This window comes from Streptopelia decaocto (assembly GCF_964273445.1).
Source record: "Streptopelia decaocto genome assembly, chromosome: 1".
NCBI lineage: Eukaryota > Metazoa > Chordata > Aves > Columbiformes > Columbidae > Streptopelia > Streptopelia decaocto.
In genome coordinates, this window is record NC_138663.1 from 28,103,794 (window position 1) to 28,247,972 (window position 144,179).

At 36.7% G+C, this 144,179-nt stretch overlaps 1 protein-coding gene across 5 annotated transcripts; it reads right to left on the bottom strand.

Annotated features, from left to right (window-relative positions):
* Positions 1–29,808: 29,808 nt before the first annotated feature.
* Positions 29,809–80,477, bottom strand: MDFIC (MyoD family inhibitor domain containing). Of its 5 annotated transcripts, none has more exons than XM_082043388.1 (5): positions 80,359–80,477; positions 78,017–78,172; positions 66,478–66,609; positions 45,368–45,643; positions 29,809–33,389 (listed from the first exon to the last, which is right to left on the bottom strand). In XM_082043388.1, exons 2-5 carry the CDS (start codon positions 78,105–78,107, stop codon positions 33,142–33,144), a joined length of 747 nt encoding a protein of 248 aa, XP_081899514.1. In that variant the 5' UTR covers positions 78,108–78,172; positions 80,359–80,477; the 3' UTR covers positions 29,809–33,141. The 5 variants fall into 5 exon arrangements, with proteins under 5 accessions (XP_081899514.1, XP_081899518.1, XP_081899515.1 ...); XM_082043392.1 differs by lacking the exon at positions 80,359–80,477 and adding an exon at positions 79,023–79,137; XM_082043389.1 differs by lacking the exon at positions 80,359–80,477 and adding an exon at positions 78,691–78,825.
* Positions 80,478–144,179: the final 63,702 nt, after the last annotated feature.

Below are 144,179 nucleotides of genomic sequence, written 5' to 3' on the forward strand. Positions count from 1 at the left end.
AGTTTCTTATAGAGTAAATTGTAGCAACAGGGAAGAAAAGGGAAAGGAAACTCAAAAGTGGCTATAAAAATGAGGCGGACTATGACTACAAATAGAAATTACAGGTGACGACTCACTCTGCCTCTTGGTCCCCTGTTGCCTTACAACATCGGTGACTGAATGACTTGTGCTAATGGACGCCCACTGCATAACTTTGTTTTCCTGTCCGCCAGTGGTCAGTCAAGACTAAGAATATCTACAGACTTTATTCCAGGACTCACACATGACCAGATTCCTTGTCCTGACCACCATGAGCTGCTCATAAGTTCTTGTCTTGTGTGTGTGACTCTTACTGTCCTGTTTCATGTATCCCAAACACTTCTGAAATTAATTATAACTATTTTTCTGTAATTTGAAAGGTGACTCTCCAATTTCAGCCAGAGTTTGAAAAGAAGTTTGTTTCTTTTGATAATATCAAGCTGGTTGTTAGAAATAGCAAGAATTCTGTTTGCTTATCAGTATCTCATATTATCATGGATTTCCTTTTTTTCCATCTGGGGATTCTGGTATACATCTATGTCCTTTTGCAAGAGAGAGGATAGAACACTGCCATTGCCTCTATACTGGTTGCTGTTACACCTGCCATTGCTGACTTCCTACAAAAGTCTGTTTCTTGCATTTGGTGGTTACATATGTAAATACAGGACTGTAGTAATCAACTTCAGAACTGCAGTTTAATAAAATGACTTACAAGTAGCCCCATTACACAACTGATGCCACCTGATGTGCAATTGACCCTGTAGTTTATTGGAGGGCTGCACCTCTCCTGCTGTTCATACAAAACTCCTTTTTTTCAGCATACTACTGCAGTTCACTGTTCTGTTTTGTAAGTATTTTATATGGTTCTGCTGGAATTAACAGAGGGACCGCTTTGAGATTTTCAGGTGAAATGTATTATAGAAATGAAAATAAACTACTGGCTTATTTGATGCAGAGGCTGCTATATAGCTCTACCTAGCAATTACATTTACTTTCCATGCCTATCAGTATGCACTCAGAGATTGATAGATGATGGTTTTATAATTCTTAAATACTTTTTTGATATCCTAAACCTATAGAGCCTTCAGACATTTTGTTCAGGAGATTTGGAACACTTTGCTACTTGAAATAAAAAGAGCTTCAATTGCCAGGGTTTTAAATCCAAACATTTAAGGCATTGATTTTACTTAGTTTTTCTAAAGTAACTCCTTTAGGAAATTGAGTGCTACATTGCTAATTTTAACTTTATTCATTTTAAAGTGCTCCAGGACACTAGCACAAAGGGCACTGTAAAAATTGCATTGTGCTGTATTAGGTTTGAATAGGATGAGTTACAGAAGTGTTTGAGACTTTGAATTTCCAAAATTTAGTTATTATAATGCTTATAATACTAAAGGTTTCTTATGTGTGCATTTTATGTTTGGGGTTTTTTTCTTAATAATCATAATTTCTAAGAAATATCCACTATACACAGTCTGTCAGTAAAGCTTTATAACATTTTCTATTGCAATACAGCTGTTGAAAAAGATTTTATAGAACAGTTATTCACACCTACGGATAATTTAAAATGCAATTGTTCATTGCCTAAATTATAGCAGAAATTCATTTTTTATAAAATGAATCTGTAAAATATTTCCAGTGTTGATTAACTTGCAATGGATTTTTTCTTTTGCAATATAATAAATATGCTCACCTTGTATAAATCTGAGTACAGCATGCAAAACTCTGCCTGAACATTACATAGTGACAGTAAGTGTTTGTGTATCCAGTGTAACCAATGCAAAATAATTTGTATGCAATTTAAATTTTAGAACATATTTACTATAAAACATTTGGAGGTTTATGGCCTGCTACAGCACAACTAAATATACCATAAAAATACAACAAAGATTGCACTCATTTTCCTTTAATGATTATAAAAATTTATGTAGGACTATATAATTGATCTCAGTAAAAAGTGGTTCATAATGCTTTATCTTTTAAAACAATAATATCATTTCATAGGTGTATTTTTCCTGTAAGTATTCCTTCAAAAAATAGATGGCATAGTGTGAAAAAGTGAAAGATATTGCAAATATTCTGATTTTTCCTCTCTCTTTTCCAGTGATTTTTCTCAATCTCATGTATAATCTAGCATTCACTGCAAGTGATAAATATCTGACATAAGCAGGCATAGAATTACTTTAAAGGTAATAAGAAAAATTTGAAAGATACTATGAGTTGAGAGGGAAAAATAATCAAAAGTATTCAAAAAGGTAAACATTGGCTTTGGAAGAATAAATTGAACATTCTTTAATTTCTTTTTAAGACCAGTGGAAAATATTCCTCAAACACACAGCGTGGTTTTTTTTTTCCCCTGCCTCTCAACAAGGGGTAATTTGTGAAGGGATAAGTTAGTGTAGAAAAAATAAGGTGGATGAACTTTAAGCAACATTTTAATAGATATACCACCAAACTTCAGCAGGTCATTGGGGAGACAGATCGATGGAATGTATGTTATCACTAACATCAAAAAGAATAGATCTATCACAGGAAAAAAAAACCCAAACTATTTAAAAATTTAAAGCATTATCTATAGTATTTTTATTCAAAGACTTTTTGAGCAATTGTGTTTGCTTACACACTTCTTTGACAAGAGAAAGGTCCCACAAATCCTATCCTCATGGTAAAGTACTACATGGGCTTTTTGCATTCCATGTGTAACTAGATTTGATATGTACTTCAGTTATGTTTAAAATACGCATTAGTGATTATAAGTCATCTTAGCTTTGAAGGAAGAGTCACTCAAAACAAAAAAACGGGATAGTAAAGTCAGGCAGCTATATACAATTTTGCTTTTACATTCTCCATATTAAAACACATGTTTAGCACAGTAAAGCATGAACTACATAGCATTTATCTTCTGCTAATTCCCTGTGCCATATTCAAAAGAAATTGAAACCTATGGTTATCTTCTCATTGTCTGTGTATTTCCTGAAGCATGCCTTTCATATATTTCCAGTGTGTCCTTTCTTGTTATACTCCAGGTCCACCTTTTACCTTCCTTGGTTACACCAACAAAATTTGTGGTTTTATAATTACCCACTTATTCCGTGCCAAATTACAGCAGGCACTTCATTGATGAACAGAAAGTGCAGCATTTGTAGTAGAGACCCATTGACTGGAATAGTACAGGGCCTCTAGAGACTCCTGGCCTGCAATGTATTCATGGCAAAACATGGTCTGATGTACCAGGAGGGATGTAGACGAGAGCTGTCAGTAGCAAGGAGGCAACATGAATTAGAGCATCACCTAAAGTTGTGAACCTGTATCTAAACTTCACATCCTGCTGCTCTTCTGAGGTGGTGAGACAGGGAGACCAGACCTTATGAGAGAAATAACTACAAATTTGTTACAATTCTGTGATAACCAGGATGGGTAATTAAGATCTATAACATGTTCTATAGCTTTAATTGTAAAATGTCTGATTAAATTACCTCAATCTAATAATCTACTTACTTTTCTAGTAGTGAAATTCGCAATGGGTTAGAAAATAAGAAAACTGTTTCACATTTCTTATAAGTTCTTTATATTTAGAAAACAGAAATTTACATACAAATGGGAAATGTTTCTCATCCCTGAGAACAATTTTCATTAAAATATTCTGCTTTTCCAATGAAAAGATAAAACTTTGTCTAGCAAACAGAAAATAAAGTTATTTAAACAATGACTTGGTTTTCCCATCAAAATAGCTTTGAGTAAGTATATTCAGTTTTATTTATATCAGTTGCTTTTTTTCAGAGAAAGCATTTGTACAAAACAATCAATATTTGTAACAAAATCATTTACGTTGGCTGAATTTAGCAATTTTTAATGTATCAATTAGGCTTGAAGTTTCACTCATCATGGTTATTTAGGACTGGATTACAACACATAACCATTTTTCTCCTTGGGACTGGGATACAAGGTAGAATACTGTAGCAAATTTGTTGAAATATATTTGTGGTCAGAATTAGTCAGAAAATTTCTCCCATGGAAAATTTCAAATTGGAAGCAAAATGTAAGAAATGGAAATGTTTCTATTTGGAAATCCTGACATACTGTCTGCCAAGAGTTGTACTCCAAGTCCCCTTTGCTGGGGAGGGCACTGCATGATCAAAATATTATACATACAATAGTAGCCTTTCTTAGCTAATCTGACTAAAGAAAATCCCCAGAAGATATAATGTAGCTGGGCAATCCAGCAACCCATTTATTAGTGCAGAGACAGGGAAGATGACCTACTGCTCTTCTAATCTCCACACTTAAAGCATCAGAGTGGCAGCATTCCAGCTTTCTGGCACATGGTTCCTACACTGTTTTTTAATATGAAAACCAGATCTCTTGCACGAATAAAGAAATAGTTTTAGATCACAAGCCCAGCTGGCCACTGTGGGGAAAAAAAAAAAAAGTGAAATATAACTTCTCACACTCCTCTGACCCAAGACCCTCTTCATAGTTAGTGAGAGCAGCAGTCAGCTCTGAGACGAAGTTCCTCTAAAACAGGTCAGATAAATTGCACCCAAAAGCACCTGTTTCTCTCCATGGACTCCCAAAAATGTTGGGGTAACTCATTCAGATATAGATCTCCAATGCTGGGTGAGAACAATCCCAGCTCTGGTTTTCAGTCACACACTGTTCTAGTGGAAAGAGAGCAAAGAAAAGAAAGAAAGGTTTCCCTTGGGCTAGGAAGTTACTTTTTCTATCTCTTCTGAGCTCTTTTTGTCCACGCCTTGATGCTGTTTCACAGATTGATTGCTGGATATCTTTCAGGAGACTTTCACACCATTTTCTGAAGAGTGATGAAACAGAAGTTTTCAGTCCCATTTCTTCTCTGTACTTTCATGTAGCTCCCACAAAATTTCAGCAGTCAAAGCTACACTTATGTTTTGTAAAAGAAAACAAGATAAGTCTTCTTCTGGCTAGGGTTTTTAGTTCAGTTTCCATGTTTGGTTCAGTGAAGTAAATAACAAAATATATATCTACCTTTTGATATATTTCTGCAATTCTAATTAATTTAACTGAAATCGTATGTGAGTTCCAAAAAATATCAGCCTGTAGTCTGTATTCATATCTTAAGTACAACACTTTAAATCTACATTGACTCCTTTGAAGTCAATGGATTCAGGCCAGTGTAAATGACAAAGTCTACTCCGTGAGCCTAAAATTCTTGTAGTAGAAGGACTCCATCTGTAATCATACTTTACGGCACTTTATAGTGTAGGCATACAAATTTGCTGCAGAAACACACTTTTGAACTCTGCATTCTTTTCTTTAAGCTGCTATCTTAGTGAAAGAATTTAGGTACATTTTGCCATCAAAATATGTAAAAAAGAGATGAATAAATCAAACTTCACAAGCATAAGTCAAGTATATTTTAAATCCTTTCAACACCACTAATCAGCTATTCTTGCATTTATACAATTAAAAATAATAGAAAACAGATGCAAAGAACTGGAGAGATCATTCAGTTTATCCTTTACCTCAAAGGAGGTGCTAGTACTTAGGATATTATATAGGATACACAGTATATTAGCTTTGTTTTTGCCTACCACAAAATTAAGGTGTTCAGAAAGTCCCATTTTCAATATTTTGAGAACTCCAGTCCAGGAGCCTAGATATATAAAGGCAAATGAAATACTATAAATGTATGTTTGTTCAAGTTCCAGTTGAAAATTATCTACATCTGCACATAAGGCCTGACATAAATTCCACTGAAATCAATGTGGCTTAGTTTACCACTAACTTTCATGGTCTTTGAGTTAAGTCTTTATCCAGGCCCCCATGTAGAATAATTACATGCACAACTGTAAACATACAATGTTTCATACAAATTTGACAACACAAAACTAATTTACGTGAAAATTTTATCCATAAATTAACACTAATCAGCACAAATGTTAGAAGAAAATTTCTCCAGCTAAATTAAAGCATAATTCTTAAGATCAGAATATATTAATGAATATAATTACTAGTGAATATAAGGCCATTTACCCCTCTTATCATATACTTTTGTTGCATATAACTTCACACACCTGAATAACTAGCACTTTCTTCATGCACCTCTAATAGCAGCTCTTAACAAGGCTACAAGGACAACTCACATGAAAAATTTACAGATCTACAGAGAACCTTTAAAAAACACTAAAGCTTTGTTTTACTTGTTGTTTCTTGAACAACAACCTTTTACCATTCTGAGTATTTGCTGTACAATGGAGATATTAATAGTTACCCTTAGACTGTACCTTATCTTTTACTGTAAACCTCTTAGCCAGTGCATTCACATTTCATGTCCTTTCACACTGCAGTTCACTTGGAGACAAAAGCAAGAAGAATTTGCTTCAGTTGAGCTATTCCTTTTTAACAGACACTTTCCAGCTCACTTGCAGAAGCTGCCAAAAGGGAAATCAAGAATTGAGATTACCGATTTTTTTTCCAAGATATAAAAAACCAGCAAGGTGATGGGGATTTTTTAAATTTATTTGTCATTGATTACAGTGTCATTAAAGTATTTGCTAATTGATGAACTGTCAACTATGGGACAGTCCTATCCTCCAATTGGACAGTCTTCCAAGACATTAATATCATAATCAGATCTTAAATTTGTCCTTTTGGAAACTGCTTCCAGTTTTACACTTTCACTGCTGTTGAACTTGTTTTGCTACAAGAACAATAAAAGACTAATTATGTTAGTTATATATTAGTCTCAGACTGGGCATTCTAGACACAGTGCTGAACCTTCATTTTTTTACATGCTGCTTGAATCTAATGTTATTATAGATTCACATGACTAAAAATAACAATGGCAATTTTTTTCCTAAGCTTTTGTACTTTCATATGTATCTTGCTTACACATAACAAAGAATGAAGTCTCATTCAATCAGAATGTAGCAAGCTTAAAAATGTACATGGAATTTTTACTATTTATTTTATGTTACACAGAACATAATGACTATATTATATATTACCTAAAGACCTTAAAGATAAATACTACCTTACAATACAAAATACTGTTTTAAGCAGAGGTGGACCCAGTCATTGATTAATAAAAATTTATTTTAAGGTTTGGAACTAGATCATACAAGATGGATTTCAGTAGTGGGGGATATTATCATTTAACATTTTTTACATACCTTCCAAACTGGGATGTTGTTTTTTTCCTCTGGCAGAGTTCTGCCCTGAGCACTACTATCAGCATTCCCACCAAGAAAAATACTACCAAAACTGGTTCAGATCACCTAAGACCTACACAAGGGACAAGGCTGCCTATGGGGGTCTTTACCTTAATACTGGCATTGGGCCTAAGCCTTGATTTAACTTCCCAGGCAACAGATCTATTAAGGTTATATTACTAAGGTTCGCACTGCCCCTGAAAGCTTTATTAAATGATTATTTCACAGCATGGAGGGAAATCTATTGAAAATTAATGTGTACCATCAACCAGTCATGGCTTGTAGTTGAGATACGCTCTTTATGTCAAAAATAGTAGAATTTTCCATAGAAGAAAGGGTGAGTGAAATTCCTCTCATTGACTTGTCTAATCAGACTTCTAGGGCTAAAGTCAATGTGGAGAAATGGCTGTTTCTAGAGTTGGTTTCATCTATCTTCTTTCTTAGGACACTAATCTTGGGTAGGATGCATTGCCCTCTGGAAATGACCCTTTGTTTCTGCAGACCATAGAAGGAGTCCAACTGCCTCACCAGAGTGGCTGAAATTAAACAATATGAACTGCTGCTTACATGAAATGAGTAAGATTTGATGTATCCATCCAACCCATAAGATTCTGACAGACTCAAAGAAGCATCTTGAACATATACAGGATTTAGTGTATTAGGTCATCCTTTTGTAGAAAGCGATTTGAGAGAACTAGTGCCAAGTAAAATCATGCCCACACATGTCACTTCAAAAGAATTGTTCGGAAACAACACACTTCTCCTGTGTTGCCACAGTCAGAATATACATATTTTCTTCCATAGAAACAGAATTACAAGTTTTATGGAGGTGATTTTTAATGAACATTTAAAACCTCTGAGTAATTTAAAGATACAATATAATTTTAACAAAATTTGTCATTTTACATTATTACATTGCTAAGCAATGTAATAATTCAGATCATACAGTCCTGAAGTTATGGGCAAGTTTTCCTGCTGACTTCAATTGACTTGGAAGGTGAGGCATAGGAAGCGCCCGGGCAGGCAGTTCCTATCCCTGTGAGCACCAGGTGGCAGTCCGACCTTGACTGACAGGTCTTCATTTTCTCCTGCACTCCTCAAACCAAAACCTTTCCTTGTTAAAATACTTGTCTGACTACCCCTGCTCTGAAAGTACACCAAATTTCTCAGATATCCATGGAAACTATCCTACTTTATTTGTTACTCATCATTGTATCATTTTAACTAGTCTGGTGATCCATTTAATGGTTAATTTTTGTTAACAAAGGAGGTAAACAATAACAAAACCATGGAAGGAACAGTAAAAATCTTATAACCTCCTACATAGTGATAAAAGATATTTTTTCCTAGTATAAGAAAAAAATATTGACAAATACAAATATTTCACTGAAAATGCCTGCCAGTTATTATTTATATAAACATACAAGTCATTCTTATTCACCAGAGCTTTTTTGCTAAGTCAAGCAATCACTCTTTTCACCTTGCACAATTGTGCTCACATACACAGACAGCTCAAGTTTCTAAAAAGAAACAATAATAATAATTTAAGTAATTTATAATGTTGATTTAGCTTTTATTTGTCCATTTTGGTAAACTGTTGTTTGAACTGCATGGTACTCCCTGTCCTCATTTTTATGTAATCACCAAGGGAATTTCTTGCATCTTTGTCAGAGGATACCTAAAATATTTTTGAAGGCTGTATATTAATAAGAAATTTTGTTACTGAATATTGCTGAAAACATAAAAACATATTAATTCAGAACCTGTGACAGTATTCATGAAAGTAAATCTAGTAGAAATTGTGGGCTTTTTCCTCAAGGAAATTTAACAGATTTGGAGACGTGCGACGACGTTTGTTGAACTATTTATTCTGTTAGATTTGCAAAGGTTAAATTCAGTAAGCAACAATTATTCACCAACAAACAGCTCAAGCACAGTTCAAGTTACATGCAAAAAACCCAGAAAACCTATGTTCATCACCTTGAATACAGAAGTAAAGAGCTTTAAGAGTCTTATATATATATATATATTTATTTGATTGTAGTGGCTATATCAAGAATTTTAGCCTAAGTTCCTTTTAGTCTTTTTCCAAATTCTTCCCCATGTAATTCTAACATTTGTGAAACCTCATTATAATTGTTATGAGATTCTACCCACAGTGGGCATACACAATACATTTATAGAAATCACATAATTCATCTTATAAAGAAACAAATTGTTTCTTACTGAGCACTCTCATTTGGTTATACTCACTTTAGTGATGTTTAAAAATTATAGACTGAGGACAACTTCACTCAAAATTAGTATGTTTTATTCTCTCTTCAAAATACATGGAATACATGTGGAATTTTCAATGTGCACAGACTGTTCTAATCTTTTTATGCTGTTATGACAGCTTTATAGCCTTAGATAAGTTTGCAAGAGAAAGCCTGTGATGCAGAGGTTGCAGGACAACTCCTGCTGTAGTATACAAATGCTGGTGGATGGGCCTCTAATGAAGGAGGAGGAACAAAATCCAGAAGGGATTTCAGCTGTAATAATTACTCAAAGGGAAGTGGGTGTAGTCTTTAAAGGTCATACCTGCTTTTAAAACCACTTACGAAATAGTATATGATCAAAACTAATTGATTTAATACTAACTGGTTTTCAGTTGTAACTGGGGTGGGATGAAGATCATAGGTATGGCCTATGACTACAGCTTAGCTGAGAGGCAATACCTTGCCATGCTACAGTAACTCCAATGTCTTCAGTTTCTGTGTCCATACTCTTAAAATCAGTTGAGCACAATGGTGGTGTAAAGACTTTTTCGTGCATTCCAGTTTGAAAGTTGCACCTTAATAAATATTTGGCATAAAATTTCACCTTAGTTATCAGGAAGCTGTTTAAAGCAGAAGTCTTCAACCAGTCCCTCATATATGGCTTCCTTCACAAATTTTATAGTAATCACTCCATTAGACACTATTTTCAAAAGTAAAATATACATACATAGACTACTGACACTTTCATTTTTAGAAGTGTTTGGGACAGTCATACTCCTACAGTGCTGGAAAAACTTATCAAAGTCATAGTTCTAGTATCATCAGCTGTGTCCTATGAGACTTTGCAGGTTTTGCCTCCCCTGTGTTGAGATAAATACACAAAGATCTTTACCAAAGTTGTGAAATTACTCTCTACACACTTTTAAGTGTCATGCTTCACCTGTTTACTTTCAAGGAATTAAAGCTTTCACCAGGGTAATTACAGTTATCATCTTAAAAGCACAAACATCTGAGAAGGAGGTATCATGAAAAAACCCTATTATTTGGTAGCAATCTATTAAAACATTATTTTATAAAGTTCAATTTTTTTTTTTTTTTTTTATAAAAGGAAGAAAGATCACTAGTGATGATCAAAAGAATAGGAAAGAATAGGAATAGGAATTTGACAAAGGGTACACCAGTTAACTTCAATGAGCCACAGGTAAAATGGAGTAGTCCTGCACTTCTCAAAAGTCTTTTTTCTCTCCTAGCCTGAAGTGTTACCATATCTGAGTAATAATAGCATGGTTTATTCCACAGAGCCATTCCTTTTGAGCATTCTGAACAGGATCTGCTGACTTCAGTAAGAAGAAAAAAAAAAAAAGTTTTAATGCTTTTTATTGCAGCTAGAGACCTGCAAAACCAGCACAGTTGAGAAAGATGGATTCTGTTCCTTCTTGTTCAATAGAATTCTTTGAAATGTCACCGAAAAAAATGTCTAGTTGTCGTAGGTCATTAAACGTAGAGGTTCTCAGGCATGAACTGTGCTAAAGAAGCAGGATTCTCTGACTGCATATGGGCTTGCAGGACAGACTTGGAAGCAATACTTACCTTCTCTGAGTCAAACGTAGAAGGGGACACACATCGTGCACTGAAAAACAGCTCACAAAGTCACTTAAGTGTAGTCACTGGTCTTTTCCAGCCAGAGACCCTGTGGCTCTAGAGCAGCTGAGGCAACCCCATACTCGAGGCTGCTACACACAACTCGAGACCAGGCTTTGGTGTCCAGGCTGCTCCACACCATCTCCAGACCATCACAGAATCACAGAATCACAGAATGTTAGGAATTGGAAGGGACCTCGAAAGATCATCTAGTCCAATCCCCCTGCCAGAGCAGGAACACCTAGATGAGGTTACACAGGAAGGCGTCCAGGCGGGTTTTGAATGTCTCCAGAATAGGAGACTCCACAACCTCCTGCGTCCATATCATCCACAAAGCTGAACACACGCTCCCCTTAGTACTGAAGAGGGACAACTGGTGGCAGAATGCTTTTACCAAAGATGTGGTAACTCGTGAACTGGCTTTTGCCATCTGCCTGCCACAGCCTTGACTTCCTAGTCTTCAATATGTAACAAAGCCTGTTCCCTCTCGGGTCATCTTTAGTGAAACTCTGAGCTTCATTTAGAGGGGTGTACTTTTGTTATAAACTATCTTCTATTATACTTGCCCTGACATTTTTATCCATATTACAAACTGAGACAACGACTGTTAATGTGGCTATGGAGCAAGCAGCGCATGGAATGGGCACCGACTGAGAATTTTCATCAATCAAAAATAAATATTTTTTTAAACCGCACATGCAACACATGATTTGCTGTGTCTTTTAGAACATGAGCTACTTGCTTGTCATTTTAAAAACTAGCTTTAATTGATTTTCAGATTTCACGTATCACTACATGGATCTGTTTTTATTTTATTGCACTGGCTTCTACTTTATTGTTTCATTTTATGTTAGTCTGTTGAGATCTCTTTATATGAGATATTTTCTTCTTAGCCATATTTTATTGAAATGTCAACTAGTACTAGGGATCTTTCCATGGCTTTTTGAAACTTTGAAACAGCTTGATTCTTACATGATACTTTAATAATGTTGCCAATCCTCTGATAAGTTGTTCACATCAGATATTTAGCCCGAATACCTAATGCTTGAGAATCTACATTGATTCTCTTCACGTTCTGCTTCTGCATTCCAAGATTTATGAATATTAAGTTGTGCTTGCCCCAAAGCAAAAGTATACTCAGTAAGATATTTGCTGAGATCAGGAGTCTCTCTGCCCCATTTTTAAAACAAAGGCATTAATAAGGAAGCAGTATAAAATGTACCACACTGAAAAAATAAGGAAAATACAGTATTTTTAATAAAGTGAGAAATAGATCCTCTAGTTCAAAGCACCCTATCTGAGCTACCCTAAATAATGCAAAAGAGTAACAATTTATTACACTTGTACAGAATTATGTCTGCTGAGCAGTGTGAATGAACTCTGATTTCTAAAACTATAACCATTATTTTTAAAAACTGTGGTCACCTAGAGTAAAAAGATATTATTCTCTTTAATTTTAACCCTTACAAATACATGGGCCGATATTATATACAGCAGCTATGGCGATCCGTTAGACCCAGCAGCAATGGTTGCATCGTTACCCAGCACATACATCACTACTTGGTGTACCAAGCACAAAAGTCAAAGACCTTGCAGAGGCTATACATATATATCTTTCAATGCTGAAACATCTTTCACAAGGACTAACTGAGCTTTATAATTGTAAATGCATACATAAACATGTGTACTTTTTAAATTCCTGAAATGTCATCTTCTTTTTTTTTTTTTTTTTAATAATTACATTTCTTAAATTCTATTCCAAATGCTCTCAGCTTCCTTAGTGATTTGGTCCAATTTTTATGTGTGCATGAAAATAAGGAATTTATTTAAAACAAGCTGAAACTGGCACAAATGAGAAGGAAAAAATCACAAAAGAAATTTGAATTCAGTGGTTTACTCGTTTACCAACAGGTGGAATAAACGTGCTCTGGCAAAAACATCCCATTGAGATAAGTGCTGAAGCAAACTAATACTAATCATTTATGTAGGCATGTATTAAGATACTCAAGGCTCAGTTTCTAAACTGTGACTACATAATATTGCTTCTGCCCCTCTGTTTGTAATTACATCGCTTTCAGATTTATATATTAAACAGTTCCCCAGCTGCTCTTTAGAAAATAATAAATTGATTAATTTTAAGAGCAACCACATATGGTTAAGATAATTCAAGAGATACAACTGAGTAATGTAATTCATCCCTTTTTTACATAAATCTTTATATTAAAGTAAAAATAGAGCTCTACTGTGTTTATTACAGTAAATATTCTTATTGAAATCAACAGTACATGAGGTATTCCCAGCAGGTTCTGTATAAGCCGTTATTGAAATATCTCATTGCAATTATTTTTCAGCAATTTCTTCCCACTGTTATTCTATATTTTATAATATATTGAGCACAAAAGAAAAAAAATATATTGGTATCGCTCTCTATAGCCTCAATTGGATAATGAATTAACATGGATATAAATTGGACTGTAAAGTGAAAAACATGAAAAGTCGAGGCCACCCTTGGATACACTGTGCGGCACCACCAGCACTGGGGCTGACACTCGGCACACTTCAGGATAACACTCTTATTCGCCATACTGGCAGATGTAAGAAATTCCCTGGCTTCAAGAAGAAGTGCTAGAGAAATTTATTCTTCTCTTTACTGGCAATTGCTATGTAGGACATTATATGGATTCCCGGATAGCATTAGTGGTTCTGTTTTCTGCATGCCTGGGGCCACAGGGCTGTGATTACTTTTAATCAGTTTCAAGACTCCCCACCCTCAGCTGTGCTCTGGTTATCTGCAAACTGGATCAGTACATTGTAGCCTACCTACTCCAGCACTTGGAAGCTTCCCTGAGGCTTTCAGCCTATGCAGAACACAGCCAAAATGAAAGTTTAGGTCCCTTTCCTTCCCCTTCCTCTCTCTACAGGAACTTTGCTGGCTGTTCCCTGTTTCCCCAGTTACAGAGCAACCAGAAACTCTGTCTTTTCTTTTGCAAGGCAATGCCATAAAACAATACAAAACAAAACCAAACAAAGGAAAAAAAATAAAGTAAAATAAAATAAATTTCCCAAAAGCTTGTAATGTTGTTTCTTATTTATGTTACCATTAAATTCCTTCTGAATACCCATGCAAATACATGTAAATTCACTTTATGCATATTCCTGATAAAAAGCAAGTCCCAAAATCATTAGTCTGTGTGATCAAAAATAAACTTTACCAGTCTTCAAGCCCCAAAACTCAGTTTAATGGGTGCAAGGAGAAGAGAATCCTTGGTACTCACCCATAACCACAGTGAAATAGATTCTGCCACTCATGCTCACACTTGTTCCTCACTCATTAACCTTCTTCATTTCAGTGAAACTTATAAGTGTAATTGACCCCTGCCAAGATAGCAAGCACACTTTCTGTTATCTTTGATAACAAGTCATTGCACAGTGATGCCAAATCTTAACACAAGTGCTTCAATTGAGTGAATATTGTTGACAACAGTAGAATACTTTTCACTATCATATGTTATCAGTAGCATAAAAACCACCAAATTATCTACCAATGTGGTAAAATCATGTCAGTGAAGGGGGTGGGAAGATATAGTGACAGTGCCCTATGCATATGCAGTTCTTATTATTCAGAGAAAGAAAGAAGATAAAGCTGGAGGAAATGTATTTATAAATCCCTGGTGAATAATACATTAATTATCAAAAAGGGCTCAGCCAAACACTCAGACAATTTCTATAGCATATCAGACAAAATATGCCAGCTATTCAAAAAACTGAGGCAGATGAGATTAGGCTTGTGCAGGTTGTCTCACTGACATGCAGCGTTCTAGACAAGCGAGTGAACATGCTACTAGACAAGCAAGTGAACATATTACACAAGGACCTACGCAAACTACAAAACGATCAAAGACTGCTTCAATATCATAATGTAAAATTGTAATGGGAAGGCAGACAGGATGATAAAAAGAAGCAGATCTCTTTGAAATGTGAGTCAAGAGAAAAAAAAGTGACAAGCTCATAACATTTTCAGATGAGTATTTAAGATTATGGCACCTTCCGCAAGAACAACAGAGGAAGTGAACACAAAAACATGCAGCGATTAAACCAACAAGATTAGTACAATTTTTACAAGCTATGTAACTCTACTATTAGACAACTCTGCTAATTCCAGAAAGGAAGATATCCAAAGACAGAGGGATGGAAGGTTTAATTAAATTGAGAGCAATGCTACTAAATAAAGTCTAGAGTGGTTTTCTGCCTTCTGTACAGAGACTGCAGTCTCTGATAAAATAACAGGACTGGGCTTCACTGATTTCCCAGCAGCAATTCCAAAAGCAAGAAGTTGAAAAAGCTCTTTTTCTTTTAGTAGTTTTGTGATGAGCAACCATAAACTTGAGTTTAACCAAAAAGAGCATTTTGCAGTTGCAAAACCAAGAGCTGCGGTACCACCAGCTTCTAAAAGCTGCCACTTGCAGCACTGGCTGTGGGAAGCCTAATGCAAGATTAAGACTCCAGCTGCAGGAAACCATGTGTTTTTTATTTAAAGTTGACTACAAAACTTATCTTCACTCATTATTGAAATACAGGTTGAAGGAAGAACACTTTTGTCCTTCAACTGGAAAAGTACCCAAGTTCCAGTTAACTCCTGCCGGTGAGACTGGCTGACTGACCATGCTGTGATGAAAAGAAAAAGGGCAGAAGCTCTGTACAAATAGACAAGAGGCTGTCATGAACAGCCGTGAAAAAGGCAGGCCAAAACACTTCACAGTGTGATAAAGGGGATAGAAAAGGGGATAGAAAAATAAATAAATAAAGACAAATAAGATAAAGAGGCACAGCCAAGTTACACTGGAAAAAGCAAAACCAAAATCACTGTTAAACCATCTGTGGGTAAACTGTGCATTTCATATGATAGAATCATATAACGGTTTGTGGTTGGAGAGACCTTAACAATCATTTAAGTTCCAGCCCCCACTGCCATGAGTGGGGACAACTTCACTAGATGGGGAAAGGTCTACTTGGCTGCCCCACAGATCTTGTAATTTCTCTGGTTTCTAAACAGCACCAATATTCCTGTTAAAATCACCAGCAAAATAAAAAAAAATTGGGAGAATTTCCCAGTTCTTGGTGGATTCTTTGTTTGGATACCTTTTAGAGTATGTCTATAACTTAAATCTCCATCTTGAGACACAACAAAACACCAGGTGGCAGGTTAAAAATGCTCCCAGAAGTATGAGCCAGTTTGGTCCTACCAAGTTAATATATAAACACAACACTAGAACATAAACAGCAAAACGAATTTGCAGGTTCATTATTAAGACCTACTGATTTCATGGTATGTAGCAAACACTTGGTTTTAAGCAGAAACCAAAGTGAATAAACACTTTATGATCAAGCTTATGGACACAGACCTGCAGACAGAGGTAGGAGTATAAGCTGCCTTTGTGCAGTCTTTTTGTCTGCAAGCATATGAATAAAATACTTCTGGATGAGCATTGGTTACTTTTCAAGAGGAAATATTAAGTCTCTGATAATCTCTTTGGACACCTGTTTCTTGCCTTGCTAGTGGACACTGGCTCAAGCCCTAAGTAGCTACAACAAGAAATCAAACATAAAAAGTAAATATTTACAAGCACATGTACCAAGGAAGCCAAAATGGGAGCAGATAAGGAGTAGTAGGTTTTCTCTCAGTGCCATCTGGTAGGATGAATGCTGTAAGCCCCATGAGGAGGTAGGTCATCTGGCCTACAGGAGTTCCAGCAACTGCAACTGTGATTTGAGAAAGGAAGCAAAATTCCAAAAAACTTTAAACGAGAGGATCCAATCCAGCAATATCTATACAATTTACTCTGGTTGTGTATTTGCTTTGCATGAAAGGTTATAATTTCCTGGTTCATGCAGGGAGTGGGAGGAATTAAAAGGTGTTCAAGTTTTTAAAGACATGTTTATCAACAAATTCTTGGCTTTGATCCAGTAGTATTTTTTTTACTCATTATAACCTTAATACAGACCTAAGCAAAGCAGTTCCTACAAAAGTATGTTGCATTTATAATGGATAAAACTTTTGTATTTATGTGTTGGTTTGACGGGTCAAGGCGGAAGGCTCTTTGGAGGCTTGTGGGATCTTAATTTTTCCTCATTTTGAGCTTAAAAAAGAAAAATGCTCATAATTCTTTATTTCTGTGGAATCCTTAAAAATGCTTTTCTGCAGTTTAGCTAGTATTGTGAATGATTCCCTTGCACAGCTCCACAAGCTACCCCAGTACAAGGAACAGAAGAACAAGTTAAGAAAATGATGAGAGAAATGCCTAGGGAAGACAGCACTGCACTGTACATTACAAAGATCAGAGGAAGCCCAGAAGCAGAACTAGAAAAAAAATCTGTTCACAACATGCATCGCAGTGTAGAAATTCCCAGAAAACCCAAATACCATCATTGTCACTTTTGAAATCAAGGAAGTTGGGGAAAAATTTGCAGAAGAGACCTGAGAAAAGTAAAACCTAACAAGTCGTTTCTATAGAAAGATCTTGTTGAGACACTTGACCTTAAACAACAGATACAGTAGGTTTAAAGTCCAGTCAAAAGTCTATCAATTATTGAATCCAAACCACCTCCATCTCTGGTGATGACAGCTACTAAAAATGCATAGTTTACTTCCTTCTACTTATTCCATCCATTATTTCCTTCTGTTTATTCCTTCAGGAATTCACTGAAACAGCCAAACAAACAAAAAAGCTTTCAGCTTAAACAAACAAATAGAAATTGTGTTAGGAAGAGCTTGGGGCAGCATATTTTTCCCAAAACATTTATCATGACTTTGTAGTAAAGATTAGGTAAGAGAAGTAAAGAATGTGTCCAAACCACAGAATATGAAAGGAAATAACCCTTAAGTTTTTACATACACAACAATACAAATCCCTCAGTTTCATTTGCTGTCGCCTGTCATTGACTGGCAACCTCAGTTAACAGAAGTGATAGAACATGTTTTCTTGGTATGTTTGCCAGGTCTATAACTCTAAGAGACAGTACCAAGAATAGAAACCAAGTGACTGGCTTCTTAGAAGCAGCAATGGAGAAGAATGGTGTTAGTGCTTTTAGTAACTAACTGGAAGAAAACATGCAACAAATAAGAAATCTAGGTGGTAACAGACAGAAACCAGAAATCTTCACAATCATTTGGTGGACTAAATGACTTAGAAGACCATTCAGAAAAGCCAAAACATATACATCTGTGCCGAACCTGATCTGACCCTGCATAAATTCCTGATCAATAAACTGAGACCCAGTACACAGAGGTTTATTTATCTTAGGAATACCTACGACATTCCTCTGAGAAGCATGCTTTGCGTTGGTGCAAAATTTGCTCATCAGCATAACAAGGAGAAGGAGGAGGCCCCAGAAAGCACCAGCATTGCTAATGAAACAAAGATGAGCCTTTGTGCTGATGCCTGGCGTATCATTGTAAGTCATACAGTATCTTGTATTGTCTTTTAAATGTCAGCTATTGGAATAAACAGTTCATATGAGAATCTTTGTTTTCTTGACTTTTTCTTTCAAGTTATTTTTGCTACTGTTTTTTAAGGAAGCATTTAGCCTCTGCAGTTCTAAAGTAAAACCAGAAAATAAAAATTGTGGGTTTAGGCATCCGACTACTGATCTGTCATCCAAACTCTATATAGTTGTAGATCATACAGTAGCAAATCACTGATCTTCGTGGTTAAAGATATTCTAATACATAGCAGTTCTTAAACATTAGTGCATATGGATTTGTATTTCTATATGAAACAAATATCATTCTAATTTGTGATATTCTGACATTTTATTTATTTGAAGAAGGAAAAATAACCCAAAACTAAATTTGGATTATGATGTGGCTAAGTTGGGAATTGCAAGGTCTGTAGAAGGGATGATGAAATCAATGTCTGTGCCATTTGGGAAGCACACATCAACATAAATTTTGCTCTTTCCTGGATGGCTAGACTTGTGATGTTACTACCATCCAGAGAAGTCCAACTTCTACATGCTTACATGCGATATCCCCCTGATGCAGTCTCTTCCACTAATCTTCTAAGTGTTGTGTGTGATTCCTTCTGTGTGCAAAAGCTACAGGGCAAATTGCGATCAATGTGTAATTTGACTTGATGCCCTTTGAGTTTCCCAGTACTCTGAAACAGGCAAAATCACTTAGAGCAGCTGATTCAATTTGTCAGGCAGCACTGTGTGTAACATGTATCGGCCCTAATTCAGCTGTAGCAGAATAGGGTGTCTTGTCAGTCCATCAGTACATCGGGTTATTCACAGGAGCAGGGCAGAGCAGGATGTGAACCATTAGCACTCCAAGCAAGAATATTTAGTTAGAGAGCAACTCATGTGCATGTAGAAATATTAACATTCTCAGTCACAGAGCACTATATTTTATAGAGGTAAATTCAGCAATTGCAGATATTGAAAGGAAAGTTCATAGGACAGGTGCTTTCCCCCATACCTCACCAAAGCTCTCTGAAGGAACAAAGAAATTCTTCTATGGCCATTTTTCAGCATGGTTTCCAGTTCTCCAGGCTATCACCTCTCAAGAGGTCTTGAGGGTTTGGGTTGGGTTTGGGGTTTTTTTTTGCTCTCAAATGCCTGACACCATCTGTCCTAGCACTCTGAGGTACATTTCTGAGAAGGGCAAGGAAGAGGGAGATGCAAGGTCTAGGTTTCTCCATTTAATATTAGTATCGATTGTGAAGTTTTCCCTACAAATCAGCAAAGGCAGAGGTTCCCATGTTGTAGCAGACTGCTACTCTGCCATTAGACCTTTATACACAGTGCTTGAGATCAGCTTAGCAACAGAAATTTATAATAGAACAAACAATGTCTGCCTGTTGTTTAGTATATTAATGTCAGGAAATAATCATTTACACTAATTGTATCTACATGTGAGCAATCAGTTCCATTGTTTATGGTTTTAAAGTCCATTAAATAAGACTACGTATTGATACAATACCCTTAATTCCAGGATTTACCTGAAGGCTATGGTAATATTCATAGAGGCAGGCAGACAGTTGGGCCTATGCAAATGCAGATCCACATTTGTAATTCCCTTTCATAAATAATAGTCTTACAAAATACACAAATGTGGTGTTTGAGCTACATCCCAGGATCATATCTTATCTTCTATTTGAAACATGCTAGGACACCTTTGGCCTCTATTGAAAATACAAAAAGATCTAGCCTGAGAAAAAAAGTGAGATATCCTACATTTATTTAAACCACATACTACAATGAAGAATCTTTTATCAAAGATGTGGGAGTACTTACCTTTCCTGATATGCTATTTCTTGAAATATCAGAATCCTAGAGAATTACCATTAAGCCCCCAGACAGCGTGTGCTTTCCCTGATTGTCTCTTCTATTGTTTATCTGAGCTCAGAATTGGGCCCACATAATTCAGACAGAAGGTTTCAAGAAGCATATTAACCCAAGCAGTGCTGCATACAGTGTTTTGTATATAATTAGTGAAAATCAAGCCTCTGAAATACAGTCAGCACAGAAGACATCACAAACAAATTGCGCTCTTCCCATTTTCATTTTAACAAAAGGCTTCAAAAAGTCTTTACACTTTTGTGCAAATTGCCTGCCCTTTGTGCGCCAGCATCCTCGCTGGGGTGCTGATAGCCTACTCAGGGCACCTACAGTCAACAGGATCTTGCTTTTCCTTACCCTGATTAAGTAAGTAATGTTCACTTCCCAGGAATCCCCCACAGAGCAGCAGCATTCCTACGCGCCTGGCCGTAACACCAGTAATGACTGGATTCTGAGAGAATTTGAAAACCTTTCTCAACACACTTATTCCTGTTTTTCAACCTATATTCAAAGCAATACTTTGGCATTGTTATGTGATTTTTGACAGGGTTACAGTAAATTCATCATGCTAAACTGAAATGTTTCTGGCAGATGTCTACTCTGCAACAATCAAGCTACGTGTACAATAAAATGTGACAACCACAGTGCTACTTCTAGTTGTAAAAATTACATATATAATGCTTTATTAATGCTAACTGGGAGCACAATTATGCAGTAATATTTTTTCTTTAGAAAATATTTATTGCAAAATGTTGCTTCAGTATAGAATTAAAATTTTTAAAATTTAGTCTTGAATCTTGTTATTGGTAAAAAGAAAATAAACAAGTGTATGTGTTAATAAAAACAGAGTTTCTTTATCAACCCTTCAGACTTTTTTCTTAGTCACTATCATTTTTTTTTTCATCCATTTGTAGTTCTCTTCCTGAAGGCAACCATGAAATAATAGATTTAGAAACCTATTTGGTGGGAAAAAAAATCCTGAATAATTAAAGGGGGATACCATGGCTTTTCTAAAAGGAAACTTTACAAAACAGGAGACAAAGAAGTAGGATTTATTTTGAAAGCAATTTAAACTCTTCATATTGATAGAAGTCAAGCTTAAATCATGCAAAACAACTCATTTCTTGAGTAGTGGAATTAATCTTAATTTGTGTGATTTCAGTCTCTCAGCTTGATTCCCTTAGATTTACTAAAACATGAAATTCAGCAGTTGGTTTTACTGCAATTAAACATGTTTAGTAAGTCTCCGATCTGTGGATTATCTGACAATTTATAAGAGCTGCACAAATTCTACAAGTGCCCCCTCCGTGGTATAAGAATAGGCCCACTCTACTTTGTTGTTTTTTTTTTTTTAATTGCTCTCCTTTTTCACTTGGTTTAAATGGTACCAACAGGCTTAAAAGTTATTAGCAGGATATAAGGAAATGGAAAAACATGCACACAAGCATATACATCACAGTGGATTATTAACACCTTTTCTCTCTGGAAACCAGGCTAAGAAAAGGGGAAAATTCATTTCTGTCATTGGAGAAATCCATGTCTCAAAATATAGTCTAACAAACTGCTTATGATTTCCATAGGGGTCAATTTTCATTTTATCATTTGACTCCTTCAAGAACACCAGAGAACCAAGGAAGTAGCCTGGGGAAAATAAATAAATAGATAAACCTAATGGTGTAGTTTGTGAGTTAAATTTCTCCTGAAGTAGGTGAATGCAAAACTATTGCTGAATCGATGTAACATAGCATTGCATTAACCTCTAACTAAGGAGCAGGGAAGTGAAATATGCAGTAAAGTCTCTACACACGCCTGACCTTTCCACCTGCTCTATTATTTCCTGCATTGCAACATGTGGAAGGATGGCATACGCAAAAAAAAAAAAGCCAGTACTCAGTTCTTTTCCCTGGCCCAGAGGAAACAGACCTCCTAGCTCTGTATTTTTGCTCTTTTAGCATTTCAGGGTAGATTTGTAATGGTTATGATGAGCCTACTGACAGTTCACAACACACAAATCCCAGTCATCCTTGGTTTAATAAACTGGAATGGATTTTGTCTTGTAAATTTTCCATAAACTTTTATATCATAGATGAACTTGCATGCTTTATTTTGGTGTGAGTGGACTACTTATCTTTACACTGCTGCTCAGTGTTCTTTCACAGCCCATTTTATTAGTTTTTTTATATTAAGTAAATTCACTTTTTTCTATAATGTTTGTTTTACAGGTGATTCATCTAATTTAAAGTATTTTCTTAAGGACTTCAATTTAGCTTTGCCCTTGAAATTAACATTTAATGTGTTTTACATTTTTGCAATAGAAATTAATTTTTATTTGAATTATTAGTCCAGAACTATAACCTACATTCACCATATTTGAATGTTGGTATGGGAAACATCTGGGACCACTACATTATCCCAGACAGCTACTGCAAAGAGGACAGACATCTCTGTGCTCTGGAGATCCTGCACTAGTGAAAAAAAGGACCATATCAAGTCCATTTCAATAGATTAGACACACATACTGGTACTTCTAGTGCTATCACCAGTAAAAAAAGAAAGAAGAAATAAATACATAAATAAATAAAATAAAACTCCAACCCATAGAGATGTTGTAGAGCCTGTTAAGTGAAGAAGTCAAGGAGCAAGCCACCTTGCAGACCCAGGAGACCTGTCCCTGTTTTATCTGATTCACGTATCTTACTTGCAGAGCACGGAGCAGAAAACGTCACTTCCCCATTAGATAGTCTCTCTGAATACAAGTGATAAACAGTCTAGAATACTGACACTTTTCTTATGCACCCAGAATATATAGAGATATTTTGCCAATGAAAGTTTTATAGAAAAACATTTTCTTCTATTGTTTTTAACATTTGACGAAAGTAAGAATTCTATGAGCCCCATTCACATGATTAAAATAATCTGTTAATGCCCTTAGAAAACAAATTCATGAGGTATTAATGCACCATATCATGTAACCTCTCCAATACGAAAGGAAATAAAATTCCACCCAGTTTGAATATTATTACGATTATTCTTTTCTATATATATATATATTCTATGTGTGTATGTATGTATATACACACACAACCCTTTAAAGGTGAGCATATCTTTCAGAAAAGCATTCCATCGTGAGCTAATACTATCAGGAGGTGTGTAATCAAATGCTGCATTTGGTGGTTTCTTCTACTCATTACTATCTTCACAGTTACATTCTGTTAAGAAATTTGACACCAATTTTTGCTTGTCTTTAGATTTTAGCTCTTTCTGCATCTCTCTGGCACAAGAAAAGCTTCAGAACACCATAATTTTTGCTTGTGAAGATACCGGTACAGTGAGATGAAGCCACATTTCAGTCTTCTGCTGGATAAACTGACTAGAACAAGCTCAGCAATTCTCTTCTTTTAAAGCACTTTTATGTTTCGGTAAGTCATTTCTGTGGCTCTCTTTTGGACTGTTACTGTTTTTCAAAACATAAAGGTCACAAAGCAGTGTTCTGAAACTGATTTCCTAAGCATATGCTCTTCCCTGTTTCCACTCACTGCATTACCCGTTCAAAAATCAAAACGTCACCATGAAAGGCCATAGTGTTTCAACTCAAACCCATTGTTCAGCTTTTTCAAAGTGTTTTAAATTAATTATTTTTCTATAAAGTAAATTCTAAATATTTCATTTCCCTTTCATAGCATGGAAAAATATTTTCTCGGAATAGGTCCATCCTACAAGGTCCAAGTTGCTCTAAATCATCACCTTGTAACAAGGTATGTGTTTAACTCACTGTTCATCGACTATTGATTCATCTACAAAATCTGTTAGAAATGCTTCCAGATCATTGATGGAAATGCTGAATAGTGGCAGGCACAGTATTAATTTCCATAGTACCTCTCTAAAATCACCCTTTTAACAACAATTTCATTTGACAACTACTGATTGAGACCTATCAGATACTCGGTTTCAGTCTACATCAGCTGCACATATTAAAGTATAATCTTGCAAATCAGGATGTCATGTAAGTCCTAAGTCAAATGTGTTAAGAACAGAAGTATATTATAGATATATAATTATATTTATCAGCCAAACTTTTATTCTTATTAGTGAATAATAATCAAGTATTTCCCGTAAGCCTATATTGACATGCATTACTACTTTTTTCCATAATTTAATTTGTCGTTATTTTCAGATCAAGCCTCCAATGATTTTCCTTGAGAAAAAAAATGAGCTTTCCTCAAATTCTAATTACAATTTTTGAACATGAAATGTAACAAGGTAGCATCAACCTTTTGAAATGTAGTTTCTTTATGTTAAAATCCACTTTTGCTTAAGGTCTCAAAAACATACTGTAAGGCTACCATAAAGCTGTAGGTAAGTTTAACAAGTAAAACACCACTCTTCAGTGGCAGGGTTTTTTTTTTGCATAGAAAAATGTGTATTAGGTGTCAAAGAAGAAATGAGAACCAATAGAACTGGATATGAAGTGAAAACACAGAGGATGCTGGATTAGTAAACAGTGGCGAACAGAACCGTCATGAAGCTGAAAGCTGAGATGGAGAAAAAACACATTGATTTTCTCTTTTTGTTTGCTAAGACAACGCTTGTAGATCTCCACCCTGAAAATTTTAAAAAGCGTTTTGCAAATCCTACAAAAACCTTTCAAGTGTTTATGTACAGGGCGGTACTGTTGATTCTTTGGACTGTTTCCCTGACAGAAGTTAAGGTGCAACTGAAATGCTGTCAACTTTCTTGCCACAGAAATCCATACATGTTAGAAGCGTAAACGTATTTCTTACCTCAATATGCCATCCAACACCTGTGTTCTTCATTTGCAGAGGAAGTCCCTTCACAACTTGTTCCCTCGGTCTTGTGATGCTTTGAAATGAGAACCATAGCTCATACATAATGCCTGAAGAAAGCAGGTTGAAGAAACCAGACTGGATTTCTTTGGACTAGGTAAAAGAAAACTAGACAGGACTGCACAAACTATATGAAAGGTTAATATATGAAAGGTTCTGACAGGAGAATGGTGATTGTTCTGCACATCTTTTGGGAATAGAACACATCAGTCTTACTTGCAGAAATGAAAATAAGATTTAAAAAATAAGATTTAAAAAAGCTTTCTATCTGCAAGGCTGCTGTAGCACTATTGCCAACTATCTCAAGATTGTCCAAAATTCCCTTCAGCAGAGGTTTTCAAGAACATGGTTTTAGACACTGTTTCAGGTTAGACGGCTGAGCTAGAAGTTCTCCAGAAGTTCCTTCCAACCATGTACTTCTGTGCTTCCACAACATTTGTGTCTGCATTTTGAAATTAATCTTTCAGTATTAGCCTTTTTTACACAAATGATTCTGAAAAGTAATTTCCAGTAAAAGTTGGAAGTTAGTATTACTTGGAAACACAGTATATTTTTTTTCCTTTCCAAACAATGTGTGACATATAAGTTCAATACGATATAGCCTTTTTCATTTACATGTACATACACTACAAAAATATTGCAGCTCTGCTTTCAGATGCTATTAAGATTATTATCAGCTTTAAAAGGATGTGAAACATGTAAAAACATCATTTTAACACCAAAAAATACATTTTCACCACAGGTTTTTGTAGCAAGACTTGCATGTGCAATACATGGAACAATTTAAAAATCATTTTGATGCATTATGAATCACCCGTAAAAAAATAAATAAGTGAAGACATTCTCAATTTTGGTAAATATTTATAGAGCCAAACAATATGAAGTATATGTAACAATCAACTTTCTAGTGAAAATGTGTGCAAGTGGGTTTATTTTGAAAGGAAAAATCCTACTCCCAGTGTCATACCCAATTAAATTCTCCAGGTAATGACCCCATTTGCATAGAGAGCTGAACCCACAAGTGGGAATTTTAATGGGCACACCACCTGAGTACATTAATTGAGAGTGACACTACTTGAACTAGTTTTGTGCTTACCTCACTGAAAATTCTACTCATATTATTTTTAATGTCAAGCTACAAGTCAAATTTCAAGATGATGGATTTGTTCTTTTTTAAGCATTGAATTTGAATAAAAGAAAGCTTTAATTCTGTTATTCATTGCATAGCTTTAACTAATCTGTAGTTCTGATTCTCACCATTGCTTCATTTTTTCAGTGATTGGAATTTAATTTTATTCATTAATGTGTGAACAATTAGATAGAAAATAATGCCTTTAGCAGCTAAATTGCTTTTGGATTGCTGTTTAATGTACTTTTACCAGAATACGTGTTACAGTTAAGCTGGCATAATAGTTTACTAAAATGTAATTGTGTAAATATGTCTAATTATTCTTTCTGAAGAAACAAGACTGAATATAAAATTTCAGTCATGGATACCTTAATTTTCTTAAACTTAACCTGATGAAAGCTCGATAGTTGCAAGGCAGATTACTGATGCAGAGACAGCAGTTGTCAACAGTAGTGGAATCCTTGTACTGCGTTTCCCTTTATCCTTCACACGCTACTTGTAATGACCTTGAAGTTATTGTGGATTCTAAACCACTGCCGTTAGTCTACATTAAATATGTAATCAAGGTGTCTTCTCCTCACATGAAAAAATCAGACAAATGGAGCTGCATTTCCGAGGGAGGAAAGCAAACCCATGTTGTTTAATGCATTTCTTTTTTCCCAGCTTGTTCTTATTAGTCTTCAGTAACTGAAAGTAGCACAGAATCTAAAAACTAGCATATAAATTCCACTATAAAAGGTATTAATTTTAAAATAATGTTCTGCTCCATTCTTGTGAGAACTTGAAGACTGCCAGTTTGCAAGATTCTGCAGAGTCTATCCTGACAGAACTTTCAGTTCTTTAATTCAACGAGCAAGACACAACCAATATATTTTGAACTTCATGTATTCAAATATAAACCACTGTTGAACTAGTTATTTAGATATATTCCAAAGATATCACTTTCACAAGTCTATTTGCATATAACAATGAACACAGAAAAGATGAAGAAATAATTTACAACATGACATACATCATGGTATTTTCTGAGACTTCCATAACAAAAGCCCTTTTTGTTCTCCTTGAACAACAAAGTTGTTTTTTTTAAAAAAAAAAACAAGCCAAACACACACACACACACACACAAAAACACTTGATAATAAAGCTAAAGAAACAAAGCTAGGTGCTGTGGAAAAAGATTGTAATGTGTAACACATACAAGTTGGAATACAGCATATTCACAGTGTGGTCACTTCGTGCAACTTGGAGATCAGACAAATTGCAGAAGCTTACACCACTGATTGAAGAGGAATTGTATAGTGCTTGGGCACCAATTACATACCCTACTGAGATGATATAAAGAGCCTCAATTACAGTGGAGTATTTTGTCAGTTAAAATAGCATATGCATATCAGAATAAAAATTAGTAAGATACTACTCAAAATATAAAATGTATTATGCAATCTTTCATCCAGCATCCCATTTTTATGAGCACTGAATGGTAATGTACTAACAATTGCTATAATATACATACATAAAGGAGGTAAACAGGATTGCATGTAGCTTCTTATTAAATTAAGTTTTAAGTGAGGTGAACTGAGAGACTGAAAACCATATGGAGGTTAAGATCACCTAATCAAACTCAGTATCTGACTGTTTGACAGAATGGTAATTCAGAGAAATTTCTCTTTCCAACTATACTAGAAATAGTCCATCATATCAAAGACTTGTGAAGAAGAGAAACACCATCCTTTTATGTCACTAGTACCAAATCACTGGTAAATAGCAGATGCAAGTGCTTACGAGGAGGCTGAATTTTGTAGGGGGAATCAACTTCTCATTTGAGTATACTGAGCAGTGAAAAAGTGCATCATGGAAATTGGCACAGGGTCTTATTTTTATTGAACTTCTTTCAACATCCTGATGCTAAAATTGAGCTAATGTCCCCCTGATCCCTTTGGAAGTGGCAAAAACTGGCAGAAGTGCTAGAAGACAGGAAAAAAGGTAAGATTAATGCCTGTCAACTCTAGAGCTACTACTGTCACCATCAACACTACCTCTTTTGACACATGGTGTGTGCACTCACATATGGATAGAGAGAGGGACAGAGAGAAGACACCAGGGAGATATTTCTCTAATCTTTAATTTAATTTGGGGGCCAAGAGTAAGACTTCAGATACATGATTAATTCTATGATTCATTCTGTGATATATCTGTTGCCTTTCAGAAGGTTACAAGACTGCTGACAAAAGGAGTTTTACTGTGGAAATATATCAATACAATTGGCATTGCTCTCCAAGAACATATATCAAATATTGCAATCATTAAGACATTTTTTTTAAATGTGTGAATAGCTCTGAAAAGCTTCACATTTAGAAGATTATAAAAACAAAGATTCACACAACTCAACAATCAGTTCTTAACAAGAGTACTATGGCTGAAATAAAGTCATTATTCAATCCAAAAGCTCCCAGATGTTCATTACCTTCTTCACAGAAGCCTTTTGTTTCCTAGAAATATTATGTATTATGGATCCTGGCTAGAACATCTATAAGAAGTCCCAAATGATGCTATTTGTCTATGCTGTTATAAGTCCTCTTACACAAACAATTATTTTGGCATATAACTTCAATAACAAAACTTCATGGTACAAGCACAATTTCTGTCAGTTTTAACATCTTTTCTCTATAACACCCAGAAGCAACACATCAGATTTTTTTAGGCCCACGTATACACATGCTAGGACATCCAATAACTTTAAAATAGGCATACAAAAATTTGTGCAAAAGACTGTAGACATGCAGTTTCTGCAGTTTTAAAGTAGCATAAGCATGTTCACACTCAGTTTAAGCCACCATGAAAAAAAATCTTTGCTTAAATCACAGTTTAAATGGTCTACTCTATCTGTGTTCAAACTAGCTGATTTTAGAAACATATTTTACTTTAAAATAGTGGCACTGTGTCTAGGCCTTCATTTCATAGGCCACATGGGCCATTAGACCTTAATATGTCTACTGCAATTCCATAAACTGACTACACTCTGTTCAGCTTGTTTTTCGTAAACTGAAGCGTATTGCCGCAGACATATTAAAATAATTTTCATTTTGATCAAATTTAATCATTACTGGATTTCCACCTCATTAATAGAATTTCACTAGGGAATGAAAGTGCCTTCTTAATGACAACCTTTTCTACCGTTGCAGATTTATGCTAGCACAGCTTCTAACACTAGTTGGTTTAGCTCCACCTGTAAGACAACTCACCTACACCCGTTCACCCTCTGTGCAATCACACAAGAGCCAAAGCCTTCAGGAAGTATTATAACAGAAAAAAAAAAAAAAAAAAAAAAAAAAAAAGACATGAAATATCTTTCAGAAGAGTGACAAGGCAAGACTAGAAGAAGATTTCCAGAAGTTTCAAAATAAAGGTCTTTATTTCAAAATAGTGTTTGAGAATAGCACATCCAGTTGATATAAAATACAAGTAGCAAATTATCATTTTTCAAATGGGCCAGTTTGCAGAACTATTTACTGAAACACTGTACAAGTTCACAAGAACTATTATAAAATAGACAGTTAAGTTCTGATGTTTTAATTTCATTTAAACTATATTTTCACATTTGTCTCCTTCTAATTCTGCTTGTTTAAATTACACAAGGTGCTTACAAGATTGCCTATGGAGTGAAAATTACAAAACAGAATCTAAGAATATAAATACAGAAAGGAATTCCTCAAACTAAATACTAATATTCTCTGCTACAAAGATACATTTTACAAAAGTGCTAATATCTCTATGACAAATATCTCTATGACGAATAGTAGCAGACTACATTTAAATGTCAAACAAATCACACATTTTTTTTTTCAATTGTTCATAATACTTTGATACTTCTAATCACTATTAGGGTTAATAAACACTATTTTCACTTCCTCGTATTTCACAAATGAAGTGGGAAAAGAAAGAATATTTCGGCGTGTGCGTGTGTGTGCATGTGAAAGTCTGTACACATACGCATATAAGCATGAAGAGAGTTCTTGTAATTATTATTTGTATTTTAACAGGACTGGAAGTAAATACTTCATAGTAAATACTTTTCCCAGGTTTTCATAGTTTCAACAAATCAAAAAAAACTTTGAATTCCTGTAAGAAGAAACAAGAGTTTGTATAGAGCAAACTGTGTAAATAAACTTTTACACAGAAAAGGGACCCTAGATTTTTTTTTTTTTTTTTTTAATATTGTATCATCCTGTGGTAAAAGTAATTCTTACTAACATCCAGTATTCACTAAAAGCCTGATATGCAAATGTGCGGTTTTCCAAACACAGAACTGGAACTGCTCCAGCACAGACATCCTGGTGGGACAGGAGCCTGGAAGTCTCCTTCCCTGCCCTCAAAGGCACAATCAGACAAGAAACAGCCATAACTCACCTCTCTGTGACCAGAAGGACACAAGGAAGGCCAGCTTATGGTGCTGCATAGCCCCAGAGAGCATGTCCCCACCACCACAGTGTCAACCATAGACCTACAATGGCCTACACCTTTTCCAAGGTGCATCAAGTCCCAGTGCTCACTGTGATGCCCCCAGTTTCCCCAGAGGCATTATGCTTTACAAAGGCAAAATGCCTCCAGGCACTGCCACTCAGCCAAGGCACCTCTTCCCCCTTCCCAATGTGGTTCAGACTTTTAGGAGTCATAATTGAGCCCCATGGGCCTGATTCTGAGCTCAGGGAATTTATCAATTTAACTATATGATTCCTTATTAGCCTGCCTATTACCATAATACCTTTGTGCTCTCTAGCTGGAGCTAAACCAATGGAATATTCTGACATTAATGGAAATGCACTTTGTTTATGCAACACAAATATGAATCTGGCCCAATATGTGGAAGAAAAAGAAATACAATAAGAATCAATTCTTGTAGTAACTATCAAGAACAGATAAGAAACCCTCTGACTAAATCTGCATTGCATCAGGATACACCACAATATTGCAGATGTTGAGGCAAAACATAACGCCTCCCAGCTCCCTAGTATAGTTGAGGATTCGGCTATGTTACCTTCAGTGATAACTTGCAGTAGTAGGCACTACTAGTCAGTGTTCACAGGGAGAAGCTTTGGTTAATATCAGACCATTTGTTGACTTAGCTTCACACTCCTGTGATCTTCAGCTTGTCACATTTACAAAAACTGAATTCACTACAGCGGACAGAGACATTTATGGTCAATTCACTCAACAGAAATATGCTATTGACTATTGATGACTTGTAACAAGGCCTAGATTTACTAGATCCAACAATCTACAAATGAGAAATCTGGTGTGTAGATAGGAAAGTTTGTGAGATCAAGATATACAGGTAGTTTACACAGAAAAATTCATGAGCTACAGACATGGAGGAGAAAAACTAGCAGATGGTAAAGAAAATAGGTACCATTATTCCCTAAATCTTGGAATACCAGAAACTTCTTTATGTGTTGGATAAAATTCATTTCACAATCACAATGACAGATATTTCTCAGAAAATCTTAATGGTGCAATAGAGAAAGTTGCCCACTGGATCCTAACTGTCTTTTTCAAACATTTAAAATCATATTCCATTTATTTTTAAAGGATATAATACACTATAAAAATGTCCTTTGTTTACACAGTTATTTAAAAATAACACTTAAAACGTATCTGAGAATAAGCATTTTTGCATTTTCTTTTTGCATTCAATGATAAAATGCCTTGATCAAGTCAGATTTACTTTGGTCTTTAGACTCTGTTTAAATTCTGTGATCTTCTGTAGATCTTTCTCACACAGTAAAGAAATAAATACTAAGTTATGTGATAACTGGCTATAAAGCCACAAACACTGACAAGGCCACTAATGTACAGGTTTAGATTATTAACTTCTGATACTTTCCCTTTTATAGCCAAATTTTGAAGATTTGTTAGTTTATTAGTCATTCTGTTAGTTTGATATATTTCTTGTCTACAGAGATTTCCAAAGTATCTTTCTAAAAAGAAGCATTTCAAGTAGTATTAGTACTGAAGTAAAATATAAGTTCTCTATTCTGTCTTGATTGATAACAACAAAATTTTGGTACTGTAGTCCGTGTTAAAACTTACATTGATTTCAATTCTTCCTGTAGCATCAATATTGACAATGGGAAATACCAGGAATCTCTCTCAAACCAATGAGACATTCAAAAGAAATATTGCCAATGTGACCACTGTAGCAAAACCAGCAGGAGATTCCTGATGCTGACTTTTGAATTCATTTTAAAATAAGAAAACAAAGTTGCTTTCAACCCACAGAGATTGAAATAAAGACATTTTGCTTTTCAAAATGCCTGTGAAGGCATGTTATGCATGGAAGCATTTGAGTGTTTAAAAATCCAAGTAGGTAAAGGCAAATAGTTAAGGTTTTGCCCTGTAGTCTCTAACCAAAACCTATCACTCAATTTGAATGGCAATTTTGCCCTCATACAGCCTGCAGTATCAGGCCTATAACTCCATTTCAATAAAGTCTTCCATTTGCAAAGCCAAAAGGAAGCTGGAATGTAGACTGAGTTTCACATACAAAACCATACGATTTGTGTTAGAATACAGATTTGACAATTGCTTTTAAAAATATATATTTATATATAGGGAATTAACAGTGCAATACCAGTTGGTGGTGTGAAAATCTTACCTTGTCTTTCTTCAAATGTATTTAAAGATCTCCAGTTTTATAGAGAATAAAATAAAAAGGGATAAATATTTCAGGATGGGAAGCAGATCCCACAGCATTCCATGCAGATCTCCAAGCAATCTGAAGATTCACAACATGCGTCCATTATGCCACAATCCATATCACAGGGACAGTTACAGTCATCGCCCATCTCATCCCCACAGCAACAGCAGCAGGACTCCGAGGTGCAGATGCCGCAGGATGCTTGTCCCAGAACAATGTTACAGAGGGTGACAAATTCACAGAACAAGCAAGCCAGGATACAGTGAACGCAGCAATCTTCATAGGTGCCAGTTCGGCAGAATGCCATGTAGGAGGAGAAATAAAAGAAAAAAGAAGAAAAAAAAAAAAAGAAAAAAAAAAGAAAAAGGAACAAATCATTAATACCTTATTCTAGAAGCAGATATATCACAATGTCAAATAAGTAGCTCAAAGACAGCAATTCAGAGTAGACATAACCTATGACCATTAAGAACATGTTTCCCATCTTCAAGGTTACTTATGCAACCTAACTTGTCTTTAATTTAATATTGGTTTTGGTACAAGTTTCCTTCCCCCACTTCACTTCATGCAAATCCCAAGTACTAAATACCTGCTTAGATCCACTTCTCCAGTCATTTATTATGTAAAATATCCATATCCACTATACTCAATCATAACTTCTTCCAGCACGCCCAGAAATTATTAAAAAAAAAATAAAATCCACATATGAAAGAAACTAAACTATTTCCAGTCTCTCCGACGGCATCTCAGCCTTCTGAATCTGCTTTGTTTGGCTTGATAGTTACAAAGAAAAAGAAGGGAGTTGCCAAATAATTTTTGCTTTCTTTATAGTTTTATGCACATCTTAAATCTAGCATAACAGCATGTTATATGTATTTTTATACTTCCAATAATATATAAAACACTCAATCAAAACTCTGATTTTTCTATTGCTTTTCTACACAGATCTCTTGGCAGTCGTTCTAATGTACCACTTTAATCTTCAATAGAGTTCATAACTACACCTGAATATCAATATCCATCTCTCATAAGTAATGATAAATTACATGAGGTAATTGAGTAGGTGTCCCACAAATTGTCAGCAAAAATATGGCACCCAAAGAGTTAATGTATCAAATAGTTTCACGGTTGTTCTTTCCTAGCCTCAGCTTTCATCCTTATTTTTAGTCACAAATCACTGACAATTGGGAAAATGTTCCTGGGAAATTATCCTACACCTCATCCTTTCCCTGTCTCTATAGTCTATCACAGGTATCTGCTCCAAGAGGCCAGTATGAAAGACAGCATATGGAGCTATATGGGCATTTGGCCTGACCATCTACAGATGTTATGTTCTTCCAGTTCACAGGCTGAATACTGTTATCATATGGGGAAAGTTTGCAATTACTTGCAACAGTAATACAATCAGCAGGTCTCCTAAATGTATTTATAATGTAAAAAATGGTGGAGTAACCATGGTAAGTATCTTGATGGATTCAAAGTACCTCTAATATTGCAGAAACTTTGGCTGTGAGATGGTGTAGACATGACTTTATGCAAGTAAGCACAAATACTTACAGCAATGCAGCGACAGAGGCTCAGACCTGCAAAATCTCTCCCAAAAAGCAAAGTAACTACCTGAGCTCTTAGGCCACTCTAAATATCAAACTGCTAGGGGTGGATTTCACCTACTTACTATACTACTTAGACTGCAACTTAACCTGGGAATATCTGTACCGCAATGGGATCAGACTCATAATACACAAAACGAACACTTAACATCCAAAAGAAGAAATAGAATTATAAGGGAAAGCAAGAATGAAAAACAAGAAAATAAAAAAAACACAACCTCAAAAACTCCATACTACTGTGCAGGAAGCAAAACTGAGAAGAAACCACTGGTAAGACTGAGCTGTTTCTAAAGAAAGTTGCTGCTTGTATTAAATGGCTGCTTTTCCCAAAGAAATACTGTCGTGAAATAAATGACCTTCAGAGAAAACCCAGAAGATATGTGAAATAAAGCTGGGGAGTATCAGATCACTGAAGAGGACCAAAGCCAGACCGATAGCGATTAATTAGCTGGTTGTCATGGAGATGGTGTTAAATTTGTTCAGGTACAATCTCCTTTCAGATTTTCTTTTAATATGAAGGAAAAAGATAAAGAAGCCAAGAGTTCTATCTAAGAAACCTTCGTATTTGAGGAACTGAGCTTTTTTACTATTTTGCATCTTTAAAATGCAGTTGATGGAAGCTAATACCACAACGAATTTTGTTCTCCAAATATTTTTTTAAGCAAAACACCATAATAAAACTTTATGTGTATTAGTATTGAAAGTAAGATGCTCAACAAAATCTTGCCTGCTTCATGCAGGGATATGTAAAATTGCAGGGAGAGAAATAAACATTCACAGAAATTATAATATACATATTTACTGATGGACAAGAGACAGAGTTCACAGGTTAAGCAGAAGGGACTGCATTCAGAAAGCACCTTCTGGACCCACAAGGGAAGTTCTCCCTCCTAAACTAAAAAACAACGCCACTAAATCAATACTTACAAGGAGCGACTGTGTTGATGTAAATTAAGGTATTTCAAAGGTAAAAGGTACTAAAAATGGTTCAAGACACAGAAGGAAATTTTGACCATTAGTACTATGATAGAAACTCTGTGGAGGGTCTTTCCATCTCTTCTTCACTGACTGAAAGAGTAAAAGGATTTATTTACCTACTAGTTATTTTTATTTCTTTCTCCCTGGATTGCAAAATTAATTTTCCATTTAGAAAATCTTTATGTAACAATTCTACTTAACCTGCACAAACACTTAACATAGAAATATCCTTTACTGCTCTCTTCATTCTTGCAATGACTCATTTGTACAATGAACATAAACTTTGGTCCACATTTCAAGGACAAACCCAAAATAATCATGCTTTTATATTCTTCATGTTATTGACTTTTAATAGCTATCCTGGTAGCAATTATTTAACACATGACAAAGTATGCTGTTACCTAGCCCTACCTGACTTGCTGAATTCAGAATCATGACTCTAGCCGTCTGTAATACCTTCAGATAAAATGGGTGTATGACTTCTACTCCTTAGTTTCTTAGCTACAGATGTAATTATAAGAAAAAGATAAAGTCACAGTGTTTTTAGGGTTTTGGTTTTTTTTTTTGCAATAACAAACATGCTACACAAAACTCAAACATACTTCTCTAGTACCCATATTCCTACAGCAACCTGTCAGTTCCATAGAAAAAAATCTATAGCTAAAAACCACCTCCATCCAGCCACAAAGAAGATGCTATATAAAACCCACTCCAAAAGATATGACCTCAGGTTTTTCATTACCATGTTAGAGACCACTAAAATGTATTTCACTGCTTGCACAAGACTCCCTAATAATTCTTTCCTGCTTCCAGGACCAAAGAGTCTATTTTAAATTACAGATCATTTTAAATTTCAAAACTATTTAACATGTTAAGAATAAAGACTATACTTAACTTCTACTCTTTGACCTTACCACATCAAAATCCTAATAGTTTTTGCAGATGAGTGAGTAGTGGAACACATTAATCCAACTGGAACTAAATGCAATTTATATAGCTGGGAAGAATTTGGAAAAAAGAATAAATTTGATGATCTTAATGTCTGACAACATGTTTTCTGGAAACCTTAAATATATTTTAGTCTTTTCTGATAAAGCAATGATACAGCAATATCGGTTACGACACTGTATTGCTGTAAAGAGCAGCTAGCTTAAAATGATCTATTTCTTTACATCTGCCTTAGTTCCCTTATCAAATGCATTTATCACATTTGTTGACTATGACCCAAGCTCCCAAAAGCTATGCTGAATGCCGTAAATTATGATAGGCCTGGTCTGTATGCAGTGGTAGTATATTTTATTAGATCAACTCACAGTTGGGGAAAAAATATGAGCTTTCAGACACAAATGCTCATCTTCAATTACCCTTTCCTTTTGCCTGGGATGAAAGCTAAACCTGACGTTAAAAAGGTCATCCCATGCGGCATTTTTAAATACCGATGTAAGTAAAGCTGTTTCCTTAGTCCTTTGGCACACCCCCAAAAGTTACAGATTTGTTAGGGAACTTCATCAAAACTGTTAAACAATGCCAAGGCAAACAGAAACCTAAGAAACTCATCCAAGTTTTTGCTGGCTATATCATACACACACATCCAGCTACTTTGTGCCGATTTAACCGAAGAGTGTATACAGTACATGTAACATCTACTTTAACGGGGTTATAAATGTTACCACAGACAATATCCAGACAAGAAACAGACTGAAATCTTTTAAAACTGTTTACACAGTTATTCAAAGACCAGGGGGCCCTCTCTATACCTTATCCCAGTTATAACAGCTATGATCATTTAAGGAAAAGAAACAATATCAACAATAAAACAACTTTAATGTCCATGTCTTTAAACATTTGCACCTGCACACCACTTTTTATTTCTAAAATCTTTGCACACAGATATTACTGGGATATCCATATCCTTTTAAATACTGAAATAGATATTTATTTTATTTCAACTTGCCTTTATCTGCTCCTCTTCATTTTTATGAAAAGGTGCAGCTCTACTTAAGAAACAGACTTTACAGAGAACTATCGACGATCAAAACTGTACAAGGTACGCGGAAGTTCAACTGAAAATGTACAGAGAAAACATACAGGCAGGCTGATCTGTGCTGCTTTTGTAATGTTTGACACTAACCTGCCACAAACCGACCCAATAAGCTTTCGCACCAAGCAGGTCAGTCACATATGATAAAAGGTTTTCGTGTCAGCCATGGTAAATAAGCTCACTTACAGGGTGGTGACCTTGGTCAGCTTCTTACTAACTATATTCACCGAGTTCAGACAACTCGAAACAAATCTCCAGGCACTCGGCTGTCTCACAGTGAAAATCAAAAAGGGTAAAACCGCAATCAAAGTGGCATCTGAGGTCCTCAGCAGGGGTTTACTCCGGGGCCCTGCAGAGCCCTGAACAGAAGCCCCAGCAAGAGCAAGTGCTTCCCGTGGCAGCAGTGGATGAACACGCAATGCCGACGGTGGAGACAGGCCCCGGCCAGGCCGGTACAGCGAGAGAGGAGAAGAGAAACCACCCCGCACACGTTTCTAAAAGGTGTCCATTACACTGAGGTTGTGTGCAACCTTCCCAAGCAGCGGCACACGTGCCATCGCACCACTGTTCCGCTAGCATCTGTGGTTAGTGTGCAGCCTCTGCTGCCCAGCCCCTTCCAGAAAACTCACCACACCCAGGAAAATGCTCAAGGAAAAACAGGAAATGCAGAGAGAATAAACTGACCTGTTGTGTGAGTATAGTTACCTCTAGATAACAGAGTTGCATTTATTTGGATGGGGGAAAATGAAGTTATAAATCATAATATATGTGATATTTAACATTTTAAAATGGAAAACTATCATCTCTATCGATCAAGAAAACTAAAATGTCACCTGAACAGGCAAATTACACTGCAAAACACATGAAAACTTCCATCAAAGCTTATATTCTAAATTCTTGATACAGATATAACCTCAGGAGTAAAATGATCCAGTTGAAACATACAAATGTACTAAGAAATGTGCCAATTCACAGTATCTAAGGCTTCCTTAGAATACAAAGCTTTCATTGCCATTGCTCATCACTGAGACTACTCAGATGCTACTAGACCATAACCTTATAAAACTGATACTGCAGGAAGACCTTTTTTTGCTACAGACCGTTTTCCACTCAATCCTGCTACACAATACGTAAATCACTTCCCAAGACTTCTATGCAAACAAAAATACAAACCGTACTTAAAACACACCGCTTTTCAAAATGCCTTATATGATAACGTTATTTGCCCACTGCCTGATTGACAACTACATTCTGATACAATCACATCTAACAAAAAAAATCTCTGTTTATCACTTCATGCTCAGACACAAATCCACTTTGAATCAATTTCAAAAAGATAACAATGGAAACTTTGTCCCAAGTAGAGAGATTTGCAGGATACTAAGTAAGTAGCTGCCTAAATGCTACTTAATGCTCTGGGATAGATTTCAGAAGTGTATGCATGTTTTTAAAATACAAGAGAGAGAGATGGCCAGTAGATATTTCTGCAGTGTTATGCTATTCATGGTGTAACACACACTCATACTGAATTTCAGTAAATAACACCAATACAATGTCAGAACAATATATAAAAGAAAAATGACTGCTGCTCTTGTGGCACTCAAGAGAAAATAATAAGAAGAATATTAATAATAATAAATAATAAAAAATTCCTATTCAAAATCATATGCACAAAAGGAAAGTTGATTGAAAACTATTTTTCAGTTTATACGAAGTTATATAAACCAAAGTAAGATGCTCCTACTCCAAACATAGGCCTGCTACTCTGCTAAGAGAACTACTCGCTACTTTCCCTGTATATGCACCTTGTGGCTCTTAAGACGCTGGCTTAACACAAAGGCTATTTGGTGGACTTGCTTTGTCTCAGTTAAGCCATCAATATCACTTGGGATACTCTAATAAATTAATGTAATCAGCAGCATGAGTTAAATAGTGCCCACCAACCCCATGTTTGGATTCAACATCTAGAACAGATGGAGTTGCATTATACTAAAAAAGAAGGGTAAAAAAGTCCCATTCAAATCCACCCTGAAATGTTCAATTTTAAACATCAGACGTAAAAAGAAAAAAACAACATGTGTTGGGTGAGATTGTTCACTGCACATCTAAGCTCAGTTGCTCAAGATACACAGTCCAGAAGGTTGAGGGAGATTGCTTCAGGCCTTGCTCCAGGAAAAGCATGGGCGGTAACTTAGATCTGGCAGCAAGCCGACATTGCCTGTCCTTCCCCAGAGCCTCCCCCCGATACTGGAGGCTTTCTTACCTACTTCACTCCTCCATCTAGCCTTATTACACTTCTTAAGACCTATCTTGAAAAAAATCCTTGGAAAGAAGATGCCTTCTAGTGCCTCTCTGATTTAGAGCCTGGGAAGGAATAAGGTGAAGATCTCATCATACATACAGGAGGCAGGCTCATAATCTGATCATCATATTTTAATGAACTACCATTTCCAGATGAATACAGCAATTGTGTATGCTCTCAGCCTTTTGAATATGTGAGGTACCGCCCTAAATGCAAATTGTCACAAGAGACTGGAGTTGTGGAAACTACCCTGACAAATGTTAAAACTTGTGAGGTCACAGAAACTGGACCAGAAGTGAGAGTTCCGTTTCAAAACAGTATTCCCTCTCTCCATCATTAACTTTTAATAAACTATTGCTTTGATTAAAAAAATGCATAACATCAGGCTTCATGAGGTTTTATTAAGAAAACTTGGTTTGGGTTTTTCAAAATAATTAGTGCCTACTTCATTTTGCACCCTCCACCACCTTAATTAAATTCTTCTTCCATCCTTCACACTGCCCAGTTGATTCTTCCCTTTCCCTCTCTAACTCTGTATATGTCATTATTACTCACCTTCTGCTACTTTGACACACATATGTGTGGGAAACTGCAGCGGGTCTGTGGAATCCTTGACAGAAAATATGGGAGTAGAGATCAGCCTTGAGATATTAAGATTTACCCTTGAGAAGGATGGGAGTAAAGGAGTATCCGGAGAGAGGAGAGATGTACCCGTGAGAGAGAAGGGGATAGAAGAATAACATGGATGATAGAAAAATTAACCAATGAGATGTTAGTGCTGTAACTTGTAACCAATAGTGAAAAGACACATGAACTGGTAGAACTGTATAAAAATGCACTTGTAGCAATAAATGGCACCTATTACTTTCATCTTGAAAGAATTTGGTCCATGTCGTTTGTCCGTCTCAACCACGACACATATGTATGTATGTATTCAGCTATATGTTTTTCTTCATTTCCTAACATCTAGATTTACTGTCCAGTTACCTCGTTGCTGTCTCCTTTAGTCTTCCCTCTTTAAGTTACACTGGACAGGTACCACTGCTTCCAAACACAGCAGCTGGACTGCCTTCTTTTTAGTCATTTACGTTTGCTTTTTCAGGTTTCTAAGGTGTTTCTCTGCACTATTTACAACAGGTGTAAGAGAGTGACAGTTCTCTTTGCTAGTGGTCTACCAACCAGTTTTGGAAGAACTGTGACACCTGTGACATAAATAATTTAAAATATTGTTAAAATTTCTTTGAATAAAAAAAAAAATTTTATTCCCAATATGCAGTGAAACCTACACAGTCCTTCTGAAAAAAACCTTTAGAACTGAAACAGTGGTTTAAAACTGTTTTTTAAGAGAGACACTCCTACTATTTCATCATTCCTTGTTTGTTTGTTTTTTATAGTGTAAGTTATGGAGATGAGTAAGATTTCTTCAGGGACAATATGGATTAATAATAGATGCAGAGGAAGAGCAGAGCTGGTGAGTGCACTCACACCCTTCTAAGCCTCACTGGATGTGAAAGTGTTTCTAAACAGCCTATTCTGAAATGCTGACACAACTCCTTATGTTACAGGGAGATTTTAAAGCTTTTATAGTACCACTACCAAAATGCCTGTTACATTTTAAGCACTTCAAATGCAGCTTCAATTCCGAGAGCTCACAAGATGCGATCTACAGCACAAGTGGAGCTTGCGTCTGGAACAATTAATAAAAGAGTTGTTAATAACTATGATGGGGGAAATTTTGTGGACTGGAGGACTGGGGGGCTTTATAGCCTGCATTAAGGCTGCCTAGTGCTTTGGAAACCAACAGGAGCAGTACTGACCTTCTTAATGGGAAGACGTGATATTCTGGCTAAAATAGCACTGAACTTCATTTAGGTTTTGGGTGTTTATACAGAAGTTTGCAGTATATGACGGAGCATGCTGCATTTGGTATACCTTTTAATTAAGCGTAAGCCCAAATACGCTGCTGCGCAGGATGGGTAGCAATCCAGGATGTTTCTTGATTCTATTCTGCTTCAAGAACTACCAAGATTTTCTGTTCTGTCAATAGATAAGATATTCTAGACCAAAATACCTACCAGACCTGGACTTATTTTGCATTACAAATAGGTGTGGTACTCCAGAAATATCAACATCTTGCATTTTAAGAAGAAATGAGAAGAATGCAGCTTTTGGGAGGGAATAAGAAAAAAATGAAAAATATTTTATTTTTTTCTATAGTTTAAACTCAGCTTGATAACCAGAATTTTCACTTTTCTTCCTTCTGAAGACATACTCTATTTCTTGTCTATGACCACTTTCTTTCACTTAACAAAACCACGTATTCTTCTGACTGTCAGTAGAGCAGAGTGCTCAAGGTGGAACACAAGGCAGATGAAGCAAAAGTGTATGGCATGTATTTTCAGTTTGTTTTGGTTTGGGGTTTTTTTGGTTGTTTGGGTTTTTTTGGTTGCTTTATTTTTTGTTTGTTTGTTTGGGTTTTTGTGGGTTTTTGTTTGTTTTGGTCTGGTTTGGGTTTGGTTTTGGCTTTTGTTTTGGTTTTGTTTGTTTGGGTTTTTTTAAAGCTATATATTAGATTACAAAAGCCAACGTCATACATAAGGAATAGCAAAACTAAACTGAATCTGAGGATCTGAAAGCATTGAAGTTTGCCTGTATTTCTTTCTTCAAAAATTATCTGGACACTAAAGTAGCTGAAGGAACTGAAGTAGCTGAGTTAATTTGGGTGATTGATTATTCAATACTCACAGTAAAAATTTAATATGATTTCTCTCTTTCTGCATAAGATTACACAAGAAATTGCATACAAGTTATATTATTATACTGTATAGATGTGTACAAACACAAATTCACACCTTCAAGTAAACTCAAACCCAGCAGCTCTTCAGCAGTAACCAATGGTTTATGAGGTTATGTGGTACAAGATAAAGCAAAGCCAAGTGGTTAAGCAACGTTGAATATTATTTCCAATAGTTTTCTATCTTTTCCATCTTCCTGTCATCCTTTTCAATAGTTTCTACAGAAATGTCATTGGATCAGAAGAGACAACTCCTCACAAAAATATCTCTTTTCCAACAAAAGTATGATTCATTGTACAAAAAATCTGCAGAAGTTAGGTTCAAATTAATTTATGTATAAGACACTCTTTCAAGAGTGTCTATGCAATCCCCAGTCACACGACTTACTAGTGTACTCTTCTGGATTGCCACTCATCCATTGCCAGGTCTCTGATTATGTATCTTACCCAAAAACCAATGGATGATATAAAAGATCACATATATATTGATCCTTCCTGCAAGGTAACAACTTGATAAGAATATTACTTATAGCCTAAAGTTCCCCCATGCAGTCCTACAGGGTAAACTACTAAAAAGATGAAGAAATGTCAGAAGGTTTCTACATGTGTTCATGAAGATGTGTAGACACAAATACCCTAAATATACTTTAACTATTGAAAAATAAAACTTGTGCTTCACTCAGACAGGTTAATGGAAAACTGGAAGCAGCAGATATTAGCAGTGTGGGTCAAGCTATTCAGAGCATATATCAAAGTTCCCACACTCAAAATAAGAACATTACCAGGTTAGATGTATAATGTTGAGTATATTTAATTTTAGCTGTTAGGTGACTCAAGAAACTACATGTAAGAGTAAGGATTACCCTGTATTTCTGTATGTTGAAAGTATGTAAGTTAGATAGTGTGACAACAGAACGTAATTATCTATATTCTAATCAGACATACTGTTAAAAATACCAACACTTCTGACTGCATATAAAAAATTGTATATTGGCAGTTTTCGGCAACTAACAAAATCTGTGCTGAGTATTAAAATCAGACATTAGAATTCACAGATATATTTGAAGATAAGTTAATAATTTTTCTCCTCAATCGTTTGGCAATTTTACATAATCATTGCAAAGGTTATTAAAAACAAACAAAAACTCCACTGACCATATGTATTCCAATATAATTTTAGAAAAAATAAATAAGTGTTTGACATAAATAATTGTATAAGGGCATGAACATGGCAGGCACTGTCTCTTTAGAACTCTGGAATTTCTTTTTCAGAGGTTGAATTTCCTAAATTCACTTTGTACCAGTCATGCGAACAGATCTAGGTCTCTTAACAGTTTTTTTGATATATAAGGAAAATATCAGGCTGGAGGGTCAACTGGATTTCGCCTAACAGAAAGAGATAAGGGGAATATAACAAGTATGAAGTTGTGGTTTTGGAAAGAAATTTTACAGGACTGTGAGCACAACAGAAAAATAACAGCATGTTTTTGAAGATAAATACGAAAATAAACCACAGCAAGGAGGACCAGCCCATAGCACAGTCTGAGTGAAGCTGTCCATGATATTACTACACAGATTCACTCAGTAGGTTTGACTGAAGTAGCTGAAGTCAAGAGAAGTCACTCCACTGACATCAGTAGGCTTCATTCAGGCCACTACGTGCAGCCCTTCTGATCCCTCTTCCTTTCATCTTGGCTGAGAATCTTCCCCATTTCGCTGAACAGTACTGCTTCCCATTTCTCTAAGAATCTTTGTCTGCACGCACACCCCCAGAGTTTTTTTTTAACCAGTTGCATCTATGTCTGTCTCAAATCAATAACATTTTTAGAGCCTCTGCACCCCTCTTGGAATGGCTAGGAGTAAAGCCCATCAAGTATTTAGTGCTAATGGGAAGGCAGTGGATTAAGGGGCAGCTCAGGAACTCTGGGACCATTAGAGCAAATGCAAGCAGTGAAAACAGGCACACATAGCTAGAATGTAAGTGAAATTATTTACTTTTGCTTATTTAAGCTATGCATAGGGAGTATGAAGCTTTTTCATGCAAATTATTTACAGCTCAAATATAGCATAAGGCACACTGAACATTGAAGCACAGGTCTAAATTGTATTGTCTAGTGCTCTGACCTCATGGTTAGTCAGAATATCTGCCAACAGAACATTTTCAAAAGCAAACTCTACCATCACGGAGCCTATCATTACTGGATTTAAGTATTGACTATGTTTTGAACTAGTGCTTTAACATTTTTTACTGGTATATATGTGACAATGTTGACAGGAGTTTCTAAAACATTATCAGACTATGTTGGCCAAATGAAAGCAAGAAATCTCCCATTGCTTCAATTTCTTTCAAACACTTAATATTTTCCTTTGGGGAAGTAACTTGTGTTTTATCGTAATGATTTCTATTTGCTTCTGAAGCATGAGTCATGCTCTTCAATTATTTTCAGCTGATTGTGTAATTATTAGTAAGAATGGGGTTTGGATAGTCTTTATTCAGTTCAGAATTTTTTAATAAGAATTTCTGCTTACCTTCAGGTGAAGTACCTGGCTTTTGAGAAAACACAGAGCTTATTTTACTCTTCTTGCTGCTGTTACTGTTGACAGACAAGGTGGACTGAATTTTTCTGTGCATTTTTTCTGAAACAGGAGCTGAAATTTTTCTGTTGTCTGTAGGCACATGCTTGACCCCGTTGTGAATTCCACTTCCATTACTCAGACCTGCGTGGCCATTTTGGATTCTGCCACTTTCTTCCTCACTCCTTTCCAGTGCTGAAGTACTTGGCTGAGGCAAACGTTGAGGTTGTGCTTAAAACGAAAGAAAGAAAGGGTTAATTTAAATTGTAAATTAACAAGTGAACATTGCCTCTGATTTAAAGACTGTTTCTGAAGAACAGAAAACGTGAAGGATTTTTTTTTTATGTAAAGTTTTGTAATAAAAAGTGGTTTCAAATTAAAGATTCTTATTTAAAAAAAAAAAAAGAGGACTTTGTTTGAAAAATAATTAAACTATACACATAGTAACACAACAGGATTTCATAATCAAAAACCAGCAGCCCAACCACCTCTCTTAATCAAAACACTACTGTATCATGCTTGGACACAAAGAGGTTTTCAGACAGTCCAGTCTTCAACTAGTTTTAACCTAATATCAAGGAAAAAAAACAGATTCCCCTGAGCACTCAACTGAAGAGAGATTATACAGTGCCAGCAGTAAAGGAAAAGAATGCTGTATTTCGTTCTCTTTTCAGATGATCCACATCCATTTTCAGATTATTCTGAAGTCTAGCTTTGTATGTAGATTACACTGTGTCCAAGATAACAATATGTATGTGTATTTATAGTTAGCCTCCTCTAAAAGAAACATTTCCACTGGCCACTTCAGGTGCAAGTGGCCAAACTTTCAGACAAATACTACTGGGACACACTGACCAACATAGTGTGTAAAAGGACTCTTAGTTCTGAATTTGCCTGACACACCCTCAGTGCTTCCCTTTTATCAAGGACATTGACACCATTCTCAGATTGCTTCCTCCAACTATCATAAACTTGTCCAGATTAAACTTCAGATAAATCTTAAACTTTAAGTCCTGGTCACATGTTCACAGGCAAAAAGAGATATTTTGCATAACAGCTTAAACATGAACTGGCTCATTTTTTTCCTGCCATTTGATTTTTTCAGTCACACCAACTAAGATTTTAAGAAGATACTCTAGACTGCCCACATCTATCTAGGTCAGAGTAACCCTGACTGAACCTACTTTACAGAAGTGATAATTTTCTGTTGCAGGGCAGAAAGGGAGGGCTGGGGGAAGCATTTATGCTTTAGCCTCACCAAAGATGTTGCAGGGAAGACAAAGATCATTCCTTTCCATTACCAACAGTAACTGCTCAAGAACCTCCCAGCCAACAGAGCTGGAGCACAATGTGGTCTGCCACCTCAACAACAAACTATTGCCCAAAAAGCTTTTCATTGGCAATACTGAAACTGCTTCTCCTTTAAATTTTGCATTAGTGTTTGCAAAACTTATGAACAGAAGCATAAGCAAGGCACTTTCTTCAATCTGCAATTCAATTTGTAGTACGTATTCTGTTAACAATTCCATAATTCCATAAAGGCCCCAAAACAAATTTTAGGGAGTTTTCTCCTATATTAATAGGATTCTTTAAAAGTATATGACCAGGATCCCTTTGTATAGGTCATCTTTCCAAACATGTGCAAAACTAATTTTGTTAAAAATCGAAAGGTATGCCTTCCATTTTAAAATTATTAATGTAGACCTAAACACAGTCAAAAAAATAAAGCCTTTGGCAACACCAGGAATTAAAATTTTACCCTCTAAAATTCAGTGTTCATATCCATATCTCCCCATAGCTTTATTTGCATTATCCCACTCAAATGTAAATTGTACTATTAAGGGACATTGTTTTTGACATTCCATGTAATGATGTTTTCTCACATTGAGCTGCATATCATTCCCAAATGTGGAGCAGTACACTTGCACCAATAACCTAGAATTACTGGGGAGGAGTTAACCTTCCTCAATAAATAAAAGCAGTAGACTTTACTAAAAATTCTGTGTGTCTGGACACTCAAGTTTCTAAAACTGACAGTTATGACCTTTTCCAAGACCACTAAATTGGTGGTGGCAGCTTAGAATTGTTTGTATATTTTTGGTGCTTTGCTATAACACAATAACTTGACAAATTATCCAAAATTCAATCTTCAAAAACAGATGTGTTTCTGTCAAACTGTGAGTGAATGGGAAGTCTTGGGGAATCTAAACAGTTCTATGTTTTTGCTTTTATTATTAATTTTACTAAGAGTTTGGGGAGTTTTTTTGGTGCTTTTTCTTTTTAATTTTTTATTAAATAATCCAGTTCCCAAAGTACTTTTACTTCAGTCTTTTGGCATTAACATACAACTTTTTAGCTGACTGGCTTTACAGTATTCACATGCGATATGCAGGTCAAATCAAAATGGAATAAAACCCCAAATGGATTAGTTATCTCAATTTAAATTTATTTTAACTTTATTGATAATTTTGCACTAGGGAGACTTGAATCTTATGGTTAAAACACACTTGAAACCAATTAGGAACCATATGACCGCATTCTAGCATAAAGAACAAAAGCAATTGACAGTTCCCAGATTAAGCCACAACCACTCAGTTTAAAACAGAAATATTTTTACCTTATTTTTTAAAGGTTGTGTATATCTAAAAAAAAAAAAAAAAAAAGAAAAAAAAGAAAGGAAAAAAAAAAAAAAGGTGTAATATGGGGAACGACACAATGCTTCTTAAAACACAGTGATATCCAGGGACTCTCACTCTCTCTTTAATGATCCACTGCTCTCATTCAGCTGTCTTTCTTTTTTCAAATCTTTACATATGTGACAGCTCTCAAAAGTAGACCATAGACCATCTGGCATTTTCAGAGGTGTAACTTGTGCAAATTCAGCTCTACTGGGAACACAATGCTATCTTCTGCCTGCGTTATAAAAGATACAATAGAATGTAGAACTTATGAGTTGTTTTGAATTATTCATTTTTTGCCTGTATATTGAAGAAATTTTACAAACTCTGCATTTTGTACTACATAATCACATGCGTTAAAGGTACAAAGAAACTTTTTGACACCTCTTTTCTACAGAAAGATGGCATTTTGTTTGATATGTGAACATTCAGCGCCTGTTATATCATTCTAAACAGGCCGTGTGCTGCTACAAAAGATCCCATTTTACACTCTATGTATGAGCAAAAATTTTATTCTTGATATTCAGTAACTAATGCAATACACATCAAAATTTCAAATATGAGTTGGATGAACATTCAGCATCTTCAAATCAGGATGGCACTGGTCACTTACTGTATGTTAAAGATTTTTAAAAAATCATTCCTTGCACAACATAGAAATAATGTCATTTCAAACATCCACAATGAATAGTTTCAAATGTCCTAAGGAAGACTGTGCTTTTCAGGTTAATATGTTTTTAATCTTTAGCAAAACCGGTAGATTTAAGTCAATATTTTATACAGTGCTAACACTAGTGGATTTTCAATAAGAATGATAAATATTGGATTAATGATTCAATAGACTGAATCTTTTTGATAGAAAACTAGCAGATAATGTAGCTAGTAATAACTATACATGAATCTGCTGCCTGTGGAAAAGCAATAAAAAGGCAATATATTGCTATAGCATATAATCTATTAGCGTGTTTCACTGCTTCCTTGTCATTGGTTTCCCTGCAAAGTGGGCCTTAATACAATAACTTCTGCTGTTATTTAACTGACTTTCATAACAATTTAATTGTGAGGTTACTATCTGCTGAATAAATATTCAAGTACTAAACATTTACCATGGTTTTGAAGTAACTACGCACATTCTCATTCAGACTGTAAAATCCTTAGCACAGTTTAAATGAATACGCATATATATATATATGCACACTGACAATATATTGTTTACACCTTGCAAAATAGCAGCAATTCTTATGAGAAAAATCCTGATACATGCATTTAATTGAAAAATGTATGTAAACACAGGGAAACTCTCAGCCGAAAGAGGACAGTCTAAGCTATCATTAGGGATTTTAGACAAAACACAAAAACAAACATTCACAAAACACAGACTCCTCGGAGTCCAAGGGAATCAAAAGAAAACATCAGGAGGGAGAGAAGAATTGAGACAGCTAATTAGTAGCCTAATCACATCAAAAGCAATTCCAAGGTAGCTGATACACATGCCCTTAGTGTTTCCTAGGCAGGTCCATGCCATCAATGGAAAATACACATTCCAGTTTACAGTCTGGGTCATCTGACTGCATACCCAGAGAGGTAAGAATGCTGGTTTTCTTCATTTGTGACACAATAGTTTATGACATCAGATCAGGCCACAGAAGCAATATTTTTGCAGGTGGACTAGGGTGGAATACAAATGCATGACTTCCGGGTGTAAAAAATATAACCTTTGGCATTTTCAAATACTGAGAAAATACAAACTATCATTTCAGTTCAAAATATCCTAGACAGTTGTCTGCCTCCCAAGACAGTTACAGCCACAATAGGAGAATGAGCTTCTTTTAGGAAATACAGAGGTCTTGCTTGGGTCGATGAATGTAGAAAGCCAAGATCTACATACTAAACTGAGCTGGGAAATTGATCTCAGTGGTAGCTGCTCCTACTTGCTCTGTATGGACCACACAGAAGATACCGTGTGCAAGGGAGGTAAGAATCAGGCCTCCAGTTTATGTCAGTATTTCTTCATAACACCAACCGAAGCTTGAGGGGAGAAATAAAGCATATGACAGGTAGGTAGTCATGGATTGCACAGTAAAAACAGGAGCTGCCTGGATTCCAGAGTAAAATTAAGGTGATTCCAAATTGCTTCTGGAAAAGACATAAATTCCTGATATATAAAAGGAAACACTTCAAACTGACTGGCAAAAAATATTACCTTTTCAAAAATATTACAAATTGTATGCATTCATAGACTCAATAAGCATAACATTTCACTGAAACTGGAAGAACTCAAATATCTCAATCTCTCTGCCTCCCCACTTTTCTAACTAAAATCCTGACTAGTCTCTACATGGATCTTCAAACTACATCAATAGTTTTCTCTGCCTAGCTACCCAGAATATTAACATTCGGATTACAAGATGTACCTCTGAGTCAACCTGTGAAGTGGCTTTTGTCAGCAATTATTTTTGAATATTTTCTAGGACATAAATAGCATATACTGCAGCTTCCATATCACAGAAGGCATACATTAACTAAATAACAAGGTACCATCAAGGTACAATCTATCTTTTAAAATCAATTTTTTACACTGAATTTTTTATACCATGCTGACTTTACAGGGAAAACAAAGTACCAACTAAAAGCATCAACCACTTTTTTAGAATTGCTTCTTGTAAGACATGAGGACATCTTCAAAATGAACACACTATATTATTATGAAACAGGATGTCCTTTGTAATGAAAATACTGTAGTAAAATTGCTGGTACGAGTTTTACAGGAATCACACTGAGAACGCTTTGTTAAAATACGTCTGAGAACACATCCAGGGAACACCAGGTATAACAGAAATGAGGCTGGCAGGGGACAAAGGGAAAAGACATTTTATCCCTTCAGCTCTCAGTTGGTGAAGGGCTGAGGAGAATGGCAAACGCGTGTGTGCATGTGTGTTTATAGGCTAAGAAGGCGACACAAGTGCATGAGAAGATGCCGAGAGTACTCTTAAATCTGTGCAAAGACACCTGCAGTGCCTTCCTTTGGAAGCACCGCAGGACCTTACACACTGTTTGAAGGGTTGCAGGAATTGTATAAAGATGCCTTTGACATACCCAGAAAGAAGCAGTTACCACAAGGAGGCATGAAAAGGGCTGGTAGCCAGAGGTTTACAAAGTTGATAGGCTTTCCCACTGAAAATGTGGACCGAATTTATCTGTTTACAAATCCTCTTTCCTGACATGTTTTTTTTTTCAAAATGAAAAAATGCCTGCAGATTTTTCTAATGACAGCAAATTGCTGAACTGAGTAAATCCTTAACATTTTAAATTACTTCTCTTTTAATAATCATCTCAGAATCCAAATACCCTTTCGGCTTCTAATTATCATTAAATTATCAGTAAATTCTCCTTCATCATACACAAATCTTGTAGTCATTATTAATGTTTTTAGTGAGACTGAAAACAAGGCCATCTGTGATAAAATTTGAAGATTATTTGAAAATTCTTGCTAGATCACAATATATCTAGAAATAAAGGTGATGCACATAATGCAAGGATTGTTAAGCCACATCTACCTGAAGTGACATACAGTTCCTTCTGTAGCATATGATTTTTCATTTCTTGATAACAAGCAGCAGTAGCTTGCCATGAAAAATCCAAGAGAAGAGACAAACACAAAACAGGACACTGTAGGTAACACACACTCATACACCTGGGGAATAAATTTCTGTATAAAGCCGTGTTAAAAAGTGGGAAATTTTACTCCAAACTTTCCACTTGCAACATTTATCTATCCTTTTTTCTCCTTATGTATTCTGCGCAGGGGTGTCAAATTCATTTTCACCAGGGGCCACATCAGCCCCTGTGCTAGAGGATTGGAAGAGAACTGCAGTCTATTTTATCTTATGTTTCATAGCATTACAACTACTTAGAGCAGTGGCAATCATTGCACAGACATGTGCCAGGACAGATTAACTTGTGGTCACCATTCCAACATTTCATGGTGTTACTATTACTTCTGAAGGTGTTGTGGTTTTTTTTTTAATTTAAGGCAAAATGCCTAGTTATTTCTTCCTATGTTTTCTACATAGGTAACTTGTAACTTTTGTTGCTGTTCTTATTGTTAAATCTTTCTTCATAATGCACGATGACTAGTAGGAATTGGATATAAGAACAAAATAATACCAAAATTTAAAAAGAGATCACTAGGCTCTTTGTTAATTTCTAAAGTGCTGAAAGTTATCTATCACTGAATAATCAGTGATAATAATCAGTGATTCATTAAATGTGAACACAGTCCCCAAAACAATGAAGGATATAAAGGGATGCCAATCCAATAAAATCCCATCTAACCAAGGAATAGAATGCTTTGGTTTTGAAGCTTTCGTTCTAAAACGGAGGTTAATTAATCACTAGACTCAGAAAAGTAACCCAAGCTGTTGATATGACAATTACAGCAGTTAGGCAATTAGTGCCTATGACAACATATGGTTATACTGCTGCTTAAAGACACACTGATGTCCCATGGAACTCGAGACATTAAGTAAAATGTTTGGAACAGTTTTGATGTCCCACACCACTGTGTTACCTGTTCCCAAATCAAATAATAAACATCAAAGAGAAACTACAAACAACAGGATATCGCTTGCTGGATATTGCCTCATAAGTGGCACAGCAGGATGAGCCAGGCAGGAGAGATAACCTCAAATGTCATTAACAGCCATAACCTGTGCAAGTGCACAAACAGGTCCTCTTGGTTCCAGCATCTCCTGCTCCCTTCCTCAAAACCCCAGCAACTACGGGCAAACTGGACACCATTTCACTGCAGGAAAGAATGTGGGATTGGAGAGGCAGACAGCAGTCCTAGCCGTTCAGCTCTGAGTGAGAGAATACTCAAAGGTCAGGATTATTCTCCACTGGCCAAATCTACTGAGTTTTCAGATTACGAGATTACAGTGCTCAGCTAAACTCATAGAAATATACATAAAACATGGCTGTACTTGGTTTTAAAAAGAACATGAAGGCAAACACTTGGAATGAGGAATTCCCTTAATATTGACTGTTCCCTTAATTTCTAGTCCGCCACTCACAAAGGTGAGAGAATTTCAGAAGACTTCAAAAAGTGTTCTACCTCACATGTGAATCTGACCCCCTGCTCTCAATGCTTTGTATTTTGTCATCTCCATAATTCTAAGTAACACCCAATGCTACCATTCACAAAACTAACAAGATGCAGAAATAAAAAGTAGGAGTAAAATTAGAATGGCAGCAGCAGAGAGAGGATAATGTAAAAAGATAGCAGGAAAACACCAATTGTCAGTACAAAAATAGTAATACATACATTGATAACTGAGTTTCTCATTTCTTTGCTGCACTTATTTTCTCTCTGCTATTGTTTCTCACAACATAGAGCTGATGCTAAGTTTGGTATCAGCTGATATCAAGTACCAGAAAACCACAGAGAGAAAGCACAGCTGCGAAGAAAATGGAACAGGAGAAACAAATGGACAGTAACCACAAGGAACAGGCTAAAACTTGGGATTTTACATTATTAAAACAACAGTAGGGCAAAAACATCAAAAGAAAAAAGAGCACATAGCAACAACCCAGAAGAAGACAGCACTGGAGGGGAAGGAGACAGAAAGGGAAAAAAAATATACAGTGAGCTCTGCCACTTCAGTTTGTGAGGGCAGAAAAGAGTAGGGAAGAAGGAACAGAAACATTCACCAGTAAAATCCCACTAGAGCTGAAGTATTTGCTACAAATTTTACAAGTAAGAAAAGAAGTAAATGATAAATCTCTAGTTGATAAGCAATGAAATTAAACAAAGATAAACACATCATCCTTATACAGTGATCTGGCACTGAAGCAACTGTTCCCTTTCTGCTCGAGGTCAGAGAGGCTCCTGCAACCCCAGCCAAAAATCAGACACATTCAGCAATAGCAGCATGATGGAAAACAGAAACTCTGTGTCAGAAAGCAGGGTGAGGACTTGAGGTCCACAACAATAACTCTTCATGACCCAGCCTGTTGTAACTACAGACTGAATAGTTAATAATAGAGTGATTGTCAGTAGGAGAAAAATAAAAAGAAAAAAGATGTGGAAATGTAGCAGGGAGTGTAGGTAGAGTCCATCTGTTTCCCAGTCCTGCAAAAGCAAAGTGTGAGGGTAAAGAGAAGCAGCTTGTATCTGTGGGGACAACACTAAACACAGTGAGAAGGGTTAGTCTCTGTTATGGATGTCCTTCAGCCATAGGAATTCTCTCATGGCAAGCAAGGCCCAGGAGATGGGCACAGGACCCCTGTCACTGATCCAGCTGGCTGCTACAGCCATGGGCTGGATGAGTGGGGCTTCCCCATCGCAAAGCACTTCAGGGACCCCAGGTCACCAAAGGAATTTGAGTCACACAGAGAAAGTCCAGGCAGTGCTGCCATAACCAAAGCTGGCTCTTGGGCTGCTTTATGCCACTAACATACCACCTTGGCATCAAGATGACTCAGAAATAAGAGCTCTTTTTACTTTTTTGAACCATTTGGTGTGCCTTGAAGAGATATGGCACAGTCTCACCAAAAATGTTTTTTCTGCAAGCTGTACAAATCAGATCCTTCAGAATACACCTTGAAAACTCCTCTTTTCAGAGTTCTTGAAAAACCTAAATTCTTTTCTTTCCTTCCCCAGATTCAAAAATGCAAGCAACCATGGACTAAAGGCTGCATCTCTGCATCAGAACTCACTGTCTGTTCCCTTTCCCACCCTATAGGTGGTTTAACTGTTTTACATTAAAACAGTAGTTTCCTATGCTGAAGGGTAAGACAATGCTATATTTCAGAATGTACAAAATTATCAACTAAGAGATTTGTGTTTTCAATTCAAACCTGAATGTGTTTAACATGAATCATCATCACCAATACTTAGCACAAAGGAAAATGGTTTTTACTTCTTATTTACTGTATTACTAAAATGATCCAGGAAGTCCTCCTTCTGACACAGCTGGACAATCCCACCCATCCTGGCCAAGCTTTCACACATGACCTCCACTATATTAATTCAATACAGTAAAAAAAATAATATGCTAAATGGGTTTTTGCCTGCTGCTCACGCACACATCCCTTAGAGCAGAGCAAAAGTCAGATTGCTGACCGTGCCTGGTGAAGACCGAACTTCCTGTAAGAACGATGCACTTAGTTTCCTGAGAGGAAGCAAAGCACAAGCTGCTCAAACAATTCACAAGAAAGCTCTGATATCTGAGCCACGCAGTTACAAATCAGTCCTGCTAGAAAAATAAAGTGTCAAATCAGTAACCAACAGCTACAAGCACAAAAATTCAGAGAAACAAATGCATCAGATTATGTGAAGAAATAGGTAAATTGTCTTAACAGGATTATATTACCTGTAAAACTTTTTTCTTTCATCCCATAACTGAGCCAAAATTCTGATTCTCCACTCCATTCATTAAAGAAGATATATATCTCTATGAAATTATTGTGCCCAAACGATTTCCATATAGAAGAGGCCAGGAGCACCTGCAAGTCCTTATACTGCAGAACTGACTGAATAGCAGCAGAATACTCTTTTTTATCTCTAACATACAGAAAGGAAGAATTCTTATTTCAACTTATTTAAAAGCATTCAACTTTACATATGGAATCATTTGCATTGTCTATTAAAACACAAAAAATACTTCTTTCAACTTACAAACTACATAATTTGGCCCATTGAAATTTATTTATTTCACTTTTGGTTTAAAAATATTAAGTAGCATTTAAATTTGGACATGCTTTGAATCAGTTCATTTTGCAACAAGGATCTCTTATTTTTCTGAAAACCTATTGTTTCATATTGTTTAGAAGACATAATTCCTTCACCTGCAGAGAAAAAGAAAATCCTTCTGTAGACTAATCACAATTACTTTTTTTTTTTCAATGGAGTGCAGATGATACAGCAGTGAAATCTCTACTGTATCAGTTATTCACAATACTGAAAGATGTCCATTTTTAGATTTAAAAACATTTTGTTACAAGGTTTTGCAAATAAGCTGAAGGATTTCACGGAAAAGAAACAACATTTTAAGTGAAAGCATCAGAATTTACAGTTACATTATTTCTTTTTCGTCCTTTTACAGTTCAAGACCTTTAAAAAGTCACAGCTGAAGCAGCAATGTCCTCTTATCCAAAAATATCCAAAGTTAAGTGGCAACCCTTGTCTCCTAGCAAAGACAGCAACTACATCACGTGCAAACAGCCTTCCTTCACTGCTCACACAAGCCTTCAGCCCCACAAAAGCCTTGATGTCATCCTCAGCAACAGCAGCTCACCCAGACTGGCGATGGGTGAGCCAAACTTCTGCCTCCACCACTTTGTGCTGTGCAGCTGTTTTGTGCTTGGGAAACCTCAGCCTCACTTCTTGCATTTCTTGGCCCCACACAGAAAAACTCTTAGGAAACCATTCAAGCAACTGCCAAAAGGACAGAACTGCATTGGTTTTGATACATCCTTATCCACTCTATTCGTGCCATCTGCCACTTTATTTGCACTGCTGCTATAGCTCTGCCACTTGGAGTTAATTCCAGCACCCTTTTCTTTACTGTTCCTTCAGCATAACCAGCTACAATTTATTTTGCCATATCATTTTCTCAGGCTGGGAACAATGGGAACATCTCCCTACCACCTATATTTAATTAGTATTATGCTCATTTTGACAAAATTCCTTGTTTCTGTGCAGTGTGGTACTGCCAAGCCAAATTACTCAAAAATCAACAATATTTTATTTTTAAATATATCCTTTTTATAAGTATTCTCAATTTTGAGACTAACTTTCCACTTTTGTCAGCAGCTACAGCCTAAGACTAGGTTGATTTTTTTGTTTATTTTATGAAAATTTAAATCTCGCATAATCATGACTCCAGAAGCTGAGATTTTCAAAGTATGTTGTAATATTTAGCATTTTGGGTTTTCCTTCCTGAATACACAGTACTTTTTCATGATGTCTAATTTACTGTTAATTCTGCAATAGTCAAAATACTTATTGTGATTAGAAGGCTCACTGCTACTTACAAAATAGCTTAAATGTTGATATTAACACACAGAAGCAGAAGTGAACAGGCCTTTACGCGGAAGCACTTTAAAAACATTTAGAGCCAGCCTCTAAGCACAACCTTCCTGTCATTGGTTACATGCATGTAATTGTAACACAGAAGTGGGAAAACAGGAAAAAGGATTGTTCAAACAAACAAACAAAAAAAAAAACAAAAAAAAACCCACAACAAAAAGAGAGTAAGTGGAAACTAGAGAATACTATGCAAACAGAAAAGAGAAAACTGGCTTAGGGACAGTAACTGTAACAGGGATGGATCAGTCTTTTCTCTCTCTTTTTACTTCATAAAATAAATACAGGAAAGAGGTCACAGCATAATGTATTAAAAGAACAAACCTTCAGCCCTCTTCCAAGACTGACTCCACCACGATAGCCACCACTTCCCTTTGCACCATATCCTTTACTGTCTTCCTAAATTAGGATAATTTCTAAAATATTTTTTTAACAATCAAAACTTTCAAATGCCATTCCATTACAGTCACTGTGAAACAGATGTCTAACTCTTGAGTTCAGATTTTGAGAGCAAAGTGTCTTCTTCTACGAGAACCTTCCCTGTGCTAATCAAACAAGTCTTCTCTCATTGTCCATAAGGACTTGTTCCACAAATATCCAACCAAATATTGATACTGACACCTACACTTCTTTCCCTATTCCAGCTTTCCCAGCAGAATCCCTCATGTGGATGCAGAAGTGAAAACGAAAGAAAGCTTTTGCCAGATTATTTCTGTTCAAGAAGGCCACAGAGCCCTATTAGTATTGTTCAGTAATCTCTTGTATTCCTGAATTGTACAGAACTAAAAGATGTTCACTCTGGTTTGACACTGCTTTTATGGCCAGTTTTGGTCAGCATAATAATCTTCTATTGCTTTCTTGCTAAAATGTGAATTTTATTTAAACTTGCAACTTATAGAATACAGTTAAAATATGCATCTATCCTAATAGAGAAAGGACATGGGAAAAGGTATGTGCCTTCTAACTGGCTAAGAGGTTTTATTTTTGAAGAAAGATGTATTTCAGACCCATACTTGAAGACAGGCTTGCTCCTGCATGTTGAAGAACGGGCAAATATCTTATGCTCTCTCTCAGGGGCAAAAACTTGCCCTGCAGGTCAAATCTGACTCATAGGCCACATATTTTATAAGCTTGCCTAACAGTTTGCTCTACTTGACTTGTCTCAAAAGCAAACTTCATAACATTTTATGCAAACATTATACAACCTTAAGTCTGAGCTGTAAATCAATAAAACTCACTTAAGCCTGAGGAACCTCTGTAACAGGAAACAGTCAGTTGAAATTCTGCTGTAATTAACATTAGCATTGCTAAATCTTATCATTTTCTCTAAACAAGTGTCATAATATTTCTATCTCCAGATTAAAGTAAAAACTTGATAATTGAGATACTGCATTAGAATTTGAGGGTAGCAGGTTTAAAAGTAAAATTTAAGTCTCTGATTTTCAGAGGTCCAGACATGAAACTCAGAATTTGACAGCTCTCCTGTTAGAATGCAACAGGTTCGCACTTCATCATCACAAATTTCAAGAGCAGTCTTCATACAAAACATGTTTCTTACATGCCAGAGCACTACAGTTCATTTAAAAATAGTTAATGCTCAAGTGGCAAATAATTCACCATTCTCTTAAACCAAGCCTCAATATTTCTGGAGGCCTACCTCATCAGTATAATGAGTTAACTAAACTAGTATTAGAAATAGCCTGCGTGGCCACAGCTGTTTGACATTTGAATGGTTTTCAAAGGGATTCTCTGGGTTTGGATCACGAGGAATTGGTTTTTATTATTTTTTTTTAAAGAGAAAACAAAAAAACACCATCACAACAACATGCAAATAGGTCATAGGCTCCTGATTTTCCTTGTCTCTTACAAAAATACCTTCAGGGAAAGACAGTTGTGGGTACTTTTGTATTGCAGTTATTACTAGAATGCAGACCAAGTAAGTAGTATTCAGACCTTTCTTTCCTCTAGATAGCTATTTAAAGAAGAAAAATGTATAACCGTAATTACTTAGCTAAGCCTTCTGCTGTGCCCCTCTTCATCTTTCACTTTTTTATCAGTAAATACAAAATTCGAAAGATTAAAAACTATTTGGGCTCCCTACATTTTGAAGAATTAATTTAATTATTTTGATGTTCACACAATATGTAGTACTATTTTTCAGCTGTATAAACTTATTCTAAGCCTTCTGCACACACGACAGCAAATATAAAATATAATCTAAAAAGAGAAAAACTAAGACGATTATTGCTATGGTTTATGTTCAAGACATTTTTGCCTGAAAACAGGTTCTTAAAAGTACAACTTGCATGATGATACTTTAAGGCACTTTGTAATTTGGTGTTTTCTTTTCTAAAAATGACTAACTGAATACTGTTAGCACTGAAAATAGCAGACTGAAACCACACTGACTCATTGGTTTTGTAGTATAACATTTCATGTAGAACGCAGTCAGAGTTTCATTACTCTTCCTCTTTAAGGAAACACTACAAATATACTGTAGTCCTTCCCCTATACGAAGAGCTAATCAGGAAAATAATATAAATAGTCTTTCCCACCTAGGCATAACAGCACATTAATTCTGAGACAGTACCAATATAACAAAGTAAAATATTCTGAAATTAAGATACAATTTACTTCAGGCTTAAACACAGCAAGCACAGTAATCTTCATGTTACTTGCAGAAATTCACCTTTGTCTGGTACTGATGATTACTGACATCCAAACTTCCCCAGCCTCAGACCATAAATTCAGATGATGTTCTGAGAGTCAGCAATAAGGTAAAACAGAAAATGAAAGGCTCCAGGTAATTCTGGCTCCTAGTGATATGCAGAATACATGCATCTATCTTATGGTCATCTGGTGCAGTTTAAAGTTCTCACTGAAGTTTGACTACCATTCTGTAAATGGGTCAACAACAGCAAGAAGTTTATTTCTCCACATGAAGTCACCATGGAGTACCCAAATTCCTCACCTATCCCAGTCCACCATTAATTGCATTGCTTCAGAACATTCAACCTAGAGTGACAGTGAAGAGGCCACACAGAAAGCATTTGCATCCCACAGCAGCTCTGTTTACAAGCAAGGGATTACTAACTTCAGCAACACTCTGGTCATTCCACAGATGACTTCTGCAAACACCAAAGACCCAGTCTTAAACTCTGAAGACTGTACATGTAAGGATACAGCTATCAGGTGATCAGTAGTGAACCCGAGCTCCAGTTGCCTATGTGTGCACCAGCTGCAAAATCTGATGAGTTTATTTGGAATACCGAAAATGCTTGGTCTCTGTGTTCTGATGGCACTGACTTCTGATTTGTCATTTGTATTTCACAGCCTACTGCAAGAGCATTGTTATTCATTCTTCTCCTCACCTTCAACTGGTATATCATCAGTACAAGTAAATCCATGGGTCCTTCACAGGCCCTAATACTGATGCACAACACGCCAGCCTGCCTTCAAGCCAACTAAATCACAATTTTTTTTTAAACAGCATAATTTTCACTACCATCCTTATGAGATGCCTTACCTTGACTTGCATGAACACTCTGAGTATGCTGTACAACATACTTAGTGAGCTTTCATCCAGTTTCTATAATCAAAGTAATATTTCACTATCTAGTGGCTGAAAAGTTACCACATTGTAAACCTGGTAGGCAGCTATGAAAAAAATTAACTATTTCCCAGCCATAACTATCATAAGAAATCCTATTTTACCTCCTGTGTTGTGCTAAGGGAACTAGCTGATGCACAATATTTTCAAATAATATTTTCAAAATGCACATGTTGTCAGCCATCTTGTAAGTGGTTAGGAAGAAGATAAAAACCCATCAGGCTCCTCAATAAGTATGAGAAAAGTCTTCTGAGGACTTTGAAACAGAACTAGTAAAAGATCTGCCAGGTTGGGGAGAGAAACAGAAGGGACACAGGCCAGGTGTCTGCTGGGGAGAGGATTAGAAAACCTCTCTGGCAGGGGAGTTCTCAGGGAGGTCCTTCACACCTCCTTTACTTCCACATCCAGCTCAAGGTTTATGTTTTTTAAAGAAAGATCTAAATACCAAATACTGCATTCCTGTTATTAAGTGTTGAACTGATTAAAGTTTTGTTCATTCATTGGCTGACACTTTTTCACAACCACATGAAGCAAATACCTGAGTATATCTGGAATATTGTATACAAATCACTTCTTTAATTAAAATAGTACACCTTTTAGACTCAGCAATATATTTTGAACAATTTCCATTAATCTATTTTCTGTGATTTCTGTACTCACACACTCAGTTGCTTTGCAAGAAGACCGTACCTGTCATACTTTCTAGCTTTGAATAAAACCATTTAAGTTATCTCAAGCACTTTGCACTATTTTTACACAGAATAAACAGTGTCATCTGAAATCACAATAATTGTAAAATCACTGGGCACTGTAAATTAGCCAAGAAAAGATATTTGGATTAAAATAAAACAAAAAGAACAGTTCTAAAAGCAGATTATCTTCTTCTTATTGGGGAAAAAAGTCCCATACCCAGACTCCATAATTTATACTATGCAAATTATCCAGTTACTTAGCCAGTAGGAAAGGAGAACCTCCAAATCTTAAATATATAGTCATGTAAAAATGTCAGCAGCAAAATACAGAAAATGGGTTAAAAAAATATAAGTTTATTTATATTTCAATAAACCAAAATGCAATAAAGAAGAATGTAGTAAATTAATAGTGGGCACAAGAACATGCAAAATTTTTTAATCCGTACAGAGCTGAATGAAGCATCTCGTTCTCTGAAGAACCACTCTTATCAGGGGGGTGTTTCATGGAGGAGAAAGAGGCAATTGAAGCTAGGAGATGATGGATAGCAATGACCTTTCTATCTGTAAAACATGGGCATGTTTTAGGTATTTAATCTTGAGAATTGGATTATTATTAATCAATTATTCATGACAATTTGAATCTATGGTAGATGTTTTTTGTTTTCTTAAATATCACATAGCTAAGGTCCTGCTTGTGAACCGGAAAGGAGATTAAATCCTCACAAGCAAATAGTGCTCGAGACTGGCATTTTCTTCCTCCCTAAACATTGCTTCCCCTACATAACACCACACATTGATGGTAACCTAGTACCCTCTATAAAAATTGTGCCAAAATATTCTCTAATCCACGTTTATAGCCTGTTTTTTTGTTGTTTTTGTTTGTTTGTTGTTTTGATTTTATTTGATTTTTTTTTTTTTTAATGTGATGGAACAAACAAGCAACCAAAAAAAAATCCACCCCAGAAAAACATCTTTCCCAAAAGAACAAAGCCAGACACTGTGGCTCCTATGGCTTCATTCCTACATCCACGGGCTACCCTGCTGCACGTTTTAACATTCACTCTTTTTCACTTGCCAAAGGTGAGTGATAACACAAGCAGAACATCTCCATTACAGGCCACCAGACCACACAATGAAAATAAGCAAAAGGTGTTTGCAGATATTTAAAATGCACTGCTGAAAAAGAAGGAAAAGCAGATGGAGCTATTCTAAGGCTAAACTCTTTTGAAAGGCAGAAGCTCTACAGCCTGAAATACAAAATATGTGTGTGTCTATGAAGAGAAAGGGATAGGTCTCAGTATTTCTTTGAAGAATACCTGAGACGAAAAATACAGAGGTTATCCCGACTTAGGTAACCGCAATGGAAAAGAGACTCCCTCTCACTCAGGTTTTCAAATTTAAAGATATGGATAGCAATGGCCACCTTGTGAAGTGTAAAGCCAATTTAGCAAACCTAAAACCAACAAATATTTGGCAGTTACTCCTGTTCTCAAATACTCTGTTAAAAAATTTACACCTTATTTCTAGTCTAACTGAACCTTCAGACATTACATCTAGTTCTCCCTTTGTCTGCTACGGTTAAAGAATTGTCTTACCAAGTTTCTGCTCATTGTGGTATCGTGCTTCTCAGGGACTCGGCAAGCCCCTCTTTACCCGCCTTGCTAACAATAAACAGATTGAACTCCAGGAGTTTTTCCACAATAAGGCATGTTTTCAACTACTCCAGTCATTCCTAAGATATTTGTGGTTCTCCCCTGACCCTTCTCCAGCTGAACACACTATTCCAGTAACAGTTATGCAAGTGCATTAACAATTAATACAGAAAGGTAATAACCAATTTCTTGTTTAGCTCTCCCCTGTTTATATGTCAGTATACAATAACCTTATGAAGCAGTAGTGCACTGGAAGCTAATATTCCTCTACCATGACTCTCAAACTCTTTTCAAAAATGATTAATTCCTTGGTTCAAGCTTCCGGTAAGATTAGCCATTCAGCCAGGATATTATGAAAGTTTTCATTCCGGGGACAAGAGATGCCCCAAAGGAGGTGGGGAAAGGGCTAATCTGGGGGAAATCTCATCATCTAGAGATGAAAAAAAGGCAACTTGACAAAAGGACTGCAAGGGCAAGGTGAACTGAAAACGCCTTTACTGTGGAAAATGAGGGCAGCATTTTAGTTTATTGATGTTGCCTGGTAAACTGAGTTCACAAGTGCAAATGAGAAATCATACATAATGAAGTCATTACAGAGTCTCTAACACTGGACTTCATTGTTGGTGTGCCAGTAAAACTGACTGATTAATCTTCTTCCATATAACAGCAGAATAAAACAGCTGCAAACAAGGAAAATCTTGGAAATTAAATGTTGGAAACATTTATAAAGTGAAAACTAAGGCTAACACAAATGGAGTATGTATCAACTGTGGGGGTGGAAAACAATCTGCATGGGAAAAAAAAGAACTGAATCATTAAGACAGGGGTGAATTGTTGTTAATATCTGAGAAAATTAAAGTATGCACTGTCTAAAACAATTTTAAAATTTTCTTTAGAAACAGTTTTGAAGTAGACTGTAATGATCAAAACACTGTTTATTTCTAACCTAAAGCTTCTTTCAATATGCAATATATTGCAAACTTTAGTGGAGTAATAGATCTGGTTGAATCAGCCATTCTGAGCTACAATGCTTGTCATTTAAGGTGAAATAACCAAGTAACATTTGTGATAAACAAGCTTCTCTTTGCTGTACTTTTTCTATTTTTCAAACTTTAGTTAATAGGTAGAACACGTAGTAACATTTTTGCAAGGTACAAGAAGTACTTGTAATTGAAGCAAACACTGTTTCTGAAGTTTTTTTTTAAATAGAACAGACTCTCCTACTCAGAGCCACAGCCCACCCTCTCCAAAACAAAGCATACACACAGAAAACTTAAATATATCTATATCTAAAAAAAAAAAAAAACAAAAAAAAAAACAAAAAACACAACACATGAAGCTACTTCAATTTTTCACATTTTCACATTTTTTTTGTTTCTTCCATCTAGAAGACTTTGGTCTTAAAGGTTAAAAAAAAAACCATGTTAATTTGAAAGAAAGAGAGGTTTGCATCATAACAGCTACTCAAACATGTATTGTAACAAAGCCACTACTATACAAAACACTGTTTAAAGACTAGGAGTTTCAGAAACTTATAGTTTCCACCTAAATTTGCTTTTCACAAAGTCAAAGGTAAAACTATTAGTGACTCCAGGAGAAGCACAGTTATTCACACTGCAGCAGTGCATCACACATACATACTTACCTCAAAAATGTATCCTATCTTCACCTTTTTTCCTGTTACTTTTTTTAATTCAGTTAACCTTCCCATCACAGAGACATATAATTGCATGTAACTGTCAACTCAGTTTACCCCTCCTTCATTGCCAAGGACTTGCAAAACCTGCTGCAATTTCTAATATACGTTGAAAAAGTTACCTTTTCCTCTCCTGCTTCCCCAGCGCAGCTGCTGCAGTATGTTAGATTAGAGAAAGCAGAGCTCCACCCTACTGTCCTTGGTCTTTTCCTCCATAGTTCAGGCACACTGCTAACTGCTACGAAACAAATCTGCTTTCCCACAGGTCTGGGAATAAAGAAGCCTCTAGGAAGATGGAATGAGGAGGAGGCCACTCCAAAAGCAGCAGATGCCATATGTACCTTCCCAGGTCCCCCACACAAACACAAAGCAATTGCTTGTCCAGGGATAGTCCAAAATAATAATCTTTTGGGATTAAGTAAACTCTCAAACTGTGCAGGAAAATTCTCCCTCTATAGCCCTTTAAGATTTTTTTCTAAATTGTCAGATGAATATCTGACATGATAAACTCAAGTTAAGGGATCTAGATTACTATTCAATACCTTAAAGGTATACATATTTACTGGGATTCATTATTTAGAAAAAAAGGATTAACTGAGATTTGAAAAGAACTTTAAATGCTAACACAATGTTCAGAAAAAGTTGATTGCATAGATAAGATTAAAAACAAAACAAACAGATAGCTCCAGAGAAAATCACCAGTTACGACAACTGACAGATTCAGAAATATCAATGTACCCACTGGGTATCGTGTAGTACGTGCGGAGTGTAAAGACAGGATGACCCTGAAGTGTGTGGTCAGACAAGGATCCCAGAGGGCTGGAGCACCACTCGGCATTTAGTCCATTTGCTTTCTGAATACTCCCTATAATTAGAGCACAGTTTCTCATGCTGCCCCTCCCTTGAGCAACTCACTTCCAAGCATTCACAGAGTTTTAAAGTAGTATTAGCTCTGGCAATTGACAGAAATATTTTTGCCTCAGGAGGGTGCAATTCTGGATGATCATTTGGACAGCATATGATCTTCAATTCAAGACTGAAAAATGAGAGTAACCTTGCATACCTTTTGGGGTTTTAAAGCATCCAAGACATGCACTCGGAATGCAGACTTGTAGAAGCTAATTTTTAAAAAAACACAGTTCAATAGCATAGGCCTAAACCCTTGTCTTACAGCATTCTTCTAGTTTTGAAAGAAGTAACTACTTTAAGATTCAAAACTCTTGACAAATTTACACCTGACCGGTACTCATTGCATCTGGGAGCAACTGCTCTCAGTTTACCATTTAAATGTATAACCTGAGAAATCAAAAACAATGATACCTCCTAATACAGTTGCATACTGCAGCTCATGTGCCTACTAAATATACAGATCTCATTAAGAACAATAAGAGGAAAATATGACATTAACACTTTAAAATGTAGATGCCGGAGAGGTCTGTATTATACTGCACCACTCAAATCACACCTTTCTTTGATCTCACTGCTTATGTATGCTGACAGAAGTCATTCCGGGAAATAAATTTGGTAGACATGCATTATAGTTGCAACACAATTGCATTTGACACACATTTAACTAAGTCAACAGGCAGTATCCCCTTGCACTGTGAAAGCAAGCCTAAATGGCAGCAATTTGTTCTGGAAATACTTACTTCTGATGAGGTCACCATCAGTGCGATTTTCCCAGACGGACTGGTCTTGTATCTCTGGTTGTATACTTTGGTTACTGGAAGGCTGTTTTATGTCTTTAACTCCTGCCCCGGTACTGTCTTGGTCAGTTTTTTCTAAGTCAAAAGAAAAGATATTAGTTTCTATGGTATTTTTCCTTTACATGAACAAAACTTACCTTTCAAAATTAAAACCAAAAGAGCATAAAATATAACTTGTCTCATGTAGTTTCCTTAGAAATAATTCCTATGAATTTTCAATTTGTTTCTTGTCCAGATCAAAATAATTCCTCTTTAAGATAAAGACTTCTTGTACTGTGTTTAATCATACCAAATAATACACAACAAGTTTTGTATCAGCAAATTACATTCGAGTTTGTTTATATTTATTTACCTTCCACAACATCTTTGGACAAAAATTCAAAATGCTATGTCACACCAAAAAACCATTGGGTTTGCCCAGGTTCATGTGGCTCTGGCATATAAAAGCCACAAGAATTCCACAAAAGTCTGTTCTCCATTAGTTACAGCTGAACGCATAATTAAGGACAAATATTGAAACTTCAAAACTTATTAGTACAGAAATTCAGAATTTTTTTATAACACAATTACCATTTTTTTGTTGAAAAAAATAGCTTTTAGAAGTCATTGCTGAATAAAAGGCAACATTTAGACTATGATGAAAGGAAAAATGATTTCTTCTCTCCAAGTATTTAAAAGATGTAGGGAAACTTCCATGGTAAGGTTATCTGAGGGATTCTTAAGCTTATTTCACAAGATAGCAGATCTTGTTGTTTTGATTATTTTGCCAGTTAACACACACAGACCTGCATTTTCTCAAAGCAAAGTGGCAGCTTTCATTTTTGCCGTCATTATTTTTTTAATAGACAAATTCACAGATAAAAATCTTTCTTGATTGCTACAGGTTTTTCCTACTGGCATTCGAGGAATATCCAGATCTGGAATTACTTTGTTCATTATTCGCAATGACAAATTATCAGTTTATTTCACTTACTAGAGGGATCTGTAAAACACTAAATATTTTAAGTCTTGAGTATTTTTTGAGTATGCGTAGAACATTTAATATTTATAGTAAATCTAAACGAGCAACTGTTGAAAAGTCTGTTCACTCCATTTATTTGTTTCAAACAAGAATGTGTTTATAAACCACTTATCACAATGTAACGATACCATGTCCTCTAGTAAAGCAATGATTCCAGTCCCAAGACACAGAAAAATCACTTATTGCTACTGTGACATATTAAAGGTTAGTTTCTTTATGTAACTAACAGCAGTTTGATTTTAAATCCTAACTTTCTGCCTTTGTTATCCACCCTATTAAACTGAGGTATTGAACATCACTCAAAATAATATATGCCATATTGTATGTATAGTAGCATGTGCCTTCAAGCACTGTTGCTCCCCTTCTATTAATTTCCTCTGAAATGTCTGACCCAACTACCTCTGCGGTACTTATTTCTCAGTGCTCCCTCCCATCATTTCTTCAACAACTTGTGAATATTTCCTCAAGCCCATCCTGAGATGAACTGTTTCACTGCGATTTATATAAAGTTACTGAAGTTATTGGGAAGATTCCATTGACTTCAATGAGTTTTGGATCTTGCCCTGATGACTTAATCTCACCTAGATACTCCTTCTAGCCAAAAACAAGAAAACCCACATGGATTTTTTTCAACCCCTTTGACAGACATTAGATACAAATTATTTCTACCTTATATCTATCAGATACAAATCCTGATGTATTGAAGTACGATGATTTCACCTGTGTTGTTCAGTATTAGGTGCAAATGTGTTTCAAAAGTGCCTTGAAATGGGCTGAATGAAAGTAAGTAGTGTCCTGGAGAGATGTAGTGTAAAAGCACTCGTCTTTCCACATAGAGTAAGCTTAAATGGGCTATTTTAAGAGATTTTGCTCTTAAATTACTGCAGTAACAACACCAAGATTACAACAATATCTACCTGGTAGTGGCAGTACAAAACTGCAGAGTTACTGTATACAATTTCCTTGTATAGGATATGACATTTCGGAGCCTTACTATTTCATGTAGTAAACAATGAACGGCTCTAAGGAAATATTAATGCTAATATTATGGGACCCTCAGTGTCCTAGATTATATTTTTATCTAGGAAGTCTGAAGCAGTGCAGAATACAATCAGTCATCATTATTCATAGGGATTTACTTTTTATTCTTCTGCTTGTTTTAGGTTCAGTATCTTTCTCTCTCTCATTTTTTTTTCTAGGTAGTTTGTATGTGTAATTTTCATGTTTACTTTTATTATTCTAGCTGGATATGGTAAACAGCCAGTCAAAACCACATAAATGATATTAACAGTTAAAAAGAAAGAAGAAAGAGTCACTATTAAAAAGTAAAAATTAAAAAAAAAAAATCAGTGTTGCAATTGAACAGCAAACAATTTTAATAGGAAGTTTACAACAATTAACATTAATTACCTGTTCTTTGACCTATTGAATTCAAGTGAAGACTTTGTCATTAATGTGCATGACAGCAACTTACACCATTAAACATGTGTTTGGTGTTTTCTTTGCACAGAGCAGCCCATCTCTGGGCAGATGCTGCTCTGTGGCTGTAGTGGGCTGACCCCAGGCAGCAACCAAGGACCACACGGCCACTCCTTTAATCCCCAGCCCCCCATGGGACAATGGGAGAGAACAGAAAGAGCATGAGTGAAGGAATTCATGGGTCAAGATATAGTTCAATAAGTGAAGGAAAGAAGAAGAAGGAAAAAAAAACAAGTGATGCAAGGGCAATCACTCACCACCTCCCATAAGCAGAACAATGCCAAAACCAGTCTCTAAGCAATAGCTGTCTCCCTCAAGCAACAGCTACCTCCCCCAAAACCTGTTCCCCTCAGTTTTTATTGCTGAGCATGACATTATATAGCATGGAATATCCCTCTGGTCAACCTGAGCCAGCTGTCTGGGTTGTGTCCCCTCTCAAGCCCCCGCCCACCCCCAGCCTACTCGCTGGTAGAGTGGGAAAAGAAAAAACCTTAATGCTGGGCAAGTGCTGCTCAGCCACAGACAAGCCACTGGTGTGCCATCAACCTTGGTTTAGTCACACATCCCAAACACAGCACCACAGGAGCTGCTATGAAGAAAATTAACTCCATCTGAGCCAGACTTAGCATGATGGGTCTTTAGAAAACATAGACCATAAACCATTTGAGATTTTTTCATACATCCTTTTTGATGCATCAGAACACTAAAAATATACAAACACTGGTGTCCTGACTGATTATTTGGATTTTTTTCTAGAATGTGCACCAGGTCTCAGTTTTAGTATGAAGGAATGTCTTGATTATTCCCTATAATACATAGCTGATGATGGGATCATAACACTTTTTTTTTAACTCTGAAAGTGCAACTACAACATAGCAACTACAACAACTAATCATAACATGAAGACAGCCTCAAGAATACTCTTAAGTCTGTGTTGCGTTGATGTCATTATTTTTGTGTTAGGTGCATAAGTATAATGGTAACAGTTTACAAGTCCAGTAAGAACTGAAACAAAACCTTTAATCTTCTGTGATGTGCCATGCTTGTGGCAGAGCAGCTTTAATAAAGCCTACAGCTGGCACAAATACTAATGGCTGGATCTGGCCATAGACAGATACAGCTTTTTTCTATTGCATCTTCAAATAAATTTATAACAGTTCTCTGTTTCAATCAAGCTTAACCTTAAGAACTTTCATGTAATATTTCCATAGTATTTTAGCTTCTACTTCCTTTTGTATACCCTTCTATTCTCATGTGACTAAACTCCAAAACTGACAGCCAAGAAGTAAAAGAGATGCTCTTCCTAGCAGTGGGAAGAAAAGACTCATTATGTTCTAAGTCTTGCAGCGCTGAGGTAGAAATACAACCCCTCTTCAAAACCGCAGTAAGTTACTCTAGGTCATGTCACAAAAGCCACATAGTCTTCTTACCTATCACCATGCAGCACCCACACCAGCAACCTTTGTGCCTACGTACCTCTCCTAAACTAACAGTAGTCCCTGAGCTGAAGAGCTTCTAGCCAAAAGCCCCGCGGGAGTGACACCCGCACAGAGTACCCTGTGATTTACCCTGAAGGTAAGCATGGGCACAAACTCTACCTGTGTAGAGATTAATGCAAGTTTAAGGTTTAAATAAGGAAGAGACACAACATGCTGGTAAAATATAGAATTGAGTTACCAACCAAAATCATAGCTATATTACAGACAACTGGTAAGCCGCTTTGTGAAAAAAATTGAAAATTTTAATCACATCTCAAAATTGCTCTTTAATTAATTAAGTGAATGAAGTGAACTCCTAACTTTTTGTCATTTGGAATTATTGAAATATATATAAATCACTTTTATAGTACATATATTAATTTTATCATAATCTTGCTATGTTTATTTTTAAAATTACACAGCAATACATGTATTTCATAGAATCAAAACTAGTTTTCACCATTGAGACTATTGTAACACTGATTATTAACTCCTTTTTTAGTTTGGAGCATGTGCTTCTGGCTACGTGTATTTTCTTGCATCATGACAAAGACACTCTACAAGACTCCACCAACAGAATAGTGTCAGCAGTCTGGGTCAGCAACAAGGCTACTATTACAATAGCCCTATCAAAAAGGAAGTTTAACAAATAGCCAGAACTGTCAAGAAAGACTTAGATATAGTTAGGCAAGAAGGGTATACAACGCAATCTCTCCAGATCCCTTCCAATCCTGTCTTCGATGCCTTTATAAAGTTGCTGGGATACAAATCAAACTAATTCCTGAAAATTTCTTAGAACATCCCAGTGAAGTATCCCTCTTTTCAGAGCTATATTTATTTGTTCTCTATGATAATGTAGAGCATATTGAGTGGACATCAAACTACTACACAAAACTGATAGAAAATATAAAAAATATAGGTAATGGATGTACATTTGCAGGACACACCTCAAAAAGCTCAAGTCTTTAACAAATAAACAACTTTTCTTCTGCAAGTGCTTGCCCATTTGTACACTCCCACTCCAGCTGCCCCCACAAGCACTGGTCCATCTCTTGACTTTACTCAGAAATGGGTCTCAGCATGTTCAAATGTGGCATCGTATCTTAACGCATCAGTAACTACATAATATTGAATCTCTGAACATGCAAAGAAAATGGCGACAAGTGTCCACATGAAGTGGGTTGCATGTCCTCAGAGTGTGATAGGCGTCTTCTTTCTATTCATTAGATGACGCATAAGCCTACATACAGGCTCAGTCATCTCTTCCAAGCATGTGAACTATAGAAGTACTCAACGAGCAACAGGACAAACTGGACTTGAGAAACAGGTTTGGAGTTTGTCTATTGACACAGCAACACTGCAGATGTAAAATGATTGAAAAATCCTGTTGCTGCAACAATAGACAGCTTTGTTGCTATGTCACATTCATTTTCTGATCACCAACAATGTGGTGGATTGCACCAAATAACAAGTAAAGCAAAAGCTACTGCTGGGAAAAGCTTGTGGAAATCTGAGGGCACCGGTCTCATAAAGGAGAGAAGGACAGGCAGAATGGACTGGCACAGTGGAGTCATTGTGATCTCCAAAAATGCAGTCAGAAGCAGTCCAACAGTTTTACTGTTTGAGGGTAGAGGAATGATGGAAGCACAGGACAAAGGTTGCTTAGGCACCTAAATTTGACCTAGGTGCTGGGATGTAAACACGAATCTTTGGAAGGCCTGAGTTATCCCTGAACAAGCAGACACAGATTTAAATATACACGTGCAAAGCTCAAACCACCCTAAACAGAATTTTGTTCTTCAAGGAAAAGAGAAATTAAAAAAAAAAAAAATCTAGGGGGAATAAAAAAGTTGAAGAATGTTTCCAAAAGGAAAGATAACAAAACGATTCTCTGTCTCAAGCCTCCAGCCGCTGGAAGGGATTGGAGAGCATGTGGCAAACACTGCATTTCTAACACATTTCCTTTGTTCATTAATATCCTCGCTGGCAAGGAACCACTGAGGATACTATTTCCTAATGAAAATTCCACTGTTCACAACAATAACACAAAGGAACCACAATAATACCAGGTTTCACAATGCAACCATTAACAGGAACACCCACCAGCTACTTCATGAAATGCCTAAAACTTTCAGGCATTTCACATAACCAGTAGGTTCAACTGTGCTATTCATGTAACAGAATGCCTATTCCAGTTCATGATTTGCCTCATTTCATTAATGACTGGTTGTACAACCTAATTAAAATTGATAATCCAAAAATTATGGAGTTGGAAGACTCCATTTACATGTTTGATTGTTTTAAATCAAAAATAACTAATTTGTTTTTATTTCGTTTCAGTGGCTTTTACTTAGATGTCTCATTGCAACTTTCAATGGCCTCAAAAATGGCACTAAAAAAATAAGCCTTTGAAAATTACAGCAATTCAATTGAACTTATTGGAAAGCTCTTACACAGAATTTTCCAGGTGCAAGCTATGGAACAACTATGAATCTACTACAAGTTTGACAGCCCTGGACAAATTTAAGTCAAGATAAATTAAAAATTACTAGCAATATGCAAATAGGTACTCTGCACTATTAAAAGCATTAAAAAGTTCAAATACATAAGTGAAAACATCTTTTCACAATAATCACACTAATAGTTACGTGATCAGTTATTAATTTATGTTATTCATGCTACAATGTTTCATATGGGTACAAAACTAGTTTCACCTATGTGCTAAGCTTTACTTGGTGGCTATGATGTATTAGCAACAGCATGGGCCAATAAAATTGAGCCTGTACAGTGCAAGAGTTGATTTTAAGGACAATTCCATATTACACAAGTTCCTGGGGCTTTCTACTTTGGACTAGCTCTCAGTTTTAATCTCAAAGACTGAAGGGTTACTAGTGGTTGGAGTATATTGGATTATTTTGTCCAAAAGGAATCCAGTCAAGGTCACTCCCCAGGATCATTCCACTATGCAAACCAAAGCGGGGGCAAATAGGGGATTCATTTCAAAACTGCACTGCTGATCCAAATGAAAACACCAGCATAACACACTCATTGCTGAATGCTACTTATTAGGAAAAAAAAACCAAGTGTTTAAAACAAAGAGAAATATAACTTCTGAGGGCCTGGAACATTTGAGAATAATTATTCTGATATAAAATTAGCCTATGAGATGGAACAAAAGTATTTCAAATTTGATGCAAGACCTTTACAGTCAATTCGATGAAATACAAGTCTATCACACCCATGTGGACATGAATCACTTTACTGGAACGGCATGCACGTGAAACTGAAAGCAGAAGTATGTTTTTATGACAAACCAGAGTTAGGCATTTTATGAAGGTTTTAAGTATTTTAGTCAGTAACGTTCAAAAAATGTCTCAGTACTGACAGACAGTGATGAAACAAATTAACACAGATTCACTCAACTCTTGTAAGATTGCAAGTAGGAACACAAATGTAGAGTAAGTATCTGCTAAGTTTGAGCAATCTGAGTGCACTGGTTAACGGTTAAAATAAAAATCCATTACTCATAACACTGAGGCACTGCTGGTAAAGTGCAATAATTATGGTGATATTAATCGTTGTTGCCTGAAGAATGTTCAAACACCCCCTGCAGTAAGTCTTCTGTCACCCCATCTCATCTAGTCAGCACGTTCCTTTAGTGATCCTCATCATGAAAACACTTGAACACAGAAAACATGAAGAGGTTTGAATCATGTTCTTGAAAAAGAGAACATGCTCTTTGTACACTTCTGAATGGAAGTATTAGTTGCTGAATATGGTTTCTTCAGATGCCAAATCAGAACTGCATCTCCATCCAGCAACAGTGACATGATTTGAACCAGAGGGAATGGTCACTTATAGAACTTGACCCTTAATATTTCTACTAGACTTCTCCATCCTCCTTCCCCACCCAATTAAAAAAAAAAAAAAAAAAAAAAAAAAAGAAAAAAAAAGTAAATTCTAGTGGATTTCCATCATCTGAAGGGTCATTAGAAAGTTCTTATAGTTGAAGTGCAATTATCAGTCTCAATTTCATAATAGTTTTTTTGTTATTTTATTGATTTTCTTTCTAAATTGATAAAGCTAAATATTGTTCACTTGTTATTCTACGTTATGTGTAGTTACCAACAAACAAAGCATTCCAAATATTTTATAGGTGACAGCCTTACATGTTCTAAAATGTGGTCTGATTCTCTAAATATAGTTCCATGTTCATTGAATTTCTCTCTTATATTCCATGGTTTATTGAAATGTAGAGGATTTAAGGAAAAAAGTCTACCCATAGTCCAGGCAACAACCATGACATGACCTCTAACATACAAAACATTTTCCTTAAAGCAAAGGGGCTAATGGTCACTAATTGTCACATTCCTTGCTAAGGGAGATTATTTTGGTACCTGCTAGTGGAGAAAATACTTGATCACAGCCAAACTGAAGTGGTCCAAGCACAGAGATTACATCATTCATCAGCTACATTTACACAACACACAGGTAGAAGTAGTCATAATTTGATTCCAAGGCCTGTGGAGCTACAGGAGAAGAGAGATGGCATGACCAGGATCTTCAGCAAGGGTGCATGAGTAGAGCTACACTTTGGAAAGATGTGGCAAAAATTACCTAGGTGTTTGCAGAAATTAGATTAAACCTTTCATCCTGTAGTCTGTGCCTTAGACCACCAGACTCTGTTGGCACAGAAAATGGTTTAAAGACTGCAACTCAGTACTGACATTGCCACAGAAGAAGGTTCTACGATTTCATTTGCTCTCTCTGATAGCACACTAGTTGTGGAGGGTTGAAGTCCAATAATCTCACTAATATTTCTGCATTAATTAAAAAATGAACTAACAAGGAAGAACGGTGATGGAGGGGATGTTGAGAAAGCATGTTGGTTAAAGTGACACACAAAAATTCTTTTAAGTTGCGAAAGCCAGAGCATGTCACATCTGTAGGCCAAACTATGGCCCAACCCCACAGCCCACAACTGATGTATATCCCTGCAATCTGATTAAGCTTTATTACTTTTGTCTGGTTTATAATTAGGTTGTGGGATAGCTATTGGTTGAGTATTTAAAACTCAGTTGAAGTTTCTTTTCCTTTCATGGAAAAATACAATTCAGCTTCAGCATCTGAATGTATGATAGCAAGCAAAAGGAGCACTTTGAAGATTTGGATTTTTTTGATGATACCTCACAGAACTACAGAATAGAAGTTTGGTTTTATGGTATAAGGTAACTATATCGGTTAAAAAAAAATACAGAAAGCATATTAAAGTATGCTGTTACCAATCAAAAAATTATTTCTCATTAGAATGCACTTAACACTTTATTATATGTACAACCTAGCCTTTTTTTTTTCTGATTAAGGAATCTTTATTCCTAGGTGGACAGAGATTTCAAATATCTCACTGTAAATATATGGAGTCATCACATAAATATGATGAGGTGATTCTAAGTAAAGTAGTAATTATTTCAAATTATGGCAGATTTTTCCAAATACCTCGAGCCTATTTCCAGAAATAATATGAATTTCAATGACAGCTTTTAAAATTATCGCCAAATTCTAGAGAAGTCAGTGTACTTTTGCATGTCCTGATGGTTGTATAGAAAGAATAGGGGGTGTTGAAAGTCCCAGACATATTATCTTAGATCTTCAGTCCTGGAATATCTGGGCTACCTTACCCTGTAACCACACACTGCAAAGCTGACAACAGAAATGCTGGAATATAAACTGGAAATGTTATGAACTCACCTCTTCCTCTTTCCACCCCCATTTCCCCAACAGACTTAGGCTAGAAAAAAAGCAACAAATATCCACAGTTATCCTTGAATCTAAGTTCATTAGGATAAAAAGCTATGTATTTGAATGCTGAAATCTGTAAAAGAAAAAGTCTTGTTTTTCTGTGAGCCATACATACACTTTAAAATTGAGCACATGCCTTGAAAGGTGTGGCCAGTGAGCACATCTTAACTAATACATTACACTTGTTTGTACCTTACTGCCCTAATAAAATAACTTTATAAACCTCCACCTCAATAGCTGTGAGCTGTAATTGTGTGATTCAGACTTTCTATACATGTCTTGTCCATGGGCAGATCAATATTCATTTCCTTATTTTTCGTAAGAAGAAGAGCACGTATTGAAAATCTTACAAAATGGAATCACATAAGACTTTATTTCATAGTGAAAACTCAATTTAAAGTGGCACTGTAAGAATGAGACCACTTTCCAGGCAAGTTAGTTGACTGACATAAAACTTCAGTAACTTGGATGTATGGTCTACATGCAGAATTTAACCAGCGTGGCCACTTGATCACATGACAGATAAAAACAACACACTGAAAATAAACATGTATCACAGACACTGGTTTTTCTGGCAAAAGCATGATTCTAACAGTTCAGTTCTGCATGCTTGATCTTCTGTATCTAATCTTTTTTATTATTATTATTTTTACTGTTTAGAAGTTATGAGTCATTCACTAGGACAGAAGAAAACCCCAACAATAAGATAAGTATAAGCCAATTTAATGTGTCTCCCTGCCAGAACATTTTTTTAGTTAGCTACAGATACTTTCTGGTTTCTCAAACAAGTCTTCAACTTTGATTTCACATAGCTATTGATTTTCCAAGTTACAAAAACAGGACTGCATCTTTAATCCACAGTTGCACAACTGTATTACCAGGCTCCACTCCAGTTAACCACTTACAAATAAAGTTACAGTTTTTGAACAAGCTTATTTGTCTGTTCTTCAGAGACTTTAAAAACTCCTGTTGGAATTCTGGAAAACAAAGCTGTAACTGTAAACAAAAAACAATAATTGAGTCTCATCTTCACAGACCAGGACTCAGGAGGCAAACATATTTCCCTACTTTGAGGATAACCTGCAATATATGTTGTCAAACTTCCCTATATGAAGGTGATCGGAATATCAATGTATGCTGTGCAAATGCAAATATGACCTAACTTAAACAATTTTTCTTTAAGGTGAATGTACTTTTAAACTACCTTTTGAACAGCTGATATGAAGAAAGTTAATACTCTCAGAAACTGGTTTTAGCTGTAGCACCACAGAGTAATCTAAAAAAAAAAAAAAGCAAAGTGACCTCCAACCTGAACAACGCTCCTGCTCTTGGATCAACCTTTCTCAATTTACTGCAAGACCTGGAAAGAGAGCTTTACAGGAAAGAGCTTCTAAACACAAACACAGAGCTGAGAAGAAAGCAATTTTTAAGGAGCAGCATCTGCCTCTGAATGACTGCTTTTTTTCAAGTACTGAGAACCGGTGCTGACATCAGTGCATCTTTTTTTTTTTTTTTCGTTTTCTACATAGGAATTTCTGGTTAAAACAATAAAGAGGTGGAAGTGAAAGTGTTACAGAGTTGCACCAAAGAGAGGAGGTCGGGGGGAGGGTAAAGAAAAGAGGAGTTAAACCCACAAAACAAATCAGTAAATGTATCATTCAAATAAAAGGCGCAACAATTACAGAGAAACTTTAAAGCAACTCACCTCGAGGGAGAGAGATCAAAGAACTCTTTTCAGTCGGAGCTTGCTCTGGCCCTTCAGGCCCCGGGGGAAGAGGTTCTCTCACTTGGGACATCTGCCAGCTCTATCACCAAGTAATAAAGAGCGTGCACCCCCCTCCAACAAAACTAACACTCGACCCTGAAGGAACAAGCAAATGAAAAGGCTCGTTAATGTATTTTATGCAGAAAACTCACGGCTCGGGGGCGAGGGATTGAGGAGGGACAGCAATGAAGCGGCGGCAACTTTGCGGGGCGGCGGCGGGCGCGCCGCCCGCCCCCCGCGGCGAGCACCCGCGGGGCCGGGGGGCGGCGGCCGCGGGGCGGGGGCGGCGGCGGGCCGTTAGCCGGGCGGCCGCGGGGGGTGCCCGCGGGGGGCGCCCGGGGGGGCCAGAGGGGCCCCATCCGCCGCGGTGGAGCCGGCCGGCAGCGCGGCGCGCCCTACCTCCGCATTTCCTCCCGCTCCGCTGCGGCGCCCGGCCCTCCTCCGCGCCCCGGCCGCGGGAACGTCCGCGCCGCTCCCCGAGCCGCGGGAACGTCCGCGCCGCTCCCCGAGCCGCCGCCACTCCGCGTCCTCCGGCGGCTGCCGCTTCTCCCGCCGCCCGCCCCGCGCCCGCGGGCCTTCCCCCCGGGCAGGGGCGCGCACGCACTGGCACTCACACCCGTGTCCCCCCGCCGCCACAGTCACTCCTTCTCCATCATTTCCGGACGATGAAACATCCCACCCCGGCTGGCGGCGGCCGCGGCTCAGGGCGGCGGTTGTGCAGGTCCTGCCGCCCGCCAGCGAGGGGCCCGAGGGCCGGGCCGGGCTGAGCTGTGCGGGGCTGGGATCGGGGCCGCTGGGGGTGGCCGGTAGGGCGCCTCGCTGCCCCCTGCCCTCAGCCGGGCCTCCAGCCACAGAAATTCCCCCAGGAGGCTGAAACCCGTCAAGCAGAAATAGGGAAGAAGGGAAAATTAAAAAAAAAGCAAATCTGAAAGGGAGGCTTTCATGCCTGGACAGGGTTTGCAGCTGTAGCGCTTGGCAGCGGTGCAGGGGCACTTTTAATGGTGCAGCCGCCGACTCCGAAGTTGTTCGCTGCGGTTATTGTTTGTCTTCAACCAGTTGCGCCTCTGGAGCCGGGTGGGCAGGCACGTGAAACGCCGTAGGCCTCCACGCCTGTCCTCCAGGGCTTTCCACCCTCTCAAAGATCAGTTCCAACAAAACCTAACCCTCTCGTGTACCTTAACTGGCAACATACAGATATGTCTGTAAGAAGGGTTTCAAAGCGGGCATACAAAAAGGAAGGATAGAAGAAGCTTTTTTTCAAAAGTAAAGCCCCAGAGAACAAACTACTTCCTCCACTACCACCTGCCAAGTGGTCTTACCTGTGCTTTCTCTATATAAGAAATACATTTCTTTCCCATGGCACAGATTGACTTGATCATCAGCCTCATGATCCATTCTTGCCCACACCATGGAGTACTACTCCACATCATGGTTCTTGTGCATGCTAGTGTCCATAAGACACGTGCTTTACCTTGCTTATGCTGTCACAGTACATCACATTTCTCTATAGAAGTGTGCCCATGTTTAAAATGTAATTTACTTAAAACTTACAAGCAGATTTTTTATTAGTCAATGTACTTTACTAGTATATGTCACTACAGTGTACAACTGGATATCTTTTGGGAAACAAAAGTAGGAAGACAAAATACCCAAGTTATGAAATATCTACATGCTAACATAAGAGGAGATAACTGATGGATATTTATTTTGATGTCATAAATGCTAAGGAGTATGCTCTGGTATTAAAAGTGCACTTCTTAAAGTTTAGCATTTCCCTGCAATGCTGGCAAAACAAACAGGAGAGAGGATAAGTACCTGAGCAGGAGTCATTTCTGTGTGACATACCACCCACTCCAGGGCCTCCTCTTATTTCAGAAATCATTAATAAATTTTGCACCACTGTATGGGTTTATTATTGATCATTATTGGAGCAAAAGGTAACAGTGTGATACAATTCATAAGAAATGCTATTTAAGGTGCATATACTTTCCTCTGAGAAAATACAATAGTTTTTAAGAATTTCAGTAGCCTAAGATGTTCCTTGGTACAACATAATATTTCTTTAAACCTTTTCATGACCAAATGGAAAAAATGTGCTATGTGTGGAAGAAGCTATGGAAAAAATCCATTTCTGGCACACAAAATTATTAGTGTACTGCATAATAATAATATTGGTCTCAATATCAACACGTTTCATCTATGAAAACATTGCATAACTTTCCGTAGTTCCTTCTCACTGTCCTGGGGGCAGAGCAATTGAGACATAAGGTAGAATGACTTACCTAAGCTCCCAAGTGAGTCAGTAGCAGAAGAGATGTTATGACTCATACTCAACGTACAAGCTTGTGCTTTTCCCTCTGAAACTGGAAACATAGCAGAGAACAGTGGGAGGAGCAATAATTTAGCCAGCTACACCCTGCCTTCAAAATATTTCATTGGATAATAAATGCCTTTGAAGAACCGATAACATCTAGAGTTGGTGTTTGTTTGGGTTTTTTTTAACCTTATCTATGAAACCCACATGGTAAACTTCATGACGTTCAGTTTATCTTCTTGTAAAAGATGGTGGGATGAGCTCACCCCACCAAGGTCCAACTGTGTAGCAGACTACATAGAGTTTAAAGCAACTAAGTGAATGGAAGAGTATTGCCATATTGCAACTGATGCAGTGGGAGACACCCCTAAGCAAAATCAGATTAAAAAATGGTAAGAGAATTCAGTTTACAAAAAGCACGAATCACTGAAATAGTGCATTAAAAATACTGTGCAATGCGTAACACATTACATACCAAAGACTGTGATGGCTGTAAAAAGATAGGTCCAGTTGTGGTTACTGTTAATGAGATACCACAGACAGGCAAAGTTCATTGGCATAAGCAAACCATAACAGCACTTCCTGACAGTACTTAGTTCTAACAAATACACAAGTAACCTAAAATAATTGTTTAATTTCTTTTCCTTAAAATATATATAATTCTAAAATGTTAATGAAAATTCTCAAGAAGTGGGTAGTTCAGATACTAACATCAACAGCCTTTCAAGTATCTTACTAAAGCAACTGAGTTACAAGCTGTTGCACATATGTATTCCAATATACTATTCCACTGCTAGATCATAAAATTCAGGTATGGTCTTCTAGACCGTTAGTGGCAGATTTTGGAATGAATGTGAAGAGACGCTCAGAACACTTGCACATAGACAATAGTTATAGTTTGTAGGCAGATAACAATTTTCTGAAAGAAAAAAATATCCAAGTTTTTTTCCCTATTAAAAATTTTCTGTTAAAGAGATTCCTGTTAAAAGTGCACAAAATGCAGAATGTAAACATATGTCTTCAGGACAAAATTGTTCATCACCATTTTCTACTCGGAGCTCCTACATGAGCCATATGATAGATATTACCTCCAGCCAGAATAGACTTGTCACTGGAGAAAATAAAGTGTTTTAGAAAGAAAAAAGTTGCTTATTTAAAGTAAACCCAAAATATCCCAAAATTGACTGCTGCAAAGGTTATTTACTTACATTATTAAAAGCTCAAACTATATTTTGAGCTTGAATTTTCCAAGGGTAACTTTTAGTCTTTGAGGCGTTTTTTTTACATCAGATAGTTTCCTGTAGAAGAAGTTTTGGATAGCAGAGCTGCTCATTTCAACAATGCTGTAGAAAATTTGTGCATAACTCTTCAAATAAAATATTACTGCTTACACTGTGAGGAGAAGCAATCAATAACTGTAACTTATGGATCAATGCAGGTGTAGGTACCCAAATTTTCCCCCCATTCTAACGCTTACCTTTCCCTCCTCAAGGCGGCTCTTTAACAGATCCTGAATTCCTTCCATCAGCAGGAGCAGAAGAAACTGGAAACGTTTTACATCCTTCTTAACACCCTGGATCACTTATATGTTTCTGAAAGGTGAACAATAATATTTAGTAAATCTTTTTGTGATTGATTGCATGTACATTGATACCTGTAAGTTCAAATTTTCCTTCTGCTATGTCTAGGAACATGTTTTTCAATTTTGTAATATGCACTTTTAACCTATGTGTATTACTCTAACCTTCGTAGCTCTTTTCAGCATTAGGATCATGGCAGGATCTCTATCCTAGTTATTTTATAGTGTGACAACACTGAAATGGGAAGGCTGTTTTAATTTAAAGGGCTTAAGACTTGGAGTTAAAACCAAATTATATTATAAAATAACTATTACAAGTTAAGCTTACAGATTAGAGTTTGTTGGGGTTTGTTGTTTTGTTTTGTTTTTTGTTTTGGTTTGGTTTGGTTTTTTAGTTTAGATCAAAAGCAGAAATACATGTGGTATATGCATGAAAGTGCAGTAAAAGGGAATCTGAAGGTCACTCCCATGGCTGGGTTGGAGTTCATTTTGGTGTTCATGGCCTAGTTTTTATATTACCCTTCTCCAAAACATCCTGTTTAAAGCCAGGTAAATTGTGAGGTGCCAGAGCAGAGGAGGGTGCAGCTGTGTTGTAGATGAAGTTTTGTGCTTTATAAAATACAACCACTGAAGTGCTGTGGGATTGATGATGCCTTAGATACCAGCTGGTCCTAACAGGGCAACCAACCCCTTTTAGTCTGAGGAAATCCACCTCCACAGAGCACAAATATAGAAACAAGTAGACAGTTGGATGCCTAAAATGAAATTAGAAACATGCAGATTTAACTCCTTCCATAACCAGAAACAGAATAAAGAAATGCAGTTGGTTCCAGTAATGCTGTACATTACCCTGGGAGCAAGAAATTGTCTTTCTACTGTAAATGTTTCTTGTCTGGGTTTGATGTTTTTCTGCCACAGGATGGACTTCACAGTGGAGAGAAAGGAAATATGGGGCTTAATGTCTGCTTTGTGCTGTCTCAAGCTGGCAATTGAGAATTAAACTGAGTGTAAACATGAATTTAAAATATGAAAAGGTATTTTTCTCCATTTTATTTTTCTGTTTATAGTAAGTAATATAGTAGTATAAGAAATATTTTGTTTCTGTAAAATATTTTCTAACACAGATGGCAAAGATTGTATTAAAATTGATAAATTATGAGGTAAGACAAAATAAAATTTTCTGAATTATTTCTGATGTGACTCCAATGAAGTCCAAGGAGTTGCATGAAGATGAATTCAGCTCAACAAGCTTTATCCTGCTCAGAGCGAAACACATCAGATGGCATGGTTTACGGTAGTTTCAGCTATTCCTTAGCAAGCTCAAGCAAGTAGCTCACTCAAGCAGGTAATAGATCTCACATGAAAAAGTAACAGATCATATATTGAGGCATGCAAAATGACGTTTCATCACAACAAAATGTCAACTAGTAATCCATTACATTCCTACAAATAAGTCAAGAAGAAATATTCAGTACTCAATTACAGCTGTGTGCTGGATTGCAACAGTTAATTTATTTGCTTATATTCCCTTCAGTTTTTCAGCTTTTCACTTTGCAGTTAATATTGCACCTTAATAATAAAAAAAAATAAAAAAAAAAAAAAAACTTTTTTAGGACTTCAGAAGAAGCTTGAAATTCAGCAAAAGTGGATGTTTCAAACTCTGTACTGATTTTTTAATGCATCCAAATTATTTGGAATTTGTATTGACATTAAAGATCATCTCAGTAAAGATAAATGATGGACAACAGCATCATTTGAAGTAACAGGACAGGAAGTTTAAGGAAATATTGATTTAAAAGTGTGGCTACTGAACACAGAGTGATGTAAAATATACAGAGACTTGGTAGATTTAGAATAACTAAATTAATTTACCTGACCTATGTAGTCATAATAGCCCTAGAACCTGTATTTAGCAAGAAAAACAAAAACAAACAAACAAACAAAACCTGAGCCAAATATTTCTATTGCTTTTCAGGTTAACAAAGCTCCGTTTGCTTCTGCAGCCTGAGCAGCATCTGGATCTGGAATTACCCTACATTAGTATTTTATTCACATTCCTTACAACTGTGAGTATTCATGAAATTTACATTACCTTTTCTCAATAGTATCAAACTAATTGCCGATATCAAATGACGTTTGTAAAAATACCGTATTTAGAATTCCAAAAAAATAAAAATATTTCCATATGAAAAGAATACCTAGTCAACCCTTCCCAAAAATATTAAAATGAAAAATTCTACACCAAGCATATTTTACAAATAGAATAAATAATGCAGTGGAACAGAAGACTGTATGTTATATTGCTGTGTGATATCATGGTATCATATCCAGAGATCTATAAAAATGTAGTTAATTTTGTGCATCTTCAATAGCAGTTCATAATACATAGTACAGTTCCTCCTTTTGAGCTGCCAGAGAGTACACTATGAATGAGTATTAAAAATATTATGTATTCTATGTTATATTTTCATAATATAGAATGTTCTTATTTACATTTTGTGTATTATTCCTAATACGTATTCAGAGCATATATTGTAACAGCTCCTTTGGAACCACTAACATGTATGCTGTGAATGTGTATTAACAGCAGAATACATTTGCATGTTATGAGTCCATAATACTGAATGCACAATCAAATCTTTGATAAAAACTCATTGCTATATATACAAGCACAAGTTATTTTCTCATGCTTCTCACTTGCAACTATGCTATCTTGCACAGTCATCTCTCACCCATATCTTTACAACTCACAAAGAAAAAAAGCCCCAGAACTGCAACAATTCTATGAATTCTAGTTTTCTTGAAGTGAAATATTTCATGAGGACTTTTTTTTTTTCCCTCTCTTTGTTCTATCTGATAATTATAATCAATATTTTCTTGAACTGCCTGAATATATTCTCCTGATTTTTCATTTTGGCTTCCATATAAATGACTGGACTGAGGCCTTAGCATCAAATGCTCATTTGGATATTACATGTAAATTACAGGTCATAGGAAGAAAAACATAAACCTGTCAGTTCTACTAGTATTTTTGACTGTCATGATTTTGTTTGTTTGCATATTTGCCTAAAATAACAGGGATTTTTTGCCAGCCAGGAGCATACAATTCTCTAGACTGAACAGAACTAGAATTACAAAATAAAATTACAAAATAACATGATTACAAAACTTCATTTGAATCAAATGTTACTGTTGTTCTATATTGACAGATAAGCATCCTGGCAACCCGTGCAAGTAAAGGTGCAAAAAGGCACCCTTACTTGTCTAAAACAGGGAATTGAAGAAAAAGAGTCCATGGTCTCTGTTTCTTGCTTAGCTAAATGAAAAAAATGCAAATCTTGGATCCAGGCCTGATATGATTCTGTGTCTGTGTTCCCAGAATGGGGGTTTTCCCAAGGAAGCAAAAGAAAAGCTAAGGGCAACTTAGCTGTTGCCCACTTCCCTTCCTCATTCTTTAGACTTGCTGGAATAGCTAGAAAAAAAAAACACAAGAGGAAATTATCTATAGCATTTGAAGGACTATATAGTGATCATACTCGCTATTAGTTTTGAAGTACTTTCAGTTGTATTATTTTACTAAGCAGTACTGAAAGGTATTTTATAGTTCTGATATCACCACAGATACATTAACTCCAAAAAGTATTCAGATAAGCATTCTGGTAATTAATAGCAAGTATAAACTACCAGACATACAAGAGCCATATGTTTATGCATGACTATAATAATAATGCTTCAGCTAAAATATTAATAAAATCAGAAAATAGAAATTAGATTCAAAGAGTCCTCCACATAGCTGGTACTTTTGAGCCACATATGCAGGGATGCAGTCCTGCCCACTGAATGATAGACACAATTATATTCTCCATTAATAAGTGTAATATCTGCCACATACCAGAGGGAGAGAGTGTGTGTGTATGTGGACATAAAGTCACTGGAATTTTAGTGTTTTCTTTTTAGAAGAAATTGCTACATTTCAGTTTAGTGAGGAAACCTATTACACTGTACAAATTCCTTCATTTCTCTTTTCCTTTTTCTGTGTTTTATTTCAAACATTTTAAAGTATTAATGAAAATGCTGTAAAAGTCATAATATTAAAGTATAATTTTATTTAACATTGTTTTACATTATAAGAGCTATAAACAGGCTCCTGTAAACTTATACAAGCAGTTATTTTGGGGTCTGAGCTATTTTTTTTCTTCTATGATTGTAAATAAAAGTAAGGTAGTTTGTACTCAATTATTTTAGAATTCTAACATACTAGCTGCTCTCTCTCAGAGGTTGCTCCAAGAAGTAAATGCCAACAAGCTGTAAATTACCTTGATCATCAATGATCAAGAACAAGTGAAATACCTTTCTGTGGTTTTTTTACCATTTGTGGGTAATTCTGAAAAAAAGAATCATACACAATTTAGAAAAGGGTTATTGAAGTGTTCTCTCAAAACACTATAACATCACCAAGCTCTTATTTTCTTGAGGAAAGAAATGCAATGTACATCTGGAAATGTATGTGAAGGAGCACTCAAGGCCTATATTCAATAAGTATCCACTTCTACCTGCCATTGTAATGGGATCCAATTTGCCAATAATTAAAAAAAAAAAAAATCAAATAAAAACAAACAAAAAAAACCCAAAAATCATTTGTGAGAATATGAAAATTATGCAAGACATGCTATGAAAGTTGGTGTTATATATGAAGAATTAGTACAATAAACCTAAATCTTCAGAAACATCTAGGTTATCAGGCATTGAATTTGATTTTTATAAAACTCTAACTGGAAAAGGCAAAACATGAGGGTGAACAGAAATACAAAGGTATGCTATTTTTTCTTTATAGTACCAAAAAAGAAATTTCTCTTATGATGTCCACAGCTTCTAATACCTTGTAACACTTTAAATTCTCCTCCTTCATGAGATTTGTTATGGAATGAGAAGTGGTGAAAAGTATCAACAAGCTCCCATGACAAAGAAGGCAGTATAATACTTTTTAAAATAAAGCAGAAGATACCTGATCTCATTTTCTCAATATAAATGAGTGAACTGGGGAAGAATGGGGTGATTTGGCCTCGCACTGACGCAAACAAAATCAGAATTTTGACACATGGATGCAGCTGTCTGTAAAATATTGCATTAATTTGCTCCGCAGTTTGCAGGGAAATACACAATTTGAGAATTTGGCAAAATAAAGTGAAGGGTTTAGAAACACACAACTGGTTTTGTATATATACATTAATGTTTGTCTAAGTATCTGTCTAGACACTCATAGTTAACTACAATCACAACGTGCATGCGTAAAGGATATGCTACAGTAGACCATGAGATTATACATTTATCCTCATTTGTGAAGGTGGATGGCTAGAACTCATGAATGGAAAAAGATATATTATAAAGTATTTAATCCTAATCAATATTTATTCAAGGAGACAAAGTAACAGTAAGGCAAACCCACAATACTTAAGAAAAAAAAAAAATGTTGCAAGCTGGATTTCTTGCAGTAGTTAATGAAGTTCTATAATTTATTTTAACCCTGAAGTGGCTTTTTAAAAAACCCTAATTATATTAATGTACTAAAAGAAATACAATTGTCACTTAGTTTCATTAAGCATGACAGGTGACAGTTCCAAAGATAAATGCTGAAACTTGTGAAAATTGCAAGTTCAGGTTGAAGTGACAATAATATTGTAGCAATGGGATGGAATTGTGCTGTTCACTGCATTAATCAATACTACAATTTATTTTTTAATGTATGAAGAATGTTTCATTTCATTAATTTATGACTAGGTTCTTTCTACTTAAGTCTTTCAGTCTTTGGATTTTGGTTTCATTTTAAAACATTCTGGCTATTTATAAATCCACAGGCAATCTCATAACATATCACTGTTGGAAAAGAATCAGTTTTCCGCATGCCATGTGCAATTTGGGAGACTGATAATATAACTAAATCAATTAAAGGGCTCTATTAAGACTGGAAATGTTGTAGTATTGTCACCCCTGCCATGTTCTATGTAAAAACAAAAGATTTAAATTTATTCAGTTCATGATAACTCACTTATGTTTCCAAATCACAGGCTACAACTGCAAACTCCTAGCAAAACCTAGCATTTTTATTTCCAGTGATGAACACACAAACTACTGCACCAAGTCAGCGTTATATTTAGATTAGCACAGCCTGTATCACAGTGTCACGGATCTGAAGCTCTTGAACTGGGACTGAGAGGATCCCACCATAAAATATTTTCATTACAACTTTATGATTCAAAACACAAACACACACTCCTTGCTGCCATGCACAGATGGGGGTTGTTTATGTTATACTTTGTGATAGCCCACATAATTGACTTTTAGTACTTTGGGATAAGCAAGAAGTTAACATTTTTATTTTCTAACACAGTTAATGAGCAGTGGTAAAATGTGTGTACAGTAGATGTTTAAGGGCAGCTATCAGTAAGAATGATGGCAACATACCTGAGCTATTTACTTTAAGTGTGGTTAAATAATACATATACAGTAATTGATATGTAAACTTAAACTTCAAACATGGCAATAATGAAACCATTTAAACAATCTTCTTCACAGTACTATAAAATCAATACGTAAAGGGTTTCTGGAGCAAACCTTGAGCTTTCAGGATACAAAACTTTCGGAATACAAAACCCTTTCCAAGTCAAAATACAGGCAGTACCAAGTATCAGACAGAACTGAAAACTATCCCTGCCAACAGGTCTAAACATGTTTCTGGCCCTATTAAGGACAACAGTTAATGTAAACATTTTCATGTTGAATGTTAATAAATATATCAGGTGTAAATGATCATGAACCCATTGGTAGCTTTCTCTGCTAATGCTATGTATTTCTGTTCTCTGCATGTTGTATAATCTTTAAGTTGTGGACTTGCAACTTACATTGCTCTTTACGTCTCCTCTACATCTGGCTCATTATTCTTGTGACTTACCAAAATTCGCGTATAAATGGGTTATGTCTCTTAAATTTATTAATCCAATTTGATTAAGAGACAATGTTCATAGTGGAGGAGCATATGAGGCAATTTACGGCTTTTGAGGGTGATTAAATGCTGAAGTGGAGCCAAGGCATTTGATAATCACAAGAACTATTTATTGCTGGAATATTCCAGCCACATGACTGTGTTTCCCATCAGTTGGTGAGAAAAGCACATTTAACAAACAATATTAAGAAGATGTATTTTTCTAGGTAAATGAAGGTTTGAAATTTTATGATGTAACTACAGTTTAGAACCCCCACTCATGTCCCAAGAAGGATAAGTATAGGCAAAGTGTATTCAATGGAAATATTGGAAACATTCAATGGAAACATATTCAAGGAATATGTTTCTCTCCCTAAGAGCAGGACTAAGGACAAATAATTGTGTGAGGGAGTTACCTGTGTAGAAACTGAGGGCTGAGAATGAAATGCAAACATACGTGCTTTGAAAAAGGATTTGTGACTCATTTTCATATTGCTACTGTAAATGAGTAACAATTAGCATCTGCCAAACTGGCCTGTTAGCACATGTTGGAAACAAGCCCAAAGTGGCTGCTGTTCTTCCGTCTCATGGGAACAGGCCCATTTCGTTTTTAACTCCACAAATATAAAAGAAGTAAGGAATGACATCTTAGGAAGTGGCTGCTATGGAATCAGGAGAAGGAAGGTTCTGGTGGAAAACCCTTATAAGAGCTTGGAGAGGAAGTTGCAGTTGAGGGTTTAGGGGATTTTTTTAATTTTTGTTTTTAGTTAATATTGTGAGTCACAAGTAAAAGGCCAATGCAGGGGTACTACTCCATAGTTATTTATACAGTGAATACCAAGAGCCTCAAATCATTCACAGATCCCATCAGTAGTCTGCTATACACAAAATAGCAATGTTTGGTTGGGGTTCTTTTTTTCATTTTGGTTTGGTTTGGTTTGGTTTTGGGTTGGGTTTTGTTTTGTTGGTTTGGGATTTTTTATTTGTTTGTTTTTTTACAAAGAAGGCATCACTGATACTCATGTAAAAATGAGGCAGCATCTTCTGCGGCAAGAACATTAGGCTGTAACCTGGTGACTTCCAGAATGGGAGCAACCAAGCTGCACATGCCTGGTTACATATCTGATCATCATTCTCCTTTGTCCTGTTCTTTTGAACTCATATGCATCAGTTTAAAGCTGTATAAAATTCAACCCTCTTTTTATTTAGTGGAAATGAAGAAGGAAGGTGGAAGGACGATGCTGGAGTGTTGGGCAGGCTGGTTTGGAGAGTCTGTCTGAGCAGAAAACAGAAAGCAGGTAACGTTGCTTGCACTGACAAGCAGGCATGTCCTTAACTGTTAGTCAGAAAAGAAATACATTTGTCCTTCTCACTAATTGTTAGGGAGAAAAAGAAAAGGCAGCCTCATTTTCCCCAATAGTTCTGTCTTCAGTTTTCTGATTTTTGCACTTCATATCCACTAAGAATAACTCAGAGATAAAAGGGAGGAAAGCTGAATTTCTGAACATAGCTGATAGTCTTTTTTAACAGCATCCAAGCAAGGACTGGCGATGGACTATTACTGCACAGTAAAATAGATGAATTATTTTATTTACAGTTGCTAGATATCTAATTTCAGTGTTCTGTTTCTTTTCCCTAGGTAATTTCAGAAGGGAGAAAGGAAGGAGGTAGAAAGACAGAGGAATGCAGCGTTGCAGGGGAGCACTGATTTTCACTCCCCTTTGCTCACAGATACTCTATAAGTCCCGTTACACAGATGATCTCACGCGGTGAGAGGGCAGAGCCAAGGAACTGCTGTGTCGAGGCACTCCAGAGACTCTCCCAGAGCGGTCTGTCTCAGAAAGCAGGCAACATCAGGCATTTCAGGGAAAAGTGAAAGAAGTCAGTAATAAAAGTGGGGAATCATCTACACGTGATGAGATCTTATACTAATTTGCAAAAAAAATGCTTTTTCCTTACCTCAGACATCAGGCTTTGTCTGTACAAGAGACTGTCTCCATACATAAATGGTTTATGTTCTTCAATCATTACATTTTGTTCTTTACGAGGAAATGTATAGAATCTCACTCTAATGTGATGAGAGATTCCATTTTTTCTCTAAAAATCACTCAAATCTCAAACTGAATACAGTCTCAGCACATCAAAATTCTGAGTCTAGCCATGTTTCTTTAAACACACAGAACACACAGCTCCTTCTGCATCTACCACTGGCTTTTTTTTAATGCAGGAAACCTCAACTCTCTTCTAAAATTTACCACAAACTTTCACAGCATCTACAAGCAAAATACTTAATCTTTGCATGCCTTCTTTTTATTATCTATGAAATAAGAATGGCAGTATTTGCTTCCCAGGAAGGTCATATTCACCTCAGATCCTGCTATGGCAGGTACTGATGAATTCCAAGCAGTAATTATTTGCTAAAAAACTCAAGACAAGAATTTATGAAATCAACAAATACACCTGTCAGTCCTCTTCCACAGGACCATGTCAGGAAGCTCCATTGGGAGGCATCATTACCAGGTTTTCAGTCTTGCCCAGCTATCAGCATTAAGTTTGGCCTGTCTCACTTGTGGTATTGCTGACAGAAGTGGCTTTACCCACTTTCGCTTTCCTCAGGCAGCCAGAAAGGATGTTATGACAAAATAAGAGCTACCACTGAGGTAGCAAGGTAGTTATCTTTGAAGGCATTCTGGGCCATGGTTTCAGAACAATCCCACAACACTATTTAGAAGTTGACTGGCTTCTTGTTAAGGACATAACAAATCAGTTTGTTCATTCTTGGAATGATAATGCCATTTCACTGAAGTACAACTGAGTTCCTTTTACATTTTCTGTGTGCAGCAAAAACCCCAATACAATACTGTTGAGCCTTCTGAAATGAATGTCTCTTGAAGCAATAAACTTGTTAAAAGAAAAAAATGGTTTCTGGGCACCAGGGCTATGTGTTTAAGGATTTGAACTTTCTTAATGCCTAAAACCTGGAAAAAAGTCCAGAAAGGACACCCAATTAGAAAGATATTGACTCATCCTGACAAAGAGATGGGGGGAGGGAGAAAGGGAGGAAGGAGGGAAAAGATCAAGGCTCACAACAAAAGATCTATTCATTTATAACAGCTTGGCTGTGGAACCATTCCAGCATGCTTAAAAATACTTTATCCATTAGTTGGGAACTATTTTCTAAATGGCAACTTGCTGCCCACATCTGACCACAACCAGCTCCCTTTTTACATTGAACATCGCAAGGTTCATGTCAAAAACAGCTTGCCACCTCTTCTGGACATTGTAGCAGGGTGAGGCAGAGTAAAGCACAGGTGTCTTGTGTGAAACAAAAATCCCTGACCTCCAGCATATAGAGAGGGGAAGTACAATGCTGTTCAGTTCCTCCCAGGCTATTTTAAGAAAAGAGGACGAACTAATACAACATTAAACTAGAGTTCTCCTCTCACAAAAAAACAGGAACATCATTTTAGGTTAATAAAGTTATTAAAAATAAGGTCATTTAATGCCTCAGTGTATGAGCTCAAGAGTAGTTCTTTGAAATTTTACATGAGGCTGCTTTATGTTAAACTCTGATCACACACCTGAATAAAACTATCAAATGTGTCACCAGTATTCGTACATAATTAGCCAACATATAAACATTTTAATTACAAATACTGTATACTTGTTGAAAAGCAGGATTTTTTTTTTTTTTATCAAATTATTCTCTCCTAGGAACACTTCCTTCTCAGTTATAAAGTGGTATAGCTGGAAATATTAATATTTTATGCTAGGGACTGTGGATACGACTTCATATAAAAGCTTTTCTTTATCTGAAATGTGACTGTTGCTGTAAAGTTGGCATTTCTACCTTTTCCTGGTATTTTGTTACATAGGCTTTCAGAGCTTAGTTTGAGGAAAGTGAATGTCTGGTTTAATGTATGTTTATTTCTCTTGACACATACATTGCATCCTTATGTTAGTTTGCATTGAGACTCTGGAGGAGATGTTGGGAGAATATTGCGCAGTTGATCTTCTCATCAAAGTATCAGCTTTTCTAAACGTGTCAGTCAGCTACAGCTAAAAGTACTCTGTATTACAATATATGCTATCTGATTCACCTCCTCATAGGGATCATCTTTGTAACCTTTTCTCATGTGGATATTCTTAATAACACCAGCCCTATGTAAATGCAAAAAGACTACATCTGTATCTACAGCATCTGTTAAAAGTAAAAATGCAGCGAGCAAATGCTTAGGTTCTTAAAACAAAGTATTCAATAATTTATATTTGGGGTTTAGATTTTAGATAGAGAAAAACAAGGTTTGTAAGAATTCCTTGCTTTTTTTTTGCTTAGCTTAGTTATTTACTTTCAAGCTAACACGTGGAAGCAGTGATGAAAGTGGGCATCGTAAATAAATATTTGTAAATGTCCAGTTATACACAAACATGGTTGTATTGTACAAAATGAAATGAATGCACAATAGCTGCCTTTTTAGCTTGCTGAGACATGACAGCTCCTAACCTAGGTTTGCAGGTACCTTGAAATATTTATCAATAATACAAGACAGATTCTAAAATATAATTTTCTTTATGAAAACAGGCACATTGTAACCCAGCTCTGCAGAAGGCCTAAGAAAAGCGGCAGGGCAAGATCAAACATTTGTTTGCATCTCACCTCCAATAAAATATAATTTTACTTTGGCTGACCTTTAAGTAGATGTAACAATTATATAACAAAGTAAACCAAAAGCCAAATAGAGAAAGAGACACCACAGGTTACACAGTCCAAAATGTATGAGAAACAAAATCTAATTTTGATTTCATCATGAGAAATGCTATCTAAGTTTTAGGTGCAATGCTGGACTGGTAAATGTTTCTGATTTAATGAGGAAATGTATCCAGATTCTAACAGCTCATTTAATTTTCTAGATACATCAAAGAGCAAGATGACCTCAACACAATAGCAGGACTGAAAAGAGTTCCTGAATACTGAGCCCAGCCACAGGGTAGTTTCAGAAGCCTTCCTGTCACTGCCTGGCTTCTGTCTTCTGACAACTTGGGGTTTTTTATTTAAGGGCAACATTTACCTACTGCGTAGGAACGCTATGAAGATTAATTAATCTACATGCCATGTGAAATATGAAATGTGCTGTGAAATAGATCTAAGTGGTGGAAGTGCAAAGGGCAGTGACAGTGCTGCTGACAGGCTGTCCAGGAGAAGGTGCCTGGTTGGCCCTGTTGACTTTAACCTCCTTGCTCTGTCACTCCTCAGAGAACACATCAGGGCAGGAAGGAAAGGATTTCATGAACTGGCTCCTCTTTCCAGTCCACAGTGGAAAATGCTCTCTGGCCCTCAGCCCAAGCTGGTACAGACTGCTTCCATGGCCTTACAGCACATCAGGTGTTGAGCCTCACATAGACTTCTCTCTCATTGGTGCTTGGGCTTCTCTGCCAAAAGTGCTTGTAGCTGAGGTTGGAGCTTAACATATCCGCAGAGTCAATAATCAGACAAACTTGACCACAAGCAAAACAAAGGGTGTTTAGCTGTAACGCATGTATTATATTCCACTTGATTATTGAATCCTAATTTCTGGGGCTAGTGGAGTCCCTAAAACAAAGAAAGGCTTAGAAATCCCTGCCTCCTCAAACATGAGCAGTCTAAGCAAGAAGTTAGTACAACAAAATATAATTATTAATAGATACATAATATTTTTGCAATGCGTACCTCAAACCCAAGACATCACTATTTTTTTCTGGCTACAGTTGCAATGTCCTCTGCTCCATCCATCGCATGAAAATTGAGGTACATTTGCATATCTTAATAACTTAAATAGTCTACAAAGAAAACTGTACCAAATACAATATGAAGCAGAATTAAGCACTTGTTAGTTCTGTTAAGTGATATATAAGAAAAGGAGTGTTTGTTTAATGAAATATAAAAAATAAGTAGAGAACATAATAGACCACTCATCTCTTTACGTACTTTCTCTCTAGAAGAGACAGTGCACAATCATTACCTTTTTAACTCCTCTGTAACCTTGATGATTTTATAAACTGCTGTTACCTCCCTCTTCACTGGTCTTTTTTTCTAGCCTGAAGAGTCTTAAGATGTTTAATTAAAAATCATGTTGACATCATATCATACTTTTGATCATCCTTGTTAACTTCTCTGTATCTTCCTGACTTGGGGAGTGAGGGAATAAGAGTGAACTAGAAGTATATAAGGTGTTTGAGATGAGGGCACGTGGTGGAGTTACAGAGAGGTGAAATGATATTTTCTGTTTTGAGCTGACATTGTCATAGAACTGTTTCTCTACAGTTATCCACTATTTATAAGCTGAAGATCTCATTCCTGAGTGACAGGTTGTGTATGTTAAGTTAGATTTATATATAGTTAAAGCTGTCCCCATGGACATCAGGTAACATTTATTTACATTTCATTTTACTTGCTCTTTTATTACCAAGTATTATGTTCTACAACTCTTCTCAGTTGGTCCTCATCCTTGTCCTGAATAACTTTGTAAGACCAACAGACTTTATCATCTCACCTTTTACCCACCTTGCCACCTCGTTTGCTACTATTACTCTAAAGATCTTAATTTTATACAGCATTTAATTTTGTAACTTCTTTCCATGAATTCTTTCGTTGAATCAGATGCTTTGATGTAAGAACCTCTTTTCAATGACTTCTGACATGGGACACAAGCTTCTCACCTGTTAACACAGATGCAGCAAAAATGCTTGTAGTTTCAGCTTTGTTTTCCCCAAATCTTTTTTACGTATCTTGATTATCTAATGTCTTTACAAACTCTTGTTTCTTTCTTGTAGGCATCTTGTTCTTTACATGTTTGAAAAAAAAAAATCACTGTATATCTTTCGCAAGTTTTTTCCTTGATTTAATATTTTTTTTTCCTTTTAGCTCTCCTTTCCAGTTTCTTCTTTAAGAAGGTTCTTCCTTCTGATGTAGTTAATTTATTTTTTTTTTTAATTAATGGGGTTTTTTGCTTGTTTTTTTTTGGCAATAATATTGAAATTAAGTGTATTATGGCCACTCTGTTATTCTAAAATTAAGAAATAAAAACCTGCTATAGGTCTGCTTGCAGTGAGATTTACATTAATACACTTTATTTTAATGTAGAGGAAATGAAATGAACTCTTGACGTGCCTAGGAAAGGGCATGCTCATAGTAAAGAAATGGTAGTAGATTGTCATACAAGGCTATTAGGATAGGGTCCTGGAAATTAAAATGTTCTTGATCATAACAAAGATAGAGAATGTCAGTAGCCAAATACCGACATGACCCAGTGCAACTGACCTTCACATCAGCTCCAGCCAGTGGCAACTGGACAGCACCCCACGAGTACTGCTGAGCTAAGGATCTACATCAGCACCAGTTTGCAGTTCTCTGGCCCAGGCAGAACTGATGATTGCTCCAACACCAAGCACTGGGATCTTGCCTCACATGACAACACATTTACCTCTTTCCCAGAGCTTTACTTCTTTCTGACACCTTTCTCTGATTTGTATTGTCTCGCCACAGTATACTCAGGCAGCCAGGTCATAGCAGCAGAGCCCCAGTATACAGCTGCTTGCTGAGGTGATGGGTCACCCATGGTGCAGAAAGAGAGTTATTGAAAAGAAATAAAGGGCAGCATGTTAAGGAGGAAACCATCGTATTGGGCCTTCTGTGAGCACCTGGTGGCAGCCAACCTAAAGTCCGAATGTCAAGATTATCCTCCAACCTAGAGCAGTCTGTAAACGGCCTCTGACACCCAGAGATGGGACTATGACTGACCCCCACAGATCAGATTATGTGGAAAAGCCCAAAATATTAAACCAAGTATGACAGGCAACACTAAATAATAGGAGAAAATTGGGATAACACTGGCAAAAATGGCACTGAATAGGACAGAGGTAGCAATTGATTTTTATACAGAAAGGTCAAAGAAAAATAGAGTATGTTACAATATGGTCAGTACCTGACGGAGTGGTAAATTTTATTCACCTAATAGATAAGACAAATTTTGAACACAGAAGTTTGGATAATGTGATAGCTTTCAATAGTTATTACTACAAAGTCACTCTGCATTTAGGAGGACTGCCAAAGAGCAGTTCAGAATTTAGTAAGTCATGGAACATGTTTAACATTTGGCTTACAATTTGAAGGAGCCCAGCCAGACCTGCAACAGTAGCCTCTCCATGACTTATCCTTGAGCTGCTACCCGCAGCATTTGTAGTCTCAATCAGCTGTTAGTGCTTCTCTTGTAAGACTATAAAATAATTGCAAATAGCACAGATTAGGAGGTATGAATGTCACTTAAAGCTCATTTCTGTTTCATATGCTATCCAGCATTCTCCATAGGCAGCAGATGAGGGTCTACAGAAAAACAGGAGCCAAGAAACAAACAATAATAACAAGCACTAATCAGAGCGTAATAATCTTTTGAGTTGCACTTATGTTAAAAGGTAATCACTGACATTCACACAGTACTGAATAAGTAGCATTTCATATGGACTTCATAGTTACAGAAAGAAAATAAATAATTTTATTTCCTAAAGGGCATCAGTAACAAAACATGAAGAAAACACAGCTTTAAAGTTTTAGCACTGGCTTTCAGGAAAGCAGCATTTTCTCAGTTGTGGCACAAGAGCAAATTTTGTATCAGTTCTATATTAATGTTATACTTGAACACATCTTTTCAGTTGTGATATTGCAGCACATGCGTGTCCACTAGGTCAGTGGTATTGAGACAAGCATGTCTGGCTACTTTAAAACAGGTGCCTAGGTAACTTAGCCAGTGGAAAAAGAGTGTAAGCACCATCCTGATTAGATGGCAGTTGAGGGAACGGTTTCATGACAAAGGGTCTCAAGAGACACCATCAATGTAAGGAGTTGCCATCCCTATGTCCCCTGTTTCAGTGGCAGCTGGGACAAGCAGGGTTTGCCATATGTAGGAGAGCTGCTCTTACCACAACCTCCATATGTAAAATTCGCCTCAGCTCCCATGCTGAACACACAGATGCAGTTAGACATCTAGATCTCTGAATCTAACCATATAGTCCTCCCATGTCTCCCTCGTTGTGTTTTTTAAATACAGTAATAATACTTCATCAGTTTGTGCAAATACTCATTTCCAGCATATCTGAGCCACTCTGAGATCCTTGAAGTAAGGGCATTGTTGAGTAAGAATTACTTTTTTTACCTCTGTATCAAATGCAGTAAATATTGTATTTTTCTAAGCACTATTAAGATTTCTTCACAAAATTGTGATCCCTGAATAAAATAAGAAATGAATAGCAGAAAACTTAACACTAATTCCAAGTATAGATGAACAGTATTTTTCAAAGCATAAGTAATAAAGAAAGCAAACACGATTTCAAACCTCTATTTTATGCCTTTTATATGCACATACACTAAAAAAATATATGTACATTATATATAGGCATGGCCATAATGTATGTGTCCTAGCTACTTGAAAGCTTTTTATCTACTTGAAAAACAGAAAATATCTGCAATATGATACAGAATGCACAAGTTTCTTGCAGGTTTATTTCTTTGTTTGATTAAGATAAAAAAAAAAAAAGGTTTGGGATCTAAAATAAGACAATTAGGAATATCTGAAAGGAAAAATAACCAATAAATTATTAATATATTTATCATATTTCATCACATAATCTTTGCATTCATAAATATAGTAATCAAGAAATGTGGACTTTAAAATCAACAATACAGCAACATGTGAAAAGTAGTACAGTTGTTTTTCTTTATAACAACCTTAGCGGTATGAGATTCTTTATATACACAAATATGATCTTTAAAATGGCCTCTATCAGCTTAAAAAATGGACAATTCCATGAAACTTGTTAAAGCCAAGTTGAACTGTGGCACCATATCCAAATGCAGAAAAAGACAATCACATTTTTCGACATTTCTACAGCTGATGGCATTGAAATGTCAGCAAAGCTCAAAGTAAAAGTACACAATAAATTTGATATTACACCACATGTTTGATTAAGCCCAAGGGTGAAATTGTAACCTGCAATTTTATTCTGAGTCAGTAGATTTCTGACACATTTTGATTTTTAACAAAGGGAAACTCAGTGTTAAGGCTTCACAGAATTCAGCAGGACTGTCATGTTTTTATTCCAACTCTCCTAGAAATTGGTCTTTACAAGCCCAGTGGACACAGATACGTTAATAAATTTTGTTATTGTAAAAACTATTCCCAATGAATTGTTTCAAATAACAAGGTTGTGACTATACTCAAAACGTAGACAATTAATGGCAAGTTTGTGTGAAACAGCAACAGTGTTTTCTAATGAAAACTATACTATTTCTACTTCAGATTTTTAATATATTGAAAATATTTCTACACATGTGACTCAAGTTGTTAATGTTTAAAATGCAAGAGTGTTTTCTATAAAAACCTCAAGGAATTTCTTGCCATACTTGCTTATTATAAAACATCCATTAATACTCATAATAAAATATAAGATAATTCCAATAATAGTTAAAAAACCCAACTCTGCCTCACAATGAAGACACAGGGAAACTGTATCACTTGTTGTGACAGGTCTCGGAGAAGAAATGCTTGAATACACATCAAAGAAATACAAATGGTGAAATACGCTCTGGTTTATGATCACGGAGCATGGTAATTAACTGACACATACTCAAACACTTTTAAAGAAATGGCCTATTCAAAAGCCATGCGTTGTTTTTGTTGTTTTCTGATTTTTATCACACTGCTGGATGGCTCAGAAGTGATGCTGTCAAAGCGGCAGTCAAGTACCGAAGTAATTGGAACTGCTGGGTGAAAAGACAAGCTCCATACAGGAATTTCCTGCCACTCCGGTGGCTGTGACAGAAAAGCTCTGAAAATGCCGGTAGAGATTTAGAATGATGAATAGCTGCGACAGTTAGTGAGAAATCCTGGAAGTTCAGTTTTGTTTTATTTGCTGAAATATTACCAAAGAAGGCTTGAAGCCTGTGACTTGTAAAATGTGACTCCAGAATGACCTCTGACAGTTGGGGTTGCTGTGGATGTTATGCTTCTATTTATCTGTGAGTATTGTCAGCTCCTTTGTCTCATTTCTCAAAATAAAAGCACAACCTTTGTCCCACTGTTTGTCATTATTTATACACTGCAAGGTCAATTCTTCTATTTTGAGACCTCCTAATTTTTCTGACATTATTTGTTGGGGCTGTCTTTTCTACCATTCATGATAATTATCCCTGTATTCCATTCTCCAGTCTTCAGAGATAAACTAACAAGGCTATGTCCACGTAATGGACTTCAAAGTAAACTGTTGAAATGAACCTAATTATCCTGTTGCTTGGTGGAATCTGTAACCCTGCGACAGGCACATAAGCTCCTGCTGCCTTGAAGCTCCCAAAGAAATTGGCTTGTGAGAATAACATCCACTGAAGGCAGGAAAATGACACAGAGTAGGAAATGCAAATAAGGACCTCTATCAGCACTCTCAGGCAGGGAGACTTTCATCTCCTAGCTGGACACTGACTGGCTCCCCTGCTGAGGTTCTCAGGTGTGAACTCGCTTCTGATTTCAGGCGCTTGACACAGGTTAATCCCTGTGACCACAGCACAGAGCCAGGAGTAATAAGTAAGAGAGTGTAGATATTACACCCAGTAGATCCATTTGGAGCATTCACCTGAGACTGAAGGAGAGCCACACTCAAATCCCACCTCTGACTGACTCAGTCCCTCAGGTCTTCGGAGAGCATTTCCCATGGTGCGGTGGCTAGAGCAACAGGGAGCAAAAAATGAATCCTTTGTAGATCTCGTTCATGCAAGGAATTATACAGTAAGTGTGATTTGAGGATATCTACACAATTAGATGTAAGAGTCAAAAAGATGAATTTGTGAAATCTTCAGGTATTTAACGATTGGCCTGTTTGGCACAACCAGGACTGTGGTTGTGATATCCAGAAATCTATGTCAAGCATATACAGCACCTTGGACTCAAGAAAGAGCAGAGGAGCAATGGCTTTGAAGGTCTAAATTTTGACCTGAAAACATTAGGCACTTGCAAGTTATTTGAAGTGAATGAGACTTCACATGATTTCACCCAAGTGGATCTAACTGCAGAAGCAGGGCTTCAAGACTTATCTAGAGAGCATCTTCTGGAAACACTACAGTTTAATACTGGTGAAAAAATCCATTGGTACTGAAAGAGTGTCTGCCAGACACTCTTAAATATAAAACCAACACCCAGAACAAGTGCTAAAGCAATTTTATTTTGTATATGATTTTTCAAGATAGCTACAAAATATCGCATGAAGCAAAATGAAAGCAATAATCTTCAAAGCATAACACCACATCCTTTTCCTTCCTGGCATAAGTACAAAAATACAAGCTAAAAGAAGATAACTTCTTACTGAATGAAACCGTTTTCACAGAGACTGGATCTAAACTGCTTTCCTCTCTTCTGCTAAAGCCTCTTTAGAAAAAACAGAAATAAACTGAGGTAGTGGGGGAGAAGGGCTCCAGCAAATCAAAAAGAAAAAAACATTAACAAAACAAAAACAAAAAGAAAGAAACATTATATGAAAATGTAAACTTATTGGTAGAGCTGAATATAATGTTTTTTCATAATTTCTTTCTAGAAATTACTGTAGTTGAACACTTCCAAAAGGAAAAGTTCACTTTGAAGTTATAAATGAAAATATATACAATTGATAAAATTGTCAAATATGTAGACTCTCACTTTCTGTCTCAATTGTAAAATACGGAATCCCACAAAAATATACACTTTTCACAAAGTCATAGTGAAATGAATTTGCAGGCTGCTAAAATATTTTTCTTTTAGCTTCTCTTATTTCTCTTGTGCTATTCATATAGCATTCTTTTTCCTATACAACATGTATTTTCCAATACTACTTCTAAGTATTATAATGTGTTCCTGTTATAACAATGAACTTCTAAAAGAGTAGTGTAAGTCTTCAAAAACAATTTAACCAATAAATCGGAACCAAAATCTGTGAAATCATTATTCATTTTTATCTACTTAGTATTATTATCTTGGTTTAATTTACCTATTTATAATGTGTGTTGTGCTATACAGCCAAACAAACCCTCAGAGTGTAGCAAGGATCAAAGCAATCAAAACCCACCACCACGACCACTAAAAAATCCTAAAAAAAAACCCAAAACAAAACAAAAAACAAAACAAACAAGCAAACAAACACCAAACAAACCAACACTAAAACTTACTTTCTAAATTTAGGATGAAATAGCTATTGAGAAGATGTGAATTGAAGAGTCAGCTTAGCGCTACTTTCAGGACACTTTCATTATGGCAGCGCTCAGCTCTTTACCAAAACATGAGATATACAGATGGGAACAGAAAATATTTAAATACAAACCTGATACTAATCTTCAAGCTACCAGTCATGCTCTGAGAAAAACCTCCTGACTTTACCATTACTTTCTTTGGGACCCATGTCTTCACTCTCAGTGCTCCCAAACTGACTCTGTGTTTTCTCCTGAGTGTGCTGAAATCATACGAAGCAATCCCTTACCAATCCTGGAAGAGTTACTGATAGTAGGAATGCAGGTGAATGTCTCACTTTGAGCTAGGTTGATATTTTCATTTAGTCTATGCTTATGTGTATATTGTAACATCTTTGATGGATTACCTAGGATTAAAACAATGCCATAGTCAGCCTGGTCTTACCGCTCCCAGCCTGCTAGAGCTACTTTTTGGAGACAGTCACAAAGCGCCCTGATACTCCTATTACGGCAAATGCTTCTTAGACAGTTTTCCATTACAATCATATAATGTCTGTAAGTTATCAAAAATGCTTCAAAGCATGCAGATCCCAGGAGAAGTTCCAATTTAAGCGAATATCAGTTATATTGTGCCTATTTAAAATATGTTCAAAGAATATTAAAGTTGAATAGCCAGTGTTTCAGACAGTATTCACATATTGGGGAATGCAAGATGAAAATCTGTCTACACAAATTTCATACGTATCTGTTTGTCCTTGGCTCATTGATCATGCATTATTTTCCACTTCGCAGAACATTATCTGGATCTTATGTGGAGCCTTTAGACCACCAACAAAAAAATCGCTAGTCTTTAAAGAGGTATAATCACTCTTTGCCAGTTGCAAAGCAAGCTATGGAACAAGAGTGAAATGCAGATCAGTTCTCACTCATCTTCCAGGAAGGGGTTATCTGCTGTCTGCACCCTCTATTAGCTAATAAAGCCAACCACATTGATTTGGCACATTCATTCTGAAACACGTTAAGGTTACATTTAAGCCTTAGCTCTTTCATATTAGAAATCAGTATTTTACTCTTTTTCCTAGGTCTCAACTAGACTGTCTCTAGCTGTCTCAGATTCATGCAGTTTTACCAAAGCAAAAAGTTTATTTCAGGGTTATCTCATCCACAGCTTTTCGATTTTACCTAGAGCATGATCAGATGTGACAGGGATGTTGTTGGTGAGATCAGAATGTGAAATCTGTCTGTTAGATACCAGATACTCAGATGTGCTTACTCCTGTAATTTTCTGTCCTGTTTGACCACCAGAACTTTGGACCATCCAAAAACCTTATCCTAGTTTTTTAAAAAAAGCGAGAGCCCTAGATGTTCTTCAATTGTTTTTCATTCCTCCGAACAATTTTCTGGTTCTACTCACTCTCTCAGAGAAGGGGAAATTCACATCGAGATAATACCACCCTTTGTGAATTGGTATAGTCTGAGGAACACAAATTTCATCAGAGAATATACATGAACTTTCCAAACAGAGGTTACTAAATAATATTATTAGATTTTTCACCAGATCATCCTTGTGCTGAGAATAGACTCAAAGCCTAAAGAACAATGTTTAGAGTGACACAGTTGTCATTATTTTAGTGGGTTTAATTAATATATGTAATCAAGTATCATTATTACTTAATAGCTTGATACTGTGGTCCTGTAATCGAAGTCCTGACAAGCCAGTGACCATAGCTACACCTATGTAATTTCTGAAAGCAGGCAGTCTTAGCAGATGCCATAGATCTTTATGTGGCTGTATAGATCACACAGCTGGGAACTGAGGAACGCCTTTAAAATGTCCTACTGTACATTTACTCCAGTTAAAGTGAAGGGAAATGAAATATTCATACGATATGAAGCTTCCTAGGCTGGAAATAGGGTTTCTCTTGCCAAGAGAAGCAAGCACCTTCTATAGAATATTTTGCTTGCCAGAAATATGGAATAAGCATTACCTGACTTCTTAAAATCACCCTTTTGTTTGATTTCTTACCAGACTGAAGTGAAATGTGAACTGTAGCTTTAAGGCCTCTCCCAGATTTAATAAGCTCCAGGTGTACTTGAAGCACTTAATTGCTTCTGAAGGGAGCTAAGAGAATATTGTTCCAAGAGCCTGTTATTTCTGAAAAGACACTAAGATCAGGGTTTGCTGCCTCAGTGAGTTCCTATGGTGAAAGTTATTCATGTGCAGGAGCTATCAGGCTTGAAAGAAAGAGCTTTTATGGAGAACTTCTTTGTGGAAGGATGAATGCACTCAAGACTCTCTACAGAAGGCTATTTGAATAACATGCATCTTAAACAGTGTATGTTGAACTAAACCTCTCTGAATTTTATGGAAATGGGCCCAAAGTGTGAAGCTGGGCTCATGATCCAGGTTTCCTCCTAATAGAGGAGGCTAAATTCAGCTTTTACATAAGGCTTCTCTCCAATGCTGTTAACACTGAACTCTAGATGGCTCTTTTGACAACTGAACTGAAATCTCTTGGTGTAACTTTCAAGAAAAATAAAACCTTCCCTGATAGTAATGACAGTAACTCTCCAGTTCTATACTTTTCTAACAGAGTTCTTATTTTTCCAACCTTCTACAATTAAAATGGCATGTCTATAATTTATGGTAATTAATAACAATGTGATATATATGAAGAAAAAAATCTCCAGGATCGATTCGCTGCTTTCTAGCTTCCACATGATCACATTCCAATAACTAGCAATGTATTGCAGCCAAGAGATACCATAACTACTTAGCTATGTTCTTGCAATTTTGTGTGACTCACCTGTTTAAAGTGTGGAGGGGTTAATATAAAACAATAACTTTGGCAAGTGCTTCTCTCCAGGGACACAAAAGTTAGTAAACCACACTGAATTATGAAACATAAATATCATGTTGATTTGTAAAGAAAAGCTACCTTGTGACTGAGACACAATGCTACAATTTCTAAGGTGCAGACATAGTTCATCTCCTTCAATTTTCCATTGTGTCCCTGGATAAGTCATCAAATTTTTCATTCTAATCTTGTTCTTGGAAGAAACTTATCTATTGGGATTGAAATTTTCCAAAAATTCAGTCTGTATGGGAAATTTTAGAACAGATGTTTCAGGCTTGGCAAAATTACAAGTAAAGAAAACAGGCTCTTATTTTGGGAAGCATGAAGCAATTTTAATGATTGATAAGGTCTCTCTATTAGAGTGTAAACAGGTTGTACAAAACCAAGTTTTTAAAAATAACTGCTTTTGCCTAATTTTTTTACATCTAACATACTTATCCTTATTTTACTCTTTATTTTTCTGCACTTGGCTCTATTTATAATTTCAATTTCTCTAACATTTTCAGAAGACATGAAAATGTCATCCTCAAATCTGGTATAAGTCAAGTACTATAATATTTAAATAATATTTAAATTTTCTAAAGATCTTTCCCAGGCATGAGGTGAAAAATTTCAGTGAGACACTGTCTCCATATCTAGCTACACTTCAACTCAATTTCTTCACACTTCTTGTCATGCAAAACTTAAACATTTCTGTCTTAATAATATAGTTGTGTTTCTGGGTTATTATATATATATGGCCCTTCTACACCTTTCCTTTCCACAGTTTTCAACACTACTTGAATTTCCATCAAGTCAGAAATCTGTTCATAATTCCAGGAAGGTATACACAATCTCGTGTTTTTTCTGGCACTCTTTCTCAGGGGTTATTCATTGTTTGCAGGTGATTGGTGGCTGAGACATTATTTCTAAATCCAGGCTGCTTTTGAGCATGATTAGAGTGTCATTAAATATTTTTATTGTACATAAAGTGCTGGCTATAAACCCCAACCATCTGGCATTGCTGTGTCCTGGTGGTTGGTAAGACAGTAAAAGAATACATTCAACCAATTTTGCCCCTAGAACAACAGCAATAATCCAACAGAAGCTCAGGATCTGTTTACCAGAGAAGGAGCATTTTAATGCTGCTGAATATTATTTTTAAATCATTATTATTACCATGCAATATAAATATCGCTGCATCTTGGAAGGCCTCAACATCAAGCTTTTCAGACATGCTCTGTAGTATCATTACGTTAACCAGGCACACCCGACTCTCAAATGATATTACAGTTATGAATCTGAAACACTTTGGATTTCCATGAAATTCCTAAAAAGTCTCATTCTTTGTTTATTTAGTTTTACAACTAGTAAAGTGTGAAGTTTATTCAATATGCAGACAGACTGCACTTGACAAGGAGGAGCATGTGGGTGGAGGGGAAATGCTGTGATGTCACAGCGCAGCAGCCCTGCCACTGGACATGTCATACCTAGGAGCACTAAATGTGGGGAGAGGGTCTATAGCCCCCTTATTCCCTCCCCCATTAATAAATACACTTTAAATACAGGATGTTTCAAAAAAAATAGACCTAATTTAAAACACATAGTGACTTCAGCTAGGGTCCACCTTTTTGAAACACCCTTGAGGCCCTCACCTAACTTATACATTTCTTAATCCTTTTTGTTTTGATCTGAAAAGAAAAATTCTTTAGGGATTTCCTCCAAAACACATATAAGGAAGTCAATAACTAATACTATAATCTAGAAAAATAATAAAATCCTTCCAGTTTTCTACCATGCCTTAAAGTGCTGTTCCACATCATAATTTGCCTTCCTCAGAACCCAAACAAGTTCTCGTCTTCTTGTATTTCCTGTAAACTGGTCTGCTTGGATGATTTCAGACCAAGGCAACAAGCCAGTTTGAAGAACTACTTTGGAGAACACCAAGTACCAGATCCCCTGTGCATATGAATCTTTCCAATTGCAGTTTGGCACTGTATCTCACAGAGAGAGATAAAATCCTCACAAATAATTTGTTTTCAAACTGTTTAAGGTTGCATAACCCAAAATTTTAAACTCTACCCAAAACCAAATAGGAACCAGAAACTAATTAATCTGCTTTGCTTAACAATCTGAATTAAAGTGTATCTCCCCATAGACACTCTGAAACATTCCAAAGCTGAGTTAATTAAAGTATGGATTTTGGTAACATCTGAAACAAAACAAGACATGTTGCCATTTCAGGAACTCAACAATGTGGACAACCATGCTGGCACTTTTAATTTAATTGACAAGTATTATGCCCTTTCTAGAGTCCTTATACCCTCATATTATGACAGTAGGTTGAAATCTTAGGATGCAGCAGCTCTGTCCTCGTCACAGGATTTCTTAGTATCTCTAAAATTATGCCATCTCAAATTAGTCATGAAGCCATGAATGTGCCACCCAGGAGAATTTTTTTTTTTTTTACGTAGTCGTCCTGTTCTGCTAAGATATTTTAAGCCCTCCAGCAAATTATTCGAAAATCTCGTTGCCTTTCCATTCTGCCCAGGCTGTATTTAAAATGCAAGTAACTGAACTGAGGCAAAACAGCGTGCCCAGTAGAGTCAGGCTATGACTTCTAGCAGCAGCGCTGACCAGATGCGTTACAGGAATTTTACAATATAATGTTTGAAATGTGTGTTACTATTCAACCTGCTCTGTCAATGCTCAAATCCCGCTGAACAGTGTCTGCTCCAATCATGAATCTTCTTTTTCTACATGTCCTGTAGTGGGGAACAGCAAGAAAATGAACACTATGATGCTAATGCTATTGCACACATAATAAAGGACAGTCTGTTTGCAGAGTTGGATGGGGTAATAGCCTTTGCACAGCACGAGGCAGACATGGAAAGTGTTTTACAGAGGTAAAATATGTGATATTCTCATTTCCATCAATGACATTGGCTAGTAACACTTTGGTAATCCTTATGGGTTACCATGGCATGCAATGGGCTATTTAATATGCATGGAAATTTAAGAGTTATGTTTTCAAACAAACAACAGAAACATATTTTCTCTAACAGAAATCAAATCCTAAAATCCAATGTGAAAAGGCCAGTTCAGTGCTACTACTTTTTATCAGTATATTGACAGATGGTACACTGAAAATATACATTTTCCCACTCCAAATTTGGCTGTTGTCCACTTTACAGGTCTGACTACTAACTGTCTATTCTAATACCAGTTCTGTAGTTATCCAATTAGGTAGAGCTGGGAAACACACATCAGACATTCACATCCACATCTGTATGTGACAGACAGAACTTCTGATAGTCAGTGAAGCACACGGAAAGTGGCTGATTAAATTCTTCCATCTGAATTTGTAGGCTGAAAATCTGATCTCAAGTTTTTCCACACTTTCTAAAATCTGACAGTTCGACATCCACCTCCCCAACTTCAACTGATTCTTAATGTGATTTAGAATGACATGAGGCTGCATTTTTACTCGATGAAATGTGCCCTGTAATTTGTTTTAAATGTTAAAAGAGGAAGATTAGTTACATTTCTATATTAATAACCACTCAAACTAAGCAAAAAATCAGTGATTTCTACCTGTTTAGTCTTAGGTAAAATATGGAAGGACTTTTCCTATAATAAAAGCATTATAATTAATCTTTCTTTTAACAAAAGTTAAAATAATAAGCATAATTAATATACATCAGCTTTCATATGTCTTGTTATGAGAATATACACCCCTACCCTCCTATTGTTTTTGTCCGAGGAATCCGTTTGTCCAAGGAATCCGTTAAGAGGATTAATAAATGCAATGTGCTTTTAAATGATAAAAAAATCACATTTGAAATATCTCTGAGCAAAAAGCACTTAATAAAATCTATTAGCAGTAGCAACAAAATATTCAAAAAGTCAATTTGTAAAGCATTTACTTATATTTCCGATGTGCAAATCATTTTGTATGGACTACAAGGATCAGAGAATGAAGTGTCAGCAAATAACTTCTGAAATACAAGATACCCTTGTAGTTAAATATTTCATTTCTGCATGAGTGGTCGTGAACATCTATGGATTTACCAGCCTTTTGTAGCCTATATAGCAGGATAATATGAGAATACCTTCTACAAGTGAAATTGAATTTTAAGATATTCAGATAAAGTGGGTCAGAATAGTATGGAATTATCAACAAACTTAAAACACTTCATGTCAATTTTTATTACATTCAGTAGAACAGAGCTCTCAAAAATGATATAATCTAACCTTTTCAATAATAAAAAAAGAATACTCCTTCTTTAAAAATCTGATCTCACAAGTATTTTTCTTTAGGGAAATACAGCTCATCTCAGAAATATCCCTCTCTTCCTTTCACTGTCATTTATCATTGAATTCAACTGAATCTCTTTCACTGAGACTTTATAATTTCATCTTTAATACCCCCCACTAATCTCCCTCATGGTGGCCTTCAGCCAACAAATGTTCTTTACATTACAATACCCTCATTTATTCAATTCCCAAGAAACAGATCTGTGAAAGGGTTAACCATTTGATTGTCAAAAGCTTTGGGTTCTGCTGAGCTACTAAATTTCATGTGCACTTATTACCCAGGTTAGGTTCAAGCCATTGCTGGGCTGGCACAGCGTTTGCCTAACAGGGATAGACCCCTGTAGAGAAAACTAGACAATTAGATGATACTCTGCACACCTAGCATTTACTCAGCCTAAGCCATACTGGTATAAACTCAAAGGTAAACCATCTTTTCCTGATTACTCACTGGGAGTGCCGGTTCCACAATAAGGGGTTGCAACTAAATCTAAATTAGAGGAATGAAATTAGTTTACCAGATCACAGCTCCTGCTGCCCCTCTGTGCAATATCAGGATGACATTCTACTTTGTTTCAAAAAGGGGGTGGGGAGAAATCATTTCCAGCTGTAATGGGTAATACAAAAAGACTTCACCATTTATTTTATCAAGAGGAAATTACCTACCGAACAAGCAGATGCGACATCACAGGGGCTGAAGCAACAACAGCAATGTATTTGTCTCCCACTCAGTCTTCCCACTTTTGGTATATTTATCTGACAGTTATTAGGGGAAACTTAGTTTTTTTTTACCGATGGCCTGCATCTCATATAAATAATTAAGCATTCTTTGGAACAGGTACATGAAAACAAATTTCCCACATCCCAGGAGAATGTTCTTGCTTCCACCCCCCTTAACCATTCTCCTAATTCACATTTAGGTGCCTTAACATTTAATTGCCTTAACAGGAAATACTGAGGAAGCTCCACCTCCTTTTTGAGAAGCATGGTGATTAAGATGTTTCCACATTAGATGTGGAGGATTTGGTTTCAGATTCCTGTTCAAATTACATTAATTGCAGCATCTTAAGGAGGTCCTGCCCTCTGTGTTGAGCCATATGCCAACTCAGTGTCTCCTTCCAGCTATTTTCTGCTACAGTGTCCAATACCTGTAAGGTCTGAGAACACTTCTGAGGTTTGAACCTGTGTCTTGGACTTGGGCTAGAGAATTTTGTTGGTATTTAGGCAGGTGGTATCTGGACTCAGGAGCACCAGCACCTCACCCTGCTCACTAGTGATGCTTGGATACTTGCACAGCTGAGGAGCAGCTAGCTGGGCTGAGGATCCACGAACTGCAAGATATTTCTGTATGAACTGGATTCAAGGAGGCAGGTGCCTCACGCTCCCTATTTCTTTCATCCAAAGACAGGTCTTCATAATTGGCCACCCACAGCCAAACAAAAAAAATGGATGTTACTTTTATCTTCCTGAAGAAACAGCCTGAAAAATATTCTTAACCCCCTTGCAAAGTCTCTTTACTGAGTTTCTGATGATCTTGCCACTTTGAAATAGGAGGGGGGAAAAAAAAAGCATCCTGCGGTTTATTTGCCGATCTATAACATAGTATTATGAAAACCTGAGTACACTGTCCAATTTTACTAGAACAGAAGAAATTATCCAATCACTTGGAAATATAAGGGATAAAGTTCAGGCATTATAACATCCCATTCTGTGAGAACAAGGGCATATTCCACCACTCATTCCGTGAAAATGAAGCACAGAAAATGGAGGAAAAGGATAAAATTTCTTTTCGTCTACCAAAAGCATCTGGGTGCATTCTGAGCATAAAGAAAACTGCTACTTGTGATACCAAATGACAGATAAAGGTTGTTTGATTGCATGGAAGAGGGACTAACAGCTCTTCCAATCTTAAAAATGGTCATATTAGAGACAAATGAAGGGGTTCTAATCATCACTGAAACAACTCTTTTTGATTAAGTCAGACAGAAGAATCATTTAAGATATAGGAGACAATCAACCATGTTCAGATTTGAAGAGAGCATCTAACTGACATAGCACAAAACAAAAGAAAGGCATTCAAATAATTTTATTTATGAAATATCTCTTACTTATAAAAATGCACATTCATATGAAAACACAGCATAGTAATAATTGATATGTAGGCCAAGATGGGTAGGAATTAATATCTTTATAATATAGATGGTGAGTTAATTAAGATAGAGAAGAGGGATATGATCTACTTAAGGTCATACAGAAAGCCAGTGAAAATAGTAGGAACAAGCACCAGATGTCCTGTTTCTGAAATCTCTGCTATAACCATTAGATCAGTAATTCCCAGTCTGGCAGACCGTAAGGTCTTCTGATGTGTTTCATGCCAGTATGCATTAAAAAGCTAAAACCAAAGCCAACAGCAAAATGTTGCCCACAACACTTTACTTGCTTGCTGTTTGGCTGATAAATTAAGTCAATTAGAGGCCATGGACGGAACTGCTTTCTTTATATGTCTTATGTATAGAGTCAGGCTTTGTCTAGTCTTTAAGTCTGCCTTTGTTGACTTGCTAAAGTAAAACAAAAAGCATAAACCACTGCCAGCAATGATGCAGCAAAGGGAGGTGAGTGGCTGCACTGCAGGGCTGCGGGTGGCAGAAGCCACCAGCTCCCGTTATACCAGCTACCACAGCAGCCACCCCAATGGGTCTGGCAGCGGAGGTTCATGACTTTAACCCAGACACCACTTGTGTGTGACAAGCAAGTTACTCACAGAGATTGCCAAATAAATACAGGCCAAATAGAAGTTATATTGAAGCAAATGTAATTGACTGCTGCACACTCTAAATAGTATTTCATGCCAATTTACATTTTTCAGCCTGATTCTTCACATGTATTGCAGTGCCACTGCATTGACATATTTAAACATACATTCCACGCTTTTCCTTACAACCTTCTTTTCTGACTTGATTGTTGTAGTCACCACAGAAATATTAATCAAAATTCATTGCAAGAAGACATAGTTAAAGAGATGTAAAAGTGCTTTTCTATGGAGCTATTCGTTCTTAGTATGTGAAATGAAGTACTGCATCATATCATAGTAACTTTGTTTTGTAGATTGCCATCTCTCCCAGAAATCATGGATAATGGGAGTTTAATGTTCTTTCAGACACATGAATGCATATTTCTTTAATTTTTTGCTATTGAAAATGAATGTGAATTATAAATTTTGAGAGCAGGGTAGAGTAACAAGGCATATTAGGAAAATAACTACACTTTTGGCCTTCTGTTGACCATAAATACGATGAAAAAAAAAAAAACAAAACAAAACCTCAGAGAAAACGATTTTTCAATTATGGCTAATACAAAAGAGTTTAAAATATGGGAAATACATGTTAACTTTATAGAGAGAGGTATTTAATTTTTTTAAAAAATAATACAGATTTGAAACAATAGAAGTTATCCACAAACCTCCTTTCTCAGATTGTTTTTTCTTGCCAGAGTATCTGACCAGAAACATTCTGAAGGAAAAACAGCAACTTTATTAAGGCTACCGTATGTTTGAGTTTCCCTGGTCTTGGTGATTTTCCTACTATGTTTTGCTTGGGCAGGATTCATCCTACTTCATCCAAGATTCCAAATTACTGGTAACATCAGAAAGGTTGAGAGGTCTCAGGGAATCTTAACAGCCTAATGCAATCAAATAGCTCAACATCCACTTTCAGAGGAGAGTAAATCAGACTCACTGCAGGTGAGATAACCTGATCAAGGATCTGCATTTCCATGGGGAAAATAAAAAATCCTCCCAAGCGATTACAATCCTATGCCCAAGTGCCCCAAAGTTGCCTCAAATGGTGTTCTGAAACTCAGATCTTCTAGGGTTTTTTTCCTCATATGACAGACATACTGTCTATTCATCTCAGGGAGTTCACCCACACTACCTTGCCAATATGCCTTAAATCTGGAGACAAAGTTGTTTAGCCCCTAAGTTCATTCATTTTCACCTCTTTCCACTGACACTGCAGATATAGGTGGCAATCAGACAAAAAGCAGTAATAGGCTGTCCACATGATGTGGACACTAGGATAGGAAGAAAATATTCATTTCATATAGTCACCCAATGATTCTTTCTTTTAAGATAAATTCAGTATAAACCATTTTTACAATTGAGTATAAACTCAATTTCTACCTATTTTACTTACAAAGTCAGAAGTTCAGTCTGAAATGGATAGAAAATATGCCAAAAGTGCATAAAAAAATGTCATGATGTTAAAGTCCAAGATTCAATTACCTGAGTATCTAATTTTAGCACTTTATAAATATTATATATATATATGTCCAGTCCTTCATATATTCTAATTTTAGCACTTTATATATACATATGTGTCCAGCCCTTCATATATTAAAAGATGTATCCTGATGATTTACTTTCAGACACCTGAAATACACAATAAAACAGTACAGAAAACATAAACCAATTCAAAATAGGATCAGATCAAGTGTTTCACAAGGAGTGGAACAATGAAGCAAGTGCTGAAGATAGATAAGGAATTATACTTGGCAGGTCAGACACAGAGAGAAACTGTTCACAAGATCTCCAAGGAACAGTCTGTGCTTGTCAGAAGCACTGAATCTACATTTTGTTAGGTTAGATATCTTCAATATTCAAAGAAATGAATGTTCCCATATCCTTCTCAAATGAGTCCCAGGTTGGCCCAATTTGCATGGAAATGTTTACAAGGGACTTCAAGGTAAATCATCTAAACTTACTTTTTATTACATTGAAATGAAAACTGATTTATCATTTCCCTATTTACAGTACTGGACTATTTACAGCCAAATATGTCCCACTGATAAATATCAGAGAGACTTAACCAGCTAGAATCTTTTGCACTAAAAGCATCATGATGATCCTGAGGGTCTCTTCCAACTGAAACGATTTTATGATTCTATGTAGCCATAGTCCCTGTTATAAGATTTTTTACTTTTCAATAAATAAAATCAACTTTTTAAACTACTGCTAGGCTCAGGAGAGCTAACAGGGTTTTGGCCCAGCTGTGTGAAGGAGCTGAACCCAGACCAACATTCCTGTATTTTGGTGTCAAAGAGCCAGCATAAGTGCTTGCTCTCATTGCCTCAAGTATGCAATCTGTGAGGAATAGCTTTGGTCAGTGCTTTGTGATACCTGCTGCAGGATCCACTGACTATTTGGGTGTTGTCTAAAGGCGAGTACCAGTGACATCATTTACACCACTTTCCAACACTTGCAGGACTCACTAGCAAGTTCAGGTTCAGTAAGACACCCAAGAGCACTGGGTGTTCAGGGGCTGTCTTCTAGGAAGAAGTAGCACTGCCAGTTTGTTTTAAATTGAGACATTGTCAATTATTGCCATGGTTGACTGCAGTACATTAGTAAAGTCATCAACAGGGATGATGGGATTTTGCACAAAAAGCCCAAAACACAGCTTAGAGAAAGTGTGTGGGTCTATAGGATACTAATGCAGCATTATGTTTGTACAGCATCTAAGGAGATTTGTTGCTGTAGTCATTTTCTTGCAGTACTCGGCCATGCAATGGGAAATATAAGTGTTGATGGGAGCATGACAAATGTTTCAGGACCTGTCCGCACCATTAGATTTCCCATATGCCATGGTTCTGATTCTGCCTTGGCATGTTAGGCAGATCTCACCACTCTCTTGAGCCTCAGATGGAGCCAGGTTAAAAGTTCAATGGCACAAGAGGAGCATGAAGTCAGTGCAATATGGCTATGCAGTGGCCATGCTTCTGTCCCTGCTGGTTGCCATCCCCTGATGCCATGGGGTGGCATGGAGCTGGGGGACCACAGCCAAGTCCAACATGCAGTGGGGCCAGCTGTGCAGCCAGCAGCACTGTCATTGCCCATGGTGGAACTCCTTTGCTGCTCCAACAGTCCGCCTGAGGAGCTGCCTGCTCTGCTCAGGCCCATCAGCTCTGTGTCCTACGGTCCAAGGTCTGCACAGGGAGGGGAAGGCAAGGCGGGAGGCACAGCACTGTGACACAGCTTCAAACAGCAGACTTCTGCCTCTCCCTGCAAGGCTGCCTTTGCTTTCAAAAAGAACCATAAACTCCTTCCTAGCCAGACAGGCATGAAAATATGAACGTGTGTACATATGTGTGAACACAGATGAACTGGCTTTGACATTCAGAGCTCCTTAATTCAGGGGAGCCCTTGCTTGCAAGCATTTTGAGTCACAAAAGCCAGCCCTGATAACTTTATTTGCTCGCCATTTAGTAATTATATATTTCGGTCACCCAAAGATGTTCAAATGCTGGAAACTGGAAAGAAATATCAGACATTTTTATAAATACAGTGACTGATTCCATGATTTATTCATGAGGTTATAAGGTACTGTTGGGTTTAGTAATCACTCCATAAATAGGGCAATAAAAGCACAGACCAACACCTTTCACTTACCCTAGTAAGTAACTTCATGGTCAGATTTTTCTGGTATACTGAGCAGAAAGCCATTTTCTATCAGATAATGAAAATATTTAGAAAAATCTCTAGAGCAGTGAGGGCTATAGAACTCCTAAAACTGTAATTGTTTTACACCATTATTAGAAATGAAAATATTTGGAAATTATTGAAGTTTCCCAATAAATAGGGTGCTACACCAAATAACCCTGAGGCTGCTAAGAAAAGCGGTTTTGAAATGATGAAAAAGAGAGTGGTTACTTTTTCATCTATCTGCTTCTACCACATAGCAATAGCTATATATATAACAGTATCCTTGTCAGAAATTGTTTTTTATAAGCAAAGCAACTATCATTTGGAGTACAGCGTATTTTATATAACTCAAAATCAGAAAAAAAGTTTTAAAAAGTTTTAACAAATGTAATTGTACAAGGTTCACTAAATGCATCCACACATACTCTGCAATAACTTTTTAGCGTATCAAATCTAAAAAAGTTGAAGACAACTGATAACATTCATTATTTAATAAATAATAAACTATTTGAGTTCACTTAAAAGTTGTGCCTGTTTTTAGCTATTTTTGTTCAATGTGTTGGAGAACTATCTTTTCTCTGAGATGAAACCTTGGTCTAAATCTTTCTCCCCCACATGGAAAAGGGAGCAGTGTGCATGAGAAATGTGGTTCAAATTTTGAAGAGTTTGTGTGGATCAACAACTGAGGAATCTCCAAGGAAAACCTGAGGGGGTTCAAGTGACAGAAACAGTTACACTGGCTAATATGACCCCAGTAAACTGCTTCAAATTAGTTGCATTTTCTACAGATTATAAATCTACATAGAACAAGATTTTATCCTGTAACCATAAGTACAACAGAAACTCCAGATCTCAAAGAACCCAAAAAAGCCTGAAGAAAATCATAAAAATACATTAATATGATAAAAATGTTCTTAAATCAACTGAAAAACATTTCTATACTCTAGTCCAGCCTACTAAAAATCTATACTCAGAAAGTCTGCTAAACCTTTCTTAACAGCTTCAGCTCAACTACTAAATGTAATGTTAATATCACATTATGGAAGCGGTCCAATATTATTAAAAACAAATATACTTCGTAATAATTTATTTTACCAGTATGTTAGATCATATAGTTTGTTTTTCATGCAGTATTTCTGTGGTTTTTTTAAATGTATATTTTTCTGTATATTTTTGAAATGCTATTATAACGTTGAGTTAAAGGATGAGTATGTGGCATTAAAATAACTGGTAGGTTCACCAGAAGTTACATTAATGACTGCAAGTCCTGTTTGGGAGGTGTAGCTCAGTTAAGCCCAGGTGACAGGCCAGAGTTAGGCCTGGTAAGTCCCACCTGGTGAGCCATCACAACCCTCACAAGATTTGGCTTCCCAAGGACAAACGGACTGGATTTTCAGTGAAAGAAGGAATTATTTAATCTGCATTTACTTACTTTATTTTGGGGGGAATTAAAGCAGTGATTCCACCTGCATTTAAAACAATGACAGTGGCACAATACAAAGACCAGCTGTCTCATATGGTCTATGACTTGGAGAGCAAGACGCTTTCCCTGAGAACATCAGCTTGGTCAGCTGAAGTCAGGTAGATCTCTAGTTGTAACTAGTAAGGTATTTCAATGGGTGTAAAATATTCTCAGTGGTGAGATACAGTGTGATTTCAGGGCTAATGGATAAGCTTAACACATGAACAAAGTGGGTCTAAGTTGGTGGTTTTCAAGCTATCACCAAGGGCTTTACTGGCTCTTTGCCATCTTGGGCAGCAGGCTCATATGAATAAACTCTGCAAATTTTTTTTTCTTTTTAGAATGTAGCACTTCAAGATCTGTGCCAGCTAGTATGGCTCCTTCTTCCACACAAGTAAACCAGCAGTTAAGTCCGTGCTCATCTGCTGCATTCCAAATCTTTCTTGCAGCAATAATAAGAAATGTTTCATATGCCGAACACCTTCCTAATTCTCAGACAAATCATTAGCAATGTGAACTGTTTTTCAACAGGTAAAACTATGGAGGTTACACTTGATTAGCTTAAAACCACAAAGGCAGCCTGTGTCTGAGCAGAATATTTAGCTGAGCTAAATAAAATCATCGCTGGTCCTGCTACCTGACTGCCTTCAGAAGCCAGTCAGTTTTCTGATGAGATGGGAAAAGGTTAGCATTTAAGGTATATGTTCAGACATATTCATATACTTTATATTGCTACGTCAAAAGTAGTTAAGTCAGCTTTTAGGAGCCTGTTTGCAATTTTTTCCACTATTGTTGGCCACTATTGTTGGCTGCACTTCCTGGTTTTTATGGATGATTCATTTCAGGAAGCACTGAAGCCACAAAAATTCCTCAAATCCATAAAAATAAACCAAACCCAACCAAACCTATGTGTTTTGTGTAAAAGCAAAGCACAATTTGATGATTTTGCAGAACAAAAATAAAAAGCTTTAAATTTGTGAAATTTCAAGAAATATTTTCAGCACCACTCCATTTCCTTTGTTTCACAGCTACAAAGTTTGACACTGAAGTTGCTGAGTAGGAAAAAGCAGATTAAAAAGGGGGAAAGATAAGGGTATTTTGCACAATGACAAAGAAACTCACTGCTCTGCAACAGTCAAAAAAATATAACTACAAATTGTTCATCTACAGCAAATTGATTTGCACAAGAACTTTGTAAAGTAAAATATAGTTGCAGTCTCTATAGCTGCAGTATACTTCACATGAAATAATCTACTCCTATATCAATAGCCTGATGCAACTTCCATGAGAACGTCAAAGCTGTGTTTTGTTCATGTCATTGGGTTTTCTTCCTGAAACAGATTTAGAAAGAGCCTAAGATTTCTTTCCTTGTCTGATCATGTCTGTAATGTTACAACACTCTCAGTGCGCCCACATCTCTGGAGTAAACTGTTCTGCTGGGTTTATTTTCAAGAAAGCTAACAAAAATCATCATTATTTTGGCTACTTACTAACCTTTAAATGTTGCCCTAACTACTAACTACATGCTTGCCAGCATCTTTCTCATAAAACTTCTGTAAGAACGACAGAATTGCTGAAAAAATTATTATAACAGTGCAGTAGAACTGTTAAGCTTTTGCCTCATTTTTGATTAATTTCATGCCTGACTCAGTCAGAGATTAGGCCCTGACACAGGTTATAATTAAATATTGAAATCATGAAGTGCAAGAATGTTTAATTTTTAAAATATGAGTTTTAATTTACCTCATACAGAGAATAGCTCTGGTCACCTGCAGAGATGCATTACACACTACATTGCCTAATGTAGGATGCCTGAATAAGGCTGAGCATACAGTTAAAGTAAACTAATGCAATTTACTGAACAGCAGTCAAATATTTATCCAGTTGATGAAGCAGACTTTATGTGAAACTCAGACAATAATTAAAGAGAAGCCTTGCTTAAAACATGCTTATTCCCGTTTTCACAAATATGTTATACCAAAGCAGCATCTTCCTGTTCTCAAATATTGATGTTCTCCTAACACATTATACAGTGAGCTTGTCCTTGGCATTCTCTTGACTATTTAATGAATATATTTTCTGGCATTTGCCTTATCTTTGTTATGTTGTTCTTTGGAGAGCTAAAACTATTAGTTAACCCTTGACAGAAAAACATCAGAGCAGGCTAGCAAAAGGTCTTACAGTATCAGAGTTATTAACATGGTATTTGATTAAACCATAGAAAGATGGGGAACAGATACTACAGAATATGTCCCCTGCACTTAGACTTTCACAACCTTGGATGTTTTTTGAAGAACTTTCACTTTTTTTTTTTTTTTTTTTGGTGATTTTATCTGAACAATAATCTGAATAGTCACAGGCTGAATACTAATCCTACAATTATTCTGTAATGTAGTATCTCTATCATTTCAAGTAGAATTGAATACATCGGATATTTCCAGAACTTGTGAACAAATATTTTTTTCTTCAAGTTTCAGTTTTCATAGTAAAAAAAAAAGTTAAAATCCTTTTATACCTGAAATATATGTTGAGGAGATACATGTTTTACATGATCTAGAACAAAAGGTAAACAGTTATCATCTAATACCTCAGTAACAAAGGAGACAGAGTTTCGACTTGATCTATATTCCTAAAATAGATGGAAGCATATTTCTATAATAATATATTGACCAGTAGGTAATGAAGAATATATTGGCTATTAACAGTCATTAGGAAATCCACAGATTTTTCAGTAGAATAAAGCTGATGAAACATTGATGTCCATCACCTTCAAAACACACCATATTTCAAAATACATCCTGCACATGACAGTTCACTTAATCCAAATACTACTAATTTTTGCAACATAAATGGATAATTCAACATAAAACGACTGCATGAGGTTTCTCTTACACTGAAGTAGTATTTTTGATAGTGTTTGGTTGGTGGTTGCTTTTTGTTTTTGGTTTTTTTTTTTTTTTACATTGAGAGTGTCACTCATACAAAGAGCTCCTGCAATGAGAAGGCTACTTTTACATTTTTAAGAAATGAGGATTATCTTATCTAGATCAGATGAGCAATAGATGCAAATACCAACAACACCTAGTTAGCACTTCAGAAATGCTGCTGAGCAAGAGCCTGACTGGCGTAAACTACCATAACTACTTCAGCGGAGCTGTGCCAGTAAACATCGTCTGGGGTTCCGGCCTGCTATTTAGAAGCTGTATCCAGCCACATTTCATTTTGGGCTGCAGCCTCCAACCCAAACCTGCTGCATCTGCCGGTGGATAGGAGGCTACCTCGCAAACTCTCTGTCTGGACAGTTTCTAATTCTCACTGTGCAGTATCACCCCAGTCCTCGCTGTTCTTAAAGCCAATATACCACAAACAGTTACAGATTTAAGTACAATGCTGCCATTCTTACATTCACTGGGGGTCAAGAATCTGCATGTGTGAGCTCTGTAAAGTCAGAAAATTAATGCTTATTAACAACAGGACAGTTTGAGCTGCAGAGGATCTGTCATTGTATTCTGCCATTCTGTTTGGAGCATTCATGTCATTGCTCAAAGCATGCAACAAATCATGAAGTTTTACTGAGATGCTACTCACCAGTAAGCTCATCTGGGGATTATCAGCCAGTATTTTTTGTAGTGAAAGGTAACAATCCTACCTAACTTGTTTCCTCTTACCTAATGGAGGAGGCTGCATTCAGCCTGTCTTTCTACCTGCCTTTTCACTGTTGATTGAGGAACTGAGGAAAGGCAGCTGGTTTAATTAGACAGATGTTAACAAACAAAGTCCTATTCACCACCTGTGTTACTGTTCATAAGACCACATGAAAAATGTCCTTGCTAGCACAGGTACAATTCACAGGAAGAAATGAAGCACCAGAGGCTCAAGAACGACCATTCGTACTATCATACTGTATGAGACTTTGTGGTGATTTTTACAATCTGCCGTTGTAGTCAATATGTACAGGGTCTTCAGATTTGTTGTACCATGACTTAAGGTTGGGTCTAATCCTCAGATTTCTACCATTTAAAGACCAGTGTAACGTCACAAAGGTTTGTCTTTATTAGACTAGTGGTTTTGTTTGTTTGTTTGTTTGTTTTAAAGTGCCCTATTAAGCAGTAAAAACATTGATAAAACTGTGAAAAATGGCAGCAAATTTTGAAGTATTTTGACTACAATATTTTATATGTAATCACGTTTGAACACTTTTAAATGCTTTTCAGTATGGTTGCGTTTGTTCTCTTCTCCACCAAAGGTTTCAGAGCTAGTAAAAATATTTGAGTAACTATTGTGCACCACCAAACACACAAAAACCTGACCTTTTAGCTGTAAGTAAAATAGGATTAGATTATAGGACATCTGCCATTTTTCGAGGATCACTTTGGTTTGTCCCCAAACAGTGTTGAATGTCTATAAACTCTGGGTCCTATTCAGAGCTAGCTCTGTAGTGATTCACATTAGATGACATTACACTGTTGTGGTTTTTTTTTTCTGTTCAGCTGTTTCCATTTAGAGATCCTATTTTAACATAATAAAATCTTTTAAAGGTGTAGGAGTTTTATGGTGCATTTGTGTCCCAAAGTCACTGAGATCAGGCCAGTCCATATCCCTCTGTCCATAAACACACACAGACAATCCCAGGAAATCACATAGTAGCTGATTAATCGACAAAACTTCCACTCTACATTTCTTTTTATTACAACTACTAAGTGTTTCCCAAGACCATACAAAAACTCACATTGCTTCTCTCAAAGTTACTGGCACCGCAAAAGATGCAATTTATTCCAGCAGGAAATATGCAACACCTGCAAATGTCTTTAGCGAAAAAAACCCAAAGGTACTTGTCTGTAAAGCTCACATGTTTACACCTTTATACCCCCTTTGTGTATGCATAACACTGACTTATTCTCCTTCTATTTATAGCTATTTACTGCACAGATCTGAATGAGCCTAATTTATGTCATAGCACCTCATGTTTTACTGGCTTTCACATCATCTTAGCTATAATCCTCGCATTTTTTATCAAGATCTTAGATTGTATGTCAGGGAAGCTGCCACAAGATTGATTCTGTGTTGTCAAAAAGAAAAAAAAAAATGCTTGAAGGGCTTAATACTGTGGCCCTTAATTACAAGACTAATTGTACTTAATGGATCCACTCATGGGGACGGCAAGAGTGGGCCTGAACAGATTATGTATTGCCCCTGGAAACCTCTCCTTGCTTGGCAGGCACCCACTAAGAGTGTGGCTGATTCACATGCCAGAGCAGATGCCACTAACACAGAGGGCCGTGGGGTTAGCCTGCCAGAAAGGATTCATTTTCACTTTGAACCATTCGCTGCAGCAAGATACATGAGTACATGCTGGCTTGTGACTGTTACAGCCCCATGATATTTTACAGTGCATAGAATCTGTAATGGAAGAAATCATTCCACAATAAAAATTATTTAAGATGGCCTTACTTAGCCTGTATGCATCATAGGGCATCAAATTATTTTACATGGTGCATAATGACCAGCTATTGATGTTCTCCACTCAGGCTTACCAAGTGAATGGAAAACTTCACCTATGCAATAGGAGGGTTCATCATGCCATACTGTACAGTGTCTTACTTGATGGCTACTACTGAAGGTTAAATAACAGCTAATGGCTACTTAGACTACTTCCAATGTTCTTACAAGTATTTCTTCTGTACCTCTAAGCATGTTTATGTATACATAGATGTGTGTGTATACATATAAATCTGTACATTTGAGTACTAATGTTGGGATCACCTTAGCACAGTGTAAACATTTGTTTTATCTGACTTGTCACTGCAGTAATAGGATCCTTTTGATAATTGCAAGGAACCATCATCTCACTACTCCAATGAGTAATGCTTTTTAATAAATAAATAAATGAAACTTTAGATTATATTTCTTTTAAAAACTTTTTTTTTTTTTTTAAGTCCCACTCCTATAGTCTGAAGGCTATCTTCTTAACGCTTTGGAAAAAATTCCCACCATGTCCCCCAAACCATTCTTAATGCTGATAGATCAATTAGCAAGATTAGTTTTCCCATCTTTGTATGCATGTATGTGTGTAGACACAAACAGTTTCTTTCATTTGAAATGTAAAAATAATGCCAAATTCTTGTTTGAAGTTGTTCGATGACAATTGCTCATAGAACTCTAACCTTACTTATGCAAATCACTAGAGTTCATGGTAAGTCTGACATTTACAGAATTAATGAACTAAATAATTAAGTGACCTGGTAAGCGAATTGGTAAACCAGAACTATTAATCTTTTAATGAATTCTTTACTATCACTTAAATAATAAATTTTTTGCATAATTTTAAAGGATTACAGTAAAGAAACATTAGAATAGAAAATCCATTATGTAAAGGAACGTTGCTTTTATAAATCTATTATTATGTCTCTTTTTATTGAATTCATTTCTATTCAAGGTTTAGAAAAGTGGCAATTCCTGCACTGGTGACTAACAGTCCCCAACATTTTAGTGGTAAGATTTTTTTCTTGCTAAGACAAAAAGTCTAGGATCATTTACCGCTTCAGACAAACCACTGCCTAAAGTGAGTAATTAGCATACAACTGTAATTTAAGAAATCCTCTATTTGATGGTGTGCATCACACATGTTTCATATTTTCAAAGCACTAGTAAGTTAACTAGGCACACTAAATGACATTTCTGAACCAGTTCCTCTTAGAGATAAATTTTCTTTTTTCTATGTGTTGTTGGCTTTCACCTTTCTACCAGCTTCATACCGTATCTCTTACTTTTTCATGTTAAGAGTATCCTGAACTCAAATACTCTCTTGAAATCCAGTATACCAGCATTCTTCATATTCTATCCTGATTGCTAAGTAAATTTGTTTTTCCCCATCTTCCTCCCTTTCAATGTACACAATGGAATTAGACATGTCAGAATGGAAATTTGGAAGTACCATATGCTTCTGTAGGTACCATTTCTCCTGATTGGGAAACTGTTGCTGTACAGACTTGAACTACACAGTCTCTTCTGCTATATCTAGGTGTCCATAAGTACCAGCAATAAGATAAGGACGTGTGCATTTTTTTGTGACATAATCTGTTTTGACACAACAACCAAAGATTTCAAGGACTTGTAAAAAAGGCTGCAAGATTTGTTCCCTTTTTAAAAGCACAGCCACTGAAAGCAGATGGATAAAAACAACATGTATCCAAAACTGTTAAAATATTTCAAGTCATTTTTACAAAATTAATACTTACACTTAATTTTTGATTTCTCTCCTTTGAAATGTACTACACGATATCACTTATAGCTGCAAAACATTTCAAATTGATATTGAAATGTCATAGGGTGATATAAGTAATAATGGAAATAACAAAATTAGCATCTGACTGGGATCTTCCTTTCGAAAAAATGTCTCCATTCTGTAAAAAAAAAAATAAAATAAAATAAAATAAAAAGAGCTACCTGTTGTGAAGAGAAAAATAGCACTTGGTGGCTCAAGAAAGAAAGTCTGGGTTCTGCAGGCTTTCAGTGGCAGGTGCCACATACTCATGTATCTTCCATGGCAATTCAGCAAGTCGATCCTGTCCACACAACAGCTCTGTGAGCTTTCTGAGCAACATGAAACCGCTTGAGAGATCTGTAACATAATGCAAAGACTTCAGGTTATTATCTTCTGAGTGCTGCTAATGATGTTTCCTTTGTGAATACAAAGGAATGCACCAAATATTGGCCATGACTGGTGTTTACTCTAGCCAGGTTTAGTTTTTATAAATAAATCCACTTAAATGACAGTAAATAAAAAGGGCAAGGCTACACGAATGTACTACCGTTAAAGGTGTACCTGGGGAAAAAAATTCTTGAAAATGAAACATCATGGCCAACAGAGCCTTACTACTTCAATTGAGTTCAACTTACATTCAGGAAACTGATGAAACTTCATTAACAGAAAATCTAATTCTGCTGACCTATGCTGCACCCACACAGTGGGGTTTTTGCAGTTCATTATGCAGGAACAGTAACTGCAACAGGCAGTAACACCCACAGAAATAATTCTCAAATCACAGAGTACTATTCTGTCCCACAGAACACTCTCTCATTAGATAATAAAGCTGTAAGAAACCAAGAAGCAAAGCACAGGCAGTGTGCTATTCTGCAAGCTCGGTCACTAATTGTAGCTGGCCAAAAATTTTCTACTAGAGAAGACAAACATATTTTAAGAATCATGTAAACTTAAGTTTTCAATATATTTCATTGTGAAGAGTGATGGGAAGTGGGCAGACAGAATCAGTGGAGGAAAGTAGAATAACTTCAGTTCACGTGAGTGTTAGGTATACAGGTGTGCACATTTGTGGTTCATGAACTCCTCTGAACAAACACCCATGCAGAAACTTACCTTGTGTTAACCATCAGACAAGTTATTCAACTTTTCAAGTCAAACAGCATACCTAGAACAAAACGGCTATCAGACAGAAAGGGTTTTCTGGTCTGCAGATGATGACGTGATATAAAGATACCCAAGGGCTAGACGATTCAAGGGCTAGAGGAAATTGGAAACCATATGGCAGGGACTAAGGAACTGTGTGAACAGTAAAACTAAGACATATTAGTTTCAAAAGAAATTGTGTTGGTTGACATTTTTTACTTAATTATATTAAGGCTGCAGTGTAAGGCAAGCCTGGATATCAAATAAGCCATACAGGAGAAAATAGTAAAAAGACCTAATCATAACAAAAAATATGTCAAGATATGATCTCCAAGAGAAAATAAAAAATACACAGGACAGAGAAACCTGACTGAATATTGGATTGTTTTATTTGGAATACAGTGCCAACTTCAGTTTTACAGAGGTCCTTGTTTTTCAGAAGTTCTCTCCCTCTTCCCCACAATTTAAATTTTGATACTCTGATGTCTAATGCAAACTAAGTTTAACACTGCCATTATTCCTACAGTGTAGGAAACACCAGGATCTGTTTTAAGTATTTTGATGAAGTTGGTAGGTATTTACAGATGTGCACTGAAATAGTTCCTAGATGTCCCATACACGTAGCACAATCATGTACAATGTGAACAGGCTCTTTAGAAAACAAAACAAAATAAAAATGAGAACAAGAGAAGATGACATCAACTATAACAGTGGAAATCAAGCCTTGGAAGGGAGATTACCCTTGGAGATTTTAAAATACATGGGTACACATCAAAACGCTAATTTTAAAAAAAAACCTGAATTTAATTTTGACCCTGAAACTAAGGGAGAAAGCAAAAGCCACAACTTTGTTTACATCCCATTTAAGGTATGGGTGAAATTACTTCTTCTAGTACAAAGAAACTGAGTGAGGGGGTAGTGGAAATGCTGAGTAATTTATCTGAAAAATGTTCTAGATGTCATCTAATACAGGTTTTTATGTTATCCAGCTAATGCTGGTAATTGCACTTTATCTCTCTAGCAGCCGCTGCAAGAGCTTCCCAGCCACACCAATCACAACAGTCTTCAGCTGATTTAGAAAAGAGAGTATTGGGCCATAAAGGGTAAATATGTAATAGAAAATAAAGTGCTTATGAGTAAAAAGAAATAGCAGAGAGACCAAAGCAAACATAATTTGTTAGAAAGACACTGAAATAATCTTTTTGAGCTCATTATTTTAAGATCACAGATAAAGTGACTCCAAAATTATATCAGTGCACCGGCAGAACCCAACCATTAGCTCTTTGGATTGGGCACAGACAGCATCTGGGATGGTTCCTTGGGCTGCCGGTGCCTTCAAACAGAAGCTCTTCAGACTGGCAGTGTGGGAATACTGCCTTTGAACAGCTGAGTGATATGCAAAAGATATAAAAACAGATATAAATGCTAATAATTAAAAACTAAATGAATAATACCCAATGCAGAATTTTTAAGAAGGCTGAGAAGACTTTGCATTCAGAGGCAGTGCCAGCCAGCTGTAATAATCATCTTTAAACACTGCGAGAAAGAAGGAAGACATTATTAGCATCATGGAAACAAAGCAAATACCCCCATTGGTAAAGTTGTGTTTCTACAGTAATAAAGCTTCTGTAGTAAACTGAAATGGTTATACAGTTGAATCTCTCTGCTCTGAATGAGCAAAGCAACATTATATTTATGGGTCTGAAGAGACCCTGCTAGAAACATATGGCCTTTTATCCGAGCCTACCCAGAGCAATAAACTTTGAAATACCGTAGTTGTATTTGTTACTTTATGGGCAACAGTGTATTAAGAAATAAACATTTAGCACTGTACTTTTATACAATGGAAAATATTAAATCTCCTCTGGAATTACCTAGGTAAAGTTGGGCATTCATTTGACATTGCATGCTCCTCTGGTGAAAACCTTTGCTTAAACTAATTTGAAACAACTAGAACCAAATTAAACAGCTGAAATAGTTTATTTTGAAACCTGTGAACTAAGCACACTTTATATGATCTGTGAGATGTTTGATTTATGAGTTTGCTGTGTAATTGTATCAGGGATGTCTACCCTGCAGCTTTTTGGCTGATGTTCCTCATCCCTCTTGCTCTTCCAGCATGTGTGAATACCAACCACTTCTGCAGGTGGCTGGTCCGATCGCAGCCACACACAGCTCTGCCCACTGCTACAAACAGTCCAGGTAAATGTCCACTCCCTCAGGCACAACTCTTCCAAAATATTTTCAGACTACAGGTTGCCACTGCCACACACTTTTTGATTCTTTTCTCATATATGATGATGCACACATTATACCTCTTCCCTTGATGAAAACCAGAAGTAGCAGATGAAATGAGAAGGTGAATAATAAAGGTGAAGACTGGCTGGTGTTTGAAAGCTCACCTTCTTCCTCCTTCAAGTGCAAAGAGGTCCAATGAAGAAAAAACAAAATAAATAATAAATAAAGGTAACTGGTCGATGGCTGATGTTGTCCAGGCTATGAATTACAATGGAAGCAGAATACAATACCAAAATAACACTATTGCAGAGACTGGAAAGAAAGCTAACCTATGCAATGGGAAATCTAATTGTATGTAGATTTTGAACTATTGTTTCTCTTAAAAAGGGGAAACAGGCATGGCCCTCAGAAAAATCCAAACCACAGTTTGCCCAGAGACCCTGAATTTTAGTGAGACTTAAAATATGAATTGAGATCCAAACCCACAGTTGTAATACAGGCCTCCTGGTCTGATAGAGACATAACACACACTGCATCCAGGGAATAAAAGCTGCCTTTATAAACACATTAGTCAAATTAAAAAAAAAAAAAAAAAAAAAAAAATTCACAGACAATTATGCATTTACCTCCAAATCTTGCAAAGGACTGTGGGTGTATTTTGGTGTTGATTTTATCCTTGCTAATAAAACAAGCATACCACATAAGGAGAAGAAAGAAGCACACCACTGTCATGTTTTCTTAAATTATCTAGGGATTGCCTGACCGGGAAATCACTAAGAAAACCACACTATAGCTGATTGATGGCTGCAGCACAAATGTCGCAGCACTAACAAGTTCTCACTGAAAACTGAGAACTTTGCACCATGGACAAAGCATAGAATGGTGGTAGAAACGTCCTGGTCTGCAGAGTCTTTCCTTCAGCCAGAGGACAACAGATTTGGGTGCTCAGCTAGTGGAGTGGACAGGATGAGGACAGGAGGTAGAAAGTGACCTCTCAGCCCCTCTTTCCAAAGCTTAACTCCCAAGCTTGGATTTTGCTTTCTGACCTTCGTATCACTGCGAAGAGAGAGAACATGTGTCATGTCCTGATCTCCAGCCCAAGGTACTGTGATGAGGACAGAGCACCAGTGTCTGCAACACAGGTAAACATTTCTGCTTTCTGGTATTTCCTGAGCACTGGTACTGTAGCCTCTTGTGGCAGATGTACAGCCCTCTCTCATGCAGTTACATTAGGAAAAAAAATAAAAAAATAAAAAATTCTTATTTTGGGGACCTACTGACATGACTAGGAGAGAGCCAGGAATAAGGGAAGTTGGGTGAACAGTTTGCTGGGAAGCAGCTGTAGTGCAGTGGTTGCCATATCACAGATCAAATACACACCAGGAAGAAAACTGAGCTGTTGTATCTTGCTGTTGATCTCAGAAACATGAACTTCTATCATTCCTTGAAAAAAAAAAAAAAAATTAATTTTTAAGAAGTCAAAACAAAGAAAATGGATGAAAAAACCCCAACAAACCAACCTCCAGTATTCTTTACTCTTAAATTGATAAAATGCATGAGGACTCACTGCCATGAAAAATACAGCTTGCCAAATCAGCAGACCCCAGACAGCACTCTATCAACATGACATTGTGAGATTCTATTTTGTTTTCCAGCAGTAGAACATACACATGGGTATTTCTACATTACCTAAAGTATAAGAGCACCAGAGCTCCAACCTCACTGAGACCCATATGGTCAGCCAGCCTGGGACACTGAGCAAGGTCCCTGCACACAACACATAGCTGACCACCGGGGATGGGCAGGGAGGTGTGCAGGAGCCCTTCAAAGCTGAAGGGGTTGAAGGGCAACCTGTGTGCATGTGGTAATCCTTTGTACTCAAGAAGAAGGAGAGGAGAAGCACATCTGAGGACAGGGCAGCCCTCACCCAGCGTGGCAACGCTAGGTTTTTCCTATTTAATTTTTGAAACCTCATGCGGATCCAAGCACAAACTACTTTCCCACAAAACTAATAAAGCACCTTCTCGAGGTATCTGAACAATTCTTTCAAGGCATTTTCTGCTGTGGGCATGATTTCCTTTTGTGAGCAGATCAGATTGCTCAGGACAAACACTGCATCCCTGGTTGTGCCTTCACTTGCTCCTTGCAAGTTTATACCTTCAGAAGGTACCATCGTGTCCCAACAATACTGTACTTTCAAGGCAGGGCACATGGATTTCCTTTGGCCAGACCACAGCTCTCCATTTTATAGCTGCAGCCCTTACACCCAACCAGGTTTTCTGTGTAAACACCCAGAAAGTAAATAGAAATTCTTTTGTGTACCCTGGGCCTTTCCAAGGGCCATGCTTAGAGGCAACTTCAGCCCTCATTGCAATTCACAATACCATTTGATATATTTCTCCAAGCCATTTGACTCTGAAGGCTGAGATAGGATGGACCACATGGGAAGGCAGAGGTATGTGTGCTAGGTTGCTGCTGTGGACCTGGGCACCTGGCAGGGCATCTTTCATCTGAAGCTATTGACAACACATGAGACCACAGAGCCAGGACAAAGGCATTGGTGTTAACTGTAAATGCACAAGACATAATTCTACTAGTCAAGGAGCAGAAAGATGATCTGAATTACACACTCAGTATTCAAGACTTCACGTGTCCACTAGGAAGCCATTTTACCAGCCAGAGGACAGTGGCATAATAAAATACCTCCCGTTGCCCGGCCATACTGTACAATCCAAAAATACTCCCTTGCCTACTTAGGACAGGTTTATAGTTCCTGTACACTACCAGAGTAGTGCAAAGGGACTGTGGTCCACTGTGGTTCTTGCCTTATTTATGTTTGCTGTGGCTGTAAGATGACATCCCTTGCAACAACTCAGCTTTCTCCTTGCTTCTTCAGGAAAGCCAGATCCATATTACCATCATTTCAATAGTATAAGGCTATTATTATTAAAGACGCTTATTTTATTTTGAGGTTCAGAAAAATCCATTTCAGTCAGCATTGTGAATAATTAACGTACTTTCACAAACAGAAATCCATAGTCATTTTAATATTATGAAACCTAGACCTGAATGCAGAAAGCTTGCCCAGTATATATAATGATGACAGGAAATTCCACCTATGGTATTTTCTTGTTTTTTTCCCAAATTTTCTGAGCCGCCTTGGAGGCCTGGAAGAGCCCTCTGGAGAATTTCCAATGCTCTAGAAGGCCCAAGGCAGCATTTCCAGTGCCAGAAGGTGAACGACGGGCTGTATTAGTCTGTAAGCTTGCCTGTGATGACCAATGGCAGTATTGTGAGATGAAAAAACAGTGTACAAGCCAAGGCTCAGATGAAACAGATTCTGACTTATCTGGCAGGTCTAAATAATTTAAAAGCACAAAGCATAGCTAGCCTGCTAGAATGAGTAAAGCACATCCTGCTGTGAATGAGGAGACCTAAGTTTTATCAGTTTAACATTTTGGACTACAAGGAAAGAGGCTGGGAGGGTTCAGTGGAGTCCAAGGATAATAAATTAATACTTGCTCATAACAGCGAGAAATAGCAACAGTTCTGGAGAATACAAGAGATGTGGTACATCAGTGATTATGTCTATCACAATTGTCTCCTGAAGCCCTGACCAAGGCTGAAGTCCTACTCACCCAAATGACAGCTCCCCTGATGGTTTCCTTCAAATTGTGAGACAGACAGAAGTATATTCACTGTCCTGTGATATACATGCTGGTATGAAAGATGCTGCATCTGGTACAGGTGTCAGACTACAAATGCAAGACCATCTTATTTACTTTCTCCTGTCTTAGTATTTTTCTTAATTCTTTCCCAAAACCTCCAGAACCTATATATTCTGGCATTCCTTGAGTACAAAGAGCAGATGATATTTTTAAGCCTCTCCTCCCCATGCCAGTACCTTCCAGCTCCTTCAGTCTCTCCCAGGCAAGAAGAGACATGTACCTCCCTTCTAAATCTCCTTTTGCCCCCTGAGTCTACCTGCCAGACACCAAACTCCTTACTCCTTGGCTAATGCTTCTGAACAGCCCAGAAATGGGTAGTACTGCCCTAAAGTTATCTACCCTGCCATTCCGTCCCAGCCTTCACAGAAATGGGGTATCCTGACCATTGGGCCTGTCTGCAAGTCATCAGTGAAGTCCTTTCTCAGGGATGTACAGCAAAGTCTGGCTGCTTTGCTTCCAGACTGCTTTTGATCATTAAAGGTGTTAAGCACATAAAGAGTTTTTAACTAAAATAATGTACACAGCAAAGTTAGTATATTCTGTAGATGGCCCTCATCTCTTAGAAATCTCTGCGACAATGACGAATAAAGGAATACCCATCCCTAAACTTAAACTATATATTAAATTCTCTGTACTTAAAGTTTCATCTGTGATTTGATGCATATGTGCTTTACTGAGCTGTAGCACATAAATATTTTTATAGAATCATTACCTAAAGAATGTATTACTCCCTTTCTTGTTCAAAATTCCCTTAGAAAAAAATACAATTTTTGCCTGTTAAAGACAAAATAAAGGCTTTAGGATTTAGTGAGCAGTTCACAAAACTCCTTTAATGTAGTGTAAGATAGTATTTGTGTTTCCAAAGTGAAGCAGTACATGAAGTAGCATGTGCCAGTTATTTTTAAATTTTTAAATCCAATTAATTGTTCTAGCTACAGTACCACTAATTTTTATCTAGCTGATTAACTAGAGAATAATCCAAATACATTTCAAATTATAAATCTTTCATGATTTGGGAGATTTTATACAAATGTACATTTGACAGTGCTAATTTAAAGCAAATATCAAGCTTGATTAAACATTCCCAAGATAAGAAGGATAAACGATTGAATTATTTTATAGATTTAACTACCATTGATATGATGTTATAAACAGAAATATTTTGATGTTCATCATTAATTTTTAAAAATAATTCTTTGGGAAACAGCCAAGAAGGACTGGAGAAGTAGGTCAGAATGTATGCACAAAACATTTGTATTCTTTACTATATAAACACTAATTTATTTATTGAAATAATACACTGTTAATTATTTATTAAAGAAATTATAATTTTGCTGAGCTTCCCTCTGAAAGAAAAAAAAATCATTAAAATGTGGCTAATGCAATAGCCAAGGCTATGATTGTTTCACATCTCTGCCTCCCAACTGTTTGCCAGGTGTTTATTCGCAAATCACTGTCTGTTTAAACATAAACTACATCAGAGCATCCCCAACAAGCAAGTGAATTACAAAGTGTTTTAGCAAGCTTTAAGTATTTTAAAAATATTCAATATTTCCCATTACATTTTCTGTCCCATATGTGGGAGACTATAGTGGGAGAAAAATCTCTTTAGGGATCTGTTTTCTGGAATTGTTGTTAGGAAAGGTACATTTCATAATACCATTGGCTATTTCCCCAAATCCAGGCTTTTAAAAAGGCAGATATACCAAACACTATCAAGTAATATGGGAAAGGGAGGGAAAAGACGCTTTGTAAGAAATGACATTACACACATAGGGGCTTTTTTCTGTTATTTTTATATATATTTTTACAGGGTTTTTTAAATAAAAAACAAGGAACATGACTGATTCACCAAAAGTGTTTAGAACTCTTATGAGCACAATCGATCCTCCAACCATAAATTAGATAGACTTCACAGAAACACTCAGGTAAACAGAGAAAGTAGAAGCATGAAAACGCCCATTACCAATAAAAAATTGAGCACATGTTCCCAGCTGGAGAGTGAGTGGAACCATAGTCAACAACACAGAAATATGCACCAGCACGTTATTCTCCAAGGCAGTGCTGTAAATGAGACAGTGTCCTGGGATGGTTTGCCTATACTAATCTCAATTGGCCTCTCTAGTTAATACATTTAAACAAAAACATGGATTTTCTGCAATCTGTTACTATGCTTGATTAATTTGGGCTTGGGGGTAGATAACCATTTTTATCCTATTTTCCGTATGATGCACTTAAAATGAACATATTTTTCTAATGGTGTAATTTCATTTTGTTTCATTAATTCTACTGAAAAACAAGGAATATTGTGTCCAGCTAGTGCATTAATAAATATAACATGAAATTGCTTAATGCAACACACATTTCTCTCAATATCAGTTAGCTCTGTGTTACAGCACAAAACAAAAGAATGCTGCTTTTAGTTTACTTTTGCTTTTTCCAATACTATGAACTGATTTGGGGTGAAGGGAGAACTGGTTGGTTTTGTGTCAGACTTACTGATATTTATTCTTTCTTATTTTGGGGAGTCTGGTTTACTGCATTTCGCTAAACTTCATTGATTCACTTTGCAAGTGGCATTAAATACAATTCTTTACTGAACTCCAGACAGATTAGACCTACTGCATTCCCCTTATTTAGGAAATCAATTATCAAAGAAACAGATCAAGTTAGTCTGGCAAGACATCCTTTTGGAAAGTCCATGTTGTTTTTTTTAATTATCCCTTGTTCCTTCATTTTTCTTTCAGACTTTGCCTGTAGTCTTGTATAAGACTGCAGTCAGATTAACGGGCCTCCAGTGTTTAAACTACCCTGTGTCACCACCATCATCTGAAATATAAAGGCTCTGTTTGCTGATCCCTGTCAGGATCTTTGTCACTTCGGTTAACAGATGCATTCAGATCACTGCTACTGTACCTACACTTTTCGTGCACTTACTTATTTGGGTATATGGCGATGGAAATACTTAGGCCAGTGTGACATAATTGTGTTGGGGTTTTAGCCTTACTTTCAGCCTGAGTATTCTGACTTCCAGCCTGACCTCACCTCCCATAGTCAGCACTTCTGTCCTTACACAAAAAGTACATTTGATTTAAATTTGATGCCACACATGAACCATTTTATTCTTGACCCCTATTCATTACACTGTGGTTGAGCTTCTCCTTCTATGTTCTCTTTTTTTAATATATATATATATGTCTATGTCTATATACACATATACATACATGCCAGGGGTGGAACTTTATGCAGTTTATTTTAATTTACAAGGTCTAATTCAGCTTTATTTAGGTGCTTATCTCTACTTCTCTATTTCCTGGCCTCTCAGACATGGAATACTCCCTGTCCCTTTAGGCTGTCTGTTTATTTCTCCTGCCCTTTCACAAGTGGTTATTTATCCAGTCAGTTCTGGAGCCCTTCCCTGCAAGATTTTCCCCTTGATTAAGATGCAAGTTCCAGACAGTTTTCACACCTTTGATTTAAAGAAATTTCACGCCTTCTCCACGTTAAAATCCCTAAGCTCTTTAATCCAGTTGACCTCATTAACTAGTTTCCTTAATTTTTCGAAGTTTATCCTTTTGAAATTAAGATCCTTACAAGCTTGGATGCAGCAGTGCTGGTGGGGGTGGTGGCTGCATTGTGGTGCAGCTGCTGCACAGGCATGTGAGTTGGTGCCCATGCTGCACTGAGTGGTGTTAATGGGAAAGAATGCAGCCCCTTCCACCCCCCAAGCTACTTCTCTTCCAGTTAATTAAGCTGAATAAATTGGTGATCATTTCATACTAGGTTATTTTCTACCAGTTCACTCTTTATGCCCTCATAGCACAAACCCAAGATACAACAACAATTTGTTGCCTCAATAGAGGCCTGCTGTATTACTTTGTCATGACATGTTTTTATTTGATTTTTTCCACAAAGTCAGGTTTTAACCTATGCTTTAAAGGAAAGTTCAGACACTTCTTTAGTTGAAAATTGCTGTACAATCAGGAAAATTTCTTCCTTGCCTCTGACAAAAGTTCCTTGTCTTATGACCCAAGACACTGAGGGTTTGTATTAGAAGCCTGTTCAAAGAAGAAGCTGGGAATTATTTGGAACAGAAAGGAGAATATTACTGCTGATTTGTTGTTCTGCCTACTAATACTGAGAAATTACATTGTCTCCTGAAGAGATAATTGCTAACAAGATTCTTAAATCTAGAGATATACAAGTAGGCACTAACAGCATAAAACTGTAAGATGAGGAAGGCTTGTTATTGCACCTAGGTCGTCCTAAGAATAGAGAGTGATTCATTCTTGCACATTTTGTCCTATTCTCTACTTTATAAATCTACATGTTGCAAGCAAAATGACCTTTGTTATTTCTCTTGGGAAGCTACTGCACGCTTTAAAACGTCTCAGCAAGTACAAGGTTTTCACTGGCCTTTAGCAATACTTTTCCTTTCTTAACTGAGTCTCAGCCTTCCAACCAGAAGCAAGAAAACACAACTTAAGCACTCATGGTTATACCTATGCAATAATGGTAATAGCAGAAAGACATCACCTCACAAACTGCCCTTACCCGTCACCAGCTTTTAAATGTCTCAGCCACGATGTGTACGTGTGTACTGGATCAGACTTGGGAAGCCAGAACGTGCACCATCCATTAACTGTCAGGCTCCCCTATGTTAGATACCAGCCCCAAGGGAGTAACTAAAACACAGCAGAGCGAACCTAACAGCAAAATGAAATGCACTTGTGCACTTGCCTGTGAAGACGGGCATCCAGTTCAGTGGGTACAGCCCTGTGTTGCAAAGAACAGGGTAGTGGCATGTTGTCTTTTATGTGGGGCAAGCAAACAAGAACACTTATGTGTTGGTGCTGCTCTGATTCTGTGAAGTGTAGTGAAAGATAAAAGTACACAAGGCAGAGCATGTGTCTCCTAGGCACAGTCATGCTGTGGAGAGAAGTAATTTATCCCTGCTGGGAACATCCATCATAACCCAGAGCCTGGAAATATCTGTTATTAGAGTGCATTCATTCCAGAGCTTATGCTATGTATGTTTGCTATTTAAGTTGATTTGCTGCAATACTGGTGTCAATTAGCTTCTAAGATCCCTTCCCATGATTTCACCAGTAACGAGCATGTTCACCTATATCAAGTTAACAAACTAATATTGCAAATAGGGGCAAGTGTGAAAGTTGGTCCTGTGCTTTATCACAGCTTAAAGTCTGAGCCAAAAGAAAGCAAGTTAGAAGAAAAATGGCTCCTAAATTGGAGTTAATGCCTTACTCACCTGTAACCCCTGAAAGTCCAGAAGCTCGCATCATGAAGATTAAGATGAGGTGCATCTAGAATTTAGGCAAGCTTACCTGTTAACGATTTACCAGAAATCAAGAGGAGTCTTTGGCAACTCAGTGTTTTTACTTGAGCGATCTGTGGGAAATAAACATACTAATACTTCTAAGTGACATTTGCAGAGAGGCAAATTCATTTTCTTTTTTTACTTTTTCAGTACGTCTTCTTAAAACTTTTTTAGAATTATCTCAAGTAGGTTCAGGTCTCAACCTGTGATGGGAAAAAAAAAAAAGAAAGACTGAAAATCAACATTTATGGTCTTAGATTCCCTTATTCCTGGAAACCACCGTGGAATAGCTTCAAGAGCACTCAGGAAAATGTTAAGGTTTTGAAGTAGGAGAAAAAAAAAACCTGTGCTGTCCACTAAACAATAGACACAAATGGAAATTCTTGCATTTGCGGGATGAAACATGGAAGTGAAGGGAAGCATTAAGTGCAGGTAGTGATGGAGACTGATTTATTTCAGAAATTCTGAAATCATAGGTGCTAATCAGGGCCTAAGGCTCCTCTTTGCATCTCACAGCAAAGAGGAAGATGGTATTGACTGCAGATGGGGAAGTGCTGAGGAGGGATATGCTGATTCTCCAGAGTGGCCATTACTCACAGCTCTGAATTTGCAGAGCTCAGGAGACGAGTGATCTCCAGAAAGGGGTCGCTGTCAGAACAGGAGTTGCCCTGTAGATTATTCTGCCTAGCACACTGTCCTCTTGCTTGATCAATGGAGATGCTCAGACTATGTCAAAGACAAATCAATCAACATCATAATTATCCTTATTTTTTGGTTTCTGGGACTCAAAGTGCAGACAATCCTTTCAGATCCATTCTGGCCAGATGTCCAGTGATTCAAATGTCCAAATAACAGAAGTCTCCTATCGAAATGGTAATGTCCTGAGACATGCTGGTGCTTTCTTTAATGTACAGTATAGCTTTAATGCTGACTCTGAATAGAGGAAATACTTGTAAAGCTAAGCCTTTGGTAGCATGAATAATATTTTCAGGTTGACACTGTAGATGTAAGCATAACGAATAGTTAAATAAATGACTGAACTTCCCATATACATGCAATATTCTACCACAGCTTTTAACTAATCATTAAATAAAACAGAGCTAGCACATTGCTGTGAGCAAAATAATCTTTCTAACATGACTCTTAAACAACTCAGTAAATCACTCTTCAGTAATTTCTTTATCTGACTGGCTCAGTATCCTTGATAGATTTCCGATAGCCCTAAGAAATATTTGATCAGTGGGTTGCCTGTGTGTATAATCTTTAGTTATTTGCTACACTAGTTTATCTCATTTTTTCCTAACTGAAACCTCATTTTATTATTTCATTGTGAAACATTTTCTCTGTGCAAAGGGTGAATTTATTAGACAGCTCAGACTCCTTCAGCCCTCTGAAGGACTAAGTGTTCTGGGGTGATTATGTGACAACTTAGACGAGAAATACTTTTGCCCTCAACTGCGTAGTGGCTAAACAGCTACCCAGTATAGAAGCAGCCATGAAGCCCTATCTTTAAAATAAAAATATTGTTTACACACCCCTTTACATGGTAAGGAAGAGGAAGAGCTGGAGTGAGGGTTATGTGTGTTGTAGCATTGCACAGTTTGCAAGTCAGCGTGGCTGAAGCCTTTTTGAAGACAGCAGGTTTTTAAAAGAATTGCCTGGATGCAAACAAAAGTCCCTTGTGGCTGAAATTCACACATGTGTCTAGGCAGGTTAACTCTTTGAGTGATGTAGGATTTTCAGCCACTACAGATCAAACAGAAGGACTAGCCCGTGGCTTTGTGCACACAGTGTGTTGGACTTGGCCCCTACAACTGTCTAATGACAACATTCTGAGTCAATACCTTCCAGTGGCTAACCCAAGGCACGTCTCTTGTGTGGCAGGAGAAAGGTTAATGTTGCATGTAGTGCTTTCTATCTGCTGTCAGCACTTAGCAGTTTACTCTCCCTAAAATTAAGCAAAATCGGCATCCAGTTAATGGCACGAGTTTAAGATTGCCTCTGATACTGTGCTTGTTTTAGAATTAAATCTAACTACACCAATAAAACTAATATATAGTTGATCTGTAGTTCAGAGGGAAATCACTTGCTGGAAGAATGGTTAAGGGTGAGATTACTCCTTGAAAAAAAACCAAAAGTTCCAGCATTTAAATAGTTTATTCTTAAAAACATAATATCTTCTCTAAATGATTTAGATCTGTAAGTATAAATTTGCACACACCAAATGCAAAGATCCTTAAAAAAATGCACAGCTCCTAAAATTCAGAATACCAGCATAAGGAAATATGGGAATAATATTGAACACTTTCCTGCACTTTTATGTCATTAAACACTCCTGAAGTGCTGTGTTAGAGTAGTGAAGTTAGGAAGTGATTAAGGACCTGGATTCATTTTTTTTAATATAGTCTTGTATTGGTGAGGTATAGATAGGACTGTGCAAATTGTGCTGCAAAGAAAAATGTGTTCAAACTCTACCTATAGTTTCAAGAAGAAAAACTTACATTTCTACATTCACTACAGTGCCACCACTGTGAAGTTATTAACAATAACAATATTTGGTAGTTAAACATCCACAGGGTTATCTACCTTTTTAAAGAAGAGCAGGGATGCTTAGGATTTGGTTAGCTGAAAATGACTCATTCACATGAGTCAGTAGAGCTTTTGACATGAAAGGAGCTCCTGGATTAAGTGACTTAATCTATTAACTAAAATAGGGTAAAAAACCCAAACAAACAAACAAATAAACAAACAACAACAAAAACCACCACATGCCACATCACTGAAACCAACCCTACTACATTCTAATTTTAGTAACTTTATTTATAAAGTTCTTTTCTGATACATTTACTTCCAAAACAAGGGAGAAATTAATGGAAATCCTGAGATGATATAAAAGGAAAATGTCCCAAATCAAGCTTAACTTTCCAAGTGAAGTTATGAGTCTCAGAATGTTTTTCTAGACCTCCTACTGGGTAGATCTCAATATTGCCATCATTCAAAGAACTCAACCCACAAAAATAAATATATTTCTAAGGGAAATATATGTCATGCTGCTTGCAGTGCTTTCATTTTTTTCAGTCAATCCCAAATCTAGTACTGTTTACCCCTTTTTCTTAAGAGCCATGCTTCAGACATCATATTACATGTGTGTTTAAATTTTCACTCATAAAGGTAATTTGTGGGGGACAAAGGCTCCCCTCCGCATCTCGCAGCAAAGAGGAAGATGGTACTGACTGCAGATGGGGAAGTGCTGAGAAGGAAAATGTTGATTCTCCAGAGTGGCCATTGCTCACAGCTCTGAATTTGCAGAGCTCAGGAGACGAGTGATCTCCAGAAAGGGGCTGCTGTCAGAACAGGGAGTTGCCCTGTGGATTATTCTGCCTAGCACACTGTCCTCTTGCTTTCTATTCCTTCTTTTCTTTGAATAATCTGGAAAACATGAGCTGTAAAGGCTCATGAAGAGATTGCAGATAAAATACCCTTATATGAGTAAAAAGTATTAAATAAAAAGCAATACCCAGCTCCTGTTTTGAGACTGCCATCACTACGTTTTCACCTCTCTTCTGTTGTGGAGAAAACAAGCGAAAAAACATTCTAGTAGTTTTAGAGTTGTACCTGTTGGTTTAGTTTTCAGAGTGCAGCTGCTGATCCCCTGTGAAGGAATGTGCTACATGTCTGTCAGTACCTCATGTCCAGGAGATGCTCTATTCACAAGAATGCCCAGATATAATAGAATCGCTTTGCAGTCTGTATCTTGTTGAGTCTGAGGTTTGTTGATGGTGGAAAAGTAACCACAAAGGCTGAGGTACAGGAAGGGTTGCAGATTGGTGGAGTCAGCAGAGGCTTAGGAAGCACAAGTACGTGAGTAGATGTAGTCAGCCCAAATCTAGAGGGTACAACCATCTTCTCCAATGTTCTGTGCAATAATTGAATGGCTGTGAGTATAGCTCTCTGCTGCCACTTTAATACTAGTTTGCCGGTTCTCCTTGCACTTCATGCTGATCACCTTCCGCAAAAGATGAAAAATTGGTAAATCTTGAATCTGGACCACTGCCACTACATTTGGCATTCAGAGCAGTGGATTCTAACATAAATCAATTTCTGCTTTACACAGACTATTCTTAAGTGTATATCTCTCTATCTACACAGAAATAAGAAAGAGAAAAAAAGCAAAACAAAACAAACCTACAGAATAATAACTACAGATCAAATGAAGCTGGTCTTCCACAACATAAGTAGCATATTCAACACCCACGCTAAGTTCACTTTCTTTCCTGATGATCAGATTGTCATCGCATCAAAAATTCCCTTGTTTAGTTTTGGCTGTGCTTGCAAGCTTTATCAGACATTAAGGTCTTCAGAGATGTTATGTGAGGTTGTGTCAAAAGGACAAAAAAACATTCAACATGCTGTCTTTGGCAGAATGAGTTCCAGCTTTTACAAATCTATTTCAGTTAGGCCTTTCATTTCAAGGAACAGACAGATTTTAATTCCGACATGTAGAGACCTCACACATCAGTACGTATACACTTGCATTTGCTGCTGCAAAGCTAGTGCCATCACAATGAAATAATAAACTTCTAAACAAAAAAACCTAGAAGATTTATTAATAATTTGACAGGACAAGTATCACATTCACTGCTTTGGTGCAGCTAAAACAAGTTTCTTATTAGTAATGTGATATAAAAATACAGCTCTCAGCTTAAAAGACCCAAATGTTGTTACATTATTGTAGGATGAAGCATAGGAAGTATTACCCACATACAGTTTTAGTACAAATATACTTTTTGCAGAAAGTGCCCATTTCAAGATTACTCTGCCATAAACATCTGACTGTCTTAATGAGGTATGAGTTATAATGTGACTGTACCTCTCCTGGTGTCATTTTTGCTTCTTTACTAACATTTGCTCTTGTTATTTTTTTCTTACTGTACATACCATATACTGGAGCCACTCCCATTTTCACAGTTTAAACTGTACTGAAAATCGTTGTCTGTAGTAAAAGTGCCGGACTCTGAAAAATGCAATTATGTTAAGTCTAGATGGTCTAAATAAACATCACTATGTAAGTAAAAACTCTTGAAGAAGACGATTTTTGGAGACAAGACATGTCTTGCATAGCTAAATGTCCCAGGGATGCCACAGCATTCTCTTGCATGGGATGGTAACAGTGGACAGAACACAGCACTTTTAATACAGTACCAGAAGCAAATACTGACAAACAAATGCCAGACTCCGAGGAAATTATGACGTATAATACTTTGTTTATTGCAGCTAACCAAATACACCTGTAGTAGGAATTATTGTTTGTCAACAGGATACATAATACCTGCACTTTCATGTTTTCAGCTATTTAAAAATAACAAAATTCAGTGTCATTTACTTTTCAACAGAAAATAAATGAAATCTAAATTTATAGGTATTTTTCATTAGCTCTTAGATACAGCGGCTGTGCTAGAAACCATTATCTAGTACATTTTGCTTTCCAGATAAAACTTTCAAATGCTTACATTTCATTGCACGTTGGTTGATTGGATAATTTGAACATCAAAGGAACCTTTCATTTAATTTAAGCCGTAAAGTTGTCTTTTGCTTTATTAACTTTCGATCAATAAACAAGCAATTTGGAAATGTAATCAGGAAATGCTTCCAATTGGCTGACAATGTATCAAAGCCAGTGCTTGAAGGCAAGAGCAAGCTGTAACAAGCAGTTTATTACCAGTAGCTGTTACTGACATTAGTCAAAACCAAGAAAGATAAAATGGAATAAGAAATGTAATGCTGGAAGAGCCTTGGGCGCTGTGTTCTCTTCTTCCTTTTGAAAACTGCAAGCCTGTCTTTGATATGATAACAAATATAAACTGTTTAAAAACACCAAATGCAGAAAAACTGAGACTAGCCTGTCATGGAGTTAATCCATTCTAGAGTGACATACAAATAGTGTAACATCCAGCGGATATATGTTATGGAAATATTTTGAATTGGATTTACATGTAGTGAGCAAATTGGAACTTTTGATTTTATGTGATATTGTAATGTGCATGTTCTCATATTAACTGAGTGTAATCCTATTTGAAGATAATGAGTTTTCAATAGGCTCTCCAGTCTGAAACTGCATCAGGACATTTTGATTTTGGTTGGAGAAGGTCCAAATGGACTTAGAAAATATTGCGTACCTCAGACTTGGGGGTACCCCTTATTTCTGAGAGGAATTTACATATTTTTTGAACAGCACATCACCCATAAAACAGAATTGTGAGCTTTTGTAGTTTGTTTCGACAGTGTGTTATTTGTTTTTATCTGTGTTGTCTATAGCCTGAAGCAGAAGACAGGGTTAGATTTCACCTCTGTTTTATTGACCATGTCACTGAAAGAATCTTGCAATTATTTCACAATTATCTGTACATATTTTTTAACTCAATTAACAATAAATAAAAAGGAGAAGAAGGAAAATATGTTTGGCTGAAATTGATTTGAGAGGTGACTAATGAGAATAGATTAATAGATTAAATTTCCCTGTTCTACAATGAAACAAAGTCACAGAGACTTAGCACAAAGGGATGCAGGAAAAGAACAAAGAGAGAAAATGTTTTAGCTGCTTTTTGAAAATTCTGTATGCTGGCACACTGGACATGCTGAGCACATCATAAGGTGTGCTGACACACAAGTCCCATATTTCATCAATTCAAAGGGAAGCAATATTGTTATGTTAGAGGATTATTTTTCTGGTTCTTCCAGTTAACTGTTTTACAGGTTTCATAAAAGTAGCTACTTCATGTGGAACTATAGCCATAGATGCACACAAAATGTTAAAAGGTCTTACTTTCATCTCATTAGTATATTCCAGCAATGCCTTAAAACTCTCTTTCCCCTTGGACCTCAAAACTTGGACATTGGTGACACTGATGACTCATGAGTAGCTGTGTTGCCAGTCCTTCCTTGGACAGGGAGTGCAGTGCTGGTAGGTCAGGGCTTCAAACCTCACTGCTTGCCTGTTTAGCCTCCACATCCTTTGATAACCTTGCCCTTGACTGTCATGGCTTTCCTTGAATTCCACCATATTTGACCCATGAACACTATGAGCTGGAAACATTGTTGAGTCTTGAGGAATGCCAAGTAGCTCTACCTCATAAACTAGACCTCCTATAAGCTGTAGTAATATTAGTGGTCATTTGTTATAAGATAGGAAACATTAAAA

Excerpts from the sequence above, each read along its gene's own strand:
- MDFIC (XM_082043388.1), bottom strand. The coding sequence starts at position 78,107 with ATGTCCCAAGTGAGAGAACCTCTTCCCCCGGGGCCTGAAGGGCCAGAG. Across the intron at positions 66,610-78,016 it reads TTTGATCTCTCTCCCTCGAG|AAAAAACTGACCAAGACAGT; the intron begins GTGAGTTGCTTT and ends CTTTTGACTTAG. Across the intron at positions 33,390-45,367 it reads GCCAGGTACTTCACCTGAAG|ATTGCTGCGTTCACTGTATC; the intron begins GTAAGCAGAAAT and ends GCACCTATGAAG.